Source organism: Marasmius oreades, chromosome 6 (genome assembly GCF_018924745.1).
Source record: "Marasmius oreades isolate 03SP1 chromosome 6, whole genome shotgun sequence".
Lineage (NCBI taxonomy): Eukaryota > Fungi > Basidiomycota > Agaricomycetes > Agaricales > Marasmiaceae > Marasmius > Marasmius oreades.
The window spans coordinates 3740916-3876115 of record NC_057328.1 but is presented as its reverse complement, the minus strand read 5'-3'; the positions used below and the strand labels follow the sequence as shown (position 1 = coordinate 3876115).

At 45.8% G+C, this 135200-nt stretch overlaps 40 protein-coding genes and 1 non-coding gene across 44 annotated transcripts; 25 read left to right on the top strand and 16 right to left on the bottom strand.

Moving 5' to 3' along the window:
• Window positions 1-2227: 2227 nt before the first annotated feature.
• E1B28_010702 (uncharacterized protein) lies at window positions 2228-3047 on the bottom strand (the record flags this gene model as incomplete). The annotated part of the gene is made up of 3 exons (XM_043155680.1): window positions 2228-2291; window positions 2362-2894; window positions 2958-3047. The coding sequence occupies 3 exons, from the start codon at window positions 3045-3047 to the stop codon at window positions 2228-2230; spliced, it is 687 nt and encodes a 228-aa protein (XP_043008153.1).
• Window positions 3048-4452: 1405 nt separating this feature from the next.
• On the bottom strand, window positions 4453-6291 carry E1B28_010701 (uncharacterized protein). 2 transcript variants are annotated; one of them, XM_043155678.1, is made up of 7 exons: window positions 6135-6291; window positions 5882-6079; window positions 5516-5825; window positions 5287-5437; window positions 4737-5225; window positions 4625-4662; window positions 4453-4548 (listed from the first exon to the last, which is right to left on the bottom strand). In XM_043155678.1, the coding sequence occupies exons 2-5, from the start codon at window positions 5991-5993 to the stop codon at window positions 4812-4814; spliced, it is 987 nt and encodes a 328-aa protein (XP_043008151.1). In that variant the 5' UTR covers window positions 5994-6079; window positions 6135-6291; the 3' UTR covers window positions 4453-4548; window positions 4625-4662; window positions 4737-4811. The 2 variants fall into 2 exon arrangements, with proteins under 2 accessions (XP_043008151.1, XP_043008152.1); XM_043155679.1 differs by lacking the exon at window positions 4453-4548 and having other exon boundaries at window positions 4566-5063; window positions 5125-5225.
• A 9849-nt stretch (window positions 6292-16140) lies between these two features.
• Window positions 16141-16455, bottom strand: E1B28_010700 (uncharacterized protein; the record flags this gene model as incomplete). The annotated part of the gene is made up of 1 exon (XM_043155677.1): window positions 16141-16455. One exon carries the CDS (start codon window positions 16453-16455, stop codon window positions 16141-16143), a length of 315 nt encoding a protein of 104 aa, XP_043008150.1.
• Window positions 16456-17659: 1204 nt separating this feature from the next.
• E1B28_010699 (uncharacterized protein) lies at window positions 17660-18066 on the top strand (the record flags this gene model as incomplete). The annotated part of the gene is made up of 2 exons (XM_043155676.1): window positions 17660-17990; window positions 18047-18066. 2 exons carry the CDS (start codon window positions 17660-17662, stop codon window positions 18064-18066), a joined length of 351 nt encoding a protein of 116 aa, XP_043008149.1.
• Window positions 18067-18669: 603 nt separating this feature from the next.
• E1B28_010698 (uncharacterized protein) lies at window positions 18670-19863 on the top strand (the record flags this gene model as incomplete). The annotated part of the gene is made up of 1 exon (XM_043155675.1): window positions 18670-19863. The coding sequence occupies one exon, from the start codon at window positions 18670-18672 to the stop codon at window positions 19861-19863; it is 1194 nt and encodes a 397-aa protein (XP_043008148.1).
• A 3149-nt stretch (window positions 19864-23012) lies between these two features.
• E1B28_010697 (uncharacterized protein) lies at window positions 23013-26586 on the bottom strand. The gene is made up of 9 exons (XM_043155674.1): window positions 26366-26586; window positions 26255-26311; window positions 26162-26194; window positions 26051-26099; window positions 25800-25996; window positions 25444-25735; window positions 24900-25388; window positions 24279-24841; window positions 23013-24215 (listed from the first exon to the last, which is right to left on the bottom strand). Exons 1-9 carry the CDS (start codon window positions 26381-26383, stop codon window positions 23220-23222), a joined length of 2694 nt encoding a protein of 897 aa, XP_043008147.1. The 5' UTR covers window positions 26384-26586; the 3' UTR covers window positions 23013-23219.
• A 2819-nt stretch (window positions 26587-29405) lies between these two features.
• On the top strand, window positions 29406-30562 carry E1B28_010696 (uncharacterized protein; the record flags this gene model as incomplete). Its single annotated transcript, XM_043155673.1, has 4 exons — window positions 29406-29919; window positions 29979-30107; window positions 30166-30306; window positions 30365-30562. Exons 1-4 carry the CDS (start codon window positions 29767-29769, stop codon window positions 30560-30562), a joined length of 621 nt encoding a protein of 206 aa, XP_043008146.1. The 5' UTR covers window positions 29406-29766.
• Window positions 30563-30711: 149 nt separating this feature from the next.
• Window positions 30712-31011, top strand: E1B28_010695 (uncharacterized protein; the record flags this gene model as incomplete). The annotated part of the gene is made up of 1 exon (XM_043155672.1): window positions 30712-31011. The coding sequence occupies one exon, from the start codon at window positions 30712-30714 to the stop codon at window positions 31009-31011; it is 300 nt and encodes a 99-aa protein (XP_043008145.1).
• Window positions 31012-31155: 144 nt separating this feature from the next.
• Window positions 31156-31718, top strand: E1B28_010694 (uncharacterized protein; the record flags this gene model as incomplete). Its single annotated transcript, XM_043155671.1, has 2 exons — window positions 31156-31291; window positions 31360-31718. 2 exons carry the CDS (start codon window positions 31156-31158, stop codon window positions 31716-31718), a joined length of 495 nt encoding a protein of 164 aa, XP_043008144.1.
• A 125-nt stretch (window positions 31719-31843) lies between these two features.
• On the bottom strand, window positions 31844-31931 carry E1B28_010693. Its single transcript has one exon. It is a non-coding gene; the product is annotated as a tRNA-Tyr (tRNA).
• Window positions 31932-32111: 180 nt separating this feature from the next.
• E1B28_010692 (uncharacterized protein) lies at window positions 32112-33600 on the top strand. The gene is made up of 6 exons (XM_043155670.1): window positions 32112-32427; window positions 32502-32646; window positions 32711-32778; window positions 32835-32951; window positions 33010-33078; window positions 33149-33600. The coding sequence occupies exons 1-6, from the start codon at window positions 32385-32387 to the stop codon at window positions 33472-33474; spliced, it is 768 nt and encodes a 255-aa protein (XP_043008143.1). The 5' UTR covers window positions 32112-32384; the 3' UTR covers window positions 33475-33600.
• Window positions 33601-36750: 3150 nt separating this feature from the next.
• On the top strand, window positions 36751-39029 carry E1B28_010691 (uncharacterized protein; the record flags this gene model as incomplete). The annotated part of the gene is made up of 19 exons (XM_043155669.1): window positions 36751-36830; window positions 36893-36971; window positions 37031-37044; window positions 37113-37221; window positions 37289-37306; window positions 37366-37391; window positions 37459-37484; window positions 37557-37594; window positions 37654-37678; window positions 37732-37743; window positions 37807-37822; window positions 37881-37926; window positions 37989-38089; window positions 38155-38214; window positions 38279-38306; window positions 38362-38419; window positions 38486-38510; window positions 38590-38845; window positions 38904-39029. 19 exons carry the CDS (start codon window positions 36751-36753, stop codon window positions 39027-39029), a joined length of 1143 nt encoding a protein of 380 aa, XP_043008142.1.
• Window positions 39030-39094: 65 nt separating this feature from the next.
• E1B28_010690 (uncharacterized protein) lies at window positions 39095-40881 on the bottom strand. The gene has a single exon (XM_043155668.1). It carries the CDS (start codon window positions 40800-40802, stop codon window positions 39159-39161), a length of 1644 nt encoding a protein of 547 aa, XP_043008141.1. The 5' UTR covers window positions 40803-40881; the 3' UTR covers window positions 39095-39158.
• Window positions 40882-41577: 696 nt separating this feature from the next.
• Window positions 41578-46223, bottom strand: E1B28_010689 (Type I Iterative PKS; the record flags this gene model as incomplete). Its single annotated transcript, XM_043155667.1, has 7 exons — window positions 41578-41628; window positions 41688-42199; window positions 42254-44103; window positions 44161-45389; window positions 45453-45637; window positions 45703-46024; window positions 46074-46223. The coding sequence occupies 7 exons, from the start codon at window positions 46221-46223 to the stop codon at window positions 41578-41580; spliced, it is 4299 nt and encodes a 1432-aa protein (XP_043008140.1).
• Window positions 46224-57575: 11352 nt separating this feature from the next.
• Window positions 57576-59558, top strand: E1B28_010688 (uncharacterized protein; the record flags this gene model as incomplete). 2 transcript variants are annotated; one of them, XM_043155665.1, is made up of 13 exons in its annotated part: window positions 57576-57638; window positions 57694-57703; window positions 57772-57951; window positions 58009-58065; window positions 58126-58158; window positions 58211-58342; window positions 58402-58509; window positions 58560-58598; window positions 58653-58700; window positions 58756-58782; window positions 58835-58875; window positions 58946-58971; window positions 59029-59558. In XM_043155665.1, the coding sequence occupies 13 exons, from the start codon at window positions 57576-57578 to the stop codon at window positions 59249-59251; spliced, it is 987 nt and encodes a 328-aa protein (XP_043008138.1). In that variant the 3' UTR covers window positions 59252-59558. The 2 variants fall into 2 exon arrangements, with proteins under 2 accessions (XP_043008138.1, XP_043008139.1); XM_043155666.1 differs by having other exon boundaries at window positions 58835-58971.
• A 1260-nt stretch (window positions 59559-60818) lies between these two features.
• On the top strand, window positions 60819-62497 carry E1B28_010687 (uncharacterized protein; the record flags this gene model as incomplete). The annotated part of the gene is made up of 13 exons (XM_043155664.1): window positions 60819-60881; window positions 60943-60952; window positions 61004-61186; window positions 61248-61304; window positions 61361-61393; window positions 61452-61583; window positions 61640-61756; window positions 61807-61845; window positions 61901-61948; window positions 62005-62031; window positions 62094-62134; window positions 62200-62225; window positions 62281-62497. The coding sequence occupies 13 exons, from the start codon at window positions 60819-60821 to the stop codon at window positions 62495-62497; spliced, it is 993 nt and encodes a 330-aa protein (XP_043008137.1).
• A 1077-nt stretch (window positions 62498-63574) lies between these two features.
• On the top strand, window positions 63575-65348 carry E1B28_010686 (uncharacterized protein; the record flags this gene model as incomplete). 2 transcript variants are annotated; one of them, XM_043155663.1, is made up of 12 exons in its annotated part: window positions 63575-63727; window positions 63785-63794; window positions 63857-64039; window positions 64096-64152; window positions 64208-64240; window positions 64293-64424; window positions 64481-64591; window positions 64643-64681; window positions 64738-64785; window positions 64842-64868; window positions 64926-64966; window positions 65032-65348. In XM_043155663.1, the coding sequence occupies 12 exons, from the start codon at window positions 63575-63577 to the stop codon at window positions 65059-65061; spliced, it is 864 nt and encodes a 287-aa protein (XP_043008136.1). In that variant the 3' UTR covers window positions 65062-65348. The 2 variants fall into 2 exon arrangements, with proteins under 2 accessions (XP_043008136.1, XP_043008135.1); XM_043155662.1 differs by having other exon boundaries at window positions 64926-65057; window positions 65111-65348.
• Window positions 65349-66170: 822 nt separating this feature from the next.
• Window positions 66171-66659, top strand: E1B28_010685 (uncharacterized protein; the record flags this gene model as incomplete). Its single annotated transcript, XM_043155661.1, has 1 exon — window positions 66171-66659. The coding sequence occupies one exon, from the start codon at window positions 66171-66173 to the stop codon at window positions 66657-66659; it is 489 nt and encodes a 162-aa protein (XP_043008134.1).
• A 2665-nt stretch (window positions 66660-69324) lies between these two features.
• On the top strand, window positions 69325-73115 carry E1B28_010684 (uncharacterized protein; the record flags this gene model as incomplete). The annotated part of the gene is made up of 10 exons (XM_043155660.1): window positions 69325-69731; window positions 69786-70239; window positions 70289-70486; window positions 70536-70752; window positions 70810-71181; window positions 71233-71631; window positions 71687-72198; window positions 72246-72752; window positions 72800-72898; window positions 72951-73115. The coding sequence occupies 10 exons, from the start codon at window positions 69325-69327 to the stop codon at window positions 73113-73115; spliced, it is 3330 nt and encodes a 1109-aa protein (XP_043008133.1).
• Window positions 73116-74331: 1216 nt separating this feature from the next.
• Window positions 74332-74943, top strand: E1B28_010683 (uncharacterized protein; the record flags this gene model as incomplete). The annotated part of the gene is made up of 2 exons (XM_043155659.1): window positions 74332-74607; window positions 74659-74943. 2 exons carry the CDS (start codon window positions 74332-74334, stop codon window positions 74941-74943), a joined length of 561 nt encoding a protein of 186 aa, XP_043008132.1.
• Window positions 74944-75579: 636 nt separating this feature from the next.
• E1B28_010682 (uncharacterized protein) lies at window positions 75580-79303 on the top strand (the record flags this gene model as incomplete). The annotated part of the gene is made up of 9 exons (XM_043155658.1): window positions 75580-76681; window positions 76737-76915; window positions 76970-77083; window positions 77131-77195; window positions 77246-77517; window positions 77571-77813; window positions 77867-78301; window positions 78354-78461; window positions 78510-79303. 9 exons carry the CDS (start codon window positions 75580-75582, stop codon window positions 79301-79303), a joined length of 3312 nt encoding a protein of 1103 aa, XP_043008131.1.
• Window positions 79304-80474: 1171 nt separating this feature from the next.
• On the bottom strand, window positions 80475-83937 carry E1B28_010681 (uncharacterized protein; the record flags this gene model as incomplete). Its single annotated transcript, XM_043155657.1, has 8 exons — window positions 80475-81112; window positions 81166-81744; window positions 81796-82032; window positions 82093-82334; window positions 82381-82448; window positions 82501-82614; window positions 82674-82849; window positions 82905-83937. 8 exons carry the CDS (start codon window positions 83935-83937, stop codon window positions 80475-80477), a joined length of 3087 nt encoding a protein of 1028 aa, XP_043008130.1.
• Window positions 83938-84669: 732 nt separating this feature from the next.
• On the bottom strand, window positions 84670-85128 carry E1B28_010680 (uncharacterized protein; the record flags this gene model as incomplete). Its single annotated transcript, XM_043155656.1, has 2 exons — window positions 84670-84825; window positions 84874-85128. 2 exons carry the CDS (start codon window positions 85126-85128, stop codon window positions 84670-84672), a joined length of 411 nt encoding a protein of 136 aa, XP_043008129.1.
• Window positions 85129-86124: 996 nt separating this feature from the next.
• Window positions 86125-86415, top strand: E1B28_010679 (uncharacterized protein; the record flags this gene model as incomplete). The annotated part of the gene is made up of 1 exon (XM_043155655.1): window positions 86125-86415. One exon carries the CDS (start codon window positions 86125-86127, stop codon window positions 86413-86415), a length of 291 nt encoding a protein of 96 aa, XP_043008128.1.
• A 39-nt stretch (window positions 86416-86454) lies between these two features.
• Window positions 86455-91022, bottom strand: E1B28_010678 (uncharacterized protein; the record flags this gene model as incomplete). Its single annotated transcript, XM_043155654.1, has 12 exons — window positions 86455-86667; window positions 86727-86825; window positions 86876-87382; window positions 87437-87815; window positions 87875-88271; window positions 88329-88700; window positions 88754-88970; window positions 89022-89219; window positions 89273-89726; window positions 89782-90113; window positions 90172-90401; window positions 90455-91022. The coding sequence occupies 12 exons, from the start codon at window positions 91020-91022 to the stop codon at window positions 86455-86457; spliced, it is 3966 nt and encodes a 1321-aa protein (XP_043008127.1).
• Window positions 91023-92737: 1715 nt separating this feature from the next.
• Window positions 92738-93145, top strand: E1B28_010677 (uncharacterized protein; the record flags this gene model as incomplete). The annotated part of the gene is made up of 3 exons (XM_043155653.1): window positions 92738-92743; window positions 92807-92832; window positions 92890-93145. The coding sequence occupies 3 exons, from the start codon at window positions 92738-92740 to the stop codon at window positions 93143-93145; spliced, it is 288 nt and encodes a 95-aa protein (XP_043008126.1).
• A 757-nt stretch (window positions 93146-93902) lies between these two features.
• E1B28_010676 (uncharacterized protein) lies at window positions 93903-94573 on the top strand (the record flags this gene model as incomplete). The annotated part of the gene is made up of 6 exons (XM_043155652.1): window positions 93903-93965; window positions 94019-94028; window positions 94096-94278; window positions 94342-94390; window positions 94448-94480; window positions 94534-94573. 6 exons carry the CDS (start codon window positions 93903-93905, stop codon window positions 94571-94573), a joined length of 378 nt encoding a protein of 125 aa, XP_043008125.1.
• A 727-nt stretch (window positions 94574-95300) lies between these two features.
• E1B28_010675 (uncharacterized protein) lies at window positions 95301-95534 on the top strand (the record flags this gene model as incomplete). Its single annotated transcript, XM_043155651.1, is given in 2 exon segments — window positions 95301-95306; window positions 95325-95534. The coding sequence occupies 2 exon segments, from the start codon at window positions 95301-95303 to the stop codon at window positions 95532-95534; spliced, it is 216 nt and encodes a 71-aa protein (XP_043008124.1).
• A 142-nt stretch (window positions 95535-95676) lies between these two features.
• E1B28_010674 (uncharacterized protein) lies at window positions 95677-96895 on the bottom strand. Its single transcript, XM_043160783.1, has 2 exons — window positions 96221-96895; window positions 95677-96164 (listed from the first exon to the last, which is right to left on the bottom strand). Exons 1-2 carry the CDS (start codon window positions 96657-96659, stop codon window positions 96037-96039), a joined length of 567 nt encoding a protein of 188 aa, XP_043008123.1. The 5' UTR covers window positions 96660-96895; the 3' UTR covers window positions 95677-96036.
• A 2308-nt stretch (window positions 96896-99203) lies between these two features.
• Window positions 99204-100249, top strand: E1B28_010673 (uncharacterized protein; the record flags this gene model as incomplete). Its single annotated transcript, XM_043155650.1, has 3 exons — window positions 99204-99308; window positions 99372-99620; window positions 99680-100249. 3 exons carry the CDS (start codon window positions 99204-99206, stop codon window positions 100247-100249), a joined length of 924 nt encoding a protein of 307 aa, XP_043008122.1.
• Window positions 100250-100632: 383 nt separating this feature from the next.
• E1B28_010672 (uncharacterized protein) lies at window positions 100633-101778 on the top strand (the record flags this gene model as incomplete). Its single annotated transcript, XM_043155649.1, has 1 exon — window positions 100633-101778. One exon carries the CDS (start codon window positions 100633-100635, stop codon window positions 101776-101778), a length of 1146 nt encoding a protein of 381 aa, XP_043008121.1.
• A 1964-nt stretch (window positions 101779-103742) lies between these two features.
• E1B28_010671 (uncharacterized protein) lies at window positions 103743-104935 on the top strand (the record flags this gene model as incomplete). Its single annotated transcript, XM_043155648.1, has 7 exons — window positions 103743-103851; window positions 103902-103984; window positions 104058-104159; window positions 104219-104278; window positions 104333-104420; window positions 104472-104767; window positions 104828-104935. 7 exons carry the CDS (start codon window positions 103743-103745, stop codon window positions 104933-104935), a joined length of 846 nt encoding a protein of 281 aa, XP_043008120.1.
• Window positions 104936-106495: 1560 nt separating this feature from the next.
• On the bottom strand, window positions 106496-107421 carry E1B28_010670 (uncharacterized protein; the record flags this gene model as incomplete). The annotated part of the gene is made up of 6 exons (XM_043155647.1): window positions 106496-106791; window positions 106845-106877; window positions 106938-106994; window positions 107041-107223; window positions 107294-107303; window positions 107359-107421. 6 exons carry the CDS (start codon window positions 107419-107421, stop codon window positions 106496-106498), a joined length of 642 nt encoding a protein of 213 aa, XP_043008119.1.
• A 3171-nt stretch (window positions 107422-110592) lies between these two features.
• Window positions 110593-112255, top strand: E1B28_010669 (uncharacterized protein; the record flags this gene model as incomplete). Its single annotated transcript, XM_043155646.1, has 13 exons — window positions 110593-110661; window positions 110715-110724; window positions 110790-110972; window positions 111031-111087; window positions 111141-111173; window positions 111230-111361; window positions 111423-111530; window positions 111580-111618; window positions 111676-111723; window positions 111780-111806; window positions 111859-111899; window positions 111964-111989; window positions 112045-112255. The coding sequence occupies 13 exons, from the start codon at window positions 110593-110595 to the stop codon at window positions 112253-112255; spliced, it is 984 nt and encodes a 327-aa protein (XP_043008118.1).
• Window positions 112256-114640: 2385 nt separating this feature from the next.
• E1B28_010668 (uncharacterized protein) lies at window positions 114641-114958 on the bottom strand (the record flags this gene model as incomplete). The annotated part of the gene is made up of 1 exon (XM_043155645.1): window positions 114641-114958. The coding sequence occupies one exon, from the start codon at window positions 114956-114958 to the stop codon at window positions 114641-114643; it is 318 nt and encodes a 105-aa protein (XP_043008117.1).
• A 1033-nt stretch (window positions 114959-115991) lies between these two features.
• On the bottom strand, window positions 115992-116504 carry E1B28_010667 (uncharacterized protein; the record flags this gene model as incomplete). Its single annotated transcript, XM_043155644.1, has 2 exons — window positions 115992-116411; window positions 116463-116504. 2 exons carry the CDS (start codon window positions 116502-116504, stop codon window positions 115992-115994), a joined length of 462 nt encoding a protein of 153 aa, XP_043008116.1.
• Window positions 116505-118147: 1643 nt separating this feature from the next.
• E1B28_010666 (uncharacterized protein) lies at window positions 118148-118714 on the bottom strand (the record flags this gene model as incomplete). Its single annotated transcript, XM_043155643.1, has 2 exons — window positions 118148-118381; window positions 118430-118714. 2 exons carry the CDS (start codon window positions 118712-118714, stop codon window positions 118148-118150), a joined length of 519 nt encoding a protein of 172 aa, XP_043008115.1.
• A 981-nt stretch (window positions 118715-119695) lies between these two features.
• Window positions 119696-120827, bottom strand: E1B28_010665 (uncharacterized protein; the record flags this gene model as incomplete). Its single annotated transcript, XM_043155642.1, has 2 exons — window positions 119696-120462; window positions 120749-120827. 2 exons carry the CDS (start codon window positions 120825-120827, stop codon window positions 119696-119698), a joined length of 846 nt encoding a protein of 281 aa, XP_043008114.1.
• A 769-nt stretch (window positions 120828-121596) lies between these two features.
• On the top strand, window positions 121597-122952 carry E1B28_010664 (uncharacterized protein; the record flags this gene model as incomplete). The annotated part of the gene is made up of 4 exons (XM_043155641.1): window positions 121597-122028; window positions 122104-122206; window positions 122254-122577; window positions 122624-122952. 4 exons carry the CDS (start codon window positions 121597-121599, stop codon window positions 122950-122952), a joined length of 1188 nt encoding a protein of 395 aa, XP_043008113.1.
• Window positions 122953-122964: 12 nt separating this feature from the next.
• On the top strand, window positions 122965-123414 carry E1B28_010663 (uncharacterized protein; the record flags this gene model as incomplete). Its single annotated transcript, XM_043155640.1, has 2 exons — window positions 122965-123063; window positions 123112-123414. The coding sequence occupies 2 exons, from the start codon at window positions 122965-122967 to the stop codon at window positions 123412-123414; spliced, it is 402 nt and encodes a 133-aa protein (XP_043008112.1).
• Window positions 123415-123435: 21 nt separating this feature from the next.
• Window positions 123436-124513, top strand: E1B28_010662 (uncharacterized protein; the record flags this gene model as incomplete). The annotated part of the gene is made up of 3 exons (XM_043155639.1): window positions 123436-123585; window positions 124129-124403; window positions 124453-124513. The coding sequence occupies 3 exons, from the start codon at window positions 123436-123438 to the stop codon at window positions 124511-124513; spliced, it is 486 nt and encodes a 161-aa protein (XP_043008111.1).
• Between the last annotated feature and the right edge of the window lie 10687 nt (window positions 124514-135200).

The following is a 135200-nucleotide window of genomic DNA, read 5'->3' as shown; positions in this document are numbered from 1 at the left end:
CTCACTGCTATACATGCCCTCCAGCACCTCCCATTCTCGTACCAAAGCAAAAGAGCTTTCCGCGCTAGCTTGTTTGCGTTCGCAACGACGGCATTTTTCATTCCGATGACAGCGATTTATATTCGATGGTGAGCTGAATTTCATGACCGAAAGAGCCTGGGGAGGATTGACGTGTTTTCTTCTATCACTAGGCATAAACCGGGAGGATTGAAGCACACGAATGCTTGAGCGAGGAACTGTAACCCCGGCTGGTTCCTTTTTGACATGTAAGGCCACTGGGAGAAGAGAACAGGAATGTAGGGAAACCGAGCGGAAATCTGTGCCATTTGTATACCAAGTCTTGATGCAACCAATGCCAATCCAATACTCGAAATTCAGTTGAACAGCTTGAACCGGAGCCAACATCGAGAAGAATTAGCCGTAAAGAGCTTGGTTGAGAATATTCGTGAGCAATAAGTGCCATCTTGTTGACCTAGGGAGAGAATTCGACCTTGAATGACCAAAACTTCAAACCCAAAATTGACTTTGACCGAGCTTGGTGACACGCTGCGTTAGAAATCGCTAATTCCAGTTGTCTCGTAAATAGAACGAGCTGATTGCTGAGCAGAAAGCCCCTCATCCACTCCGCTAGAGAAACTGCTCTCTGCTTGATGGTGGTGCCGGGATAAAATTCGTCGTGATCGGCCTGTGGGACGACAACGACCTTATTTGTACACCAACACCTAAATTTGGTAAGCAAACAAAATCCGCTCCCACGCCTTGGCTGCACAATTAACGCACTAATTTTAATTGACTTGCAGTACGACTTTCCTCTCGGTCTGGTTCGCGTCGTACGGATATGCTCATCCCTAATACCGGCATTTGGAGTTGCTTTATCCAGCTTGTGAGTGAGAGGGAAAGAAGGTAACCTCGTGCAGAATACTCTTCTTTGATGAATCTCTTTGGAATCTCTTTCAGGCGATTCTAGCAGGCTAGCTCCGAGTTCGAAGGATCTTAGAATATAACCTAGATTGTTCGAATCCATTCGAACTGCCAATTGAATAAGGGCGGCACTCCTACTACACGACGAGTCACTGGTCCACGATTTCGAACACGGATAGGTTAGTGAATCCGAAGAGAGGTGCGGTAGAAGGTAAATAAGACAATCCCGCAACGTTCTGCGTCACCTACGTGAAATCCTTCACTGACAGTCGAGTTGATCATTTCTTTGACTAGTATACGTAGAATATCATATTATGTCCATGTCCCGGAATGTCACGGTATCAACACGGTACTTTTAGTACCTAGCGGTGCCGGTGAACACTATCTGGTCAATGGCTGTGTATCTTCACATATCATCCAGAGCTATAAGTATAGTTAGCCAGAGCTGATGTATAGTACTCAACTGAGGAAGGATCTCGCTACTATACTCCGCCATTCCTAGGAGGCTATTTGATATCTGTCTGTCGTATTTAGATTCGTTCTACGATCTCGGAATGATTGGTGCAACGGCTGGTAGGCTATACGAGGAAGGACACAAAGTTGAGTCTTGAAGCAGGTAATTCTACTACACACTCCCCTGATACACGTGGTATTCTGGTACAGCCGTACACCGTGGGAAGTTCCCACGTACAAACGGCAATCTCGGTCGAACCAAGAACATCAGCCTTGCTCGGCATGAGAGCTGTTCCGATCAAATTCTCGCTGAATAGCGACCTCGAATTTTTACTGAGCCTGATACCGCCTTCGTATCTGGCATCTGGTACCAGCCAAGAAGGAAGTAAATGTAACCCAGAGTACATAGCCTGTTGCCTGGTTTTAACTTCCAGTGATTGAGTCGTTCCCGACTTGCGGATCACCGGTTTCCCTGTACTAAATAGTACTGTGTAAGCTCAGCTGCTTCCCGCCAGGCGACTCGTGAAGGTATGGTCTTCCTAAAAAGGAAAAAGAAGGGACAAAACGACTGTATATTCTATCTACTGTGTTTAATTACGCTAGTAGCTCTATACACAGGGAAGTTGTTTGATTAATATGGCTAGGAAGGAGATAACACCGGGTTTACCGCCAATAATTTAGTACTACAACTACAGCTACTAATTCAATGATCTATAGGGGAAGGCTACAAGTATCTAGTAAGAAGGCTACACGTATAAATAAATATTGTCAAGAGAAAAACGAAAACGACCGATTGAGTTTATTTTCCAAATCCTGTTCCGTTCGATGAGCCCACTACGTGGTTTGGGAGAAATCAGGTCCTGGGATGATGATTTCCGCAGGTGCAGCCGTAGATGTTACAGATGTTTTCCGGGGTTCTGACAGTACGGAAGAGTAAAGCGTCAGCGGCCCAAAATTAGATACAAAAAAACAAACGCTAAATCTCACCTAACTGACCAAGACATAGGAGGTTGCCCCATGGATCCCGTCCGGGATGACGTTGAGCTCTGAGGAACATATGGCTGAAATTGATTTTGATTATGACCGTTCATCTGGTTTTGAGACGGATAATAACCGTTCCCAGCGTGGTGGCAGGAGTCACTGTTGTACGTCGTCGGACCATGTCCTCCCGGTGGGGAGTAGTTCCAGTTGGCGTGACCAGAATAACCCCCATTGTCCGGTTGGTATCGTCCCGTGCTCATTGACTGGGACCACATTCCATGAACAGAGGAGTCCGATAAATGTCCTCCTGAGGAAGCGTTCTGCTCAGGAATCGATTGGGGATGATGGGGATCCAAGTGACCGGTTGGGACGTGTCTTGGTAGAGCACTGGAAGCGTGAGCATATGGATCATGGAGAATGATGATATTTTCGTCCGGATCGTTTGCAGGGGATGAACTGATAGGCGTGTATATACATTCACGTCCCTTCTGCCTGCAATTTTTGCAGGGGCGAGAAGTCCCATGAGGGTCAATTTCACACTAAAAAAACAGTTAGTCTCGTCGCTGGAGAGAATACGCCATATCACTAAATAAAGAACTTACCTTAATCTTACGAGTTCTGCAATGGGTACAAGCCATCAGAACCCGCGTATGAGGGCGTTCATTCGCATTGGATCGAGAGCTTGAAGTCATAGCTGGTTCAAGAGGGGGAAGGAGATTAAGAAGGGAGGAATTGGTAAAATACTAAGATGAAGAAGGAACTGAGGAGTCAAAGCGAGTCAGGGCCCTCTACTTATATCCTTTCTCTATCAATACCATTTATTTCCAGTTCAACCATCACAGGCAGGCCGTATGATACCGTTTAGGCAGCGCTGTAGTCGCCAATGTATAGCTATGAAACAGCCCAGACAATTATCCCCCCATGCGCCATCAACGTTTCGATCTGGACGTGCTTACAGGTTATCATTCTACTATAGGTGGGTCATTCAACCCACTCGATGAACCTGGACGTCATTGAGCGCCGTCTACATAGAATGAAATCCCTCTTCCCATCAGCCACAAGAGATTAGTACCGGAAGACAACTAAGTCAACATTCGGACAATGGGCAACAGAGCTCTTTTGATGATGATGACGTTTTGATCTCATCTCTTCCGTCGCTTTGTTTCGTCGGCTTTGCCGAGGTGCGGTCCGGGTCCAGTACCATAGCTATGGTTGAACTCGGATCGAGCATTTCTCATCATTCAAAGCGACCTGTACCACCACCATCACTTCCCTTAGATTTTAATAAAACATTACCCACACCGGCTGTCTAAGACTAACAACGATTAGACAGGACCTGCCCACGGGTTCCGGGCTTGCCCTTTCGATCAAATTTCCATACCAAAAGTAATATGGATCCGCATAAACGGTAGACAAGGTGATGGTGAGAGTTCAAATGTGACCCCCGGGAAGGGCCTCAACAATACTATGATTCGAATGTGAATCCAAATGAGCATAACCGGTACCCACATACAAATACCGACCTCGGATCTGGGTACCTTTTGACTATTTGCAGCTCAAAGGGTGGACCTTTGGAAACCTTTGGCTAGTAATTCCCATTGTGGAAACTCGGAGTTGTTGAGGCTACTTAGATCTGTTACCATCAGCGCAGGGACGAGCACGCAACTCTTTGTTTATTGAAAAGGAACAAGGGCCCGGTCAAGATCAGTGCCGTACCGGCGGAAGGCCTTAACCGGAATAAGATTTTTGTGCTCAACAAATCAGATCAAAGTGTCATTACCGTACACGATAAATGAACGTTGAAGTGGTTGCTGTGGAATTTACTCTACCGCTCTTGAGCAGAGTAGTCGTGCCAGCATTTACTTCTATGTCATCTCTGACATATGTGGGTTTAGATCATAGAGCTTTGCGCTAAGATCATTCAACGAAAGAGAGCGCTTGACCTCATAATTCGGAATAGTACGTCTGGGATTGGGCGCTGCGGTGATGCGCAGAATTTGTGTAATTTTTAAAAAAAGCCGCCGAAGATAACGACGACGGTTAAGTAGCAAACCATCAAAGCGGGATCGACGCCTTCGACGTTTCCTCAGGCAAAACGGCCGTCATGCCCGCGAGCTCACTCCATACCCATGCCATCTAAATAAAGTACTCATTTCATGCGTGCGAGATCAAAGAGGCTGAAACGTGGCCACACTGATGGAAAAGACGTTGCGAGTTTTGATCGTCCATTTTAGTAAGTTCGTACATGTGCAGGTATCCACCAACCCACCTTGAACCGAGTGCTTGTACTTCGAGGGGGATAGGGTACTGCACTCCAGGCCCAGATGATTCAATATCAGATTAAGTCATCGATATCGAAATCGAACAAGACATAGCCTCACCCTCTATACTCTATACGGAGGGTACTTGCTCAGCGCCAGCCTTTCCACAATTACCGATCATCCAGCCCTACCCGTTTACAGGAACTCAGAAAAAGGCCGCATCTCTCTCCAATCCCTCTCCGTCTGATGTATCCAATATCCCAACTCACGCTTACAATCCGCACAGCGTTCAGCTGTCAACGCTTGCCTCTTCTCAACGATAGAAGGGAGTAATGCAAGTATAGGAAGTCGATCTGCCATAACGTTTTCCTTCCTCCTGCCGTGTCCAGAGGGCGAATTGGATAAGCCAACTGAGAACTGATTACTAATCCCGCTCCGTTTGTAAAGCTTTCCCGAAGCAAAATTAGCATGCCCGAGTTCGGAGGCGATGAGAGCATAGTTTTCATACCAGACATCACAGGGTACTGTGACACCGCGGTGTAACCTCGTGGGACCGAATCGGTTGAACTCCTTGGCCACGAGGGTTTGATAAGTTTCCACATAATTGATCTGAAATGAAGGCTGTGACTTAAGTACTCTTCTCGCATAAGAAACCAAATAGGCCACGCACCCAAGCCTCGAAGACATTGTGAGGAACGCGACTCAAGATTGAATATGGGGCGATGTCAAGGGTAGCCACAGCACTTTCGTTCATGATGTCTGTATACTTGTGCCGTATGGCGTAGAGCATCACATCAACAGGATACTCCGATATGTGTTCCCTGTTTCATAGATTGGATAAGAAAAGCTCTGAGCTAATCGTGTGGTGCACTTTTAGTAATATCAAACCCCCAACGCACCTCATCTGATGACTGCAGACGCTCATAGCGCAGTACACTTCGTACTTCTCCACCGCCTCGGCCAACTCTTTCAGAACTTCGAATTCTACGCTCGATAGGTCAGGTTGAGGTTGTAGATACATATACTGGAACATGATTTCCAATACCGCAGACGATTCGGATAACATGACGATTTCGTCAGAGGCTGCGCCTGCTGTCGTCGCGGCTGCATCTGCAAATACCCGGGAATACATTTCAAGGTTAATTCGGTGAATTTTGAAGAGAACCCTATCAGATGATTGTAAGGTGATGTTGGAGGAAGGAAGGTCGACTAAACGGGTTGTAAGTGAAATGAAACTTCAACAGTCGAGTAAAACATCAACTAACACCGTTGTGAGACGGTATATCGTCCTGATTCGGAAGACATGATGGGAGTTTCTGGAAAGCAAGGCGACAACGCTGGCATCGCCCACGGACGGGCGATGGCGTGACGCATCATCTGACCCGTCCCGCAAATAAGGACCCTATTGGATAGACTTGATTTAAACCGCGATCCGCTCAGCAACGAGCTGGTGAATTCGAAAACTACCATTCAAAAATAATTCAGTCTCCCATGGCCAAACACAAGAATTCTACACACCAGGCTTCCCACTACTTTACCCCCACATTCAAATGCGGCTGCGGCTGCGGCGTAGCTCCAAACTCCCGGTTTGAGACGGATGGTTAAGAATGATACAACGGTTCCATAGCCTAAGAGCGCGACCCAGAAATCGAGAGGAAAATTTGTTGATGATGGATGAAGCAATGATGAAAAAAAAACGGTGCACGCGTGGGGTTTTTGTTTGCTTACCCAATCCACGATTTGGTGTACAAATAAAACCTTCTTCCGAAACCGAGCTGATCCGTATGGGTTGTACCTCATCTAGGCCTCAGGTCTTCTCCCCTCCCACTCTTTTTCACGGTGACGGATTGGTGACGGATACACAGTACACTCCACCGAGTAAATGCAGAACAAGGTCCCCTTGATCTAACATACCTGATATCGTACCGTACTCAGCTCCAATACAAGAATCGTAGTACATTTATAGTACGCATCTAGAGTACCGCTGTTGTGTCAACTATATTGCCACCGCCGGTATACCAGACCCCTCCGAGGTTTCATATGAGAATGGGTCGTGAGGAATGACCAAAGTGAATCTTTGAAAGTAGCTGTTGCTTTGCTTAAGCTCATAACCTTGGTGGTTTTACATGAACTTATATGCCCACCCTGTTTATCATCACGGTCTTGGAGCCCCAGAGTTGCGGCCTCAGCCGTGGGTGATGAGCCTTCAAAAAATCCGGTCCAGAGCAAAAATCTGACTGCTTACCTTCAGATATTCGCAGAACTCGTCCAGAATTCATCGTTTACCGTTTCGTCATGCGACTCGGACTCCCAGAAATGAAGGGGGACGCCGTAAGGTCCGTTAAGGAGGAATGTGCAGGGCGTTGCGGCGTCCTTGATGTCCTTGACCAATCTATTGCTCCGAAAAATCTAACAGGTGGTGCGACGAGTTCAGTTACATAGCCAATCAACGCTTGAAGGAAGACTTACCTATACCAATCTATGGGGCATATATATTTTTCCGTGATTCAGGTAAGTGACACTCACTTACCTGTCACTTACCTCAAGTTCAGTGACAAGTTCAGTGACAAGTCAGTGAAGGTAAGTGACAGGGCAGTGACAGGGCAGTGAAGGTAAGTGACAAGGCAGTGGAGGTAAGTGACGGGGCAGTGAAGATAGGTGACGGGGCAGTGAAGGTTAGTGACGGAGACAATGATAGTGGCGATGGTCACTATCGACGGTGGCTATGAAGCCACACAGCCACCGCCTTGCCACTGCCTAAAAACTGTACACCACCGAGCGTTGTTACTCGATGCTACCCTGAATGCTCCTCGGATGCTCCTTGGACGCTGTCGACCACTTCTAGAAATCTTTTTGAGCATTGTGAACCCGGTAATACGTAGACTATATACTGTCGAGTGGCCGTTGTTGACACACTTCCCACGATCATGGACTTGCCTGATATGGTAAAAGAACCGGCTATACCCGCGTTTTCCTCGATGACCACCGATAGTCAGTGCCATGGCCCTACTATAACATTGTGACTGGACCCACAAATTTCTTTTTCATTCCGGGCAGTGTATAAGGTTCACAATGTATAAATTCTCGCTTCAGTCTTCCTCTGAGTGCATACTTTTATCTCAGTTCCACAATCTTTTCATTACTGACTCTCTCTTACGAAATCAGAACATGAAGATATTTGACCGGCTGGTACGTCTCTGTACAAGAGCAGTCATTTGATGTACATCTAAACTTGATCTAGAAACGTGCATGGGATGTACTTAGAGGGTACGACCAACAGGACCATACCCAAGCTACGGCAGTTGAATCCAGAGTCAACACGAAGCACAAGAACCGCAAGACCAGTGCTTCTCGTTCTACTCCGGCACCCAGAAACACTGACTCTCTTGGTACGTTCCAATCACTGTAAAATCCGTAATAGTCTCAATTATTTTCAGAAGAGCGTCCCCGCAAGAAACAAAAGCATGCATATCCAACATTCTCCATCCGAGATCCCCCAGTTAATAAAAATCGTCGTCACTCTTCCTCCCGTCGTCCTGAATACCGTCAACCTTCACCTTCACTTCATGGAAACCGTCATCACTCACCTTCACCCTATCAGCACCGTCACCATACATCTTCTCACACACAACTCCTGCACAAACAACATTCTTCATCCTCATTCTCACTCTCACAAAATGATAATCAACATGATGACCATGCTTACCACCTCAAGCATGGAGAAGACAAAGATTTACGAGGTCGGAAATTGCCGGTAGATCACAAGAGAAAGAGACGTCATTTGCGCTTCCGTTCCGAGTCGCCCTCCTCTAGTTTCGACCTCAGCCGTGACTACGAGCATAGTTCTGAAGAATCACATGGACCTGGGCCACATCTTAAGTCCGAGTCTACATTTGAGAAACAGAATGGACACAAGGACCCAGATGAACACAAGTTGGAAAACGGGGCACCCTTTGACGTGGATCCGAAGGTATTCAAGGCTCAATGGAACGGCTATCCACAAGGCAACTTTACGGTACACTTGTCTTGGGACGAATTCAATACGGAGCTGGATGGGTTGAAAGTTGACTGGGCATACAATTCCTATGGTACTCACAAAGGTAAAACATCCATTATTGCTGATAATCCAGAACAGGGAAAGCGGACTTATCGGAGCTGTATTGGGAGCCTTCAGTGCGACAACCCAGATTGCCGTGTTGTTCTCCGTCCACGAACAAAGGCTAATGCTAGAGGGGAACAAATAGGCGAACGTTGCCCATGCAATGACCGTAACAAGCAGAAAGGGCAACCAACGGAGTACCGGCTCCACCTAGTCTCTTGTCCAAATATATCGAAAATGGTCAAGTGGAGGGACGGTGTTATTTATTGGAATGGTATCAGCCACAACCATGAGGCATTTCACCACAAAAAGCGACTCTCGCCTCTTGAACAAAAGCGCACTGAGGCCCTCTTAAGTGCCAACCCAACAGCCACCCCTGCTGCATTACGCTCTGGAAATACTGTCAGCGGGGAATCTCTCCTTGACATTAGCACCCGTTTTATTACAGAAAATGTTGCTCGAAACGAGGTTCGCAAGGTTCGGGGTCCCAAACCAGCCTCTGCTGATGAATTTATGGTCCGGTTCTCAGCCCTTCAACAAACCTACCCTAATTATGTGATTGCGGCACATCTTCTCAACGGAATTGTTGTAATTTCATGCCAGACACAATGGATGGCTGAGCGGTTCATCCAGTCAAATAGTGCAGTTGACGGGTTCTCAGGGTCAGTGACAGACGCTGCTCATGGGTGGTTTGCAGTAGCAACATCGCTACTCATTACAACATCGGTATTTAGTCCATCAATGCAGCGCTGGGTTCCAGCTCTCTACTCGTATAGCAATGGTGCAACTGCTATCCACTACGAGTTTCATTTTCTTGCTCTCATGAGGTCAGCGCGAAGCACAAAAGCAAGTCTCGGAGGAATTATTCAAGATACAGATTTTGACGGGGTAAGCATTTATTCAATAATTGTGATGTCCTCGAACTGATCTATCTCTAGACGGTAGACTACAGCCAGGCACAGCGTTTGGGTTTCTCAAATGCTTTCATACGCTTTCATATGGAGGATCCCAACAACACTCGCACAGAGGAAGAGCTACAAGCTGCTGCAACCCTTCGGCTACGTGGATGTTCCTATCACTTCCGTAGCCAGGTTACGCGTGTCAAGCGTATCTTGGCTATAGTACCTCACGATAACAGAACAGCCTTTGCAAAACTTGCGTATCGTCTACTGGATGCAAAGTCATACGAAGACTTCCAATGCCGTTCCAAAGCTCTCTGCTGCCGATTCCCAGGTGCTAAACCATGGGCTGAGTGGTGGACTCGCCGTGAAGTTGCACAGATGCTCATCTTAGGCACAGAAAATACCTCGGATTCACGTACGGCGCTTCATGACTCAACTAATCCTCAAGAAGCAGCTCACTTCAGCATGTACTCTCGACAAGGGAAGAACCATGAGCTCATCACTGGACTGGAGAAATGTTATACTATAGCAAAGGAGCATGAGAGAACATGGGATGGTGTGAAGAGTGAGTGGTTTTATATTCTGGTGTAAGCCTACTAACATTTAACCAGATGGGATACCTTTGTATTATGGAAAATCTCCGTTGCAAAGACGGCAGAAGCTGAAGGAAAAGATTAAACGTACTAAACGCAGCCGAAGCTCCACCACAATTCACAAACAAGCCAGAATTAATAAAGAGAAGGCTCGATCACATCGTCCACCAGACACAATTGATACTCTCATTCGTAAACGGCGTAAACCACACAGCAGAAAACTCTCATCACTTCAACTCAAGTCAATCACTTCCTTACGTTCTGCAGAATTTGATTCCGAACTTAATAAGTCAGAGTCCTCAGATCACAATACAGTAGATTCATCTCCACCTCCACCCAAAACTGTCACATTTGCTGAGCCTACGCTGCATTCCATAGACTCAAAGCCTCATCAACCTTACTCTCGCAAAACATCCGTTCACCGGGCCAATGCTACGATCATCTCGACGTCCTATCGGATGGAGACTGAGAGTGTTACGGGTGAATCGCAGCTGCTTGTTGGTTCAGGACTCAAACAGATACCTGGATATCCATGGAAAGATAACTCATGTTGGTTAGATTCGTCTCTGGAGTTACTTTTTTGGGCGGAAACACGGAGCTGGAATAAATTTTCCGCAATTTTCACTCCTTTTGAAGAGAGTCACGATCCACCTTCCCCTTTCGCACCTATTTTTGCATGCCTTGACCAGCGACGGCGACTTCTATTATCAAATACAACTCCAGAGGACATTTGCTCCACCCTTTTTGAGCAGAAAGTCAGGCTCCGGAAGCACATCATCGCTAATAAATGGACTATTTCCCAGTCCGAAACCGCTTTCGAGAATGATACTGGCTGGCTTACACAGGCATTTATTTCGTCACGCAACACTTCCATTGGGATCAAACTCAGTAATCATTTCGGCGTTAATACCATTGCATTCAAGTGGTGTACTGGTCCAGACTTTCCGACACCCAATAACGTGGACCAAGTGGATTGTGTTCAGTTTGCGCATAGCCAGGTTCATTCAGTTGATCGTTCTCATCCATTCCTCCGTCTCCTTTCATCCGATTATGATCCTTGCAATGGAAACTTTGAAACATATCTTCAACAGTGTACCACCGGATTTATTAATCATGCTAGACAGAAAGGAACAACACCATGTTGGAGGGCTCGAGATGGAACTACGTGGTGCCAGGGCTTCGCTACTACTGCCACTATCATTGTTTCACTTCCTGACACACTCATTGTTGAAGTCGAGCGGGGAGAAATGGAAAATGAATGGGCATTTCCTCACGTTATTCACCCGGTTGCAGGTACAGAGGCGCATCACATTGGCCTTGAATATGATATAGCTGGCCGCATCTTCTTCAACGGTGTTCATTTTACATCTCGATATGTTGCTACCATGGACACACCTAAACGAGCCAAGGGAGTCTTTTTTTATGATGGGCTTGGGACAAATGGCGGACCTGCAGGATATAGTGTCAAGGAATCGGGAGGTATTGTCAACAACCTCGGTGGCTGGAACATTCCGATGCCAACAAATTACAAGGCCTATCTGACAACAACGATCATCTACAAGCTTCGGGGTGGAGTGAAGGCTCAGCAGTGGTTTTGGAGTCATCAAAGAGCACTTCTAAAATCAGAACTAGGCATCATACTCAGCGCTTCATATCCAGAAGAAGCAGGCTCGCAACCTGTACTGGAGCGATCTGATTATTCAAATTTTCCATCAAAGGAGATGAACTGGCTACTGGCTGCTTCACGTAACCATGTCCGGTATCGCGAATACGTCCACAGTGATCTAACAGCTAAGCCTCTCATCCCGCATTCACGTAAAAATCCAGTTATTACGCTCAGTAACTTGGAAGGAGAATTGGCCACTGGATTTAATGCAGGTATGTTCTACTACAGGTGGACTCAATCCGTCGTTGAACTGACCTTAAACTCGACAGAAATAACTGACTCGGTCGATGAATTCCTGTTTGAGTCTGTAGGTCCTGAGCAGGGAAGAGAGTCACGGCCGCGGCCATCTCTTTCACAGCTGTTATCACCGGAATCACAGCATTCATTTGTATCAGCCACGGATATATCACCACCTGCTACTCCTTTACCTTTTGGCTGCCGGTGTGGTGAGGTGGGGGATGGAAACTACCAACCAATTATTCAGGACGCCATTCAGTGTGATTTATGCGGGAAATATTCACATGTTGCCTGTCAACCGGAGGGTAAGTATAACTCAACATCATCAATGGAGGAGTTCATTTGCCATGAATGTTCTGATGACGACGAGTGGGCAGATCTTAACCCGATGAAGAAAACGAAGTGAGTAGCTGTCGCTTCTCGAAATGAATGACTTGCACTCAATGGTTAATTTAATTACTAGCAATTATAACCTTGAGCCTCTCAAAGGGGTTCGGGATCGACTCAGGTGTGCTTCACGCACATATATTCCCGCCTTTCCCAGCCATTGACATTAACCTAGACCCGGTCAGATGGTGTTAGCAGCAGATGGTCTATTCTGGTACCCCGCACGACTGTTGCATCCTCATTCAAAATCCCAGTGGACAGTGAAATGGTACCGTCACAATCAAATTGGTGAAGGAGCTAAGCACACCCCGGGCACTCATGATGTTGTTCCAACAGCATGCGTTGTTGACGCGCTGTATGGAGATGTTGTCGGACGAAGGGGTATACGGGTGGGTGAATTATTCTGTATTGCATTGAATGTTACTCTGACTTGGTGACTTTCAGCTCGGAAGGTTCATTACGACGCGTGAATTGCAAGAGATGGACGATGAGAAGCATTTAATTATTGAAGATCCAACAAAGTCACTGCCATACACACCAGAAATTCATGCCGTTCTTCACCGACATCAAAGCCGATTCATGGACCTTATCTTCAAACGCTCAGAACTCAAGGTTGAGGCGTTCCCTGCACTCCAATATATGCGCAGCCAGCGAGTCAGGGTTGTGCCATTCACAGGGGGTTTCTCCATCGAGACTCGGTCTCAATTCATCAACTGGCTGCAATGTAACATTCCCGGAATAGAAAAAGTACCGGGTACCTGGATTGTCGATGGAGTCCTGCAAGACGCTCTGATGATTTATGTTGAGTTTCGGGACAAGGCCGAGTTTGAATCGCACAAGGAATGTCCCAAAGACGAATTGGACCGAAAAGAATATATTCGACAGAAGGCATGGGAAAGAGTCGTAGCATATACTGGCGCAGATGAAAGAGGGAATCGTGGAAAGAAAAGGAGAGTCGATGTTGATCGTGAGTCATTGGCTGTGCTGGAACGGAAGATGTTCGACAGATCAACGAACGCCGGACATGCTGGCAACTGTCAGTGGGGATTGGACATCGGTATCCATCAGGATAACTGGTTCCCATATATTCACTTTAGATTTGGAGATGAAGATCACACTCGTAACGATGATGAGGAGCTCAAGGTACATTTTACTGTGGAGGAATTAGGCAAAAACTCGATCCTGACTTCATTTTAAAGACAGGGCGACGTTTTGAAAAGGATCCATACACAATCAGGTGGAGGCAAGCAGAAAAGCTACGTAAAGAAGAGAAGAACAAGAAAGAATTAGAGCGGCCGCAAATAAAACCAAAGCGATTAAAAAAAAAAATTTGACTGTAGATTCTGGAGTTGATGACAATATTCTTTCGTATCAGTAATGTAACACCTCAGTTTTCCAATGGGGTCGCGGGTCCAACAAGAGGCGGAATATTCTACGGAAAACATAACATTGCAGGCTACTCGAATACACCTAAGTAGACTATTTATCAAATAAATTTGAGTCCCGCTGGCACTACCGTCCTCGATGTGCATGCTGTTGCCATGGTTTGCCGAAGTGACTGCCGGCTGGCATGAGCAAATAGGACCAAATAGTAATGCCTATCATCTCTCACACGTACCTTCTTCCAGGTATGTAGTATCAATCCGTCCAGTTTATCTTCTTCCTTGTCCATCAGAATCTCCGAAGATTTTCGTTGTAGCCCAGTATTGGTCAACCAAAGAACAAAATTTTACCTTGTTTTCACCTCAAGACAATTTGGGTGCCGTACTTGAATTTCAGTGATGGGGAAGTGAAGATGAGTGGGCAAGTAAGTGACGGGTGAGCGACAGTAAGCGACGAGTAAGTGTTGGTTCAGTGATGGGTAAGTGACGGTTCAGTGATGGGGAAGTGACGGCTCAGTGCTAGTAAGTGATGGGGAAGTGACGGGGAAGTGACAAGTAAGCGGCGGTTCAGTGACGGTAAGTGATGAGTAAGTGACAGTTCAGTGATGGGTAAGTGATGGGTAAGTGATGGGTGAGTGATGGGTGAGTGATGGGTAAGTGATGGGAAGTGACCGGCCAGTGACGGTAAGTGGTGCGTAAGTGACTAGTAAGTGACAATAAAATCCGGGCAAGTCACTTGGCAACATCGGACCGTCGAAGATTTCACGTATAACTGGTTGTAGGGTTGGCCTATTTGGCCGGTTTTCTTAGATCACTCGCAGTGAACATGACAAGGTATTTATAACCAAGTAAGTCCTTTTTACAAGTGAGAAGAAAGTAGATATTTATCTACAGGAAGCGACGGGGATTACATGCGGCTATAGGTAAATATAAACAAACATATGACGGATGGCGCCCTAAGGCATTCGGCACCATCGAGTTGGCATAGCCACTCTGCTTAATTAGGTAGGCGTTAACACTTCGTTCTTTACAGGATAGTGGTAGAACTTGGTAAGCAACGTTCTGGTTCCCGAAGGTTGCATTGTGTAGTTCCTCATACGTTCTCGGGACCTAGAACATTGATTAAAGGTACTTAGGTACATGGGATTGAATAGTGGTGGCTGTGAAGTTCAGTGACGCGCGAATGCGGTGGCCGTGAGGCTCAGTGATGCGCAAATGCAGTGGCTGTGAAGTTCAGTGATGGGTAAGTGATAGGTAAGTGATGGTTCAGTGAAAAATATACTGTCACTTACCGTCACTTACCCTATCACTTGAATTTGTTGTGGCCCCAATCTATGCGAGTTAGTGACCTCGCGCCACAAAGTTGACTCTGTGATCAGTCGACCCAACCTACTCGTGCGTTGAACTTGTTGCTGTTTACAGGTAGGGAGTATGAGTAATATACTCCAAGTCGGACCGTCAGATTACAAAAGCAGTCTCGGTCATAGAAATCAGATCTTGGGGAAGAAAAGTGGGAACCGATATCATAACGGATGGCCGAAAGAAGAATCCTGATGAGGCTGATACTACGTGACCCTCTTCATCCGATGCTTTGCCTCCCGTCTCGTTGCATAATGCCTCATCGGCTGTCGGACAGCTTGCCGGTTACTACCCTTGCATTGCACGGTCATGATACACAGCCCCTTCTCCCTCACGTAGCTTTAGCATGGAGGTCCCAGTGGATTTCAGGATGTCCACAGTTGGTCCACAGTCTGATCCGTGTAGAAAATTCAACCACCGCCGTAATACGATCAAGATGCACATTCGTACCATGCAATACACCTAGGAGAGTGGATAGCGTCTGAGGGAAGAAACGTAAAACACCATGTTGCTCAAGTTCAATTTCGGAGGATGCTAGATTCTAGACGCAAGGGAGTATGAGGCAGCGAAGATATGTGGGATAGGATAAGCTCGGAAACCCAAGAAACCTCAAAACCGAAATCTAAAGACTCAAGTTGGACATGCCATTCAATGATGTTTGAGAATACTTGAAGTGATGGCATCGAGGATATGAACCCAAAAGGTTTGGACAGCACCATGCATAGGTCTAGCTCTACGGAGATCAATCTGAACAATTAGGCGTATGAGGTATGCAAAAAAGTACAAATCAGCCTCATTGGAATACATTGAATTACACGAACTGAATGGCGCATGTGAAGAATAGCTACTGGAAAAGAAGAATGGTTATTACAAACGGAACCATAGCGGATCGCCAACAGTTATATAAGATCTACTTTCCTTGACAGGACGAAAACTGTGCTCGGTGAGCAAGCCCCAGACTGAAGAAAGGGTTCTTGACAGGGATCCGAAGCGCGATGGATCACGTGACTTTGGTTCAACTTCGTAGATCGCTTACATTGATGCGGCTGAGGGACGAGAGGAGCGGTGAGGCCTTGAGGTCTTCCTATATGACGGTCATAGAAGGAGAGGATCTGATGATGAGCAAGTCGCTTGTCGCCTTTAAAGGAGAGAAAGACAGCGCACCTATTAACCATAACACTTCCTTGAACGAAATCCGAACCCGACATGGCCATGGCACACTCCAGAAATGATGTGTATCCCTGAAGAAGCAGACACAGTCAACATGGGACATGAATGAGGGGAAAAGAAAGTAACGAGTGCTCAAGCGCTCAGTTTGCAAATCAAAAGGCTCTCTCATTCGGCTCTCTGCGGTTACTCATAGGAAACACAGCAAGAGTTGGGCCATCGAGTAAAGTGCTTGTTTTCGTTCTTTGCGCGGAAAAAAGACAACGGAGAAGGGAGTACCTTAGCGTGAAGCCAGCTCCCAGCCCCAAGTGGAATGAAAATCCCAACTTTTCGGCATGTTGTAGTTCATCGCATTCGTGTGGCTTCGGCGTTCTGAGAGAATCTGAGGCACGAGGCGTATATTGAAGTTGCTATCGAAATGCAAAAGAAAATTCGAGCGGTGAACGGAGGCGTAACAAACAATCCTGCGGAGATCTACTTACCAACCTTTATCTGCAGACTCAATCTAGATCCCATTTGACCGGTACGATTATTTCACGGAAGGATGCCTATGGTCTCAAATTCCATCTCCATAACCCACTGAACGAATGAAAACTGGTTTACGTTGATCATCTTCGGTTGACGAGAGGGAGAGAGAGGGAGACTTGTGGCTGTGCCATCCGGTTGATTTCCATAAACGCCCATCCTCTATCACCCACGGAAATCCCCCTTCCCCGCTTTTCAAATGCGAACCTTCCCACTTCCACAGTGCACGGTCATCCCCTACCAAGCAGATTGCCTAGTTGATTTTTGAAGGCGGAAATGGGACAAGGAGATTGTGATTACCTCGATTTAGTCATCATATCCTTGTTGACTCCAATTCCGCCTCTTGAGCGCACATTGCTCTTGATGCCGAATTCGAAAAACATTCATGTTCAATGCAGGCTCCTTTTTCATATCACCAACCAACAACTCTGGAACTTCATATGCAGTAAAGTGACCGCCCATGCCATGGTATATCAATGGCGTTGACAGATTGTGATAAGATTGTGGCTGTGTGATAACTTGTTGAACCGTGAACGTTCCAGACTTTTCTTTGAACACTCACTAGCACTGGCACCCCACGCACCTTCTCCTTGCCCTTCGTAACGGTTGCCCTCCACAGTCCACACCCTCATGTTTCGAGAATCTGAATAACTCTCATTGTCATTCTCTCAATGAACATCCCAGAATTTGCGATGACAGCGGGCCCTTCGATGCTCGAAGTGCAAAATGATGGTAGTCACTCTTGCTCATTACTCAGCATTTAGTTCTCCTTTGCGGCCTGGAACTTCAACGTCCGAAATTCAAAGAAATGCTTGGATACGAGTGCTCTTCTCACAAGCACACCTCGGTTCCACTTCCATTCAAGCCGAGATTCAAGCCTTCACTTGTATTATCTGTATCCACCGTTTGGTATCCACCACGCAGGTACAACAGGCTTCGTCGGCCTTGCGTCAACTCCGAACACTTGCTACGTTGAGAGAAGGAGTTTGTGGATGTGGATTTGTGGAAGGGAAGGCGAGTGACATTCTGCGTTGGCACCTATGGTATCGGAGTTTGTGTGAGTCTTCACTCGTGAATCTGCTTCGCTGCGCCTGAATATTATTCAATACTCAGCAGCACGGGAACGACTCTAATTTCCATTCAATTCCCCCTCAGCGAACGCACCCTTGAATGATGGCAGAACCTACTGACGGATCTCAACTGTCACTCGATACTCTGATACGCCCCCCATCATAACATTCATATACATCAACTCCACACTCGTCTCATACCTCTTTTGAACACCGAAAGGTAGTCTCGATAATGTGCTGTAACATTCGTCTCAATTGGCTCATGGGTGACCGCTTGTTTCTCGCCATGTGACGGTCCGCGGAGATGATTTCCGAATCCTCAACGTTCAGTTGTCCCCTTATCGACAACCGTGTCATCTGCCCTCCATTTAAATAAATCATAAATCTGATGGTCGTTGTGGTCAACATTCAAAAAACGTCTCTCACCAATCCATCTATCCACTTTCACTGTCAGCTGCGAGGCTGTGCCTCACTGGCTCGCATAAGTCTTATGTTGCGACCAAGCTTCCCTAGGAGAGCCTTCATTGGGCGCCCCTTCATTCGTTCAGGCAGTGCCTTGCGCCCGTATACCGAGCTCACAGCTCAGGATCTGCACACATATATTCTATCATCCACAGTCATCTCGTTCTACTCTTTCCTTTTCCTCCCCTTCTTCACTGTGTGCCAATGTTAGATTCAAGGAATTCACATTCATCAACTCCTTCAACCTCCTTAGTGGTCGGTATCATCCTAATCGTGCTCTCCGTCCTTATCGCATTCGGGATCGTGATATTCATCATTCAGCGTCGAAGAAAACGTTATGAGCATCTCTTTCGACAAAACCAACTGCCACATCGGCACGAGACTGATGACACGCTGAGATTTGTAGAACCGCGGAGAAGAGAGGGGAGTCTTCGGGTTGATGGAGATGAAGAGTGGGGAACACTGGAAACCAATGTTAACGCTATGGAGGAGGTTCATCGACCCTCAAGAGCGATTGCCGCCGTCGCACCGTCGTCGCCTTCCTCACCGTTATTAGCACCACCTGTACCTGCAAAAAACAGTCACACGCACCGTATCCATGGCAACATCGAACCCGAAGACGAGGAAGGCGGGGAAGAATATGACCCTCTGGTCTATTACAGCGACATACCTCCCACGCCTCGTCAAGTAAAGGACGAATTACGCGGCAGGTACGATAAAGACGAAAATGAAGATGACCACATAACTTCCCTTTTACCCTCCAACTCCGTCCCCCAGCTGGAACCAGAACGTCTGCCGATCCTCGACGATCATCCACCACCTCCACCACCTCCACCCACTGATGTATCCATAAAGGGTGAACTAGCTGCCCGAAACGCAGCCCTCGTGATTCCTCCTCCGCCTCCTCCTCCTCTTCATTCTCCTCCTCCTCCAACCGACAAAGATACTACACTGCCCGCTTCCACACCAGCTTACTCTCAAACACCAACGGCTGTTACTCCACAACCCGAACAGACAGAACCTTCGTCCCGTCGTGCCCTTCCACCTCCGCCCATACCCCCACAACCTCCAACCAAAAACGGAAACGAAGACGGAGATGCCCATCTTCATCGGACAGCCACGGAGGTTGTCTCAACGCTTCTTAAATACCGAGCTGTGAATGGTAGACAATTTATCGACCGTGCCACTGGTGGGAAGGGTAGGACTGGTACGCTTGAAAGTGTGGAACATATTGAGAGGTCGGGGTCGATTGTTAGCTATTCGAAGAGAGGGGGAGGAGGGAAAGTTGGTGAAGGGAATGGGAGTGGGAGAAGTGTGCGGTTCGTTTCAGGTCCACGACCTCCATTACCGCCTTTACCTCCTATACCCACCCAAGGACGAGATGCGAGTCGTTTTTGAAGGGAGAGGGACACCGACTATTGTTACGTCGAGGTCTCGAAGGAAAAGAAGTCCACAATGTACGTTTTGACATTGGATAAGATCGTCCTTTTCGACAGAACTTTCAGGCGTAAACGATAATGAATTTGACTATGTATACTTATGTTTCGGCGGACCTTCCAATCTTCGTAAATCGAGACCAATATATTCAACTACAGCGCTTTGAATAAAGATGATATTCGTCCAAAAAATTAAAGGAAATATGTATCATGGTTTCCCGTGGGGATGGCCCCTAGAGAGTGTGTGATCTGGCTATATCTTTGTACATGGCTGGACCTCAGTCTGTTTCTCCAGTATCTCAGATTCTATTTCCTTACTCCTGCTTTACCTAAGGGTGTGTACTTGGTTTCTTTTACTTCATTACCTGCCAAATTCTTGCTTCTCACCATTTAGTTGATTTACATTATCCTCCACACCATGATACACTTTAATGCATACTATCATGGGCAGTAATGAACCCAGGTGGCCATGTAGCAGCGAGTAAGTAATTTTCGGAGTATTTTACACCCAAATCATTTTGAGCCCTCACTGCCATAAGAAAAGGCCTTGAGCTAAGTTTGACATCAGTCTCAGATTACAGATCATTAACCAGTATAACTTGCTCTAAAATACATCTGATTTTGCTTAATTTGGGCCGACGAAAAACCAATCCACGAAATTGAAGTGTCATTGTTTAATTAAATTGCTGTATCCTTTGGACAGACGGAGAAAACCGATTTCACATACGCAACCAACTAACCCCAAAGGGTGAAATTTCCAGCCCTATAAGTATAACATGTATATATGTACACATGCGGTACGTTTACTGATGGTTTCTAAGCCAAACACAATGTTTTTCTCAGTGCTTTCCGTCGTTTGAATCTGCTGTTTTACTTATCTGATCGGGTTGGACGGGAATTATTCCCATGCAGCATCTCGATGGATTTTTTAACTTGTTCGACGGTTGTAGGGCGGTGGACTGTAATAACTTACTTACAAGGCGCACTTGTCGGCCAATCAACCGGCAATCACCCGCTGGCACACGGCGTAAGCCGTTTGGCGGCACTGATTGAGTCCCATCGATGACGCATCGATGACGAGTTGGCTACGGGCCAAACGGTTATCGCCTTCCCGGACGTGACTGTGGCTAAGCTCAAGCGCCCATAAAGACTCCTTCCAATTCATTTGTTTCCACAGATCGTATGAAGCTAGGCTCAAACTCCCGGGTAGAAACTCGGAAAAGTGATACATAGCTTTTGCTTTTCTTCATCACTATATATAACGAGTCTGATGACTCCCTCCTTCTTTCCCCGCTTGCACGACGTTTGTGGTTCAGCTAGACATGATCTCCCCAAAACCATTCTCATTCAGATCGATCCTTTATTCGTTCGTTTTCTTTTATATCATCGACTCAGGACCTCCTCTGGTTAGCGCTTTCGACATAACTGCCCCAAAACAAGTAGATGTCAACCAACCAACGGATTTTGGTTGGCGGTGGTTTACGGGGGATCCTGTGTTCCTCGCCGTCTCAATATTTGAACAAGGTTCGGACAATAAGGTTGGAGAGAACCAATTCTTCAATATGACTGGAAATTTTCCGAATAATGGGACGTTGTCATTCACCATTGATCGACCCGGGTGGCTAAGCCTGATTCTTCATTTCCCCCTTTACGACTGACTCTGCGCCCATAGGAATTTCCAAGTCGTAGCGCACACCTATCAGAGAGATGGAGGAGGGTAAGAATGCTCAGTAATATCAGCCACTTTCTAAGCTTATTCCATCATCTGGGATCCAGGCGGGCCAGGTACACATCTGTCGTCGCGAGTTCGAGCGTTTTCACAGCAATCTCTTCAACAAATTCAACCACCTCCAATTCCAGGTGCGAAAATTCAACAGTCCGTACAGCCGTGACTAAGAACCAGCACTGGCTCACAGTAACGCCTCCTCGAGAGCCTCACCAGGAGCAATAGTTGGAATTGTGCTGGGATGCATAGTAGCTATGCTTCTCGCCGCAGTGGCTTTGGTCCTCTTCCGGCGTCGTCACCAACGGATGTCCCTGTCGAAATCCGCGGTCCGTGATCAAAGTCTCGAACCCTTCATGCTACGACTCGAAGACGCTCCCAATATCCACTGAGAAAAGCGTGAGATGACACCTTCACCTGGAGATTCACCACCTGCAGCGCCGACACCAACTTCACGTTCTGGTCTATCCAGGCGAACGTCTTCGACTGCTGTAGGCCAGGTAATCCAGCGAGTTATAGAAGATAAGTAGTGGACTCGGACTGTGGATGCCTAAATTGGAGACCTTCATCACCGCCACCTGCCAGTCCCACGACCGCACACTCAAATATAGACTCGCGAAGCTTCATTGAACGGCCTCCGAGTTGACATTCATGATGCGAGTCGGTAGACCGTAGTTCTGCATGTTTTCAGAGGTATTCGGACAGGGTCGGACGCCGCACAGTGAATTCGAGATTCCGGCCCGGATGTATGTATTCTTAGTATGCTTCAATATACTTAGACTCTCAGACTTAACTTTGACTTAACTTGTAATAGCGTTAACTACCACTTTGTCAGAACTATACCCACCCCTTCTTGAGCAAGGACTGTGCAGGGGCAACCTCGGTGTGCACGTACTGAGACCGAAATTGAATGAAGCTCCACTTGGGTGTACAGTAGTATTCCGATTGAAATCCTTGAACTCAAAATTAGACTCTGAACCTTGAAATACCTTAGCACGTACGACTTCGTCTAGCGAATGTTTTGTTTGACAGAAGCCTACAGAACGACTATAATGCCCGCTAAACTTAGGCTAATGAGTCGGTGCCATATAAATTTTGTGAGTATGTGAGCTTAAAGAATTAGAGGCCCGATTAACAGTACAAACAAGTCCGTAACCTCGCTCATGGCAGTGACAGTATAGAAACTTGCTGATAGAGGGAGGGGAAGTATTCCATCATTCCGATCTGATGTTGGTTGCGTCTTGGTTGCGTCAATTCTTTGAGCTTGTTCGAAATGACTCAGTCTCCTGTAGCGTAGTTTTAGCTTCTATCATATTTTATCCGCATAAATCCGACAAATTACAAGCACACTGCACTCGCATAAAGGTAAATAGAATTTCATGGAAGCAGTGCGACTAAAAAATACAGTGACTGTAAATAATACAAGTCAGCAGCTACATAATGTAGACTCGTCGAGAGATTCTACACTAAAAATAGTACCAACCAGTTGCTGTTTATAGAGGAATATGAAAGTATCAAAGAAATTTTACGTAAAATAACTTCCCAACCACCTGTAATGTAAGAAGTCTCGAACATAGATCGAAACGTTTTTCACCCTAATCTGCCCTTTCCGGAGGCGGAGTACCGGGGACACTCGAATCTCCATTAACCCCAGGCGACCCAAAGTGGAACACAGAAGAATATCTCGGTGTACTCGTCCCGCTCCCTCTTCCATTCGCCGTAATAGCATCCTCTCGGAATCTCACGGACCTAGAGGGGGACAATTCACGATGAGGATGATGTGGTCTCGCATAATGTTGTGCGTATAAAGCGTGTATTCCGTCCAGATGATGGTGGTGTTGGTTACGTGGCAGATTGGGAGATGGAACAGGCTCATGTCGAACGTTCGTGGGTCTATACGAGCGGTCTCTCGTATCATGATGATCATCCTCGTCTAGAGCTTGAGCTTGAGCCTCTGAGAGCGACTGCGTGTAAGACGTAGATGCATCGGTAGTGTGTCTCCTGCGAGGAAGCCTTCTCGCCCGCCGACCTTTGATCGAAGACGAAGGGGTTAAAGAAGATCTGCCACCAACGCCTACGCGACTCCGACGATCCAAGTCATCGGCGATCTGTGTCTGCGCTGAAGACAAAGAGTAGGCAGACAAACCCAAGTCCTGGTCGGTAACTCCTCCACTTCGATCAGAAGCCCAGCCATCTTCTTCATCGTCCTCGTATCTATCCTTTCGGCTCGCAACCGTTGGGTGGTGGACAGTAGGAGCGGTATTGGCTGTTGCTGTTGCTGTCACCGCAGCGCTGCCTCGATCGAGATTCAGCGGCTCCGTAGTCGTAGGCTTTGGTGGTGGCACGTTCGAGGGGTCCTCCTCCGAAATTAAGGGTGTACTGCTACCCGAAACGTCAGGCTGGGTGCCAAAAGACGTTCCGGTTTCATCCTTGCGATTCACGCCGTGACCTTCCTCTCCGACAGCCTCGACCAAGTGCTTCAGTTTCGAGAGATAAGCATGTAGGTGTTCGCGTGCGTGCGCATGAGGCCATCGGAAATGGCAGGTTTCAGCGTGTGGAGATCCATAGTTTCTTATCACTTCGACTTCGACCTGAGCAAAAAAAATACGCCTTTCAGTCGGTAGTACACGATAGCGGAGATTCGCATTACTAACCTCTTTACCGGGCCCTGCCCGACGTTCAATAACCTTATGCGGTCCTTCAAGCCATTCAGTAATGCTCGGGTTCTCCTCTCTCCCTTCCTCCGGATCAGTGATCCTGAGTAGATCTCTATCTCCATCACTCGTCTCCCTCATCGACTCGCTACCCTTCGAGTTTCGTGAATCCGTCTTCTCAAGCAGGGTATACCGTTGGTCTATCCCTTCCATTCCACTTTCCAAGTCCCGGCTACGAACTCGTCGAAGATCGGGATCACGATTGATAATGACCTCTTCCGGATGCTTGATTAGAGTAGCATGGTTAGTCCAATCAGGGAGTTGGTTCGCGCCGAGGGTGGTATGCCGTGACCAAGTACGAGTCACTGTGTGAATCCTTCGACTGAGGGAGAACGAAGGGATAGAAAGACCGTGAATCAGAATAGAACAAAGCACCATAAACGCTGTAATAGGTTGAATAGATCGTTGGAGAAAATCAAGTTGAGCTTGTGAAGATTGCGACGATGCAGTTTCGGCCTCATGCCTGAGGGTATCAGCCGCAAGGGTTGAAATAAACACTGCACCTGTCAACTTCATTGAGCGGCCATGTTCAGTCAACAAAAAAGCTTAAACAACACCTACCGATCCCCATAGGTCCAAAATGACCACTGAACAACGCCTCTCTAAACGTCTTCACGTCAGGGATCCACTTGTAAAGCGCCAACATGACAGGAAGTCTTCGGAACAACAACACCAACATCGCAATCAAAATCAACCTCCACACGGTCAACGTCAATTCTGCATCTTGAAAAGAACTAAAGGGCATCCATGCGCCCACGAAAACAAACGCAGCGATGTTAAACAGCAAATCGATAACAGACGAGAATACCGCTTCTTCTGTTTGACGGTTGAAAAACCCATCCCATGCGAAAGCAGCTCCGCAAGAGAAAGCAGCGAGTAGATCATCCGTCCCGAGGAGGGTACAGACTCCGATGGTAAATAGAGCCATGGAGATATACTGCGCCACGTATGATTGTCGGTCGATAAGTTCCCGCCGTTGGCAGTATTTCATTAGACACCGAGAGGTGAAGCCGATAGTGGCACCAATGGCGACCCCCATGATAACTTGATCTGTGATAAAAAAATAATTAGTTTAGTTTGAGATTATGAAGTTTAATCAACGTACATAGCCAGAGGATGAGCAACCAATCACGAACGGCGGACCCGGTGTTACGATCGAGAATGAGGTAAAGGGCGACGTAGAGGAATGGAAAGGCTGCTCCGTCGTTACATCCGGATTCAGCTGCGAGGAGATTTCGGATATGAGCGGGAACATGTTTGCTGGCATATTTACCGCCGACGACCGCTTGTGCAAGGATGGGGTCGGTTGGTGTGAGGCATGCGGCGACCGCGAGGGACGATAGGAAGTTGAGTCCGGGGACGAGGGCAAAGATGAACCCTGCTGAGACGAACCATCCCTAAACGATTTTGACCTTCAGCACCGAGATCCACGTACGAATGAGTATGATCTTGCAAACGTACCCAAGTCATGACCGGCCCTAGAAGAAAGAACAGGCTCTTCCAATGTCGTAACATATACGCCTTTGGAAGCTCAACTCCAATTGCAAAAACACCGATGGCCAACACCACTCGTGTAATTTCTAGCGTAATCGTGTTCGACATTGCCTCATCTCCTCCGCCCCATCCTCTTGGGTTGAAAATGTTGGCGCCATATGGCCCTATAAGACCCAACTGTCAACCAAAATTACGTAGTCCGCGTGTATTTTACGCACCAATAATAATCCCAAAAGCAAATGCCCAACAAGCTTCTCCAATATACAGCTGAAAATGACGAATTAACGCTTTACAATCTAAACTCGTCTACACCTAGAATAAAACCGCACCTTCTCCCGAAGGAAGAGTGAAAACATCCCGAACTATATATAGTGGTCATGTGAGCTTCAATCCCCAAGGTAAAGAACGTGGGTGGCACTTACCACAACGATGAATCCACCCAGACAGGCATAGGTAATGTGAGGAGTACTGATTTCGAACTGAGGAAGAGGCTGTAAGAATACGCCCAATAGGAGTAGTAGCCAAAAGCATACAGGAGAGAACTCGGCCATGTTGCGGCACCTTCAATTAAAAGAGCCTTGTCGAATGGCGAAAATTGCGCAAGTCAAGGGTCGTTGATGGCGGGTGAAAAAATTTGGGAAATAGCCTCCGTGCCGGGAATGCCCAAACACTCTAGTCGTTGTCGAAGTCGTTGTCGTCGCTGGTCGTAGAGAAAAGAAGAAAAACGAAGAAAACAAAGGTGGGAGGAATGGGGGGGAAAAGATGCGTATTACCCAATCCGAGTGCCCCTAGGGTTATATATGCAGGACTTTTGATCGGTTTACTTACCGAGCCTACGGGACTTTCGTCAATACGAAAATGAAGCTTTGCCGCTCTCTGCCTCGTGTTTACAATGTTCGTACTCGATCCTTGCTGCGTTGGCTCGATGAACAACCTCCACAGCTTCTCGTTGTATCCATCCGCCGGACATGTCCCAGTCATTAATCGTTGAGGATCACTCGAGCTCTCTTTCTTCACTAAAGGGACCGGGGGTGCGTCCTGTAGAGTCTACAAGGGGAAAGGTACACGTGTGTGTCAGTGTATTGCGAACCTGACTTCCTTAGTAAAGGCTCATCAGTCATTCTGATGAAGTTCCCTCTGCGGTTCTACTCTGGTACACTTTCGTTTGAAAATTCGTCTCTTCGAAGCACGATAAGCACCGAGCATTTCCTGGAATGTGTAGTGTTATCATCGACTTGATCGAGAGATAATCGGATCTGGCCCAGAGTAGCGAACGTTTTCAGGAGTACGCGAAACATCCCCAGTTAGTAGACCCAGGTTCGAAGTTACGAACATTCAATGATTGAGTACCTTCAACGTAAACTCCGCACGCATCTCATTCGCTGTCTAACCGACGTCCCCGAATACGTCTGGGGAGAGGAAGATGAGCGAGAGGATCACTTTGAAACTCCATTACCCGCTACAGTTCAGGTTCCTGTACGACGTAGTCGAGGTTGAAGCAAAGTATAGTGAATAGCCCAGAGTTCACTTGAATAGCACATGTCGTAAATACTCGGGATTACGATGGGTAGGCTTCGGAGACGGATCTTGACGGCCTTAGGCTTCAACGAACCTTCTTTGCGTCCTGTGCAATACCAATCAGACAGGTACGCAAACGGCAACCATGGCATAGCGAATAGAAAGATTTCCTTCCCAGCTTCATATTCCTAGGCTCGACGAGAGAGGAATCGAGCTGCAGAACTAGGACAAAAGTTTGGATCAACTTACGTCGTATGGGAACCAAATTAGAAAGCGAATTAGAGTCGGAACTGTTGAAGGTTTGGTGTCCATAAACGTAAAGCTACTGCAAATGCTTGTAAAAGGGTTAGAAGCTAGCCATCATTAGCCCCAAATCTTTTCAATTGCGTTAATTTCGTACCCTCCCGCTCTTTGCCATGAACTTCTACAACACCTCTCGGACTCGCGTCTAAACAAGTTTCGGCCGTAGAGGATCACGCTCTTCCGCGCTAAGGCGAGCTGGTCAGTTCATTCCGTACTCTCCGCTACGAACCGAAATAAGCTCAAACTTAGTTTGATAGTCAACTGAGATAAATCCATTGTGTGGCTGAACTCCTTTCGTGGGGCCATGAAATCCTAATTTTAATAATTGATCATTCAATAACCGAGAGTCGGGAAAAAATAGTGAAGCAGACACCCACATCGAAACCTTATTTCAGATGCCTCTTGGAGGCTGTTTCAACAGCCGCGAATGAACCAGTTAGTACTAGAAAGCCGGATAATGAAGAACCGCTTATCGTGGCGCTCACTTACTGAAGAGCGCTAGTCCGCTCTCAGTAATCCACGCGACGACTTCTGATGCAGTGGCGCCTCGAGAACGATAGCCAGAGAACGGGAAGAAAGGAATTCTTGCCTTGATGCCTTCTTTGATCGTGGCGTTTATTTTGTGAAGTCTGAAATAATTCGTTCCAACGCGTTCTACACGGAGAAAGAAAAGAATCTAGAAAGAGCCTTCCCGACAGATGACCTCAAAACATCTAGATAGTTTCTGCCACTACCCGCGGTAAGGATGAGGTCCTTGTAGCCACCTTTGGAACCCATGAGGAGATTTTGAGGAAACATTTCGTAGTCGAACACCGGGGCATAATCGAATTCACCTGCTGGTATCAGTGCAGAGCTGTCAGAAAGAGCAAACGAAAGTAATCGAGGAACACAACGCCAGTGGCTGTTGGTCGAATCGATTACTTACTTTCAAACCGAACTCGATGGAATCTTTGTAAGATCCCAAAGCTCAGCAGAATTCGGTAAATGGCCGATAGTACTTCCGCAACCATTCAGAAATTACCCCCCCGACGGGAAGGAATCTCCGGCCAACGATCGGCACTTCTTGGAAGTCGCCATTTTGCGTGTTCCAACGAATTCGGTTACGGTATGCATATGATGGGGCTATATGGAACATCAAATATCCAGGATTATTATTTGAACCGTAATGAGATCGTACACACGGTCGTGGCTTTGAAAGCCTCCAGAGTTGCACAATTTTAGAAACCCGAAGCGTAACCGGGACAATTGAGAGCGATAACTGATGGAACTTGATAACGGGATGCTTGATTTGAGTGAACAAGCGAAAAAATCGGCAGTGGATCGAATGTCTGGAGGCGTACTAAGTACTGTTAATGAGGGAATGACAATGAGTGAGGCCGATCTTTTACATAGATCACTGAGGTAGGAATCCGGGAAGAAGGGCACAAGCTCACTTAATCCGTGAATATTGAATTTCCAGGCTGATTCAAGGCACCAACCAAGGCTTCGGAGAGGTTGCTGAGGTGTTCAATAAAGCGGCTGAAAGACGCGTACCTGGAGATTATGGACGACCTAAGTGTCCTGAAAGAGAGGGAAAGAGAAGAAACGTTTCACCCGCGTGACCTCATAGCCCGTAAGAAAACGTGACCACCGGCCCTTTGGCTGAATAAGGTCCCGGTCGCCTAATCGCCGATACTGCCGTTACGTTGATCATTCAGGTGGTAAAATTTTGTACATAAACCCTTGTTCGCTCCTACCTCACACCCCCTCTCCCAATCGCAGTCGAAAACAAAATTTGCCCAATCTCATGTTTATAACCTGAACGATTTACTGATCCAAGCAGTCTTGTGCACATAATATCTCGTCTGGGCGGGTATATGAACCGTATCCAACGTAGCACTCGTCGAAGATGGTTCCAACAAAGCCCCTTTGAGTCGTTCTCGGAAGATGGAATACCCCTTGTCAAGGTCTACACGAACCTACTCGGATTCACTTACGAATAAGCAAACGGCTCCTGCTGTCATATTCGCATACAGAATGCTCCGCACTACCAGCAGTTCAAGCGCTTTGATATATAACCTTCCAGGATCCCTGTAATAAATCCTGCCAGGCTCGAGCTCAATTCGTTCCAGAGATGTCTACTTCCATGTCTACGGCCTCATCTTCATCTCCTACAAAAACCGAGAGCTCAAATCTACAGGATCCTCGGCTGATTTCTGTATCCGAACTGGACAAGGTTTTCGATATTCAGAATGATTTTCGGGCGATTAGGGATTCAATACACACGGTGCGCAGCGTTTGGAATCTCCCTGACGCCGACTAACCACTCTTTCCACCACTGGCAAGATCGACTCTTTCATGGTCACTGAACCAGAAAACAGTCATCGGCCCGCGCCTGCTAGACGGTTGTTCTATTGGAAGATGGATTTTTATGTTTTACCCGTCCTTGGAATGATGCTGGCATTGGTCGCCCTCGTGCGTTCTCTCATTCTGGTTTCTTCCCCGGAGTTATGTTAATCACTTCCATCGAAAGGATCAAACGACCTTCAGAGCTTTTCGACTCTCAGGCATCGAAGACAAACTATCATTGAGCGACAAGCAATACAAGATGTCCTTGACTTTGACCTACATCCCATTTGTTGTCTCACCGTATCCCTTGAACCTGATGCTTCGGGTACGTGGACTTCGCTTTATAGAGCCTCACTACTCACGCTCACCCCTAAAAACTACAGAGATTGGGACCGAACTATGTTCTTCCCGGGATAATTGTCCTATGTGGTGTCATAATACTCTCGACAGGTTTCGTCAAATCTTACGAAGCACTTCTCGCATGTCGTTTCCTCCTCGGTCTCTTCGAAGGCGGCCTCCTTCCCGGCATAGCTATCCATCTGACCTCTCTATATCCCCGGCACAAGTTGGCATTCAGGTAAAGTCAATCGCTTGTTCCAGTTCAAGTTCCCCAACCCTGCTTCCAACTGAGTGAACCTGGAAATGCTTTTTGTCTAGGTTCAATCTACTCGTTGCTTCTGCGTTCCTTGGATATGCCTTCTCCGGTATCCTCGCTTATGGTATAACCCACATGGATAGAGTTGCCAATCTTTCCGGATGGTCGTGGACCTTCATCCTCGAAGGCATTTTCACCATTTTATTCGGCATCGTATCTATCTTCCTCGTTCCTCGTACGATAGAAGACGTTAGGTTCCTCAACAAGCAAGAAAAACGGCGCCACGCACGGGTTTTATACCAAGATGATTATGGACATCATCAAACTCACCAGTTTTCATTCAAAGAGGTTCTGCGCGCCTTTATGGGTATCCACGTTTGGTTTGGTGGAGTTATGTCGTTTACGATGGGTGCGAAGCTGGCAGGTGTCGCATAGTGAGCTTTTTTTCTTTTTTTTTTTGTTCGGGTTTTCTTGCTTGGACTCGCACTCTCTCACCTTGAATCCACTATTCATATCCAAAGTTTGTTACGAACCGCCATCGACCGGCTCAACTACACATCGCCATCTAAAGCTCAACTAATGACGATACCCCCCTATGCAGCAGCTCTCGGCGTTGCATTGTTCGTCGGTTACGCTTCAGATTACTTCGCAGTCCGGGGAGTGTCAATCGGGCTTTGTAATATATTGACAATCATAGGACTTGGAATCTACTTTGGTAAAGCATGATCCATCCGTTTTGTTAATTGCTTTCAATATCTCACAAAGTACCTTCCTATAATCCAGGTTCCCAGGTACATCTAGTGCGATACGGCTGCCTCATTATCGTTATATCCGGTAGTCTTTCAGTTGTTGGGCTCATAACCGCATGGGTTGCGAATAACGCATTTCCTTACATACGAAGAGCATCCGCTTTGGCGATTTCTGGTATGGCGTTCGGTATGGGTTTGATAATGATGGTCTGGTTGGCTGGGAATATCGGTCGGGATACGATGACCGTTGTTTTGTTGGCGTTGGCGGCAGCGGAAGGGATGATTTCTATCGTAAACACCGTTTGGTTGAGGTGGAAGAACGAGATGATGAATTGTATGAGGGAGGATGATCGGTATGGGGATGATTCGAAGTGGTTCATGTATACCCTGTGAAACACGAGTAGCTAGACGTGTGGTTTTTTTATGCGTTTATCTCTCATTACGACGTACCATAATTTGATTCTGTATCCCTGCAATGAACGAAGAAGGGGTCAAAAAGTTTATACAAACCGCTCTGATCCGACCTGCCTGGTTCGAACAGGCGACCCCAAGATAGCGAAAATAGCCTATTACAGTCTTGTGCTCTTCCAACTGAGCTAAGGTCGGGCAATTTTGTAGTAGCGAATTGAGGACCATGTCTAGAAGTAGACGCCAAATTAAGAATGTGCGGTTTGTTCGGATTTGTGGAACGTTTGAGCCGTCCCGGCGTTCCCTAAAATCACCGTCAAAACCACTGAGGAACCGTGAGTCTACGTCGAAACTTGGGGACCACAACCAGGTTACATTCAACACTCTAGCTCCGATTCCGCCGTTCTTTGACCAACAGTATCGATGGATGAATTTATCAACGCCAGGTAAAGTACGCCCAGGAGTTTGACAGATTATATTGTTAACCAATTGATTGACCTACCGACGCTGTCAAATACTCTACGCACGACTCCTACACGTTCACAGCCTCACCTTGGCATAAATGTCGGATGTCCATCCGGACGAGCGACGAAGAAGCCCAACATCTCCCCCTCCCCCTTTACCCTACATTCCCAGCCTCGACAATTTATAATGCCCAATAATTTCATCCTGGTCGTGCGCCTTGGGGTCTTTGGTTCGTTTTATAACCCTCAAATGATTCTCTGAACGCGACAAAATTTACTTTTGACTTTTTTTTTTTTTTCAAAGCCCTCTCGTGCCTTCTTTCCCTGCCCGTTATTGCCTTGTGTGTCCATACCGGCATCTTGGCCATCTGGTATGAGGATGGATTCTACTTTTTCCAAAGGTTCGGTGTGGCAGCTGCTGGTTTAACGTTACTAATGTGCATCATATTGTGAGTCGCTGTTTACATCGTCGGAAGTCCACAATTCTGATATTCACTGGGACTCGGTCGTTAGTGGGATAACCGGCCTTGTATCGAAGAATGCGTGGATAAGTTGGAACGTTGTGGAGGTGCCAATCATAGGTGAGTCAGCTCACTTCATTTCCGCTCATTGAACATGCACTTAGTAGTTTCTTTAGTCGGAATATCTGCAATATGGCTCGCTCAAGCTATTATCATGGACGAGTGGATCGCATTTTTCCGGGTGAACTGGCGCTATGATAATTTTAGATGTTTGGTCGACGATCCCTATCCAAGTGCGTGCTGAAGTTTGGTTTTGAAAGATATCTCCGGGATTCTGATACCTCCCCTTAGGCCTTGCAAGCGCTGCATGTCCCGAATTTCCCCCAATTAGCGGGATTTCTTACACTATCTTCGCTCTCTGTAAGACTCCACCCTTTCCTTATCTTCACGAATTTCCAAAGGTCCTCACGAAGCTCTCCCCCGCACTTAGTAATGGCATACTGCATACTCACCATCATCCTCTGTATCGTCGGCAAAGTCAAATCCCACGACCACAAAGTGTGGCTCGTTCAAGCGTATTATGCCGAATACTTTGGGAAAGAGCCGCCAAGGCCCGTCTTTCAACCGGCGCCTCAATATCTTTACTATGGTGACCCGAACCAGTTCCAGCAACAGGCTGGTACCCCGGGCGTACCCCCGATGGTGTATGTCCCTCAGGGACAAGAACAGACGGGTGTACCGATGATGATGCATAACGGGCCCCCTGGTATACATACTTCGGAGTCTCCTTCGCCCCCTCTTGACCAGAAGGTTTGATCTTCATTTATTGCTATAATTATATATTGTTCTGGTACACGTGGGAACTTATATGAATCAAGTCGTTATAGAAAAATGCCAGCTCAAACGGTCGAGTATGATTTCAGCACTTAGCAACAAAGCCGGTCTGTGCGATACTCTATTTCATTTATCGCCATGTGATTGTGATCAGTTACACGGAGAATGTTAAGCTCGGCTTGATTTGTGCTCAAATGTACACATATGAGGCTCGTGAACTTATTGACAGACGAGTTGAGTTGCTACTGCCGTTGAGGAACTTGTGCACCGGCATGAGTCTAATAACAGGCTACAGCATTGGCGGTAAACTCATAACAGACGGGGAGTCAGAGGTCGTTAATCATCTCATCTCATCTCAACAATAATAATGACGCCTGCCAGTAACCTAGTATAATCTCAAATCACAAGCCGTCTTCTCGATTTTAGTACAGTCACTGGTGTCTCTGGTCAAAACCATGAGAGCCCGAACTATGGTACAGCCGCCCGGGAAGTACGATTCCGAGATCGTGAAAGAATCAGCCCCTTGAGCTGTGACCGCTTTGAAGCCCTTGAAGGAGGCGACCTTTGAACTTGCATCGTAGCCAGACGCGATGCCATTTCGCCAGGCGGCCAGGCTAAATATGTAATTCGTTGTAGTCGAGCTTCAAATATCCCTCTCTTTTTGCCCGGACCTCAGCTATTACGAGCGACTCAGCCCAGTCCAAATCACCACACGATTATAATCATTGTTTGAGCTGAATGATTCTCTCCCTTGCACTATCAGGCGCTTTGATCCCTTCAAATACGCCATTAACACTTTCGACAGACGCACCAGACCACACAGCGGTCCCGACCAGTCATCACCTTGAACCTGGCGAGCTGCGAAGGGCGGCGTCCGGGAACTTGAAATTTACACAAGCACCTACGTCCAGATCCGTTTCAAGTTTCTACAGCCTTACCCGACCCTTGTGTAGAAACTCGGAGGTAGCGGAGTTTCCGGCACAATTTGTCGTAAAGCGGTCGCCTTGCCTACGGGGCGTTTTTACGTCAATCGTCGCGCGTTCTGACGGCTACAGAGTTTTCCGATGACGCTTTCCATACCTACACAGCTAGCCATTCTATGAAATTCTATCCATGTATTTTACATAGTCACAATGTGCCAATGAATTAAAATTTTGTGGAACTTTCTTGAAAAATGAACGAGGTCCAAACAAGAAAATTTAGTATATTATATCAAATATTATATACCATGTACTACCATTCCTGTGGGCACCGCGTTCGCCGTTCAGCATCCGGTTTGCCGGTCCATACCCTTTACCCTATACTACCCAATTGTTCTCGCTGCTGGGGCTCCAGTACAGTAGATAACAAAGAACTCTTGTATAGCTGTAGCAGGAAAGAATACAGATGTGTGTAAGAAGTGATGAACTATGAACTTCAAACCCCCTTTGTCTACCTCTCGTCAAGCAGACACGAACACATTGAAAGTAGCGGATGCCTATAGATGAAAAGACGACGTATCAGCAACAGTCGTTAGAATAAAGACAGTGGGTGACTCACATCGAGATACAGCTGCTGTACCCGATCTCTCTGATTGCCCGATGCCCCAAAATGAGAAACCGCGGACGGTTGAAACGTTGAAATGTTGAACGTCGAGGTCTTGAGCTGTTTGAGCCTGGCCCGACTTTAGAAGACTCGGGGGGTTGAGGCGTTGAAGTTTTGAAGACTTGAAATAGATGGTCTTTGAAGCTTGTCACTTGAGATTTGCTTGAGAGCTTGAAGTTTGAGGCGTTGAGATGAAGGCGTGTCTTGAATGTTTGGATGCACGGAACGGGCACTTGCCGGTCTTGAAGAAGTGACTTGATTGAGAATTGATCGACATTTTGCGACTTGACGAGTCGGCTATGTTTCTTCTTGTAGATGGAGGCCTGAAAGCGCGTAATTGCGGGAGGTTGTCTTGGGACGACATAGTGAGAACAGAAAAGTTGAACCTGACATAAGCAACACGCCCACCTGATATCAAATTATGTAGGCCATCTCGGAGACGCATTCAGAAAACGGTAAGTTCAATCACGATTCGTTGCAAACATACAGTACGATAAATTAAAGAAGATTAAATCTCAGAAAACGTTGACTTTACGACTATACGATTAACGCCGCTTCATCCAAGTTCGAGTTCAAATCGTGCGCCTTATGCTCAATCCGACCACCATACGGCGACGGCGGGGGCAGCGGACGCGTGATGTTTGACACCATGATTCTGCCAGCTTTGCGCATCGTGTAAACTTTATTTACATGTTAAATGTATTTTCCGTAAATATACACAATATTTGGGGAAACATTTGATACATCCTATCTTTAACATCAAGGTAAATAAAAGCTGAATTTCTATCTATATACTTTCTGTATTCTGCTGAAACTTACACAATATTTGAACAAAATTTGATACATTGTGGGTCATAGATCAACATACACAAAATTTGCATTTATTGTTTATATTGTATCAAATCTGGGTTTGTACATTGTATCATGCACGTTTTTGGTAGAAAGCATCATCGAAGGGTTGCCTGTGTAATCTGTTTCATTCCACTTATTCGGTAGTCCGTAACGTCACGATACTGTTGATGCACACGTGTCAATCCTGATTGTGAGTCACACAGGTTCTTTTTCTCGAGAGAGGTGAGCAGACGCCTAGCTGTCCCCGCTGCCAGCAGCTGGACCGACCGAAGTCGGTGTCGCGATACTGATACAGAACAAATGAAAATCTCATACACCGGTGATGATCATTTCTTTTTCATAAATCTACACAGTTCTGATTGCTGTAATTGCTACCATCAAACTTCTACATCCGGGTGATCCTAGTGCGGTTCACGCCTCCTACCGGTGCGCCTTTCCTTCTTCATCTGCAACGATGTACTTTTGCGTGGAATAGTTATCGGGTCGTGGGTTAACCTTTCGTGTCTTGGGTTATCTTCAGATGTCGCGCCTCATGCGAAAGTTCTCCAAATTCTCACTCCGACTGCACAGCACCAAGTGATCAATCGATCATCTACCCAGCACTCGGATAGCGACTCTCCTTGATCTCGGAAAACAGTACACACAGGTTTCTAACCCTGGAGGCGGCGAATGTTCCGATTCCCATCTACAAATACCGCCCCTGTCACGGGATCAATGAAGGCTTCTTCTGTCAAATAGGCGTCGTTTTGCTGGGTTAGCTCTTGACCCTCCCCACTCCCCATCCTTCTTCAACTTTTTCAAACCAAAATCGCTGGAATCACGATGTCATCCACTGCAGGGGAAAATCGAATATACATTGCGTCTATTGGAGCGATGACGATTGGGCTGCTTCTCGCCTCATTGTAGGTGCAAGATCCGTTCATTCAATGGGATTCACATCACTTATTTCCCTTCAAATAATCAGTCTTGGTGGATTCACGACACTCCAGACAGCGTTGTATTTTGGGTCGCACAAGGGTGATCATTGGGCGCACAGACTATCTGTATGTGCTCTCTTAATAACTTCGTATACGACTTGCGCTCTAACGTAAAACAACGACAGATAGCTTTTCTATGGTCAGCATACGAGCGAGATGTCATTCATCTGTAAACAATTCCTAACAATATGTCACCACGAACATCAGGATTCTCGCTGTCGGACAGCTAGCTTTCATCTTTCACGCAACCTACTTTTACGTGATAACGAAAGGCATAAACTTCCCCGACGCTGTCGAGTTGACCTGGAGTCTCAAAGTATGTTCTTCGTCTTCCTTCAATCGGAAAAAGAGGGGTTTTACTGAACGTTGTGGTCATTTCCCAGCTTCAAATATTCATGCAGGTCAGACATCGTTCAAAGTTCGACCTATCCGGGGTTAATTTGACATCCCGTGTTAACAGACTATCATCATGAGCGCGACCAAAGTGTGCGTCATGATCTCGATTCTTGTTCCTGTTTGAGAGGGTTCTCGTTTACTGACAAGATAAAATCAGACTCTATACAGTTCGTATTTGGAATTGTACGTTGCGATCTTACGGCTTCTCCACCCCTCCCCCTTGTCCCGTGATTGTTGATTGTTTACTTTTTCCAGTGCAAAAGGATAAAAAGAAGTGGATTCCCATCGCATTAGTGAGGAGTTGCTGGTCTTATTACCATTCTGTTTCGTGGCTGAAGGGTTTCTGATTTAGTCGGCTGTACTCGTGGTTGAATACGGTAAGGCAGGCATCCGTCGTATCTGTCACGATATTGATATACTTTTATTATAGGCCTAGGAACCTGTACGTCAAACCCAGACTGTTCCGACGTTCCTGCTTCACGTTGTCTAATTCGTTAAACAACAGTTTTCGCATATGAAGTGTAAGTCGTACATGACTTTGAGGGTGCTGAAGGCTTTGAACTTACCATGATTGAACAGTACAACTATCCCAGACTTGAAGAGCACTCGGTTCATCGACTTCCGGGTACTGGTTTCCCATTTTTGCATCTATTTTCAGTTTTTTTTCTCATGACTCATGATACGCAGTATTCAGTATTCTTGGCGATGTCCTTCAATACTCTCACCGACATTCTCGTTGCTGCCGCATTGATTTATACGATTGTCAAGTCTCGGCCAAACCTTGGATGGTAAGATCCACTTATGTATCGAGCGTATCGCTACAGAACTGACTGATTGATGTTTCTTTGTTCAGGACGTATTCAAGTTGGACAATGCTCATGGCGTATACCATGAACACGGGAACCATCACAGGGTGAGCGCCAGTCTCTTGGGATTTTTTTTCTCACCCCTCCTGATGGAATGGATTGCTATGCTAGCTTCTTTTCCCTGATAGTACTAGTCGGGGTAGGTCCCTCACTTCCGACGCTTTTGAAATCTTTGTTTAATCACTCACTTCTAGTTCATATTCGGAGTTGCCAACCCGCTATACATAGTTGCCGAAATGGTACTGCCCCAACGTACGTTTCTCCACTTGTTAAAATTAGAAAACGGGTGTATAACTGACTGATTCCCGCTGACCACAGTCTACGTCAACTGTTTCTTATCGATGTAAGTCTTTTGTCGTAGATACCCCCCCCCCCCATGTTACAACACAACACAACTGACGGGCGTTGGGTTATGGCAACAGGATCAACTCCAGTTTCTATTTCCAAACTCAAAGCAGCCTCGACATATCCATCTCCTACCGCTCGCGACGACCATCCGGAATCAGCTCTACATCTCGCTTCCACGGCAACGACCTGGAAAGTCTATCAATGCACAGGATGTCTGATTCATTAGGATCGATCGATGACTATAGTAAAGTCGCACTGGCAACTGGTGAGGGAACGATTAATGAGGTTGGGTTACCGCTGTTCGAGAGGAAGGAGAGTAGAAAACCTGAGGTGAATTCACTTTTTTTTTTGCTTTTCGAGGGAGCAGACGATTTAATCTCTCCCATAGGTTCCATTGAAAAAGATCCCTGTAGAAGTACAGGTACAGACCACAAAAACGGAGTACACCATCGACAGGCGGATGTTGTATAACGCTATGTATCAGACTTCTAGCGTTGATACCGGAAGTCGGTGAATCTCTTATTTATTTACTATGTAGACATGTCAATACCAGATGATGTATTTTATTTATCTATATATCGCTACTTATACACTAACTAGTCGAAACGAATCAACGGAACAAATATATCAAGTCCAAAACTATTCACAGATTCGACCCAAAAACATGTACCCCTTCATCCCGTAATTTCCGAGCCTCAATCGCAATCTGCGGATCACTACTCTTCACATCCGCATAAACGCTTTTCAGAGGCGTACGAGGTGTCCCTAAAGCTGAAGTAGCTCCAGATCCAGGAATCTTCAACACCCTCGATTGAATCATCTCGCTTAAAAGCCCCCACTCATCAAGACCCGATACCCCCATGAACAACCTCAAATGCGTCAACTTTGGCAACACCCCTTCACCACCATCCCCATCCCCATCTTTATCTTTCGGTGGCCAACACAGACCATTCACAATTCGGCGCTCAAAAAGAGGTGCTACTCCCGGTGCGAAACCAATCCCCAGATCCGTCACAGTGGAGGGAACATATTGAAGCAATCCTTTCGTGAACTGCTCCGTCCAATCAACACAACGGATAGTGAGATGACGAAGTGCCGTTGTACGACCGAAGAAATATTCCAATCCGTCAATGAGTTGAAGAGTGTCGAATTGCTGGGAAATTAAAGACCTGGATAACGAAATGGAGAGAGTGGATAAAGATGGGGTGCCGAATCGCCTCAAGAGGATAGCCATGTGGTTAATACATTTATCAATTGGAATCTCAGTCGAGGTTGCCAAAGTAAGTGACAATAAGGAGGGTAGGGATAAAAGGTTATTGGGTTCGCGTCGGGGTTCAAGGGGGGGATTGCGATTGGCGGACGTACTGTCCTCCTTTGCCACTGCCCCTATGATAAAAGTGGCAAAAGAGAGTTTTGGGAAGGATTTCAAGGCGAATATAGCACCTGAAAGTGTGACGGGGTGGAGGTACAAGGAGGTGATGTGTTTTCCGAGAGCTTCATTTCCAAACGTCAGGTCGCTCTTCGTCACAGGATGCACGTCAGACCTGTCCCAGAAATGCAAGGTGTGGAGAAACGAGAGACGTGACGCCGCCACTTCCACGATGTTCCGAGCCTCTGACCAAGGACTCTTAGTCCTCGAAGATGACACATTCGAAAACTTCAAGGTTCCGACCTGTCTGGGCTGCTCTTCTGTTCCAAAGAGAGTGGAAGTGACCCCGTCTTCATTAGGAGCAATGATTGAAGGAGAAAATTTGCTCGGGAGTTCGAACTCATAGGTGATAGATGTACCTTTAGAGCGTTCGAGATGAGTTTTAAGCCGGTCAAAGGAAAGCGGATGTCGTTTTTCTTGGAATTCTCTGTCAATGACAATAGTCGCCCAAATGTAAGGGTCATCCAACGTCACTGAACGCCAAAAGGCGCAAACGCTGCTTAAAAGCGATGCATGCGATCGCGAATATCCCGGTGGCCCAAACCGATTCTTCTTGACTGCAAGGGTGAGGATGAAAGAGAGGATCTCTGCTGGAATTCGACGAATCGGTGACAAAATGGAATGGTAACGTCTGGAGGTTTCTTCTAGCAGCAAGATGCGAGTCGTCGACTCTTCGACTATCTTTTGATGATGCTGGATCTCGGTCTGCATCTCTTGGAGTGATAGCTGGATGGAAGATAGATCGTTGGAGGATGGGAGTTGTCCAGACCGAAGGAGGCATTGAATATGAGGGGGTGTATTCTGGATCGCTTGCTTCGCAACTTGCGTTGTCAGGTAATGGATGTTAGGAGGGATCATCTTCGTTGTAGTCTGTTACAATAAAGAGCTTCAATTCAAGTGGTAAAGGGGCTATTTGATAATAGATGATTAAGAAAAGGTCGTCGTTGAGATAATAAAAAAACGTGGGAAATAATAGTACGGGTCCGAACAAATTCCGAGTCAGTCAACTTGCCGGATCACCAGGTCGGAACCTTCGGCCCTGGAGACGCAACTTGAACGATCCTTTTATTTAACTAAAGTAAAACTCCCAAAAAAAACAAGACTTCTTCTAGATTTCGATAGCTCTTAACTGGAAAAGGAATAGGCGAGTTCAACGTTCAACAAGCGAAGCGCAACCTGCAGATGAGAATCATTCTCCCATCAGAGTAATCCTACCACTGCACAGGAATCAGAAATACGTTTTCGAACAATTTACGAATCGATACAAGCCGAAGGGGGCGGTTCGGCAAGGTCCGTTCGGCACTTCAAGCTTTGAGTCGAACAACGGGCAAGGCAAATGAGGAGCATCCAATGGTCCAATGACTTTACAAACAAGTTGTAAAAACGCGTAAAAAACAATGTAAATGAGCCGCGGCTAGTAAAGCGCCAAATCCAGGCCGAATTCGTCTATACTGTATGACCTTAAGCTCTCTAACTACTACTAAGTCCCTCAGTACTACAATAACAAGAATTTCACGGTTTCAGACTACCATCTACTCGCCCTAATCTCATGAACAACTCTACAATCCTCTCTTCTTTCCAATCCAGAGTCAAAGTCTTCTAAATCTAAAGTAAACTCAAGAATCCTAGGAGATTACGTTAGGTAATCCAAGGCTTCCTCTATACACCTCGCTACGTCTCCAATCTGTACAGGAGAACGTAAACCACGAGCAAGGTCAACAACTTCAATAAATAACCACTCACATTCTGAGGAAGGAACGGTTCAAAGTGATTCCCAGGAATCCCCCAGACCTTGATTTCCTTCGACGTAAGTGTATTCCACCCTTTCGTAGCAGCAGTCGGATCTGAACGATCTCCAAGCCAAGCTGGCACCCACGCAGGCTTTCCATTTTTCAAAATCGGGGTATAAGGCTCTTTCGATCGCAGTAACGTAATCCGGGGACAAAGATCATTCGCAGAGTAATTTCCGAGCTCTTTGGGCGTCTTGAAAGGGTCATAAGTGTACAATAACCGCGGGTTCAAAACAAACTGTGTCCCGATCAGGTCTTTCACTTTGCTATTCGTTGAGTTCTGAAGAACAGGAACAGGAACGGTTTCATTCTCTTCTTGACCTTCGATGGGAACGGGACGGGGTGGAAAGGGATTTGGTGGAGGATCGATAAGGAGAAGTCCTTGGACATGAAGGTTCCTCGACCCTGCCAACTTGCGAAGTTGTAGAGCTGTCTCGTACGCCGCGATTGAACCGAAGGACCATCCTACGAAGAAAGATAAACCAGTGGCCGTTTCAGTTAACGTGAAGGAACACTAACCTCCAAGAATAACATTGCCTTCGCTTACAGTCGAAAGAATCAGTTCCGCATAGAATTTCGTCATTTCAAAAAGGTTCTCCCATGGCTTAGAAGAAAGGAAACGTGGGTTATGAAGCGCCCAAAGAGTGTGCGATAGACTTGGCATTTTCTCGTAATATCCGCATAAGCCGCTCCCATCGTGTATGAGAAAGACCGGAACACTGCCCTCAACTAGACGCTCCCGAACAAGTTTTGGGTTAGAGCTCAAATGAAGTGCTCGAACTATCGTGCGCGTGGAAGAATCCATTTCGTTGTACTCATCCTGCTTGATTTCGTTCGCCTTGACAGTAACATGGACGGGATGATGTGATTTCGTGGAGACAGTTTGTTCCTTCTGGGTTGGTTCGGAGAAGAATTGTCGAACAGAAAGAACAGTAGTATGGTGTAGGAGAAAGTTATCTGAGAGTGTAACCTTCAGACGTTCTTGGACTTCCTGGTGCACTTCGATGGATGCCAACGAGTCTAAGCCTAAAGCCTCAAATGAAGTGCCTTCATTCGTCTTTTCGAGGGGGACGCCCAAAACCGATGAAATGACGCGAAGAATCTCGTCACCAAGCGGCTTCGAAGCAGTAGTAGGGCCCACTGAAGCCTTTTGCGAGAAATACTGTCGAATAGCGGTAATTTTCGTGTTGTGCAGGAAAAAATCGTCTGGAAGCGTCATTTTTAGAAGATCTTTGATCTCCTGATGCACCTCGATAGACGCTAACGAGTCGAGTCCCAAAGACTCAAACGTGGTATCCCCTCCCATCCGCTCCACATGAATCCCTAGCACAGACGATATCACTTGAAGTACATCGTTAACGAGCGTTTCCGAACCCTCGTCTCCCACCAGGCTTTGCACCTGTTTGGGTAATCCAGGATACTTTTGGTTTCGAGGTGCAGCAGAATGACCGTTCTGCTCGGCTATAGAGCCGTTCTCCCGGACTGGACACGTTAATATTGGAGCCCTCAGATGTTGTTGTCTTGACGCTGCGGACAGATCACGAAGATGTGGCTCAACATACGGGACCCAGAATTTGTCCTTCGAAAATGGGTATGATGGGAGAGATACACATGACGGTTTAACGTGCGAGAACGTTTCCCTCCACTTGACTGGGACATTGGAGCGATAGAGTTCGCTGAGACTGGAGGTCAATGTAAGCCAGGCATCCTGCCGTTTCCGAATCGACGGGAGGAACGAGCTCTGAGGACCGCAAACTGACGAGTTCGTTTTCAGGTAAGGAATAGTGATAGGATGAGGTCCGATTTCAATCCAGACGTTTCTCTGCGAACGACCAAGGACTTCCTGAGCCAAGAGATACGCCCCCTTCTCAAATTGGACAGGCTCGGCGCAATGTCGCACAATGTAGTCCGCATTGAAGACAGATGCATCACCAGGCTGAACCACAGCACCAAGGACATTCGAAGCGATAGGAATGACTGGAGGGCTCATACGAACCTTCGAAGCGATTTCATGAAGGTCGTCGAGAAGGGGTTCCATATGCTGACTGTGGTATCCAAACGGTACGTCAAGCAGAGTGGATTTACCACCGACAGAACTCTTGAATACCTCCCGGAAGGCCTCTAGCCGCTTCACAGAACCTGAGACGATACAGTCGTTGGGACTGTTGAAACATGAAACGGTAAGATCGGAGAACGCGTGAGCCAGCAGGACCTTCCGTGTCAACAATCCAGGGTAGTTGAGGGCTAACATTGCACTAGTGTTCTTAGGACATCGTTGAAACATCAACCGAGCACGGTGAGAAACAATGAATAGCGCTTCACGAAGGGTCAAGACTTTGGCGATAACCAAAGCTGCATATTCCCCAAGGCTACAACGAGGGGCTGGTCAATGATGCAGCCTAGGAATAGAGATACGGATAACTGACCTATGCCCGATCAATGCGCTCGGAAGAACGCCCCACGACATCCATAACTGAGCCAAAGCATATTCGACCGCGAACACCGCGCTCTGAAGGGAGGCGGCTCCCAGTTGGTTACCACTCTCTGTAATAATCTCCATAATCCCGGAAAACCCGAGCGAAACCAGAATTTCCTGGCATTTATCAACGGCCGTCCGGAACACCCCTGAAGATTTGTACAAATCCCGACCCATTCCAAGGAACTGTCCTCCCTGTCCTGAAAACACGAAAACCACACCAGGTGGTGAGGATTTGTGATTACCTTGAGCTTCTACCTGTCGGATATTAACAGTCTGAAGCTTCTCGATAGCTTCGTCTTTGGTAGAAGCAACCACGACGCCACGATACTCGTAGAGTTGTCGTCGTGCTGTCATGGTGTATGCAATGTGAACGAAATCTTCCTCCGATGTACGAAGGAAATCTACGTAACGGTCACGTAAAGCTACAGCAGCCCTTTCATCTTTAGCCGAAAATCCAAAGACGAAAGGTAAATTAGAAGTCGATGTTTGCGTAGTCAGAGGGACGTATTCCTCAATTAACGTTGCGACATTAGAACCCCCAGCACCGAAATTGTTGAAAAGGGCCATGCGTGTCATTCCAGGATGGGATGGGTTCCAAGGAGAATTTTGGGTGTGGATGACGGTGTGATCCGAATCAAGGGGTACTATGTTTGGGTTCAGCGCCTTCAACGAAATTTGAGCTGGAATGACTCCATGGCGTAGCATCAACAACAATTTCGCTAAGCTTGCAGACCCAGAAGCCAGTTCCAAATGGCCGATATTGCCTTTTATCGAGGTAACGTGTAGAGGGTTCGCGGCATTTCGACCGCCACATAACACTTCTCGAATGCTCTCCATCTCAATCGGATCACCAGCTTGCGTTCCTGTGCCATGAGCTTCTACGAGGTTGACTCGAGAAAGATCCTGTATCCCGGCGTTTTTTAGGACTGTACGGAAGAGAGCAGATAGGGAAGGTGAATGCGGATGGGTGATTGAAGGCGCGTAGCAACTCTGGTTGACCTCGATAGCTCGAATGACGCCTAGAATGCGATCGTTCTCGTCGATAGCATCCGACAACCGCTTCAGAACGAACATCCCACAGCCTTCGCCACGCGAATAACCATCTGCAGATGCGTCGAAGGCCTGACATTGGCCTGACGGGCTCAGGAAATGGGCTCTGTCAAGTCCGAGGAAGAGCTTTGGGAGAAGCATGCATCTAAGTCAAATTCTTATCTCAGGAAGACGAGGCGAAGGACGTACATCGGGGCTCGAGAAGACATTTACACCGCCAGTAAGAGCTGCCCTGCAATCTCCAATAGATAAGGCACGGCAAGCTTGATATAATGCGACAGCTGAAGCCGAACAAGCGGTGTCTACCATCATAGAAGGTCCTCCGAGCTTAAATGCGTAGGATACACGCCCACAAAAGAACGCAGCCAGGTTTCCTAGACATGATAAAGTCTTCGTCAGCAAAAGTCATGGTATAAAACCAACGACGAATCGATCAAACCTGTAAGGTAGTAAAGATCGATATCATTCTGCAAGTTGAGACGATAATCGGTCGCTGCGCCACCAATGTAACATCCGAAAGTCTCCCAAGAGAAACACGGGGTGGCGTCAGGCACGTATCCTGCGTCTTCAAGAGCATTGTGCGAGACACGTAAGAGAATTCGGAGGTGAGGATCCATATCCAGAGCTTCTCGGGGACTTATCCTGAAGAATTTATTATCGAATTCATCAGCGTCGTCGAGGAAGTTTCCGGTGTGCGTCTTCATCTGACGGCGGGGGTTCCTCCCATCGTAAGGCGATATTTCGAAGCGTGCCATAGGGATCTATTGAAAACGTTTGGTCGCTACTTGAGGAGAAAAGGAAGTTACGCACCTCAGAGATGGTATTGATACCTCTTTCCAGTGTCTCCCAAAGTTTCGAGACATCAGGAGAGCCAGGCATGTCGACAGCCATCCCAATGATAGCGATGGGTTCATGCTTGGGAAGTCGCTCTGGCCCACTGGAGTCATACTTCACTGGCATGTTATCGGGGTTACAATGAAGTCAAACGAGAAGTGAAAGAACGATTGACACTCGAGGGATAGTTGCCCTTTAAATACCTGGACTCAAAGTCATTCGAACTACACTCGCAACCCATTCGATAGAAGATAAACTGGTCTAAACCATCTGAGTCGCGCATACTCTTGGTACGCGATTTATCCCATCTCAACAACCCGTCGATCGAAGTATGTCTTTCATTCGACGTGGCTAGAAGAACTAAGAGTGAGATACTTGGATTCCTTGGTATCCAGAAGACGCACCCGAGCAGACGCATTCTTCACTAGCTCATCCGCGGGTGCGAAAATGTAGTTTTCGTGGCGACTCGAGGATGAGGTGGCGCGACAGTTCAGTAACGGTGGACAGCATGTTTCGTTATGTAGAACCCTCGAACACGACCTAGCAGCGACAGAAGAGGAGAGAAGCAGATCGGTCGACATGCCAAACGTTCTTCTTACGCTTGAACAGATGAGGTATCTAGGCTTTGAGAATAGAAGGTATGGTACCAACCGTTACCTGATGCCAGGTTCAGATTTTTCCACTTTTCATGCTGCAGTCGGCCTTGACTAACTTGGTAAGGACGGAGACCGTAAGTAGTCGTACAAGTGAACTAGTCCAGAAGCTGCCTTCGTTGGCGCTATCTATCCGAAGTTACCATGAGGCGGCAGTAATTCCTCAGTGTACTGGACATGTCCCTGAAACGATAGGTAAAAATTTATGGGTGGAAAAAAAAGAGATCGAGAGTCGACTTACAGCCTGAGATCGAGACTCGGACCGAACCAGTGTGAACAAGGTCATAGTCAGCCGGAGCCGACTTATCTAGCAATCCATGATTCCATCCGTGTATTCCATCAGCTTAGGGCGGCAGTTCCTACGACGAGTTGGACGATGTGTGCGTGGTGGTACTTGGTTCGACGGGATTGTGATTTGGAGATATCACCGAGACATAGAAAAGACGTGAAGAGTTCGCTGCATGAAGGCCTTTTGTACATGGAAAAGAAATAAAAAGAAGTTTGGCGAGTGTTCTGAGGATATTAGTCCTGTATTCCATTGAAATGTTATTGTAACCCACTGCTAATAAAGAAGACTGACATTGGTCAAGTCCTCCATCGTACTGGTTTGTAACCGCGACTTGAATCCAAAAAAACCAAGGTTGACGCGGACGGTTGAAGCCAACCACCGTGGTAAAGAGGCTGTGTCACAAGTACAAATAAGTATAAGAATAAGATTAAATTAGATTAGCTTATGCGGTCAAAGTTTATTCTCCCGGAGAAAATTGCTTACTTTCACTCAAATACAAGTATATCAATTCATAGCTTACACCATTTCTGCAGGTATCGTACTACTCATACCCCTCGCCCATGTACTTCCTTGAACAACTCTCAGGCTCTCAATCGTCTCTTTGATTTGTCTCGACTGCTTCTCCATCTCCTCCGTCCGCTCTGACTCCGGCGGCACCATATCGGGCCGCTCTATCATCCTCTCACTTCTCAACTTATATTCCAGGCTAAGTATCTGAACCTGCAACTCGAGTATCCTTTCCTCAATCTTCATCTGTCTTGCTGTTCGTGGGCCTACCAGAGGCTCAAGTTCTTGTCTTCTCAATGGTTGCAATTGTGTCGTCGTCGTAGTCACCTCCGTGGGAGCGTCGTATGATCCAGTATAACTGCCTTCCTCTGCCTCGATACGGGGTCCCGTGACAACGATATTTGGTGGCGTCGAGAATGATTCTGGTCGTGTCGTCGGAGTTAGTACATGCTGACGACGTATTCCCTTCTCTTCATCGGATGTCAATGGATACCATCTTCTCCTTCCGCTCGATGTGGGCCGCCGATGACCCTTTCGGAAACGGAACTTGTAACAGAGAAACCCACCGACCAACAGAAAGATCAGAAACGTCGCACCGCACGTTGATCCAACAATAATCCCTGTCTTAGGCGACTTTTTTGACAAGCCCGATGAAGGTGTATTCGAATCAGAAGGCGTCTCGGAAGCTGTGGAGAGGATAGGACTGGATGTTTGATTTTCTGCAACGCGGGAACTTGTGGGCGTTACTTTAATTCGGACGGATGTAATCATATTGCCTACCTTGCAGTTCTCTGCGACATCCTATCCCAAGTTGTAAGTTCAAAAATTTATTTTCCTGTTACAAAACATTACGCACAGGGTATTCGATGACGGCAGAGGAGGTTGCGCCTCACTGCTGAAGGCTGTAAACGGGGCAACGGTAATGGAGTCACTTTGCCAAGATTTCCCGTTACACATGCCATGTCTTGCCATGGGCCACGCTTCCAATACAAACACCCTAAAATTAGTGCAAGATTTGGTTAGCTCCTCAGTTCATAGCACTTGCACGTATCGAATACCCTGGATCATGATACATAAACGTCTCCGCGCCCTGCGTTTGAGTCCCCGATATCCTTGCGAAGATGTTAAGGCCACGTCGGGGTCCCTTGATTTCGTTCTTTGCTAGAAGAAAGGTGCAGTCAACTTCGTTCTTTTCTCGAGACCACTGCAATGTGACGGGAACGCCCTGTGTGATTGAGGGTTGTGGCATAGGATCGATCTTGAAGGCATTCGTGACTCTTAAGATAATAAGGAATGTGCTGATAAAGAATCTATACAGAAGATACAGAATCAATTGAGATATACGAACAACTGAAGCGACCCACTGAGTAAACTTACGATGCTAGTCGCATTGCGCGGGAACTTGGGAGAACGGTGATTAAATGGTTCGTAATTCAGACCACTCCATGAATTATATAAGAGGGAGAAGATACTAATCATTAGATCAACTGAGGCATATCACAGAATGCTTCAATATCAACTGATGCCATTGAAAGCCGGTGAATGTCGGTACATTATAGATGGCAACTTCGGCAGTTGTTGGATGCCAGAAGGACAGCTTTGGTTTGTTGAAATCAGAAAACGTGAGTTCAGAATGTCATTATTAGCGCAAGGCGGTCTTCGATGGCCTCCTTGCCAACATCAGATACTTACACGTATTTGTTCCTGGTGTCCATCACAGCAAGAAATATAACGTAATTCACACGAGTTACGCTTTACATTACGTTACCATTATGAAAAAATTTTGTTCCGTAATGGCCATGCACTACGTTGGCATGATATTCCCATTATGTTGATAAATTTCCCAGGATCTTGGAAGAATAAAGAAAAAGGGTTATGCTAGATTTATGCTTTATTTACGGTGGGAATTATTCTTACGTTATGCTAAGCTGTGTATAAGCGTAAGGTTAGCGTAAGGTTGGTCAGAGCTATGCTTGATTTACGCTACATCCTGAGCCTGGCAGGCTCCGGCAAACCTCGGCATAGCCAGGTAATTTGTAAAATATATTAATAATTATATTATTAAAGAAGGCTGTTTTTTTCTTTTGTGTTTTTATGGTTCTGTGGGGTGGCCATATATACGGCTGATATGCTTTCCTTCTATGGTAATAACAAAAATTGTTTTTCCCACGGCTTAGCAAGGCCTTTTAATCTTTATGCGGGGTCAACAGGTCATGCTATGGGTGATGGAAAATAACCAAAAAATCAGGAAAATTCCCAAATAGTTGTAGAAGCATGGTCTATAAATTATTCACACTTAATTTTGCCAGGAATATGGTCAGAATAATGGAAAACTGCAAATATAGATAAATATAGTACTTTTAACACGGTTATTTCTAACTATATATACACCAGACTTTGTAGATAGGTAGGGGTGAATAAAAGGAGCATGAAAACATGCCATTTAATATCATTTGGATGTGTTGTTATAAAGTTATTAATAAAATACTGTTAAATAAACAGCTGGTGTCTCACAGACTGCAATATGAACCAATGGCTTAGATATTTTGGAGATCCAATACTCTAATATACTACTAACCATTTTGCAGAAGTGCATGAATGTGGCAATACCTCCTGTATCACAGTGTATTATTTCCAGGGATTTAGTATTTTTTTGTCAAGAGGGTCAGCTGTCACTCCTAAGGTCTGGAAATAGGTTGGTAGGCTGGTAACAATACCTAGAACATACTTTTAAACTCCCTATGATTCAATATTTGTTCTGGCTTAAACATTTAATATTTCCTATATTTTGATATACAGTAAATGATTTTATTAATATTAAATCACAGAGATGTTGGAAAATTAAATCCAGGATTCAAACTAAAAATATAATCCTACCCATATGTATTATTCATACCATCTACCATACTAAAAAAGTGGTGGATAGGCTCAGATTTCCAGCAAGAAAGAAGGTTACAAGGGACAAACACTTCTATAGTTTGTTTTAGATCATTCCAGAACAAACAGCTGTATTGTATATATTTATATGTTGTTCTCACCATACTGGTCCAAGATGCAGTCCAAGACTATCTCACTCATGAACTTTGTTTAGCATAAATAGTTGAGTGGTGAATATTTATACAAAAGGCTGTTGTCACAGGGGTAATATAATATAACTGTCATGGTCCCTACTTATATGTAAAGTGATAGATACATAGGCCCTGACATGAGCACGAGGGTTTAGGTTTAATACCAATATGACCTGATAAAGGGAAACCAACAGTGTACAACAGTGGACTAACCTGTGAATGAATGCGACCTGACAGTGTAGGAGAGTGAATCAACTGTAAAGGACAGTGAACTGACTGTAAGCATATGAATGTGAGGGAATGTGAACTAACAGTGTAGAACAGTGAATTGACTGTGAAGGATAAATGTGAATGAATATGAACTGACTATAAATAAATAAGAACCAGCAGTATAGAACAGTGAATTGACCATGAATGAAGGCATGTGAATGAATATGAACTGACTATAAATAAATAAGAACCAGCAGTATAGAACAGTGAATTGACCATGAATGAAGGCATGTGAGTGAATGTATACTGAACATAAACAAATATGAACCAATGGTTTTTTAAAACATTGAATTGATTGTGAATGAAGGCATCTGAGTGAATGTAAACTGAACATAAACAAACATGAACCAACAGTTTAGAACTGTGAATTGACTGTGAACAGATGAATGTGAATGAAGGTGGAATGATTTTAAAGAAATGTGAACCAGCAGTTTAGAACATTGAATTGACTGCAAACAGATGAACGCAAATGAATGTGGAATGACTTTAAACAAACATGAACCAACAGTTTAGAACATTGAATTGACTGTGAACAGACGAAGGCGAATGAATGTGCAATGACTGTAAACAAATGTGAACTAGCAGTTTAGAACATTGAATTAACTGTGAACAGACGAACCTGAATGAATGTGCAATGACTGTAAAGAAAGAAGAACCAACAGTTTAGAACAGTGAATTGACTGTGAACAGATGAACACGAATGAATGTGGAATGACTGTAAACAAAGAAGAACCAACAGTAGGTAGGTTCAAAGTTAAAACTTGTTTTTCGTTAACTCATTAACTTGTTAAGTATGACAGTAATGAGAAAAGGATACCACTCAAGAATCAACCTAATATCAGAGCTATGGAAGTAGCACCAACACCAAATCAACTCTAAAACTAGTACACTTCTGTGTAAAGTCTATCAATAACTCTACACACCAGGAAGATTGCAAGGGTGGACTGCTTGGCAAAGGTTATGCACAAGATCACAGTCTCAATATTGTATGAGGTTCTTATAAAATCAAGTTGTAACTGCAAGTGTAAAACACCACAGCTATGGGGTTCAAAGGATTTTGTAGAAAGCTCTGTTTATTGTCCAGTGGACTAAGTGGGACTATGAATTTCGTCTATGGCAGACTAATTCAAATGATTGGAGACTATTGCCCTTGGCAGACATGAAATGATTGCCCTCAGCAGACACGAATACAAAGACCCTCAATGGATTACAAAACAGTAATTGAGACCTTGGTGGCCTATGGATGAATAGTTCTCTGGTTTTGACCTGGCGGTCTTGTATGTTCAAATCAATCTTATCATATCACTGTACAATGACAGGGCAAATCTCTCTATTGGGTGTCAAGAGGAGCTACACACGGGCAACTCACTCAGGACTTTCCTACACATGGGTAGTACTTTTTTTATCTACAGTTACATGGGCTGCTTTTATACTACTTCTACACTAGCTTAATAATTGTAGCCTCACTTGGCTCGTTGTCAAAGAGAATGCGCTATAGCTCAGAATCCATGCAGTTTTCCTTCATTGTCCAAGGAGATCTCACTGCTAAAGACTGTTACATGTGCACAATCTCGTCTATGGAGCTTTTCTGTATTCATATCATATGTTTTGGACCAGTCTAGACTGACCTTCATTCTTGTTGTTGTCTGTAGAATGGACCCACAGAGGCGTACCATATGGTATTTCTGCCTATGGAGCTTATCCTATTATTGAACTGCACTTCCGACAGTATCAAATTATATAGACTTTGTGTATCCAAGTGGTCTCAGCATACAGACCAAGTGTTTCAAGTTGCCATAGGGCATAAACACTGAGGATTCTGAGATCCATCGTTCACTCCTGCCTGGTTTCTAAATGCTCTATCTGTGATCTGTCATTCATATCATCTCTTATTGTCTTTCCCAATCGATCGGAACCGATCTACAGTCATATTAAATTTCTCCTAGTCCAGGTGGTCCTATGTCCAAATTCTTGTCAACTAAATCCCCCATAGAAGTAGGTACTTCTAGTATGAAGGTCTTTAGACTCCGTCAAGTTCTGCTACGAATCGGTTCTGTGAAGACTACAAGTCTTCTAATAATACAATCCCTTGATATGCCAGTGCATAGTAGAAGGTAGAGAGTAGAACTTCAAGAATCATTGTCTAGGTCCTCTGCTCATAGTGTTCTACAGGCTTTGAACTCATACAGTTTTCTGACACAATCTACGGCTGTCTCTAGCTGGTCTAGTTGCATCTATGGCACATTCTACTAGCAGTACTAGCAATTTGGGCTCATTCTAGTTCTTGATACGATAGATATTGCTCTATAGCACCGTTTAAAGTGCAAAAAGAACCTTGTAGCATAGTTCAACTAAGTCGCATTAATAGCACAAACAGAGCCATGTCTGGTGCTTAGTCACCATTCCACCGGGCTCCACCACATCACTGTATTTTCCCTCCAATCTCTCTCGTGCCTTCAATAGATAGGTACTACTCAGTGTAGTCCTGAAATTTGGAACTGCTTGAACTACCTTCATATCACTGCCTATGTACATCTAAATTTACATGAATCAACTCAAAAAAGTATCTTATAAACGTTGGAGTGCATAATCTCACATGCTCAAATCCCCATGAGCCATTAAACACTGATGTGAGATGTCAGGTACATGCATCGCAGACTTGTCTGAGTTGAAATCTTCTGCTATAATGACTAACACAGGCAGAGAAGAGGTAATATGCGCAGAAATGCGTGGGATGAGCATGGTGGAATGATGACTAAGTATCGGATGTGGCTCTGTTTGTGCCATCATACTTAACAAGTTAACAAGTTAACGAAAAACAAATTTTAAGTTTGAACCTATCTAGTGTAGAACATTGTATTGATCATGAATGCAGGCATGTAAATGAATGTAAGCTGAATATAACCAAATATGAACCAACAGTTTGGAACTGTGAATTGACTGTGAAAGAGGGCATGTGAGTAAATATGAACTGACTGTGAACAGATGAATACTCACATTCATCTGTTCACAGTCAGTTCACTGCTCCAAACCATTGGTTCATATTTGTCTATAGTTAGTTCACATTTACTTGCATTCCTTTGTTCATAATCAATTGACTCTTCTACACCACTGCTTCATATTTGTTTACTGTCACTCTACATTCACTCACATTCCTTCATTCACAGTCAATTCACTATTCTACACTGTTGGTTTACATTTGTTTATATTCAGTTTACATTCACTCACATGCATTCGTTCATGATCAATTCAATGTTCTAAAGAGTTGGTTCATATTTGTTTATATTCAGTTTACATTCATTCACATGCCTGCATTCACGATCAATTCAATGTTCTACACTGTTGGTTCTTCTTTGTTTACAGTCATTGCACATTCAATCACGTTCATCTGTTTGCAGTCAATTCACTGTTCTAAACTGTTGGTTCACATTTGTTTAAAGTCATTGCACATTCATTTGCATTTGTCTGTTCACAGTCAATTCAATGTTCTAAACTGCTAGTTCACATTTGTTTAAAGTCATTCCACATTTATTCGCATTTGTCTGTTCACAGTCAATTCAATGTTCTAAACTGCTGGTTCACATTTATTTAAAGTCATTCCACATTCATTCACGTTCGTCTGTTTGCAGTCAATTCACTGTTCTAAACTGCTGGTTCACATTTGTTTACAGTCATTCCACCTTCATTCACATTCATCTGTTCACAGTCAATTCACTGTTTTAAACTGTTGGTTCATGTTTGTTTATGTTCAGTTTACATTCACTCAGATGCCTTCATTCACAATCAATTCAATGTTTTAAAAAACCATTGGTTCATATTTGTTTATGTTCAGTATACATTCACTCACATGCCTTCATTCATGGTCAATTCACTGTTCTATACTGCTGGTTCTTATTTATTTATAGTCAGTTCATATTCATTCACATGCCTTCATTCATGGTCAATTCACTGTTCTATACTGCTGGTTCTTATTTATTTATAGTCAGTTCATATTCATTCACATTTATCCTTCACAGTCAATTCACTGTTCTACACTGTTAGTTCACATTCCCTCACATTCATATGCTTACAGTCAGTTCACTGTCCTTTACAGTTGATTCACTCTCCTACACTGTCAGGTCGCATTCATTCACAGGTTAGTCCACTGTTGTACACTGTTGGTTTCCCTTTATCAGGTCATATTGGTATTAAACCTAAACCCTCGTGCTCATGTCAGGGCCTATGTATCTATCACTTTACATATAAGTAGGGACCATGACAGTTATATTATATTACCCCTGTGACAACAGCCTTTTGTATAAATATTCACCACTCAACTATTTATGCTAAACAAAGTTCATGAGTGAGATAGTCTTGGACTGCATCTTGGACCAGTATGGTGAGAACAACATATAAATATATACAATACAGCTGTTTGTTCTGGAATGATCTAAAACAAACTATAGAAGTGTTTGTCCCTTGTAACCTTCTTTCTTGCTGGAAATCTGAGCCTATCCACCACTTTTTTAGTATGGTAGATGGTATGAATAATACATATGGGTAGGATTATATTTTTAGTTTGAATCCTGGATTTAATTTTCCAACATCTCTGTGATTTAATATTAATAAAATCATTTACTGTATATCAAAATATAGGAAATATTAAATGTTTAAGCCAGAACAAATATTGAATCATAGGGAGTTTAAAAGTATGTTCTAGGTATTGTTACCAGCCTACCAACCTATTTCCAGACCTTAGGAGTGACAGCTGACCCTCTTGACAAAAAAATACTAAATCCCTGGAAATAATACACTGTGATACAGGAGGTATTGCCACATTCATGCACTTCTGCAAAATGGTTAGTAGTATATTAGAGTATTGGATCTCCAAAATATCTAAGCCATTGGTTCATATTGCAGTCTGTGAGACACCAGCTGTTTATTTAACAGTATTTTATTAATAACTTTATAACAACACATCCAAATGATATTAAATGGCATGTTTTCATGCTCCTTTTATTCACCCCTACCTATCTACAAAGTCTGGTGTATATATAGTTAGAAATAACCGTGTTAAAAGTACTATATTTATCTATATTTGCAGTTTTCCATTATTCTGACCATATTCCTGGCAAAATTAAGTGTGAATAATTTATAGACCATGCTTCTACAACTATTTGGGAATTTTCCTGATTTTTTGGTTATTTTCCATCACCCATAGCATGACCTGTTGACCCCGCATAAAGATTAAAAGGCCTTGCTAAGCCGTGGGAAAAACAATTTTTGTTATTACCATAGAAGGAAAGCATATCAGCCGTATATATGGCCACCCCACAGAACCATAAAAACACAAAAGAAAAAAACAGCCTTCTTTAATAATATAATTATTAATATATTTTACAAATTACCTGGCTATGCCGAGGTTTGCCGGAGCCTGCCAGGCTCAGGATGTAGCGTAAATCAAGCATAGCTCTGACCAACCTTACGCTAACCTTACGCTTATACACAGCTTAGCATAACGTAAGAATAATTCCCACCGTAAATAAAGCATAAATCTAGCATAACCCTTTTTCTTTATTCTTCCAAGATCCTGGGAAATTTATCAACATAATGGGAATATCATGCCAACGTAGTGCATGGCCATTACGGAACAAAATTTTTTCATAATGGTAACGTAATGTAAAGCGTAACTCGTGTGAATTACGTTATATTTCTTGCTGTGAGGTTTTGACTTTTCGCCCCACGCACGTGACGTCCCAAAAAGGGTTGTGACGGAAAATTTAAAATATTGAAGATGAATAATGTCACGTCAACATTGACAAACAATGTCCCGCTGTGTTTTTTCAAACTCTCCCCTCAGGACACGTATTGACTCGGGAGGCTAGGGGTTCGGGTTAGTGGTTAGATTTAGGGGTTTGGTTAGGGGTTCGGGCTAGCGGTTAGGGATTCGAAGGTATATGAGGGGGTCTGGGGGCTTGCCCCCAGTATTTAGCATTGTTGTCACATTGTAACAAATGTGACATAAAGTGCCAAATGCCGGTTTGCCGGATCTCCTTTTTTGGATCATCATAGTCACGTGCGTGGGGCGAAAAGTCGCCAACTCTTGCTGTGCATGCGACGTAAAGAAAGCTGGCAGCCGAATAGCGCCGGCAAATTAGGCAGCGTGACTACTTGAGGGCAGGCCTAAAAGCTAAGGCCGATTTCCGGAGTTCAACGTTTCACCGTTTCAAATTTCAACATTCACTCATTGAAAGAGACCAAGAAGATATCTTGATGGGTTGTGGCCGATTTCAAGAGACTCCTTCTTATATATGTAAATGAGTGTATATTAGACATTACATACTCTCATCCCTCGGACTCCGGAGGATACGACATTTGGGGTAGACACAGAAGACAGCGGGATAAAAGTTTGATATCTATAATGGAGGCGATTATGCAAAGGGCGGTTGTAAATATGTACAGCACCTAGTTAGGGAAGCACCCGCTTGTTGGCCTCTACGAACCTGCCCTAAATAAAGTCCGTTACGCTGTTCCGCATGTGACTTGTCCGTGTCAGCTTTGAGCGTTGCTTCCTCAAGAGTTCTTATTCGGATCCCACGATTCCTTCGTTCCGCGTCCATGATTGATGTCAAATTGCTGTTTAGAGGTGTGTTTTATAGGGCCTGTCCAGAAACCTTAGTAGGTGTCTCCGCCTTTCTTCCCAAAAATCTGAATGGTTGATATACACCCAGACGTGGACGCGTTCGAGACAATTCCAGACGAATTATTCGTCCGTGTGAGCTTCCTCCATATTCTCAACAGTTCTTCTACTGACTCGTCTCTTGTTGCAGTTTATCCAAGGTACAGTACCCTTAGAATTGCGTGCCCTTCCGTTACCAACGGATTCACCTCACGAAATACGCGTTTAGTTGCCGCAGGAGCAATTTTCGCCTACGACGTTCTTCTCAATTTAGATGTCGAAATCGATTACGTATGGGCAGCCCTCAATCCTCGAAAACGGCCGATGAAAAGAGCGACCGTGTTGAACTTGATATACCTTGTACAAAGGTATCTACCGTTGTGGGATCGGATTATCCTGGACACGTACTGTCAGTCTACCGACGCTACCGTCTCAGAATTTTACTCATTCTATGATGAGCAAACAGATATTCTGGGCCCGTCCGACACAGAATCATGTGCGACTATTTATAAGATGAGTGCATGTATGGCTTTCTGAGGGTTTCTTTAATGGAGATTCATATTAATCGGTGAGACACGTGTAGGGAGTACGATTATAGGGATCCACCTTTCGGAATGTACGTCCTTCCACTCCACTCTACTCTTTTTTTTCTATCGCCTATTTTCTAGACATCCTTGCAATGCGCATATGGGCTGTTTGGCTGAATATACCTTCCGTTCTGGTTGTGTTGGTCGCATTGGCGCTGCCATGTTCGATTCCTTCGCTAGTCTTCTTTGTGAAATTCGTAGGAGGAATTCAATGTCAGTTTCTTCCATGAGAAGCACTTCTTACCAAGCCAAACTCACATCGGATACATTAGGCCCTGAATTCCATATGCCCGGGACGTTACAATTTCGCGGATGTTTTTGTTCAACGGAGAACAAGGACCTCTACAAGAGTTGGATCATGTTAATGGTCTTTGATACCGGTTCGTGTCTACCTCTCCGGAGGGTCTAAAGAGGCTGAACATCTTTGAAGTTGGTTTCATCCTGATGGCTATACCTGGGTTTACAGCCTGTAAGGAGCTCGCGTGTGTCTTTCAGTCAGTTGTGTGAACTTTTTCACCACCAGATCGGGGAGGTGGTAGATCAAATCTCGTGAAGGTCGTTTACCGGGATGGTGAGTGAAATTGCAATGTGCTCCACTGCAATGCTCGACTTTACACCATACTTAGGGGTCATGTACTACGCGGCACTCTTCAGTGAGGTTTACTTCTATCTAAGAGCATATCAGGAACTCAATACTATCAACAGCGGCATCGTTGATCAATGTTGTATTCATTCTCCAACTCCCGGTGACTCGCGTTAGTTAAAAGAGTTATACTGTCCATCTAATTCCTCTGCTCCTGGTTTCGTGCTCAACAGTCCAGTTTCGTAATCATAGTCTCTCCGTAAGTACTATTACCACCGTCATGGAGCTGAATCTGAACGTTTCTTGCATTTCGTAGCCTTGAACGGGTCCTCCACTCCGTTATCGCCAGTCATGTAGTTCTTCATATACGAAGAGTAGCTTCTCAGGGCTATATCGAGAATGGGGACGCGTTGAACGGGGCGACGACGGAAGAGTCCATCACCGAGGACACCGAGATCTGGTTCACTTCAAACGTGTTGCCGTCTCACACCGACCAGGGAACAGAAGGTGACCTTGATGGCAACGCCAGTCATCGATAAACTGGTTATTCCTTTCTTATTCCGATGAGTTTTCCTCCTCTACCATCAGATATTCGAGTCATGACTTTTGCTATACCATTCTTGGGACACTTTTACTCCTAGTTCTGATCTTCGGTTCACTGCCCGTCTTTTCAATTCTCCCGTTGTCCCGTTGTCCCGTTGCCATCAGTTTCGTCAAACTGAGGATTAGTCTTGATTGCATTGAATTGTTACTCCGTATGGACTCGTGCTTCTGCACACCGAACTCTCACTGTCTCGTTTTTTGCTTCTCCCGTGAGACCGCAGTGCAGGCATCGCTATCTTGCTCACTAATTCAGTTTCATAATATCCCTTGGATCGTCAATTCACCGCCCGCGTAATTCATTCCATCATGAGCACCACATTTACTCCCAGCCCTCTTTGACACCCGCTCTGTACGTCAATTTACGACGCCGCTGTGGTTATATCTTGCAACTGAAATGCTCAGTCACCCGGCGTTTCCATTATTCCCTCCCTTCTAGTAAGACATGTCTGCAGACGCCATTGTTCTGAGCACGTCGTTCGAATGAATCCTCCTTTCGATCTCGGAAGATCCACACGTTTCCGATTCCCGTTTGGTGATGAGGACTTCAATGATATGATTGAGCCCTACTTATATACCTTGGATCAGCTGCTGCTGGAACCTTCTTCGTCTACGACTTCCGAGTCAAATATCCCTCTACCCACGAAAATGACCAGGCAAGCCGACTCTGATGCTTTTCAACGTGCTTTACCTCAACGGCCATACGGAGGTACCTACCTGTGATATACCGCGTGCTCAGCGGCTCATGTACGATGCCGGAAATCGCCGAACCTCAGCCTCATCGGTGCCGACACGGCCACTAGCACACGCGTTGTGACATGTCGCTCTTGGTGAGTCACCGTTTCTCCGTCATCGAGCTGGCTGCCGTATATTCCAGAATTATTCCATAACTAACAGCTCCGGTGATTTGAGGATTATTTTTTGTACGTTTGCCACGGTCTCTCCCTTTTTGGCAAATGTTTTGGTACATTGGGCACCTTTCCTCGGACCTCAAGGTTGCCTCACTACGGTATGTTCTCAATATCTACCTTTCAGATTGTACCTTCGCCATGATAGTGATTTTTTCTTGGGCTCGTGCAGTGTTTTACATTCTAGAATGGAAAAAATAGGCAGCTTGGGCATGCCATCACCTCGGTCTTCTCGCTTTTTTATGAAAGGCTTCAAGTTCTCAGACATCATCCAGTCTGTCACTCGTCATATGTCTCGGGATTTCAACGACCCAGCCGCTATATATATTATTGTTCGACAGAAACAATGCTGACGTGGCACCGCCTTCCATTCAGTACTATTTCGACTCTGTGCCTTTTCCCATTCATGTTGACTTTTACATATATATTTCCATTCTGTTACATTCCATGCACACCCCACCTTGACACTAAACCACAGGTCACAAGGCTCTGCGCGTCCATTGGCGATGTCGAGTGCATTTTGTGGTCTGGCTTATAACTGGCACACTCAACGTTCCGGGTTGACCTTCCACCTTCCCTCCCCAGGCTCGAAATCGGAATGGTTGAAATTTCCCCTGATGTAGATGTTTTGGAGACACTGAAACATGAGATGCTCGTTCGCGTGAGTCTTTTATATGATAAGTTAAAACCGATATAAGAGCTGAATCGTCAACGAATGCCAGAACTTCAATGGTACGATACCCTCAAACCTGATATTTCGGCAACTCACTCCCACGACTTTAGCTGCTGCGGGAGCACTTTTTGCCTACGATGTCCTTATCAATCTAGATGTGGAGCTCAAGTACATATGGGCAGCCATGAATATTCGAAAACGGCCAATCAATACAGCAACCGTCATATTCAACTTGATGTATCTCGCACAGAGGTATCTACCGTTGTTGGATCGAGTTATTTTGGATCAGTATTGTTAGTGTTTCGATTAATTTTCTTCTTCGCCTCCTACTGATTTTCGCTATGGGGGAATTAGTCATGTTGGGCGCGTCCAATACGAGAGCATGTTTCATCACCTATACACTGAGTGCATGTGCGACAGCTCTCGGAGCTTTGGGATCAATATACTAATCGCTGAAACGCGTGTAGGGAGTTCGATTTTGGGAATTTTGCTTTCCGAACGTGCGTGAATTCTCATTATCTCCATTCATTTTACCAATCCCTGAAACACCATTACCAGTAATTCTGGCAGTTCGAATATGGGCCGTTTGGGCCAGGAAACCATCCATTGGTATCATCCTGATCGTACTTTCATTGGGGTGTTCGGTTCCTGCGACCTTCTTTTTTGCGAGGTTTGTGGGGGGTATTCAATGTAGGCTTTTATCTGGCAAATGGTAACTTCGTGCTTGAATATCGGCGTTTTATTAGATCCCGAACTCAATATACAGACCGGGCCGGGCTCAGCTCAACTTCGAAGATGCTTTTATTCAATGAAGAACAAGGATATTTACGTGTGTTGGATCGTATTGATGGTCTATGATTGTGGTTCGTCAATACCTTTCCGAGGAATTCCAGAAGACTGAGGTCCTCCGAAGCTAGCTTCATCCTGATGTCGATACCTGGATTTAGAGCCTGTAAGGCACTCGGATAATCTGTCTTCCATTGCGTTAATGGGAACTTCTATAACAGACCGGACAGGTGGAAGCTCGAACCTCTTGAAAGTCGTTTATCGGGATGGTGAGTGATTTCTCGGATTGTGTTCAATTGAAAGCTGATATGTGGACCTTGTTCAGGCGTCATTTATTACGCCTTTATTTTCCGTGAGATTTGCTTTTCGTTCAAACGTTACCGGGTGACTTCGAATTCACCGTACTTTGAGCAGTGGTATCGTTGGTCAATGTTATCATTATTCTAATCTTAACGGTGAGTGATCTGCTTAGAACGTGAAACTCCGACGCTAATGTCCCCCCTTTCTGTCCTCCCCTCAGCCCGACCTCGTGCACATCATCTCTCCGTAAGTATTGTCCTATTCGTTCAGCTCGTATATGAAACTTACGTGTATTTCTCAGTTTCGAACGCGTCCTTCACTCCATTCTCGCCAGTCACGCAGTTCTTCATATACGAAAAGTAGCCTCTCGAGATTATGTCCAAGCGGGCGATGTGTCGAGCGGGATTACGACGACGGGAGAACTGACTACTGAATACTCCCAAATGTCGTTCGCTTCAAACATGTTCCGAACTGACGCTGATGAAGATCAGGACCAAAATGTGACTGAGGGAGCCTGAACAAAGAGGGGGGAAAGTCCAGGAGAGTATGGGCACAGTATATCGGCTCTCAAGATCGAACGATTCACCGTTCGCTTCGAGTGCAGGTCTCTCTTCGCAACTTCAACGATATCCGCTCCCTGCGCGGGCACATCCGGCATCATTCCTACATCATTCATATCCTAGAGACATTACCACGGACGATGTCTTGAAAGTGATGGGTGGGTTCGCACTGCACATCAGTGTAACGAATAGGATCGAACCTCAACGTCAACCCCGGCAATGGCATTCACGTCTTAAAGAGGGACTGGGATTTCAATGATGCATTTACTAGATAAGATAGTCCTTAATCTAATCTGTGACGGTGTCTTCCTTCCGATGTCACGTCGTACTAAATCACACCTTTTCTCCGCACCAGTACTGTACCTTTCCATTATTAGCGTGAACGTTACAACCTCCCATGATATACCCTTTCGAAGTAATTACTCATGTGGTCAGCTGGTTTTTAGGCTCAATCCAGGCACATGATCTCACCAGCATACGGATTTCGAGGAGCAAGCTTGGAGAACACTGACAATCGTCACGACTGACACCAAACTGACACTCGCACAACGCTCGCAAGCCCTTCAGACCTTCCCATAGCGATTTATTGACCGTTGTCATGTGGACTCAACTACATGTTTAGGGCAATGATTCAAATGTTCACACTGCGTGCCATCGGTCATAAATCCAACCGTACAATCCCACACGTTAGCACTATGCACATGGTGGTTCAAAAAATGTTACGGGTTTGTATTCTGCCCCTGATTCCATTGCTATTGTATCTAACATCGCCATGTCCAGTTATCTCGACCCCTCAAATATGAACTTTTTAGTATTGATCAGATTTATATCCAAGCGCGAGTCGTGTGGGTCATAAAATTCTCAGCATTACAGTCGCTCTCGGCCCCTTTAAAGGGTATTCTGTGTTCCCCGTTGGACCTTGAGGTCAGTCGACATCATAATCCTGTGCCACATCTGATTGACAGATGGGAGAAGCTTGACTGACTGATAGTTGAATTCGGTCGTTAAGCTGGTATTCGAAGATTCATAAGTTCCATGGAGTGCTTGTTTTGGCGGCACCTCGCTTCTACAGTTATTATCGGTTTGAACTCTACTTCCATCTTCCCTCCTCTTGGAATTGCGATGGCTGACTCGATACCCTCGGACGTGAACATTCTGGAGACACTTCAGCATGAGATGATCGATCATGTGAGTTTCTAAATGATCTCATCAGATTTTCCGGCTGACTTGTTATTATGTTGCCAGTACTTCCTTGGTGTGTTACTTATCCTCCAATTGCATGTTCCCAGAACGATTCCCGACGATTTGCGCGTTCAGCTGCAGGCGGAGCCCTCTTCATCTACGATGTCTTTATCAATCTAGACGTCGAGCTCATGTATATATGGCCAGCAGTCAATCTTCGGAAACGACCAATCAACAAAGTGTCCGTGGCATTCAACTTTATGTACCTTGCGCAGAGGTATCTGCCGTTGGTTGATCAGGTTATTTTGGATCAGTACAGTAAGTCCAACAGCTCTCTGCTTTCCCTCGACTATTAACTCACGATGATAAAACAGTTCTGTTTGGAGCACCAAGTACAACAGCGTGTATGATCGGCTTTACGATGAGTGCATGTGCGGGCTCCTTGTGAAATCGAGATCAAAATACTAATCACTGAGACGCGTGCAGGGTGTTCGATTTTGGGGATCCTACTTTCTGAACGTATGTCCTTCGGCAGTACTTCCATTCGCCTTCTGACCTCTCCCATGAATAGTCATGCTTGCACTTCGAATATGGGCTGTTTGGGAGAGGAGCGCGTTCATTGGAGTCATATTGATCGCGTTATCCTTGGGGTGTTCGGCCCCTGCGATGTTCTTTTTCGCGAGATTCATGCAAGGAATTCAATGTCAGTTTCTGTCGTAAAAGAAGCCTTCCGTATACTCACGTCCCAACTTTAATCAGATTTTGAATTCCATCTATCTCGCCCATCCCAAGACATCGGAAGATGTTTGAATTTGATGACGAACAGGGACGTTTATATCTGCTGGATCCTGTTGATGGTTTACGATAGTGGTTTGTCGCTACCTTTACTCATTAAAGTTTCAGAGACTGATGTTTTTAAAGCTAGTTTCATCCTGATGGCGATACCTGGATTTCGAGCTTGTAAGCTCCTTAGAGGTTATGTGTCTTCAGTTTGGTTGATGTGAACTTTGGAACAGATCGTGAAGGTGGAAGCTCAGACCTTGTGAAGCTTGTTTATCGAGATGGTGAGTCTATGGTTACATTGCGTTCGATCGAATGCTCAAATCCGTTCCATATAAAGGTGTCATTTATTATGCATTACTCTTCCGTAAGGAATGCGCCTCATTCGAAAGGGTTTCCTCGCTCACCGTAATTTCACAAATAGTGGTATCGCTGGTCAACGTTATTATCATTCTCCTTCTACCGGTGAGGTTTTTGCATCCAGAGGGTTATACTGTAAGGTCTAACGCTTGTTTCCTCCCGCTTATCAGCATGACCTCGTCATTATCATATCTCCGTAAGCATTTTACCCGCATCCATATAGTCCGCGTCTGACCCCATACTTGATAGTTTCGAGCGTGTCCTTCACTCCATCGTCGCCAGCCGTGCCATCCTTCACATACGCAAATTGGCTTTTAAGGATTATACCGAGGCGAGAGACACATCGGACGGGACGATGACGACGGTAGATTTGACTGCCGAATTCGAAATGTCGTTTTCTTTGAGCATCTTCCGACCTGGCGTTGACTCTGAACTTGAAGCTCAGAACCCTGTGGCTAGGGAACATGAAGGAGGAGGATAAAAAAACCCTATCTGGATGACACTCCAATGGGTAGGGTGTTCACGCCGATCGGCCAGCTGTGTTTGGCTGGTGCAGGGTCGCCCATTAAAATGGGATCGAGACTAATAGGTGTCACCGCTAGCGCTCAGCTTCGGCTGCTTGCGAGTGAGTCCTCGGGTTTGACCGGGTAATCGGGTTGGAATTCCCCATCTATTACGGGTGCGGGTCTTCAATGTGTTCTACATGTGTTTAAGCAGGTACTAGACAGCTATGATTACAACCAAAATTCAAGCTCAATCGGGTAGATTCGCCTTTAAAGCGAGGTTCATGGATGCCTCTTGATGCGACGAGAGACCGGTGAGTGAGGGCTCTCAAGATCTCAAGATCCCGTTTCTCGGTTCCTCTATTTACCCGTAAGATTTCAGGGCGGTGACGATGTTCAGCGTTCAACGCCAAAGCTGGGTATCTGCGGTGTCGGTGGGACTTTTATTATTTGGAATTACCTGCCTCTCAAACTTTGTCTTCCGGTCCTTATCCCGTTTTTTGATTCATACCTATAAAACAGCTACTATAAACCGATACATTTCTGTACTATCCACCTCAGGCAGGACTTTGACAGCTAACGTAACGGTCTGATAGACCCCCATAAAAGCCGTGTGAAACCGGGTCTAGAAGGCTCGCGACTTCTGTAGGTTGATACACACCTCCCTAGCTACTGCCCTACTCCCTCTCTACTGCCGCCACGATGTAGCGATCACGTTCCAAAAAATTATTCTTTCTCCGCTTTCTCCTCGTCCTTCCTCGCGTCATTCTCAGAATTCCATCTTTTACGAGCCATAGACCTTCGACATGGTGTTTGGCACGATCACCCGCAGTCCAGGAAAGAGAAGGACGAAAGCCAAGGGAAATAAGTGCATAATAATCCCGGGGCATGCTAGAAAACGCGACGCAGCACTGGCGCGTATAGCAAAACTCTTAGCTGCATCGAACAACCAGGTACCAGCAGTGGAGGGATATCTAGACACGCAAGTAGCTAGTGGAAGTTTGGGAGGCGTAGATGCGGATATGGTTAGTGCGAGCGAGACAGCTGATGTCGAAATAGACGGGACGGTGCTCGACAACAGCGACAATGACGCGCCAATTCTATCAGATGATGATACCAACAACACGCCAATCCCACCACAAAACGATCTATATCCCCCACCTACTGAAGACTCCTTGAGAACTGCCATTGCAGCGCGCCTCAGTAATGCTATGCAGGTTAATCTACGCTGGAAACAGCTCCTACCTACGCTATTGTATTGTGAAAATATGGAAAGAACTCTATATTTTGTGTAGGCTTTACATCTGGTTTATATACTAGTAGTCCATGTATCTAGAATGTTCTTGTATGTACTGTGTTCTGAGGAAGATGAGTAAGTAGCTGAGTAAGAAAGTAGGAGAGAAATAACTGGAATATTCTAATACTTGTGTTTGTGCTTGCCGGAGTTGCCGGTCAACTCATTGATCTATGACACTCCCCCTCAAGCGCATAACACTGACAGAAAAATAAAAATAAAGTACTCAATAACTAGCGCAGGGGAACTGATGCCTCGTTAGAGGTCAATATCTCGCAGGAGGCTCCCCCTTGATCTCAGAAGTAACACCAGTAAGCGACACACGCTGATTTCCGGATTTGGGAAGGAATAGAAATGCCATATTGCCGGACACACCAGGCACAACAGGGCTAGAGGGAAGGGTGCTGCCGGACACACCTGGCACAGCGGGGCTACGGGGAAGGGTTGCTGCCGGACACACCTGGCGCAGCGGAAAGTCTAGGTCACTACCGGACACACCGGGCGTAGTGAATAAAATGATGTATAGCAAGGGGCCGGGCCTACGAGCGGACACACGGCAACGTAGTGGCGAAATCAACAGTGATGATCCGAACACACAGATCAGGGGATGGGAAATTCAAAAAGCGTAATCCGAATGAATGGCAATGGTGGCATGGTCCTTTTTATCACGGCGGGGTGGGGATGAGGCCAAATTATAATCCCATATCAGTGAGAATGTCGACCATTTTGATTTTCCATGTGCTGTAATTATCGGCACCGGAAATATGCTGAATGCGGTAAGCGGAGGTGATGGCAGAATCAGATGACATGACGTGTGTGAAAAGAGTGACTGCGAGATGTGATCAGTTGAGGCCGGGGCCCATAACCTATTGTGGAAATATGGAAAGAACTCTATATTTTGTGTAGGCTTTACATCTGGTTTATATACTAGTAGTCCATGTATCTAGAATGTTCTTGTATGTACTGTGTTCTGAGGAAGATGAGTAAGTAGCTGAGTAAGAAAGTAGGAGAGAAATAACTGGAATATTCTAATACTTGTGTTTGTGCTTGCCGGAGTTGCCGGTCAACTCATTGATCTATGACATATTGGACTCCCTCCTTCTATATCGAAATAAGTCGATTTGCAAGGTCGACCCACTGTCTTTTGTCATATCTCATTGTTGCTCGACTGGCATGTGTATGACTAAAGAGTCAAGACTACGATGCTATACATTTCTCGGTGCGTATATCCGACATTCAATTTTTTTTAGAGCCAAACGAAGTAAACTAAACCTATTGACAGGCTATCAGGACCTCACAGTTCCGTTTTGTGAATGTCAGACCCTGCCACAAGTCCTCGTTCAACACGGCCTCTTTCCTGCCTCCCCCTCGCAACCACGGGCAGCGTTCGCAATCGATTTGTTAGACTTCTACCAGATCTTATGGCGGCATTCCTGCGATGCTATAACTTCCTTTTCTGCTTCTCTCATCATGATGTATAAGCGTCGTGGGTTTGACTTGTATGATCAAACAGTACGTGTTCTACTCCCTTCTGTCATAGATCAATGAGTTGACCGGCAACTCCGGCAAGCGCAAACACAAGTATTAGAATATTCCAGTTATTTCTCTCCTACTTTCTTACTCAGCTACTTACTCATCTTCCTCAGAACACAGTACATACAAGAACATTCTAGATACATGGACTACTAGTATATAAACCAGATGTAAAGCCTACACAAAATATAGAGTTCTTTCCATATTTCCACAATAGGTTATGGGCCCCGGCCTCAACTGATCACATCTCGCAGTCACTCTTTTCACACACGTCATGTCATCTGATTCTGCCATCACCTCCGCTTACCGCATTCAGCATATTTCCGGTGCCGATAATTACAACACATGGAAAATCAAAATGGTCGACATTCTCACTGATATGGGATTATAATTTGGCCTCATCCCCACCCCGCCGTGATAAAAAGGACCATGCCACCATTGCCATTCATTCGGATTACGCTTTTTGAATTTCCCATCCCCTGATCTGTGTGTTCGGATCATCACTGTTGATTTCGCCACTACGTTGCCGTGTGTCCGCTCGTAGGCCCGGCCCCTTGCTATACATCATTTTATTCACTACGCCCGGTGTGTCCGGTAGTGACCTAGACTTTCCGCTGCGCCAGGTGTGTCCGGCAGCAACCCTTCCCTGTAGCCCCGCTGTGCCAGGTGTGTCCGGCAGCACCCTTCCCTCTAGCCCTGTTGTGCCTGGTGTGTCCGGCAATATGGCATTTCTATTCTTTCCCAAATCCGGAAATCAGCGTGTGTCGCTTACTGGTGTTACTTCCGAGATCAAGGGGGAGCCTCCTGCGAGATATTGACCTCTAACGAGGCATCAGTTCCCCTGCGCTAGTTATTGAGCACTTTATTTTTATTTTTCTGTCAGTGTTATGCGCTTGAGGGGGAGTGTCATAGATCAATGAGTTGACCGGCAACTCCGGCAAGCACAAACACAAGTATTAGAATATTCCAGTTATTTCTCTCCTACTTTCTTACTCAGCTACTTACTCATCTTCCTCAGAACACAGTACATACAAGAACATTCTAGATACATGGACTACTAGTATATAAACCAGATGTAAAGCCTACACAAAATATAGAGTTCTTTCCATATTTCCACAATACCTTCTACTCTAATGTTTCTCATATCGTCTATTCAGGGTAGTACTCAACGGGACCCTATTCGCCGCCCCCTTGGCCCTGCCGTGCAATGGTATGATTGCCTTCAAGCCATGGTAGACCGGGAAATGACCGCCATCATCGAGAGATGCAGGCCCAAGGCAGAATCTCTTCGGGTCACTCCTGAACCTACGACCACCCTGTCTGCCCATTCACGCGAAGCACCTCCTTCTGCTGAACCCTCACTCTCAGCCCAAGCTCCAACCACCACACTCTCGAACGACAAGACTAATTGCTCAACGGTTCCCACCTCCAACCCATCGCTGGATATAAGCAGATTATCCAACGGTGAATGCGCTTCAAGTTTGCGGCGCCTGTGCCCATGCTGCTTTGGTGGATGTACGTTTGGCCGTTCATTCGATGAGTAAGATTCATGCTACATGTGAATGGCTTGTAACTGATACATCTTCGATACCAGTGGTGGAGACATACACGTCGCGTTGGATGGAAATCTACACCATCGCCAACTAGCGTCTGCGGGGGAGGGTATAGCCTTCTATGATTCCGAGTATTTCCTCCCGAAGTCGTATGTCGATGATGTGGGAGAACGTATCACAGCCGCTCGCCGAAAGCCACCGAAGCCTCGCAACCCAATGGTTCCAGACGAATTGATTGACCAGTGTCGGGAGTCATACTATGCTGCAAAGGGAGAGTCCAAGCATGCAGCATCGGGGATCTTTCGTGAGCGCGGGCTAATGGGTCTTGTTTGTCGACACGATGTACCCTTATTTGTGGCTTCTATCGACACCCCTGGCGAGCAGCAGAAGTACGCTGTGGCTCTCCTTGAAAGGCTTTTCTCTCTCGTACCCGAATCTGCAACCGTAGTCGCACTGTATGACATTGGGTGTGTCCTGGATAGAAGTAGGAGTACCGTGAGTCGCTTTTTTCTGATCTTTACATGGTTTGCTCAAGGTTTATAAGTATGGCCTACTTTCAGAGGAACATTCTTCTAGGCTGGTCCTAGCAACAAGTGTACTGCATGCGTATGGCCACCAATGGCCATGCCAGCTCAAGTACAACCCGCGTTTACGACCAGGACTAGGTTTGACTGATGGAGAAGGGACTGAGAGGTTATGGGCAGCGCTACGAAAGTTGATAGGTCCGGAACGGCAGTCTTCGGTGAGTCACTTCCGCTGTAACTGGTGCATTGTTATTGAGGTCATTGCAGGCTGCTCGTCGCAAATGGCTCCTTGATCGAGCACTACAACATCTCGCTGAAGATAGACGGCAGGAACTCGGGTCATGGATGACCTCCAAACTCCACAACAATGTCCAGCTCAAAGTGGCCGAGGCCGAGAAGACGCTGGCAAAACTTCAAATCCCCTTGACAGAGCTCCAGGCTCAGTGGCGACAGCAGCAGGAGGCGCAGACCTCAGTTCGTTCTCGTACGTATCGTTGTACTTTTCGTCTGGTGTCTGCCCTTATTGACTCAAGTCTCTCAGATGCCCCTCTTCGGCTGAAACGGGAGCTGGGGAAGGTGCTTCAGCTTCAATCGGAGGTTGATGCACTTGAGGAAACGATCAATGCGACAAAATACGCAATAAAACACTTACCATTCTGCTCTACCAGTGCGTTAGCCACTCTCCCCTTGCTTGAGAGTGCCCATAGCACACTCCGAGCAAGGGCAGAGGACCTTTACCTTTCTCTCAACATTTCAGAAGAATTCCCAGAGCTCAAGAACATTCCGTTCGAATATCTACAGCTCTTACTTCTCGCACGCGACCTCAAGATCAACATTCGAAAACGGTGTATTGGCAGCTTCTTCGAATTTGACAAATTAGACCGCGCTGTCGGTGGTCGTGACTTTGCTCTCGGTAGGTTTTGTAGTGTTTAGTGTTGCTCCAACTACTTATGTTGTTGTTTAGGAACCAAGGCTCACCAACTCACACGAAAGTCGATTTCTAAGCGGGCGCCGGCGCTGCAGAGCGCAATCAAGAAGTACAATGAATATTGTGATAAGTTAAAGAAGCTACACCAACAGGCGTACGTAGTACCCATCCCAAAACCACTTCCGACCAACCTGGCAGCGCTACGTGATCCGGAATCCTCATCCCTGTGGGAGGATGTGTGGATTGCTCGGTCAGACGATGATGTCGCCCCACGATGGCTCGTCGACAAGTCTGTTCGCTCAGGTATACGGGCGATGTTGACCCTTGATCGATGTCGAGAGGAAAGGTCGCGGCTTCAGCTTGAGGCTGACAATATGTGTCACTGGTACAGCCAAGAGATGATGGGCATCAAGAAGGCCCTCTCTTCCCTTCAGTGTAAGAGGTCAATCGTCTTACTTGATGGTGTCTATGCTAAGGATTTTGCTCACAGATATGAAGTATGAGACATTATTCACCCTAATACTGCAAGAACATTTACAGCTCGCCCTCCGATGGGCTAATCCTTTTCTAGCACTCTCGCGACTCATTGAGGACTCTCAGCGTATCCCCACAACACCCATGGTCGATACTCCTGGTTCCTTTCCGCCTCCTTCATCTCCACCGTCATCAGATGATAATACACTTGTCGGAGGTGATGTAGATGACTTGGACCTCGGGGAGGCGTTTCAAAGTACGCTCGACGTCTCAATGGGAGACCATTATTTGATGGAGGTATTGGACGATGCTAGCGAGGGCGAGGAGGAAGAGGTGTCATTGGGGGATCCGGGTGTGGACGGCATAGGTGAAGATCTTCAGTCAACGGCCGACGTAGTGGATGACAGGGAGGTTGTGGGTGCCGGTGAGAATTCTATGGATGGAACCAAGGCAACCAAGACGTTGGCGGTTGTGACAGAAACTTCAGGCGACGATGCTATACGACTACGGCTTGTATGGGAAGTGCCGGTAAGCTCATATATTCATTTGTGTTATCATTCTTACTATACTTCTAGTCGGACCTTCCCATCGACTCGAACCTACTAGCTCTCATCAAGACCTTTCCACATTGGCCAGTAGAAGGTGGACAGATGTCAAAGCGGCAAGTAATCAACCGTGTTTCAGGGTTCCAACATGTTTTCCAAGCCGACGAGCTGGCTCGTCTCGACGGTAGCACCCAACGACTCAGTGGAGACTGCATAAATGGGTGTTCAGCTCTACTTCAAGATCTGCTCTCCAGAGATCTAGCGGCCTGTGGTACCTCACTAGGTACACCTCATACAGCACAACGGGTAGCGGTTTTCTCAACCTACCTCATCCAGAAAATTTTCGATGAACGCGGGAATGCTGGCCTTTGGCGGTTCTCGAAGGTCACGAAATACTGGTCGGCTCCGATATGGATCCTACCCCTCCATGACAAGGATATGGAGCACTGGCTACTTGCTGTTGTCGAAGTACAATCACATCGTGTACAGCTGTTTGATAGTTTGGGATCTCGTAGTACTTGGGACAGCTGGCTTCCGGTAAATCCTCCGTTTCTGTTTTGCTTCCCAATTTGATTTCTCTCTAGAAGATTAATCACGTAGTTTCTCGCCTGATTGCTGCCGCCCGTGAGCATGGGCACCCCTTCTCCATCCCGATGAGCAACTGGATTGCGCAACCAGTAACGGTATGTCATTCCTATGTTGTATACGGTGACACTATCTCACCGTCCTTACAAGCTTCAACGTCTACAGTCAAACGGGTATGACTGTGGGGTGTGGATTTTGTATGTTATGACAGCGGTACTCCGTGGGGCGATGATACCGAACACTACAGAGGAGGAGATCGCTACCTTTCGGTCATTACTTGCACGCCTGATTCGTTATCTCCCTCCATATGTTTAGTTACGAAATGCTTAATTAAAGAAAGATTTCATTATAAAATTCAATACTAGGTTATCGTTGGAACCATAACTCCTTCCTAACATATGCTTCCTTTAGTGTAGTGTCCCCCATTGTGGCCGTACATTGAAGTTCTTCGACATACGATATCACGGCACTAACTTCTACCTTCATGTTTTGGAGAGCCTGAAGCTCTTCTACTGCTCCCTCTACTCTATAGACCGAATCCCAGCAATGGTGAAAGAAGTCGTGCCATTCCCGTAACGTGTCCGTTTTCTCTTCGAAAAAAGTGGGTGGAAGGCGGGAACCGTCTGGTAATGGTTGGAGGTATTGATTGTATAGGTCTTCGGCGTATAGGTGAGGTGCGTCGCGAACAAACTTGCAGAAATCAGAGAACACTTGTTTAGCTTTCCTGATGATTGATTTGATTCTTCTAGAAGACCAGTGCTATTCGAGCAGAATGAACAGAAATACGAAAAGAAAGTATCGAATACACGCACCTTGTGGTTACACCATCTGCTCCTTCGTCATCTTTTTGTTCCTTGGCCTTTTTGAGCTTCTCGAGTTGCTTTTTCCTTGTTTGTTTAACTTTCTGTGCAATAGAGATAGAGGGGTATAATACCTTGTAAGAGCCCTTCGTCGTTCTTGATCTTGTTCTTCTTTGCGTCTATAAAAAAATAATAAATGCCACTTGAAAAGACGAATGGAAAGAACTAGAAACTGACTTGTAATACCATCTCTGAGACCTGGCATTATGTGCAATCCGTTTGTCCTCCTTGGTGAAATACTTTCGTGGGCGAGGCATGACAGGATGTTGTGGTAATGTTCAAAGCATCTCTTACGCGCGACTTGAGCTTGGTCTGACCATTACAGTTTCTGACTTTTTCGTCCACACTCTGTAGAGTGCAACTCACCAACATATTTTAGTATGTGGTCGGTTGCATATACCTCGTGCCGGGTCTCCATTTTCAAGACATACTGACCACTGGTTCGCTCAGAATGACAATTGTATGTTGTGGAACTACCGGCTATTCCAATGGGACCGGTTACCCGAGGCCGAATAACAGTGCAGTTCTTTGAAATAAGGTTTAAGCACCTCAACCGCCACCGTACTTGCAGCTATCGACTGGACAAGAAGAACGTTCAACCTGTACGTCGTTTGTTAGTTCTATTCTAAAACTTACTGATTAAATCCGATATCTCCGTCATTTTAGTGAACATGTCGACAACCCCACATGTGACAAAACCCAATTTATATCATCAGGAACCAGACTATCTTTCACTCTCTTTGAGCGCATTCACCCGAATAATTGCACCAGCGTTACACCCAGCATTCAACAAGGGGAAAGAACAAGTTATCGAGTTTTTCGATGCTGCTGTGGATGTTTGGTTAGACGTTTGGCCAGAAGAGCGAGCAGTGGGTCAGTTGGACGACGTGGAAGCAGACAAGGAGGCAGAGCTGGAACACAAAATGAGGATTGAGCTATTAAAAAAGGTACGTCATGTTGATGTGGTTTCTGTATCAGTGTTGACATACTCTATTCAGCAGATTGCCCGTCGCACCAACGAGGAAGCGTTCGAACTCCACAACCGCCTCATAATCAATCGAGCTCAGGATGTCTACCAAGGAATGCCATGGAAACAAGTCTTCCGTCAAGTATTGGAGGATAGTAGCTGGGCTACGTACAAATCCCTTCACGACAAACAGGTCAACGAAAAAGCAAGAGAGATGGAAAAGGAGCTGGAGTCAAAAGACCCTGAGGAGGTTTGGCAGGACTCAGTGGCAGCACTAGCACTGGCGGTGTATCTGGCTGCACCACAATTCTACTGATACTTAGCCCGCCAATGTATGAAGTGCGATACTTAATGTAAAATTGTGTTCTGCTTGTATCAGTCGAAAGCACCCAAGTATAAACAGGCGCCTACTGTCCTTGTATGTTTTTGTTTTGTTTTCATTGTTTTTTTTGGGCTTTGTCACGTCGTCTCGTCTTTCTTAGCTACTTCATCCATCTCCTCTTGTCCACACTTCCAAACTTAGTCTGCAACACCACATTTGAATACTATTCGCCACCAACAATTCTACACAATGTAGAAGGTGTAGAAGAGGTAGCACGAGATCTTTCAGCCGATACATCCTTCTAACGCGCTTCTACCTTGGTGCTTCTAGCAGGTCCGCCACCTATAAAACCGGCCTTCCTTCTTTTTTTTTTTTTTTTGGCTGCTTCCTTCAAACCACTATCACCACAGTTTAGCAAGCAATCGCCTCCAAAAGACACAGTCCATTTCGTGTCAAAACACGCGACCTATTCAGCACTAGAATCACCCACTACAAATCGTACTTTCTGACGCGACTTGACGCGACTAAAAAAATCTTCTTGAGCAGTATGTTTTCTCTGGTGTTCTCCTAGCTCGACCTTTATACTAATTTTCCTACAGAACCTCTTTTTTGAACACGAATATCTTGACTATGCAACTACCACCCTCCTCACAGCTACCGCCCTCTTCTCAGAATGCTAGTGAACTGTCGAATGTACAGACTACCGACGACTATGATAGCGCCTTCTCTCAAGATATCACACAAGAAATACTGGAAGGTCTGGACGACATTGAGGCGCGTGAATCAGCGCACAAGGACCCAGTTGCTACCTTTACGTCTGCAGAGGACACGTCCCTCACTGTGTCTGGAAAACAGCTTCTTTCACCAACAAAAAAAGCCCCAAAAGGTATTCACCAGCTTGCGGCAAGGCGTCGAGCAGCAGCCGCGGCAACATCACCCACTCCTACACCATCCGTCTCTGTGAATCTGTCGCAACCACTACCGTCACAGCCTTTGCATCCTCCATCTGCAACAGGTCATCCGGTAGGACCTGAACGTGAACCTTTGCGTTCTCCATTTGCAACAGGTCATCTGGTTGGACCAGTACACCACTATGCCCATCCCTTCGCCATCTCCTCACACACACCTTACAATCCACTGTTCTACGGTCCGCCAGATTCATTGGCAAATACCGGGTATCCTCATCATCCAGGATATCCACCTCAAAATGCGCAACTGGCACCCCTCCATCATGTGCAACTGGCAGCGGTAGCGAACACAGTCAAAACAGAGGAGTTCAATCCTCCTGTCACTTCCTCCCCCTCTCTGGCCCCAGCCACCGCGACATTGTCTCCCCTCACACCACCTCCAGCTCTGCCCGTCACTTTGTCTCCTCTTACACCACCACCCGCCGCTTTGTTATCTCCTACCACACCACCACCCCCTCTGGTTCTGGCTACAGCGTCGTCTACTCCCGTTGCGATCTCTCCGCCCCCATCTGGCCGTATGACAAAGACGGACCAAAGCATAATGGAGGATCTCTTTATAGAACTGGATAAATTGATCGAGAAGACGGCAGATCAACTCAACTTACCACCAGACCTTGTTTTAAGTCGATACCTCTCTCACGATTGCCGTGGTAAGGGTATCAAGAAGGAGAACCCCTGGAACTCGTATCAACAGTGGGTCCTGGGCAATAAGGCCGTGCTCAGACAGGAGATGAACCGACTTCCAGAGGACACTAAGTGGGACGGTAAGTACAGCATGTCTGTTCAGCTCGAGTAAATGATACTAATCATGAACTGTAGGCAATTCTCAACCAACGAGGGAGCAGCTTGCCCTCACGTTCGCAAGCTTCAAAAATGTTGTTCGGGATTGGGATGAAGTCCTCCGGGAAGCCACATCGGCAAGGCTGCTAAATCCTGTCCAAATTCACCGCTACCGCAGAAAGTCCTTCGAAGGTATATTCCAGAAGGTCAAAGCTATGGTAAGAGGTCACATTCTACTCAACCACTTCTTTCCTGATATGATGTTCCCATAGTTGGATATTGCAGACCATCGCTACAGCTTTAGCGGTGTTGTCATTCTTTTTGGCAACCTTGTAAATGAGGATCAGTCATTGGCGCACGTCTATGCGACATCTAAATTGAAAACAGTAGGTTCTGGACTTCTTTATTCGGCAACGATATTAATGTCCTCCAGTTTGCCGAAGACTGTTGTTTGACAGATGAAAGCAGCCTCATAGGATACATGAGATCCCTCGCCTAGTATGTAACACCGTCTCCCCTTTCGCCACATTCTGACCGTCAAATTCTAGTGATAATGTGCGCCGCGAGGCCCTTTCGTCGGAGGTCATGGCACTGGCAGAACGGTTCAACCTGCCCTTGCGACCTCTAGCTGATCAAACAACCTCCACTACCATTCCACCTCCTTCTACACCCTCACCGATCCTTGCACAGTGCTCATCCGAAACCCCATCTGGAATTCGATCAGATTCCTATTCTACACTCCTCGGTGTCCACGTTCTGAATTACGCAAATGATGCAAAGCTGACCACTGCAGCCAGACAAGCTGTTGTTAAGCGTGGGTGTAAGTTATCAATTGCTTTGTATCTTGATATTCCCTGCTGATAATCTGTGTAGCCGATGCTGGTTTCAATATTGATTCCAGGAAAGTACCCTGGAAGTCATTAGACAGCATCATGAGGACAGCTGGGTTTACAGTGACGAATTACCCAGTTTCGGTCCTAGCACCTTGGGACCTACCACCTGCTGCTGCAAGTAAAGGGATTGGGGGGCTTAGCAAATCTTCTCGCATGCTCATCGTAGCTGCATGCCACGAAGATTGTCAAAATCGACTCACTTTTGTCTCGCACCCCGAGTCAGGTATGTCACTGTATTCCCTTCAGTACATATAATTAATAACATGGTACATTCAGATATCATAAACAATGTAGTTCCGATTCTCTCCTATGCACCGAACTCCACAAACGAGGTTCGTCAAGTCTTTTATCGTGATCTCCCGGATCTGGAAGTGCGGGGTAGCCGTGCTAAGGGGAAGGTTAAGAAGGGGAAGGCTAAACTGAGTGCTGAGATGCTCTCTGACTCAGAGGTAGAAGACGATGAAAATGATCAACTTGTCAATGACGAAGCACCTGCTGATGTACCACAGCAAGAACGGATTCCCGAGGATGAGACACCTACCACTCGACCTCAGCGCGTCACACGCTCCAAGTCCCAGCCACCTCCCAAGGCCCTGCCACCCAGAGCCTCTACTTCTCGAGCAAAGTCCCAGGCACCGACCGAATCCCCCGAGACGGCCCGGCCCAAGAAGGTATCGTGGGAGGAGCCATTGCCAGCTTCAGGGAAACTGCGTAAGCCGTCTCTAGTTTTCTTTACTGGCCGACCTTCTAACTTCGGTGTAAGACTCCAAAGGTGCTACAGGATCAATCACTACAACATCTACGGCTGTTGATACCTCCGCAGCGGCTAATGACCTCGAGATGGGGTTCACAGCTTACAGCTGTATCGATAGTAAGTTTTTCTGACTGTACCTTCCACATAATCTCATGGACTATACAGGCCTCCGGAGCAAGACCAATCTCAAGCCACCGATTTCAGCAATGGACCTCGACGATGCTACAAGTAGCAAGCGAAGATCACCCTCTCTCGTGGATGAGGCCCAAGTAAAGAAGCTTCGTCTCAATGACGGCTCCTCCGCTCCCCAACCCCCATCCACTGTTGAACCACTGTTGGCTGGGGTACCTCACACCTCTACAATGCCGCAGATCGCTCCTCAACCTCATCCGGCACCACCACCTCAGTCGCTTCCCACATCCACTCCGTCAGTATGGCAAACGGGGATTCAACACCCCTCCACTGTTTACCCCCATGCACCAACAAATGCGCAAGCACCTCCAGGGCAAACACGGCCTTCCATGGCCCACCCCCATGCACCAAACGTGCAAGGTCATCCATCTATGCATTCACAACCCCCCTCAGCACCACAGTTATCCCATGAACACCTCCAGGCATTGATGGCCATGGCGGCAGCCTCGGGGTACCACCTCCAACCATATCCTCCTGCTCGCCATCCACTACCGTCCTCCTCACGACAAAACACCCTACCGGGCGGAAACGCGCATGGGTATCCAGAATCAGGGCAAACCACCATCCCGGTGGGGCACGCGCATGTGTATCCGGGATCAGGAGGTCTCAATTATACAGGGTCGGGGCAAACTACCACCCCAGGTGGGTACGCGCACGCGTATCCAGGATCCTATCCAGTCCACAATGCTGCCATGTCGCCGGTACCCCCAGAGAGCAGCATCAATAGAGGTGATGTCCAGCACCAGTGGGGAGGAAATGCCAACTGAGGGTTGAATCTACGAGATGAATCTTTCATTTCCTGTGTATTATTCTACAGTGCTATACCTCCGCTCCCTACCTACTATCGATTTCCTATGATCCTTACCGCTGTCACTCGTTTGTACCACGTTCGTTTACCTGAAAATCAATGTTGCCGAGTATGTTTGAGCTCTTATGCATGCCACTGGTAGGAGGAGTAGGGCGGTAGCTAGGGAGGTGTGTATCAACCTACAGAAGTCGCGAGCCTTCTAGACCCGGTTTCACACGGCTTTTATGGGGGTCTATCAGACCGTTACGTTAGCTGTCAAAGTCCTGCCTGAGGTGGTACTATCGACATCATTCCAGTAGTATAGGGCATGTTCAACCGAAGTCATCCGAAATTCTATCTTTTTGGGCGCCCACGTTGAGAAAGGCATGATTGAAGTGGAAGCGGGAGCATGGAAAGATTGAGGATGACAGTGGCTCGTAACGCGTAACCGGCCACTCATAGGAGGAGAACTTGAAGAGAACCGGACTGGTCACAAACGCCATGATCGCCGGAAGTACAACCAGCGCTATTCAATCAACCAGCGCCGCTGAAAGCTACAATTGAAGAACCTGGTATCAACGGTAACATGCAGCGGCTGCAGTAGCTTCTGTTAACCGTCGTTGAAAGATGTAAGGCGGTCCTCGATGCATCTCCGACATCAGCTGTAGGTATTTTTCCCCGCGGTATCCATACAGGATGAAGAGCGAATTGTGGTAGGAGTCGGGACTTTCAAGTTGCGCCCGGCCCGGTCCTGCACACGGTTCCATCCGGAAACACTTTCTCACGATGCAAATGGCCGACACCAGAAAATCGAGGACGCCGGATCGACCTCACGTAACCCTGTACGCTTTACGAACCTTCAACCCACCTCAGGCAGGGTTCTGACAGGTAACGTAAGGGGCTGATAGGCCCCCGTAGGAACCGTGAGAAAAGGGCCTATGAGGTCTTCCTACCCAGACGACGTGCCTGTTCTCAGGTCCCTACTGTTCTACTATGCAAGGACTTAAGCGTTGTAGGAGACGAATTTACACATTCTACACATAATAGATGTATTGTTCTCTGTAAACGACAGCACAAATGAAGGAGCATGTACCAGTCAACTGGAGAGCACAGGTAATCGTATGAATGCAGTGGTATGGAGTGTAACGAACCTACTTTGGAGCAGCATCCTGCCCCCGCATAGAATAGCCACTCGCACCAGGTATATTACCAGGTTGAGGTTGATAGAGAGATGCCGCAAGCGCAAGAAATTGCTGAAACTGTTCCTGGGACATGGCTGGTCGCTGTGCGGTAGGCATGGGGGGGGCGAACGATGGATATCCAGGTTGCTGTGAGGTTGGCGTGGGGGCGGCAAACAGTGCCACATTGGATGGATATCCAGGGTGTCCCGGAACAGTTCCAGATGGCCACTGAAGCGGTGCATGGGGGGGAGTCTGCCAGTATGGGCCAGGTGGTGCTGCTGTTGTTGGAGTGGCCTGCAAAGGGGCAGCCGGTTGTACGGCGGCGTTAGCTGCTGGAGCGTGCAACATTGGGGCAGCTTGTTGTACAGCTGGAGCGGCGTGTTTTACGGGGGCAGTAGCTGTAGAGGAAGCGACGGTTCCTGCACTGAATGCAGGGAATTCTGGGAGCGAGTAGGAACCTTGTCGTGGCTTCTTCTGCGCACGTGGATCTTGTCCACGATCTTCAACAGGTGGGGGGGAAGACGATGAACGCTTCGGAACTCTTGCCCCCCCAATGAAGTCCTGCATTGAGATAGGGGGTGCCTTCTCCGTTCCAGTATTCTTCAGCCCTATAAACAGAGGGGATGAGTAGATAACGGAGATAGAGAAGAGAAAAACGTACTGGAAATACCATCCTCAAATGTAAAACCAGATCCGTGTTGACCAGCTGTAGATGCAGAGTCTGCGGCATGGTCTTCACGATCTTGTGCATTGTCGAGATTCCATGTGACCCTCTTGATAGCTGAAGAGTGGGAGGCGGAGGGTGGAAGTGCAGAAGGGGGCTTTGTAGTCAGTTTCGGTTGGACAGCAGGGGAAACCTTAGCGGGGGGCTGAGACTTGGCACGGGAGGATTGGATAGAACTAATAGTTTCAATGGGGGGTTGAAGCTTTACGCGAGATGATTTTGATGGAGCCTTGAAGGGAGCAGTCGCCTGGGGTGGTTGAGATTTTGCACGGGTGACTCGAGCGGGACGTGCAGTTGGTGTCTCCTCCTCGAGCTCGTCCTTGCTGTCAGTGTCTTCTTCATACAAATCATCCTCAGCGGCAAATGTCGTCTCCTTCTCCTTCCCCTTCCCCTTCCCCTTCTTTCTAGACCTTGTCGGCAGCTTCCCTCTTTCCAAAGCCGAAGCATAGACAAAGCTGACCTTACCATCAGCATCAGGTGAAAAGGACACGAACGGCACCTTGTCGTTCATGAGGTCTTGATGATATAAATCAGTATCTCAAACAAAAGAAAGTAATGGACCCTCACCCGAAGCGTCTGTTTTGACAAACGTAAGACAGTGACCACTAGCCATATCACAAGCCGAGATTAGCAGTAACTTCTCGACTCGCTTATGGGCACCGATACCTTTGCTCGCAAGGGGAGCAGGTATGTCCCAGGGAAGGGTGACGCCAGCTGGATAGTTGACGACCTGGTAGCCCCGTGGTAACAGATATTCATTTAGCTTCTTCCAGTGTAGCTTAGGTAGCGACAATTCACACTCAGCTATAAATGAAGATCCGTTACTAGAACGAACGAAAAGATATGAAGGAAAGCTGGGCTTACATGCACGTGCAAGAACTGCCTTTCTTGCTGTGTTTGTGAGTTCCGTGTCGCTGGATTGCGACGATGTTGCTTGAGGACTTGGCAGTTGTGGCCGGAAGGACGCGGTGGTAGTGGTGTTAGCAACAGCAGCTTCCGGCAATGGCGCAAGGAATGTCGCCAACGTTTCGTCTGGGATGTTGTATCCAAGCCGCTGCAAGGTAGACAGGGCTTCATCCTTGACGACCTCGCGATGTGTTGCATAGCTGTCAACCAGTTAGAGACTTAGAAAACAATTAAAATATAACTCACTAGGCGAGCGATCGTGCATGTCCCAAAAGGGAATTCATAGAGTCTGCCATACAACAGGACTCTGCGAACTACGGGGGGATAGTAAGCTATAGAACTAAGTAGAAGGGAGACTGTACATACCTGTGATAGCCGGGGAGTGGCATATGCCCGAGCGAGTGACTGGTCCTCGTTAACATTGTTGCCGACCATCAGAACTATGCCGCTAAATGAATAGCGATTATGACCACAATTAAGCTGAACACAAACAAACATTAGCTGAATAGAATATCAAATACACAAAATAAAGACGTTACCAATGCTGACACTTGGTCGAAAATTTTATCAAAATTCTTCCGTCGAGAGCGGATGCTGTGACCAACAACAACCTCACTCATCGAGCACATATCTCGAAGGATCTTATCCCAGCCTGTAAGGCGTTTGAAACGAACATATGCGTCCAGGACCATTTCACTGTCTGGCTGCGATGATGCTAGAGGTTTCATGAGAATCTGATGACGGCAAGGATAGAAGCAAAGGATACTCACAACTCCATCCAAGTCCACCATAGGGTTCTAACAGTGCCACAATCTCAACCAACGTCTCTTCCTCATTCAGGGCCAGCTGAAATGCATTCCATGAATTGAACCCTTTAGATTTCCCAACGCTACTGTCAATACAGTAGCGGCCGAGGATGACTTCAGGATCTTGGCCAAGCTCCTGACTTCCATTCTTGAGTACGCAGTCCAGTTCAGCACAAATGCGCTGATAAACGACATGCTCTGCGTTAGAAGCACGGCCCGGACCTGCACTTGCTTCAGGTAATGTTGTCGAGCTGTCGTCGTCACCTTGAAGCATCGGGGTCGGTTGTGCTTCAGTCTTCTCGATGGTAGGAGCAGACGAAGAAGCGGATGGAGGCTGAGATGGCAGTATATGAGAAGAGGAAGGCTGTGGTGGATGAAGGAATATCCCTGGATGGAGGTGCGACGTAGAGACTCCGGCTGGAGGTGGTGTGCCTGGAGAGGCTTGAGGCACTGGAGTCGACCGAGCTTCAGTCTTCTCTATGGTAGAGGACGTAGGTGGAGGCGGTGGATGAAGGTATATACCTGGGTGGGGGTGTAGTGGCATATGCGACGTAGCAGAGAATCCGGCTGGTGGTGGTATGCCAGCCATAGGCAAGAAATTATGGTGAAAGGGTTCAAAAGGAGACTGTAACTGTGGCGTCGACATTGGGCGCCAAGGGACCAAAGGAGAGGGTAGCTGCGATATTGAAGTCATTGGGGGAAGATCTGGAACCAGTGGAGATTGAAGTGGTGTAGATGGTACAGTTGAAGACAACAAAGCGTTGGAAGATAGCAGCGTCGCCTCTTCGGCTTCGGTCTTGCGTTTTTCTGCAAGAATTCGCGCAAATTCTGGAGCATTTTTTGTGGGTGACAGCGGTCGTTTTCGTGGTAGCTGCCCAGTAGCAGAAGCAGCTTCTATAACATCCACTTCTGCTAGCATACTGGCAGTCCACTGTATTCCTTGCACCTGATCGAACTCATCAGACTGTGAAGGGGTTGGAGTGTTTTGAAGTTGCATCCTACAATCAAGACGTAAGTAGTACTCAGAGAAATCTTATGATTATGCGTACCTCCAAGAATCAAAAAGCAAAAAAAGAACGCGTGGAGAGCGTATCAAGAGATAAAATGAGATAGGGCTTGTAAAAAACGACGCGTAAATTGAGGACTTGCTTTGCAGTGGTGGTGGTAAAAGCAGTAAAAAAAAAGGCCAGGCGAGCGCGTTTTTATCGGTCAAAGGAAGACAGGCGTCGAAGGCGGTAGAAGCAGTAGAAGCGGCGGACGGGAGGATCCATGGCGACAAGTACGACGCGTGTCCTACATTTCCTTACTACTCCTTACGATCACAGTCCGCTGGTCAGTAATCATTGTATGTCCTTGAGATTAGATAGCTCACCGTTTCTGCTGGCTCTCTGCACTGGGAAAGAATATTATATATCATTATTTACCAGGTCTGACTTTGTCCTCTGGATTATCGAGATATTGAAGAAGGGGATGAAGGAGTGTGGCAGCGCTGGGGTGTTGGTGTTGGAAGTGGGTTGTTGGGTTGTTGGTCGACGTGGTCAAAAACAAATGACTGGAACAGAGTAAACAGAGTAAACGGAATATCGTGGAATATCGGCGTTTGTCGGAGTCACATGCTTGATGATCTTATCTTGTCTAATCGTCATATCTAATCGTCCTATCTATGTCAACGGCTCTGCGATTCTGGCAAGTACATAAGAAATATACGACATTTTTCTACAAGAAATATCTACAGTGCTTGAGGGTATGATTTCCATTCAGTATCCTCCTCCAGCAATTGTTCCATTGCCCTTCTCCAAGAAATACTGGCAAAGGGATCGTTGTTGCGGTTGTAATCTTCAGTCTCGTATTCCCATGCCTTGTAGTTAAGTTCAAACTTGAGCAACTGATCATGGTCGTTAACCATCTCTCCCGAAAATGAGATGGAACATACCTGTCTGATTTCCTGAACTCTTTTCCGCCAATCCTGCTGCGCCACTTTCAGTGCTTTGACATTGTTCGATTCAACCATCTCCATCTCCTCTGGCCAGACTCTGAGCCAGTATACCATAGCAAGATTGATGAAATTCTCCAGTTCCTCTTTGCCTCTGTAGTATGCAGTGTATAATGCTGGAGCAATCGTGAGCGCAAAGTCGTGCAAGGACTTCCTTTTCTGGTCTGGAAGGCAGGGTCGTGAAGCTCGCCGCATCTGTTGAAATGTCACATTGATATTAAAAACAGTTGAAATGTCAATGTGATATAAAAAACACCTTATCATTAGCACATTGCAACAACGTGGATAGAGCAAGCTACGCACCAGCAACAATAACTCTTTCCGTCTAGTTCTTGAGTGTCGGATCAGCGTCAGTCGCAGTGAAGTTGATGAAGTTGAATTTAGTCTTGTGTTAGTGGTTGGATTTAGAGTTCGATGAGTTCGAACTTTAATCCGATGAACTTTACAGTTGCCGGTTAACCGGTAACTTGGTAACGCCGGTTCTCCGGGGAAACATAAATCACTCATATTTGTTGCTAAACGACACCTACACGTTAGATCTCTTGGAATCGGGCTGTAGGACATGTATTCTTCGTATCTTCTAAGAATCTCGCAAATACATTGGTTCAATATGCTCACCCAAAAAATGATGAAATCGACCAGTTGAATCCTTTCGCGTAACGACTTTCAATAGCAACTTTGATGGTAAGACAGTGCAAATACTTGACCATCACTCAAAAACGTGAAGCCAACAACGAAAGTGCCAGACGCTATCGTGAAAGGTTTATTTTTCCCTTCATGAAGCTTCGAAGATATTAATATTCACTCGGTATTCTACTAGACATAAAGCTGAATTGAAACAACACCGAGAGGAGAAGGCATATTCTGAGAAGCAAAACGAGTGCGTTCCACTGTTCTGTCTCTCTTCCTCATCTCATCGGGACCTTTCCCCTTTAGAATCTTAGTATGAAAGGAATGCAAGCGACAACAACAAAAACGAAAGCAACGAGATGCAAAAAATGACCAGAACAAGCCGTATGCTGCAAGACTGTATCTATTCTTTTCCAACTTCACTCATCACTCGACAGACTTCAAGATAGCGGCCTGGAAGCCCTCGACAAGTCAGCTATACAAATATTTCGTGAATATACAAAGATTGTTCCCAACCGACAAATTCATGTTGAGCAACTATACTTCCACTACGTCAAGAACATGTCCTGCGATTACGACGTCAATTTTGACCAAGCTTGCTACTTTGACCAACAGAAAGAAAAGCTCCAAGTCCATGCCAACTCCCTTGCAACCATCTTACGGAAAGTAAATATCAAAACCGGGTTAGCGGAAGGTACTACACGTCGTAAGGTGGAAGAGATGATGCGGGATATTGCAGAAACAATTGTCTGGATAGATGACGTTCATTCGTATGCAATGCTAGGTGGGCTGGAGCTTCAATCAGCGTATGAGGAGAGACGCCTATTCTTCACCGGAGGCAGTCGAGTCTGACGAGGTTGGGTCAAGGGAATGTAATGTAATAAAGTCTATCTAATACATCTCAATCTCGCTATCTGATGAGGGTGATTCTGAGGGCTCGAGTACTTTACATGGTAGATACCGTATCATTTTTGAAAGCCACACACGGAAACCTGTTATCTCCTCCTCTGGTGTGAGTGGAATAGTCTTTCCACGTAAAATAGCTGTCATAGTATACAAAACCCATACCCCGCAGTCGTAACCATTTGACTGGAGTCGTTCATCCTGGTTAAGTAGAGATTAGTTTCTATCCATAAGTAAAAAAAAACTTGTGCGATACGTACATTGAACGGTCGTACAGTCCAGTTAGACTTTGATACGGACTGCAGATGACCATGTTCTTGTGCAGCCTCTACGAGCGAAGAGAGGATAGTATACATCTTCTGAAGGATAATATTAGTTCTAATGCGGAGGATTCACTACTATTACTCACAGGTACCCAGGCATTCACAGTTACTCTCGATCCGAAACTATCGAACAGGTAGATGTTGCGAGACTTCAAACAGAAGACTGCTAGAAGCCAATGCTCCATCTCCCTGTCATGTAGCGGTAGGATCCACTTCTCATAACACCAATACCTACTCCTCCTCGCTAAACGCCAAACTCCTTGATTCCCAGGCTCTTCGAATATTTTTGGAGTAACATAGGTCGAAAGGATAGCGAATTTGCCGGCTGTATCTGGCGAAGATAAAGCACTCCCGGATATCGAAGAGTCGCTAGATATTAGCTCCTGTAGAAGCACAGCACAGGCGTTTATAGAATCTCCGCATAGACGCGAAGTTCTACCATCTATCCTGTCGAGCATCTCACTCCTAAATGTGTACCGCATCTGGGTAATGGTACTTGTGAGCTCCCGGATTGACGACAAGTCGCCTGCAGTACGCCATTGTGGGAAGGTCTTCACTAGAAAGAGAAGGCTTGAGTCGCGTTGAAGGCCTGACTGAAATCACGTTGAACGTTAATTGGTAAAGTAAAGAAGAAGACGCCTACGTACCGGCAGCAACCAATCGAATGCTATGTTGTTACTGTCCTCTTGCTTAGCATGCACATGGCCCTCTTCAATCTTGTCCTCACTCGCATGCCCATTATTGTCCTCACCCGCATAATCATCTGACATCTCACCCACATCATCCAGCACCTCAGCCAGATACTGATCAGCCATAGCATCCACAAATCCAATATCATGGAACTCTTCGATCAGCTCATCTACGTCTTCCCCCACCGACTCATCTACAACGGCCTGAAGAGTAGCAGAGTCTGAAGTTCGGAAACACCATGTAGCTGTGAGAGGGAGGCGAAAGGATTTGTCCATCGGACCGCCAGATCCAGGTGAGCCTGCAGTCGCAGATTTAGGAGAGTCCGGAACTTCGAGTCTAGTGATACGGAAGCATATCAGCACACGTTTGCTTTTAGAATGCACCAAAACCCACACTTCGCCGACGCGCATGCAAACTCGATACTCAGCTGCTCCTGACTGTACCATTTACACATATTGCGAGCCTCATGCTCCAGTCGTGCACGTTCTTCACGACACCTTTCGAGGGTCAGCATCGCTCGTATTCCCTTGCGTACATTCTCATCCACCAACCAGCGTGGAGCAATGTCATTGTCCGAGCGGGAAATCCAGACATCTTCCCAGAGGTATGACCTCTCTGGGTCGCGAAGGGCTGTTAAGTCGGTTGGGAGAGGCTTTGGAACAGGGACAGCATAGTTTGAGTTATGTAGCTTTCGAAGCTTGTCACAGAGATCATTGAATTTTCGAATGGCGCTCTGAAGCGCTGGAGTTCGCTTGGTAATCGACTTCCGGGTGAGCTGATGTGCTTTCGTTCCTAGAGGAAAATTGTGTTAGTGGTAGCTCCAGTGGTTCCGGTTCGAAAGATTCTTACCCAGTGCAAATTCGCGCCCTCCAACGGCACGGTCCAGCTTTTGCCACTCATAAAAGCTTCTGATTGAACGCTTTCGGATGCTAATCTTGAGGTCTCTTGCAATCAACAGCATCCGAAGAAAGTCGAAAGGGATATTTTTCAAGTCAGGAAAATCTTCGGGAATATTGAGGGAAGCATAGAGGTCCTCCGCGCGTGCCTTCAGACTAAGATGTGCAGACTCAAGCTCGGAGAGCGTGTCCAGTGCATTGGGAGACACGTGAGGTAGGTGTTTGATAGATGTCTTGGTAGCAGAGATGGTTTCTTCGAGGGAGTCGATTTCGGCTTGGAGTTGTAAGACCTTGTTGAGCTCCTTCTTCAGGCGAAGGTGCGCATCTATGCTTTCCAATGAGGGTTCGTCGGTATTCAAAAAATAGACAGTTACTCACGAGAACGAACAGAGGTCTGAGCATCTCTTTGTTCCTTCCAATGTTGACGAAGCTCCGCTACTGGGATCCCAACCTGTTCCAAGTCATTCTTCGCCTCGCTCTCTTTGATTTGCACATTCTTGTACAGCCTGGTCGTCATCCATGTTCCCAGGTCCTCTTGTCGCTCCTCGGCAACGTAGTCGAGACATCTATCGAGTAACCATTTGCGCCGTTCACGCTAAATGAAATCATGAGTACGAAACAAGTCGCCATCGAGAGGGGAACTTACTGAAGATTGCCTCTCTGGACCAATTAACTTTCTCAATGCTGCCCACAGTCGCTCCGTACCCTCGCCATCCGTTAGACCCAATCCGCTTCGAAGCCGAGGGTTGTATTTGAGCTGACATGCCCACTGGTGTCCATATGCATGCAGAACACTTGTCGCCAGCCGTAATCTGGAGGCGCATTCTAACGGCAGGAAATCATACTTATGGGTGATGAGCCAAAGATAGAATAAGGTCACGAAGCGTAAATACTCACCATTTCAAGGCTACGGTCAAGCACGCAGCCGATGTCGTATAATCCAAGTACAGTAGCAAAGTTGGGGATGAGGGAAAACAGTGCTTCAAACAGTGCTATCGCATACTTCTGTTGTTCCCCTGGCGTATCGATAGACGCTATGAGAACTGGTATGTCGTGTCGGCAAACAAGTCCCATAAGTCCCCTTTCGCGAAAGACATCCGAAGCCGCATTCTTCGAGTCACCCTTTGCAGCATGATAAGACTCACGACACTGATCAATTGCTTCATCAGGAACCTTCGGATTTCGAGGTTTTGGTGGTTTCTTTCGGGCTGCTGCCATCCGCTCTCCTACGCTATCCACAAAGGCCTTGGAGAGAAATCGTGTTGAGTCATAAAAGGGAACTCCCTCTCCAGCCGAAGCTAGCTGTCGATGGTGCAAATTACCATCAAGTGCTACGTGAATGTCGCCACCACTACCATATGAACAAAGTCAAGGACGGAGCATACAGATATGATAGAATCACCTACTCGTCAAATGAAAGCCCATATTTATTACCACCGAAGCAGCAGGGACACAGGCGCTGTAACCTTGCAGCACACTCGTCTTTGGACAACTCCTCGAAAGGACCCGGCGCACCGCTGCCAAACGGTTCAAGCGCTGCGGGCGTCGGTGCGGTGTCGACAGCCGCCCGTAAATTCGACGAGCCAGAGGCGTGAGCAGTAGGAGAAGGCGCACTACCCTCGGAGATGCAGGTATCAATGATGTTGTTTACCTGGCGTTCTACCATGACTGCAAGACAGTCATACCATTGTATAGCCTGGCTAAGCGGACGACGAATCGGGTCATGCTGTTCACCACCCTAGAGTCAGAGGACCAATATAAACCTCTAAGTTTCGGATAAGTAGATGACTCCGTACCTTTTCACCATACAACGAAAAACCGCGGTACTTGTATGTTGCAATTAGGGCACTAGAGAAGGATGTAATTGCATCTGATGAACGCTGCCACAACCTATGATACAGGTCAAGGAGCTCGATGGAGAATGCGGTCCGTAGGCGTGAGGGAGATGCGGGGAACATTCCATGCTGCACTAAAACCTGAGGTAATGTCAGGCATTCACAGTGAGGTACCACAATATCGCAGTAACCTGTACGCTATATCAGAAAAATGCCATAAAGACGAAAGGAAGCCTGCACGCACTGCACAACGTGTAACACCGCACTTTTGACTGTCTTGGTTTACAGGTTCCCGTCGAACAGTGACGTGTGAATTGCAGCGGTAACGGATCGAGCCTGCGCACGGACTTGTTGCGATAGACCAGGAAAGAATCCATCAGGGTTGGGAGTAGGTCTTTCCAGCGTATATTCAACAAAGACGCGTCACTGAGACGTGTCGTACTGACATTATCCGATGAAGGCAGATTCAGGCTGGGTGTCGATATTCCAGTAATGTAGCTGATGAACGAATCTGGATCTGCGGGTTCCAGAATATCGATGTCCATACCATTCCTTCCGGCTATACCATCCTGGTCAACCCCTCCAACATCTCTGCCTGGCTCCCCCTCTGCAATATCGACCATCTCCTCTTGCGTCCGTCCGCCATCGTTTACTAATGGCGAGCTGGCTGCTCGTGCAGTAGCTATAAGCGACGCGAGTCGCGACTGGATTGCTGCACGCTTTCGTGCGTTTCCTGGTACGGACACGTAGTGGTCTGCCCTGGCCTTCATCCGCTTTTTTCCTGGACTACGAACAACCGTTCCGAAGGGCATTTTGAGGAGTGAAACGCGTCGCGAAGGATAAAAGGTATTGAGAAAAAAGGTGTGATTGGGTAACGTGAACGATACATGCTTCTACATCCTTGTTGATGCGCTACTGGTAGGTGTAAGTAGGGAGAGATGTGATTACGTCGTCTGGGTAGGAAGACCTCATAGGCCCTTTTCTCACGGTTCCTACGGGGGCCTATCAGCCCCTTACGTTACCTGTCAGAACCCTGCCTGAGGTGCTTCAACCTGCCCTAAAATTCATCACATCATTTCTCGAAGACTCTCACTGCTGGTTCGCGCGACCATAATTGGGATGTCGATGCTGTCTGGCGGGGCGTATTTTAGGAGCCAACTAGCTGAGGAACCTTGGACAGTTTCATTCACCTCTCTTCCCGTATCCAAAAATCCGAATGGTTGAGATACTGCCAGAGAGGGACGTGTCGGAGACAGTTCGAGATGCATTGCTCGTTCGCGTGAGTTCAGGCTCCAGGATTTAAACAGATTCTTACTGACACGCTCTGACACGCTCTGCTTGACAGTTCACCCAAGGTACAACTTAAATCTCGTGTCCTTCCTGTGGCAACTCACGAGTCACGAACCACGCATTTAGTCGCTGCAGGAACAGTTTTCACCTACGACGTTCTTCTCAATTTAGATGCCGAACTCAAGTACGTATGGGCAGCCCTCAATCTTCAAAAACGGCCAATTCAAAGAGGACCCGTGGTGTTCAACTTGATATACCTTGTGCAAAGGTATCTACCATTGCGGGATCGGATGATTTTGGATACGTATTGTCAGTTTACCGACATTCAAACTCCTTTCTGCAATTTTACTCATTCTGCGATGAAAAAAGATATGCTGGGACCGTCCGACAAATCATGTGTGGTCACTTATAAGATGAGTGCATGTATGGCTTTTGGAAAGTTCTTTTGAGGTGGATTCATGTTAATCGTTGGGACGCGTGTAGGGGGTACGATGGTCGGGATTCACCTTTCGGAATGTACGTCCATTCACCTTACTCTAACCACTTTTTTTCTGACGTCCCGACTTATAGTCATCCTCATCATGCGGATATCGGCTGTCTGGCTGAATAAATCTTCCATTATGGTTACGTTGGTCGCCTTGAAACTGGCATGCTCGGTTCCTGCGGTGCTCTTCTTTTTGCGGTTTGTAGGAGGAGTTCAGTCTCGGTTCCTTCCATGTATAATACTTCTTGCGAAGCCAGCTCACATCCCAGGATACATTAGGTCCCGATCTCCATATTCCCAGCACGGTACAACTTCGAGGATGTTTTTATTGGATGGAGAACAAAGATCTTTACGTGTATTGGATCATGTTGATGGTCCTTAATACCAGTTTGTTGTTACCTTTCCGCAAGGTTTAAGGAGGCTGAAGCTCTTTAAAGTCTGTTTTATACTGCTGGCTATACCTGGATTCAATGCCTGTAGGGAGCTCGCATCGCTGCCTGAGTCATTTGTGTGAGCTCATGTACCATACTACCACCAGATCGGGGAGGTGGTAGATCAAACCTCGTGAAGGCCGTTTACCAGGATGGTGAGTGGAAAAACACAACGCGGTCGACTGCAATGCTAAATTCGCACCATATTTAGGCCTCATCTACTATGCATCAATCTTAAGTGGGTTCTTTTCGTCCGGGGGGTGGCTGAAACTCAGTACTATGAGCAGTGGTGTCTTTGATCAATGTTGTGATCATTCTCGAAATGCGGGTGAGTCCCTTGACTTATCGAGAGTTATACCGTGTGTCTAATCCCCTCCTCCATGTTCATCAGTCTAGTTTCGTAGTCATGATCTCTCTGTAAGTATTCACACATCGTGGAGCTCGGATCCGTTGAATATTGGTTCTGTTATGCAGCCTTGAACGGGTACTTCACTCCATTATCGCCAGCCATGTAGTTCTTCGCATACGAAGAATGGCTCCTCGGGGTTATCTTCAGAATGGCAGTGCGTTGGACGGAGCGACGACGGAAGCGCCCACTACTGACACCGGCCCGGTCTGGTTCGCTTCGTATATGTTGCGCTCCGACAATGAACCTGAGAACCAAGGAAATAGGGAGCTTGAGGGAACACTGAAAGGCGACAGCGACGACGACACCAGTCATTCTCGATAAACTGGTGATTCTTTTCCTCATTCCACATATTTCTTCTTTTTACAACTTTTTGTAGACTCCTACTCAATCCCTGACTTCAACAATTCTCGGAGAAAAAAATCCACATCCGATGATTTCCTGCACCTGCTTGGTGTACGTGAGTCGTCTCAATTTACCCCAGTACGACTACAATTCTTGTTGTCCTCGGTAGCTGAGGTGATTACATCAATCTTACTCGGGACAAGTGCCAGTTGAAATGTTGACCAGCGCAGTTGAAAGCTCCACGTGAGGGGTTCCTCGTGTTTTGTTTGGTTTCGGTGGTTGCTGAATAGAGTGACTCACCGACATCAGAAGAATCACTTCAGTGGCTCATTGACTCTGAACTCCGAAACACGTCGGTGAACGGCGGTAAACTTGAAAGGTATCATTACTTAAGTTTTCAATGGAAAGCTCCTCCCATCACCAAGATCAGGTGTTGTTGTTCGGAGCCAAATACGACAGGATGCTGAATTCTAAAGATCTCCAGGTCTGAATGGCCGACGTGAAACTGCCGACGTGTATAGTCAATCAGGGGATGCGGCAGAGGCCTACCTATCAATCTGCCCTCAAGTTGATCACTCCGCCATGACTAACTTCGAACTTCAAGTTCGGATCTCTTTTTTTTCGTTCCATTATTACCTCCATGATTGTTGTCAAATGTTCGTTGGCAGTGTGTCTTAAAAGGCCTGTCCAGTAACCTTGTTATTGGAGGTGTTCCGCCTTGATTCCAAAAACCCCAATGGTCGACATACCCCCGAACGAGTACATGTTGGAGACGGTTCGAGATACATTGGTCGTTCGCGTAAGCTCTCTCCATAACCTCACCGATTTCCCACTCAATTTTAGTTTGGGCAGTTTGCTCAAGGTACGATACCCTCAAATCCCGTGCTTTTCCCTCGGTAACGTCGTACCTTCATGAATTACGCGTTTAGTTGCTGCAGGAGCACTTATCGCCTACGACATTCTTATCAATCTAGATGTCGAACTCAAATACATATGGACAGCCCTCAATCCTCGAAAATGGCCTCTCAAATCAGCATCTGTAGTGCTCAACTTAATTTACCTTGCCCAGAGATATCAACCGTTGTTGGAACAGGTCATCTTGAATGCCTATGGTCGGTCTACCAACGCGACTGTTTTACACAATCTCATTCTACGATGACGAAACAGACATTCAGGGCCCGTCCAACGCGAAATCATGTATGGTCGCGTACAAGTTGAGAGCATGTAAGGCTTTCCAACGGTTTCTTTGAGGTGGTTTCATACTAATCTGGATGTGTGTAGTGAGTATGGGAATAGGAATGGGCCTTTCGGAATGTGCGTCCATTCGTCCTACTCCGACATTATCCTTCTTACGCCGCAATTAATAGGGATCCTCGTGATGCGGATATGGGCAGTTTGGTTGAATAAACCTTCTGTTCTGGTTGTGTTGCTTATGTTGGTGGCGTCATTATTAGCCCCTGGACTATTCTTCTTGGTCAAATTTTTAAGAGGATTCCAATGTCAGTTTTTTCTAGGGGAACATTTCCTTCGAAGTCACACAGTCACACTCACAGGACACATTCAATAGGCCTTGAAGTTCATATGTCCAGCGCGTTACATCTGGAAGGATGTTTCTGTACGACGAACAACAAAGATATTTACGTATGTTGGATCGCGTTGATGGTCGGTAACACCGGTTCGTGACTACCTCTCCGGAAGGTCTAAGGAGGCGCTGAAGCTCTTTGAAGTTTGTTTCGTCCTGATGGCTATCCCTGGCTATAAAGCCTGTGAGAAGCTCGCAGCTGTTCTGTCCCTCTTTGAGTCACTTATGTACTACCAGATAGGGGAGGTGGTAGATCGAACCTCATGAAGGTTCTTTACCAGAATGGTGAGTTAAAATTACACGTTATGGATTACCATGCTTAAATGAATTTTCGCCGTATTTAGGCCTCATATACTACGCGTTAATACTCAGTGCGGCTTACGTTTCTCTGAGAGGTTACCAGAATTAAAAACTCATTACTGTGAACAGTGGTGTCGGGGATCAACCTCGTGATGATTGTCCAACTGCAGGTGACTCGCTTTACTTATCAAGAGTTATCCATTTAATTCTCCTCTCCGTGTTCATCAGTCTAGACTCGTGACGGTGGTCTCAATGTCAGTATGTCCACACCCACAGCGCTCGTTCCGGACATTGATTCTATCTCGTAGCCCTGAACGCGTCCTCCACTCCATCGTCGTCAGCCGTGTAGTTCTTAGCATACGAGAAGTGACTTCTCAGGGTTACCGGAATGGGGACGTGATGGAAGACCTCACTATTGAGGACATCGAGACCTGGTTCGCTTCGAACGTGCACAAACCTGAAAACCAAGGACAAGAGGGAGCTTGAAGGCAGGTCGAAAGGCGACCGTGAATGGCGAGATCGGTCATTATCGAATGACAGTACTAGTGATTTGCGTCTGCTGAAGTGTTCAAATAATCGTACCTACTGAATGTTTGTACTTTGTCGAGAGGTAGGGATATAACTTCGTGTTCGCGAATAGTACTATTACAAAACGATGTAAAGTCCGACTTGTGCAGACAAATATATGGCTCCGTGGGTACACGATGACTGATGCTTTGGATGATTGTCCGAATAAATTACAAGGAGAGAATGTTGAGACCATTAAGTAATTGTTGGTAGCCTAATTCCGAATCGATAAATGACTGTGGCGACGTCTGAAATTAATGGATAAAATACGATATGTTCGATACGTGCTTTGGTCGGTTTTGCATAGATCCGCCATGCATCCCGCTGCAAGCCAAACCAAGGTTCCGGAACCATTGACCAGGCGACAAGGCTTATGGTGATGTAAACTCGAGCGTCTTTGGGGCGCGGATTTTGGCAGACTTCATACCCGCTTGACAGTCTCCTTCGCATTCGGGAAGTATTGTGCATGGGTGGTGGTGAATATCAGTTCAAGTGCGCAGCTGAGGCTAAGTGCCTGAATTGCTATGTCATCAAATCGGAGGTGTAGTGCTAATTAGAAAAGAATATCAAGATCTGTTCGGATTAAAGTAGAGGGTTACACTGACAAGCAAGCGTCATTAGCTCGAATCCACCGTAAGTCATATCATTGCACAGGTCCTTTAGGAGGGGATGTCCGCTGAACCTCATTCCACGGTAAATATATCCGGGGATTCTCAAGAACAGTGAACAGGGGGACGTGATCATGGCCCAGATCCAAAGCAATAGTGTCAGATATCGCTCAAATAACGATATAAATCCGGTGGCAACCATAAATGTCGAGTGTAAAAGCCGAGTAAGCACCAGCCTCTGTAACGAAATTACTACAGGGAACATCGGCTTCCGGTCCGATCGTGTGAAGAGGAATCGAGTGCGGAAGAAGTGGCTTGCTTTTCTGCGACGCTGGATCACGATCATCTGTTGGAAGTGTTTCCATGCCCTGAAGACGGAGGTTGCGACCTGTGAAGGTACCAGCTGCTTGTCGTGGATTGCTTTAATGGAGGACATCGAGTCGATAGAGGATAAGATGTGAAAGAAGGGTTTGATATACTAACGACGGGCGGTGATGGAGTCAAGCATCCGGATAGGAAGGAGATTTCGGTGGTGAACAAGGGAACAGGCAACCAGGTATAGCGCACAGCATTTTATATGGAGATGGGCATGTCTGGGGGTAGGCGCGGACATTAATGTGTGATCAAGCAGCCGGATAACAAGGGGATTTCGGTAGTGGAACGAGAAAGAAACAACCAGGCTATACTTAGCGCACAGCATTGGTGGACGCGAACAATAATATTTGATCTTGCCCCGTTTTGAATAAAGATCGCCAGTTCATGTTCAAGGTAGAGCTTCGTGTCGGAGAAAATGTAAGGCACACGAGTGTATATCGACACAGATGTACTGACGTCGAGAAGTACATCATGCGATTCTTAAACTGCTTGGAGAAAGTCGCTTTCGGGTTGTTAGATCCTGAGACCGAACCTCAGCCAGCTGGTCGACCACGTTAGAAAATAAATCGATTGACAGCGATTGTTGGGATTTATCGAGATTTATCTGCCAGGTTGGATATTATCTTGCGTTACTCTCGGCATGTGAACGAATAACAACGACCAGATGGTCGGAGGCAAGCAGCGCTGGGTGACGTTCGTGTGACTTTGAAAGATTTCTGTCACACTCCCCGTCCTCCGTCTTCTTCCGTCGCAAACTTCCATCGTTAAGATGTTGTTGACTGTACCAGCGTAGGAAAATAAAGCCTATGTCTGGAGAAATCTATAGATGGTACCTTCAATTTCTTGTGTCCTTTCCATTTCTGACTTTTGCCGGGCAGATTACATTGCAGTTCACAACAAAAATTTCAGACAAACTCGAATCAACCACCTTTGACTACTGGAAGAAAAATTCCTATCCTGTACCCTTCGGCGCCGAATGTACCACTCACCTTCGAGAGCTTCGTTGGGTTTCGTCGAATGACATTTTGTGTTCCCCAGCTCAAGAGTACGCGTAGCGGTAGAATGGAGCTGTGCGATACGTGCGCTTTGACGATTCAGACACTCCAGTATGGCTACTTGTGGCCATCACTGGCTGGGAAATGGATAGCTTGTGCTTTTCAAGGGCATCCACCTTTGGGAAAGGTCAGGATGCTGGGCCGTCGAGGTGAGTTGAAAACCGAATCTCACCGAGATTCCTTTGTTGACTGCGACCTTCTAGGAGTTTGATGGGGCAGTACACAAAAGGGAGGGTTTCAGCCTCATGGTGGACGCCGCCGCCGACTCCCTCGTTTGGATCAACTGCCGCCGCGCAAGCTAGCCAACAGACCTCCATCTTCGACCATTGTGCGGGATTCCATCACTTGTGATTTGGCTCATATAACCAGCGCCTTCCTTCGTCCTTGACGAAACCACCTTTGTTGGCAACGAATCACGGTCCTACCCTCGCAATCGTTGAACTGGATATGGGTGGGGGATAGATTCCTTCACTCTGTGTACTAGCCATTGCAAAATCCTCTAAATTCATAAACCCCTGCCCGGGCTTGCCATTATCTCAACAGTTTCAAGAATTCTACCACTGCACGTCTACTATCCTCCATCAATCCACTTCCAACGACGACGCCAACTTGTGAGATAGGTGTCTTGCACCTATTTCTTACAGTCAACCACTCCCCGTTCTACCTTCTTCAATAGCTCCCCCTTTAGTGAAGGTCCTCGAGCCGGCTCGCCGTCCTCTCGAACTCGAGGTACCTCAATTCGGACAGGCTGTGGTCATCGCCATAGCAGTACGGATAGGGTACCGCGCATCTACCAGACCTCAGAATGGCGTTGTCAACCACATTCATCGCCTCCGTTCGCCTTGATGACACCCAAACGTACTCTTCTTCGGCCTCAGTACCCTTCAACAGTCCGCGAATAGTTCTGCCACAATGGCCCATCTCCATCCTTTCCTCCCTGCGTGTGAGGCTGCCTCGGTCATTACGGCGGATTTGATCCTGCTTCTTGAAGATATCGATCAGGGATGCTGTCTATCCCTATCCATCTGGAGTCCATCTGGACCTCACTCGAACATCTCCCCGCCTGACGCATCTTATGGGAGCTACCGATGTACATTGAAATCCATTCGCTACCGCGGAGTGGCTAACCTCTGGCGTTTCCGAGGTACAATTCCTCTCCACCACCTTCAACGTTCAGTAGCCTTGGCAGGCACAAATCACCATAACCTTCGCTTTAGCCACGAGCGCGATGTACCTGCAACGCTACGTACGCCAAACCATAACCTCAAGCTTTCTCCCTATCTGTCCTTCATACTTTCGGGAAGAAGCTCACGCGACCTTTCTGACCACGTATACCAATTTCGCGCATCACAACCGTGTAACGGGGGTATAAATCGTAGACCCAGGTGGTATAATACAGTTCGATAAAGGCAGGAAGAGTGGTTGGGGTATGAGGTCAGCGAAATGGGTTTAGTATGTTGCGTCTAGGCGTTTATGGTTCTGGCTCCTCCAGGAACCGAATTCGGTCCTTTTTGGATTAGAGACAACCTTGGTCCAAACTAATACATATCATGGGCCTCAACTCCCATTCATTCTGCGGCGGCATTCGCAATACCTTAATATTATATACTTTATCACTTACCCCTGCGATGCGATCGCGGCTGCTGACTGTTGAGGTGAGAATCATCTGATGTCTCTCCTCTTTCTTTTCTATTCTTCGGCTGATTTTCGTTATAAAGGAGATACGCAAGAGGCGAACGCGCATTTGTCTCCCTACCATGCTCCACATTGTTCCCTATCAGTCATACATAAGACTTCTCCTCGTCGTTCTCAGCGCTTTCGCATACGGTTCGACGTTCAGTCCAAAGCATGGAGATACCAAGGCAAATCCAATATTGAAATCAATTCCCCGTTGGGATGCGCCGTTTCCTCGAAAACGAGAATGGCTAATCGTTTGGGCGGGTGTATACGTTCTACCTCTGTTGAAGGTGAGCAATGTATTCGATTTCGATAGAAAAGTCAATTTGTTAACGAAGGTACCTCACAGATGGCCTACTACATAGCAGCGGCATGCGACTGCCTCTCAGTCCTATGTTCCCAATACCCTGCCTTCCAAGAACTCGCACGTCATATTTCCCCCACTGTCGCCACCAAATATGTTGTTACCGTATCATATGATTCATATCCCGCGCCCATCCTCTCACTTCTCGCGCTCGCCACGGCGATATTCGGAGGTTTGCTCCGTGTATCATGCTATCAGATGTTCCGAGGGAAATTCAGCTGGGAATTAGGTCCAACGAAAAACCCGGGTCTCATCACCAGTGGTCCTTACGGGTTCGTTCGACATCCTTCCTACAGTGCGGTTTGGATATGTTATTTCGGGTTATTGAGCTATCACGTGCTTCTGCCTGGTTCTTGGGTCCGAGGGAGCGGTATTTTGAACCTTTCGGTGGCGAGAGCGCTAATCGCCTTTTGGTTCTTTGCGTTGGGCGGTGAGCTGTTCCTCGTGACGATGAGGGTTGGAGAGGAAGACGAGTTGATGCGCAAACAGTTTGGGAAAGAGTGGGAGATATGGAGGCAGAGGGTCAGGTTTAGGTTAATTCCTGGCCTGTATTGACTGGCTTACAATCCAATGATTTGCTTCCCTCAAAGTCGCGAGGCCTCGCCTCGACACACTTGCCGCCGTAGATAATTTAGACCGAACGACGGCGAGTGCGCGAGAGATAACAAATGATAGATGGTTGGTGCCGGTGAACGGCAAGACCGGCGTCACATGCAGCCGCGTCTTGTCACTAACGTGACGAAATCACGTTGCCTCTGCCACCCTTTTCGTTCGTACCTTCCTTTTTGGGCGAAGAAAGCAGCCATGGATTGTGTTTGGCGGTCCTTTAAAATCCTGGCGTGTCCTGGGCCACAAATACACTTGAACTCAACCTCGACGGTCAAACATCTACTTCAGCCTACCCACTTCTACACTTGCACTCTTTCCATCTTTTGAAAATGGCACAACGCAAGTCCAAGAAAGCTCGTGCCGAAGTCCCAGTTAATGATACGGAATGTTCCTCCTCCAAAAATAACCAGCATGTCAAACGCCCGCCCAACCCATGGGTACTTTATCGGTCTCATACCTGCAAGGCCCTCGAATTTGAAGGGATGCAAGCACCTCAGATCTCCAGAATCATTGCAACGCGCTGGAGAGCGTTGTCTGCCCAGGACAGACTATATTGGGAGCGATTAGGCGAGAAGACTTCCCTTGAACATGCGATACGACATCCTGGTTATAAGTATCAACCCCGAAAGCCGGTTGAGGGGCTTTCGAATTCGAAGCGTACCAGAAAGGGGAACAAGAAGGCGCGCCAGGTCGTGGAGGAAGCTGACGTTGTTGGAGAGGAGGACGACGAGACTGCTCATCTTCCCAAGAATGCAACGAGCTCCAGTGCTTCGGACTCTCAGCGAGGAGCGAAGCGTGATCTGGTTTCTCCAGCTGCGTCCTCCTCGACTCTTCCGATCGTCGCCACGGCCCCTCACGATCTTGTAGCCTTGCCTATTGTCCCTTCCACATCTGCCACAGAGCACAGGATGCCAGAGGCGACCCAGGATTCAAACGAAGTCCCGGAAGGATTATCCTTCACTGCGTTACCCCAATGCGCCACCCCTTCCCAATTTCCTACGCCATCCGGTTCTTACTATTCATTTACCCTCCAATGCCCTTCAACTTTTACGGGTTCCGTGCCCGAGTTCAACGAGAACGTTCACTTGGAAGCAGTGGAAGAAGAACCTGCCTACCCGACTCTTTCGCTGGACGAAGATCATATGCGCAACCAATTTACCCCCTCTCCGGTCATTTTCAATGACTTCGACGTCGATCAGGCGAATATCATCACGGACCCAGGCGCTGTTTCCTCGTACCTGGTCGATAACTTCGGGTTGCCCCAAAGTGAACATTCCGATGTCGTTGACTATTCTCTCTTGCACTTACCTCAGTCCCACGGATTCGAGCCAGTGTATGGTCGCTCGGCCGTGGTCGACTACGGCTCCCTCGACTTCGAGCCATACCCACCACCTGTGGTCGACCATACGTTGACCGAGGTCACTAATGACAATTACGACGCGAGGCAACCGCTTACCTACTACGACGAAATGTAGGAAGTATCCTCCAAACACCGATAAGTCCACTACGGTGTATATATACTCCTATCGTTTCACGGTTTTACCTATTCTTTAATCATCTCTCACAGTCTCTTTAACTGCTTCATGGGCTGCACTTTCATTTATTCTTCCATTATGCGATACTACTGGTTTTTATTCGCGATATCAACATCCCCTCTGCTGACAGTAATCACACTAGCCGCCTTCTCTTTGCTTTACCTTTTGTTACATTTCAAGTTGAACTGTTCACCTGGCGAATGCTCCGCTATGTACATTCAACGTAAGTCCTGTACTTGCGGAGCGACTCCCGGTGGGATTGATAATCAGTATCAGCCCCGGATACATGTACTGCAGATGCCGTCGAAGCATGAGTCGGCATCGAGGTTCCAACAGAGCGAGAGTGGTGACTAAGCTCCTTGCTCCTGCCTTGTCACAGTTCTCCACGTTCGACGCTCGCTCAGCGTTCGAACCTTTTTCACTCGTTTTTACACCCACCGACCCACCTCACATGACACTAAACTTTACGTCTTGTCCTCTTCTTGAATGCACAGAAACCACCAATACCCACATAGTTTACATCCCAGTTGATTCACAACTAGTCAATCAAATTATTTCTTGTCTTGAAATTCCACAGCCAACAACATATTAACAAGTAAAGAAACAACTACTATTGCGAGAGAGTAAATAATCGTCGGAAAATCCCGCCCACCCAGCAGCGTGATCTTCCTGCGTTCCTGGTCAAGCTAACGCTTGCCCTCAGCCCAACCTACAGCTCCCTCGTATATAGCTCGGACCACAATAGACGACGTTGGAGCGGAACGCGTCCATGCAAGCCAAATCTGTGGAAATAAGTTTTGCCAGAATGATGGGTTCGGACAACCCACGGTATGGTCACCCGGATTACTAGTTGCTCCTTGTTACTAACTCCTCTGAAACCTGGGATAAATACACAAAATTACTGGACTTTCCGTTGAAACCTAATCGATTGATACAAACTCACCGTCTCTCGCTGGTTCGCGAAGGGAATTGTGGTAGATCGCAGGATTAAAGAACGATATCAAGTAAACCGGGTCACTGGCAAGAATTTCTCATGTCAATCCTGTTTTTATAGTTGAAGGACAGGCCATCAAGCGAACACGAAGTTGCAAGCCATATCATTGTTTGATCATTAAGCCAAACACAGGTCCGGAGATACGACCAAGTCCTGTTCTTTTTTTACGCCCGCTCCACCTGCAGATGACACATTGATGAGGAGCCTTGGGCGGCGGCGGATCCTAGGTTTCCGGATGGTTGAACTGGTTGTCAGTGACACATGTTGCTTCTGATTCCTGAACGACATGAGGTGGAGCTCATATGTATCCACGAAGAACACCGCACTATGATAGCTCTATCTTTGCCCGTTCGTCCCGATTGGAGGTTATATCAATACCTGGAGCTGAGGAACCCCGTGACACGTAATATGTACGTCAAGAAGATCCTTTTCGGGTCTCTGTATCATAATTATATATGTAGTAAGTATATCAAGCCTGGCAAGGTGAGTTCCGTAAGCCATCTTGACTCCCTTCATTCATCCCGCCATAGATGGCAGACCAACTCGGAATCCCCCCAACGATATCGAACGTGTTCGTCCCTACACTAACTCTGTTGAGTCACTTTAACAGTACTGACCTTCAAAAATCAATTCCACAGTACTGGGCCTTTAGTACGCTGCTTCTCTGGCTATCGGCACCCGCGAAATTCTTAAAAAGCTTTAATTCTGAAGCTTCTTGGATTCCTCCTAAACTACGCGTTCTATGGCATCCTGACAGTCCAAACATGTCAGTAATCCACAATGAAAGTATTGGAGACTTCGCTCACCTTCAACCCACAAAGATGTCTATTACATCGCCTTCCCAGATGACAAATTCGGCCACAAATGTCTCGTCTATTCGGTTTTTATTGTGGAGAGCATTCAAACGGTGATGGTGACATATGATGCATTCCAGGACTTCGTGTTTGGGTTTGGCAGTCCCGGTGCGTTGGATAGGATGAATTTGATTTGGTTTGATTGTTGTATTGTGGATGGAATAGGTGAGTGCTCCACACCTATACATAGAGAAACCGGCTGAAAATGATCGTAGTGGCATTCACCGTGCAGGCGTATTTCGCGTATAGGATCCATTTGTTGTCAAAGTCAAAATATATTGCTGGGTTTATCTTATTCGTGAGGATTTTATCTCTTTTTTGTTTCATTTGGTAGATGAGCCTCACGACTGCGCACACATGTCGATCATTAGATGGGACTAGCACAAGTATCCGGAGCCATCGCAACCGGAGTGATAGCAAAGTCGGTCGGCGCGTTCTCTAAAATCCGAGAGCCTTGCTTTATTCCCGCTTTGGTAAGTTTAATTTAGCAACTTCAAAACGTGATTTATTAAGTCACAATATCTGGGGATAGTTTTGGCTGGGCGGAAGTGCAGCATGCGATCTGACGATAGCAATAGCCATGACCTATGTGGTGAGTAGATTGAGATACAGAAAATTCAAAAGAGTCTCATCTGGAATTCTACAGCTTTCTCGGTTCAATAACGTCTTCAACGAAACGCGGGATTTGATAAAGCGTATCATACGACTCACGATGGAGACTGGTAGCCTGACTGGTATGTTCCAATTATCCCACCGAAGCATAACCATAATAATCACCACTACAGCCGCATTTGCTACCATCGACCTAATTCTCTTCCTCGCCTTCCCAACGCAAGACTACCACATCACTCCCGCCCTAGCTCTCGCCAAGGTCTATTCAAACTCCCTCCTTGTCGTGTTCAACAGCCGAGTACGAATACAAGGTGGACGTGGCACCAAAGAGGGATCGAGAGGAACCATCACCATCGGAAATAGTAATAGTCTCAGTTTCTTTTCGGCTCGGGACGGTACAAGTACGGGGATGAGTGTAAGGTATGATATCGAAGAGTCGGTGTGCGCTGACCCTATTCCCTTGACCAATGTAAGTGTATGTTGCTCGAAGCCGGAGTTTCTTGAAGCGCTAAGTCCCAAGCTTTTATAGATCAATCCGGCCAAAAGTCAATCCAATGACTCTCCTAGAGTTATGGATGGGAAACACCACGATATTTTGCCCGATATGGTTGAAGACGAAGTGGATACCAGACAATGAGTTTGTAAGATTGTTTGTTAACTGTAAAGTTACGCTATGAGATTCACTATCATGACACTTATTGACGATTACTGACCTTTAAGTACTTTCACTGTAATATCAAATTCGGATTGCTCCATGGTTGCGGATCAAGGATCCTACCCGCTAAGACCGACCGGCAGGTTGAAGTCTACACGCGGCAAAAACGCGGCATGCTGAAATAGCACAGCCGTGAACTCTTTGACCAAGACACCCTTCCTTCAAGGAGATCTTTTTCTTCCAGCTCCTGTATAAACGCCCGGAGATGTTCTCCGGAGACTAGATGATGTAGGCAAAGTCAGTATGAGTGAAGGAGGGTCGCATACCGAAAGTCCGGTCGCAAAATCGAACCAAGCCACGTTAACTCACGGACAGAATTACGATGATTATTACATTCGTCAGCGATATCACCGTCTAGGGGAAGGTAAGCCTGTGCTGTCTGGATTCAATCGAGTCCGGGTGAAAAGGCATTAAACTTTTGTAGTAAACGATCCGCCCCGATGATCATATGATCACGATGGAATGAAGCAGTGACTTTCGATGACAATCGGAAGGTTTTTTTTATCGGGACAACCGAAGAACAAAATTGAAGGCTGTTAAGGAAAGTAATTCGCACGTCGTACCCCTATCACTTCGTCTTCTTTGATTTTTGACTCCGGTTTCTATTTACTTGCGGGAAGCGAGAATTGTAACGGGGTAGATTGAGAATGTGTACATCAGGGGGTGTAGAAGTAAATAGCTCCGAGAATGGTTATAATCAAGTTCAGGAAAAAACGCGAACTCGAAGAGAAATTACCAGATCATCAAGGATGGCCGGTCGCCATCACGGTTGACTTATAATTTCCCTATATTTCCTGGTTTTCAAGTTCCGTGTTGGATCGCAACACGTTCGAAGCGAAGCAGATCTCGGTGTTTTCAAGGGTGAGCTCTCCAATCGTCTCATTCTGGATATAACGCCGAGCAGCCACTCTTCGTATGTGAAGAATTGCATGGCTGGTAATAATGGAGTGGAGGACACGTTCGATGCTACGAAATAGAATAAATTTCCATGTTTGAGGCCATGGATTGGGAGCTTTACTTACGGAGCGACCACGTTTACAAAATTGGTCTGGTGGAGACGGGGGTTCGACAGGAGATCAGATGTACAATAACGCTCGACAAATAAAGCGAGTCACCGGCAGCTGAATAATAATCACAACGTTGATTAACGTCACCACTGCTCATAGTATTGGGTTTCTGGTATGCCCGTAGACAAAGGAAGCCTCACTCAAGATTAACGCGTAGTACACGAGGCCTCAATATGGTGTAAAAAAATGTAAGCATTGTGTCGGAGACGTGTAAATTTTCACTCACCATCCTGGTAAACAACCTTCATGAGGTTCGATCTCCCACCTCTGCGATCTAGTGGTACATGAGAGAAGAGCAAGAGTGGAACCGTGAGCTACTTACAAACTTGAAGCCCAGATATAGCCATCAGTATGCAACAGGCTTCAAAAAACTTCAGCTTCCTCAACCCTCCGAGAACGTAGCCACGAACCGGTATTAAAAACCATCAACATACTCCAGGGCAGGTAGAGCTCCTTGCTCCCCATTGAACAGAAGCACCCGTGAAGCTGTACCGTGCTGGGCATATCGAGCTTGGGGCCTAATACATCTTGGGATGTGAGTGACGGCTCTTAGGAAGTGTTTGGAAGAGAGGAACTGACACTGAACTCCAGTTACAAATCGCACGAAGAAGAGCACAGCAGAAATCGAGCATATCAGTGCCAATCCGACCAACACAACACGGACGGAAGGTTTATCTGCCCAAATAGCCCATATCCTTGTTGCCAGGATGCCTATCGAACAGGACATCAGAGAAAAACGAGACTAGGACGGTGAAAGAACATACATTCCGAAAGGACTAACCCTATAACCGTATTCCCTACATGAATCCCACTGATCAATATGAATCTACTTCAAGAAAGGTTTCTAAAACGCATACATGCACTCATTTTGTAAGTGACCACACATGTTTTCGTGTCAGACGGGCCCAAGCTGTCTATTTTTGGAATCGAGATGGAAAATAGGAGCGTAGGTGGACTGACCGTACGTGGCCAAAATAAACCGATCCCACAACGGTAGATACCTCTGTGCAAGGTATACCAAGTTGAACACCACAGGCCCAATCTTGATCGACCGATTTCGAGGATTGAGAGCTGCCCAGACATACTTGATTTCGACATCTAAATTGAGGAGAATGTCGTAGGTGCAAAGTGGTCCTGCAACAACTAAACGTTTAGTTTATGAGGGTATGTTGTTAACTGAGGAGCGGCACGAAATTTTAAAAAGGTACCGTACCTCTCGCAAACTGTTAACCAAAGACGAGTGAATAGGAAATTGTTGAGATAACGGAGGGAACTCACGCGAAGGAACAATTCGTCTCGAATTCTCTCCAACACATCCATATGCTGAAGTATCTCAACCATTCGGATGTCAAGATACGGGAAGAAAGGTGGAACAAACTACCTGGCAAGATCCCTGGATAGGCCCTATAAGACCCCGCCAAATAATATTAAGTTTGACATCAATTATGGTTCCAAGGATCATAGAATGAAGAAACAGAGATCCGAATCAAGAATTCCGAGGAATTTTCGAGGAAGTATTGGACTTTAGGGCAGGTTCGCAAAGGCAACGCCACATGCAATCAGGATTACGTGACTCCTACACGGCTTTCGCTGTCGGCAACTCATGGATCGTAATGATAATTACAATGCATCACTAGGTGTGCCGATTTGGTGCCGATTCAAGTTCAGGTGAAAGTTTGAATGGTTTTATTGTTTTCGGACAGGTAGAATACCGGCGCAATCGTACAGAGTACTATTCAAGTTTGGATAACTTCCGAGTCCGACCGGGAATGATAGTTTTTTTCTTCACATGTCACAGGAGTCGGACATGTCGACCCAAAAAGTCTTTTTCGATCAGGAAAGCCAGCATTCCAGCTGGCAGACATAGCCACAGAAACACCGTGAGTGGACATTTTGGTCTGGGTTTCAGAGTGGTCCGGTAGTGGACCCAATATTGTGATTGTAATCATACCAGAATGAAGCAGTGGCAGGATGAGCTCGCCGAGACCGACCGGCAGGTTGAAGTCTACACGCGGCAAAAACGCGGCATGCTGAAAGCTCAGCGAAGATATTTTTCTTCTAGCTCCTGTATAAACGTCCGGAGATACTATTACTCGGGGGTCACTACTAGATGATGTAGGCAAGGTCAGTATGAGTGAAGGAAGGTCACATACCGAAAGTCCAGTCGCAAAGTCGAACCAAGACACGACTACCTCACGGACAGAATCATGTTGATCATTACATTCATCAGCGATATCACCGTCTGGGGTAAGGTAAGCTTGTGCTGTCTCAATCTAATCGAGTCCGGGTGAAAAGGCATTAAAATTTTGTAGTAAATGATATCTGCCCCTATGATCATATGATCAAGATGGAATGAAGCTGACGACCGGAAGGGTTTTTATCAGGACATGAACCGAAGAACAGAATTGAAGGCGATTAAAGAAGCTCTGGGACAGCGGGAATTGTAACGGGGTAGATTGAGTATGTACATCAGGGGGGTAGAAGTAAATAGCTCCGAGAATTGTTTAAAGGAGAAAACGCGAACTCGGAGAGAAATTGCCAGATCATCAAGGATGCGCGGTCGCCATTGGCACGGGTGACTCTCAACGTTCCTTTATAAATCTTTACATATTCCTTGATTTTCAGGTTCGGTGTTGGATCGCAACACGTTCGAGGCGAACTGGATGTCGGTCATGTTCTCCGGGGTCACCTCTTCAATCGTCCCATTCTGGATATGACCCCGAGCACCCACTGTGTTCCATGTGCATCAGTCAAGTTTTGTTTTGATCTCTCCGTAAGTATTCCACATTCATAGAGATTGGATTGGTACATTGATTTTATTTTGTAGCCTTGAACGTGTCCTTCACTCCATTATTGCCAATCATGTAGTCCTTCACATACGAGAAGTGGCTCCACAAGCTTATAGCCAGATTGGGAACTCAGTGGATGGAGTGACGACAGAAGAACTCGCCACCGGAGACACCGAAGTCTGGTTTCCTTCAGATGTGTTGCCATCCGACACCGAACTCAAAAACCAAGGAAGGTAGGGAGCTTGAAGATATGCCGAAAGGCGACAAGACCCATCATTATTATTGGTATTCTGGTGATTTCTTTCTTCTATCGATGCACTTCTCCTCCTTTACTATCTGTTGTGACTCAACTCCTGACTTATCTGTAACCTGTGTAACAATTCTCGGAACAAGTTACCCTTACATATACATCCTTTTTTATGTATCTCGTTTATACGTCTTGTGTCCGTACATATGTGGCCTTTACTGTTATCTATACTTCGGTTTGATCCTCCGTCCTTCATCTTGTCCGTCGCATGGGTTCATACGCAATCTTTGATTTCACTACCCCTGCGGGGTGTACATCTTTCCAATTTACCCCGGTATGATTCCCGTTGTCCTCGGTGGGTGAGGGTGAGTTTCGATCACATCAATTCTGTATGGTACCGACAAGACATTCAAGGTTGGCTTTTGGGGGACAAACAAGCAGTGGGGCCGAGTGCTTCGCATAACTTTTTCTGCAAGGCCGCAGCGCAGGTCTGGTAGTAACGTTCATCGGTATCCTCACTATCGCCCGGGGGCAACCTATTCATGTCGCCGTGTTGCTGTCCTTCCATCCAAAGTTTCATAATACTAATCTTAATCCTCCGATTGCCGTTTGATTCACAGTGGGTATCGGGTCAGATACTGTGTCACTGCTTACTTCCATTATGATGGCACGATAATAGTACTCCCAGTCCTCTTTGATTCCCGCTCTGCACCTCAATTCACGACGTCTCCAAGTCCGATTTATGGTTATATTTACTGCAGGAACGCTCAATCAGCTGAATTTTCTCTTTCTTTTCAAGCTAATTGAAAGACATGTCTGAAGCTCACTTTTCAGGACAAGGGCTTCGCTCGGGTGAGTTCTCTGTTCCATCTCGGAAGATTTCCTATGATCTGAAAGTTCCCGGTTGATTATTGGATCTTCAATTGTACGGTTTCGCTGATATTTTACCTGTCCAGACTCCAAACGAAATCTCGAATCACGAAAAATAGCTGGTACTGGAATATTTTTACCAATGTCCTCATCATTGATCAATCTAGACCTCAACCTGGGCATCCCTCATGTACGAACAAACTGATGCCGATCGCTAAAAGATAAACCCGGAGTGCTGTTCAAAACTCCACTTGAAGAAACCAGTGTCAGACGGACGAGTACAGTACATCAAAGCTTCAGTGACAGCTTCAATATGGCTATTTGAAATCCAAAACCCTGCCGAAAAACCTCATTATTACTTCAAGCTGGTAGGTTTCCACGTCTATTTGGAGATATGCCGAAACACAATCAAGGTTACGCAACTTGAGGGCAGGTTTAAGGCATGGCTCCATCATGTTGTCCGCACATTTGATTTTACGGTCATCTCTGTTTCTTCGGTTTATCTCTGCAACCATACTTGATGTCAAATGCATTTGGGAGGGTTTTTATAGGGCCGGCCCATGATCTTGAGCAGTTTCATCCTTCTTTCCGTGTCCAAAAATCCCCATGACAGTTCAGATAACCCCGGATGTGGACACCGTGCTGGAGGCAGTTAGAGATGGATTGTTCGTTCGCGTGAGTTCCCTCCATAATCTTAACAGTTTTCCTACTGACTCGTATCCTGACAGTTTGCCCAAGGTATGCTACACTTTGAACACTGTGTCCTCCTTTGGCAACTTACAAGTCACGAACCACACATTTAGTCGCTGCAGGAACACTTTTCGCTTATGATGTTCTTCTCAATTTGAATGTCGAATTCAAGTATGTGTGGGCAGCTCTCAATCCTCGCAATCGGCCAGTCAAGATATCATCAGTGGTGTTCAACCTGATGTACCTTGTACAGAGGTACCTACCGTTGTGGGATCGGATTATTATGGATACATATTGTCAGTCTACCGTCGCTACAGATTTCCACACTTTCACTGACTCTGCAATAAAAAATAGACATCCTGGGTCCGTCCGACACGAAATCATGTGAGATCACATATGAGATGAGTGCATGTATGGCTTTTTGACAATTTTTTGAGGTAGATTCATATTAATTGGTGCGATAGGGAGTACAATTATAGGGATTCACCTTTCGGAATGTACGCACCTTTACCCTACTCTCACATTCCATATGGATTTATGTCCCAATTTCTAGTCATTCTCGCGATGCGGATATGGGCAGTTTGGGTGAATAAGCCTTCTGTTATGGTTATGTTGGTTACACTGGCAGCGTCAGTCTCAATTCCTGCACTGCTCTTCTTCGTCAGATTTGTAAGAGGAATCCAATGTCAGTTTTTCTCAGGGGAACACTTCCTACGAAGCCACACTTACATCCTAGGATACATCAGGTCGTGAACTCCATATGCTCAGCATGCTAAAACCTCAAGGATGTTTTTGTTCGTCGAAGAACAAGGACCTTTACGTCAGTTGGAGCATGTTGATGGTCATTAATACCGGTTTGTGGCTACCTTTCTGGAGATTCAGTGAGGCTGAAGCTCATCACAGTCGGTTTCATACTGATGGCTATACCTGGTCTCAAAGCTTGTAAGGAGCTTGCAATCCTTTCATCCTTTTTCCGTTTATGAACTCATGTATGACCAGATCGGAGAGGCGGCAGATCAAACCTCATGAAGGTTGTCTATCAGGATGGTGAGTGAAGAAAAAAAAAGTGTTCGAGTGCAATGATCAAATTGACACCATATTAGGCGTCATATACTATGCGTCAATCTTCAGTGAGGTTTTCCTTTTGTCTATCGGGACCCCAGGAGCTCAGGCTATCAACAGTGGCATCATTGATCAACATTGTGATCATTCTCCGACTGCCGGTGACTTGCTTCACTTATCAAGAGTTATACTGTACATCTAATTCCTCTGTTCTATGCTCACCAGTCCAGTTTTGTGATTATGGTCTCTCCGTAAGTATTCCCACATTCATGGAGTTCAAATCTGAATATTTATTCGATTTCATAGGCTTGAACACGTCATCCACTCCATTCTTGCCAGCCATGTAGTTCTTCACATACGAAAAGTGGCTTATGTGCAGAATGGGGACATGTTGAATGGTATAACGATGATAGAAGAGCTCGAGAACACTGAGGTCCTGTTCGCTCCGAACGTCTTGCGATCCGATACTGAACCTGAAAACCAAAGAAATTGTGATGCCGAGACCGGCTATCGTTGATAATGTGAAATTTCCTTAGACTTTCATTCGACGCATCTTCTTCCTTTACCTGTCTGATACTCACTTCTTGACTTAGAAGTTAGAACTGTCAATATTCACATCTTTTCTCTGATCTTCGGTTCGCTTCCCTGGTTCATGTATATCCTCCTCAATCTGCTTTTACCCTGGTACAATTCCCCTTGTCCTGAGTTTCAATCTCAAGCTAAGGGAGAGTTGTCAATTTGCTATATCGTACGGACCCATGTGCTTGCCACACATAACTCTCACCATCCAGTTGTTCACTTCTTCGTGTGGATTTTGATCAAGCTCATCCCTACTTGCCACCGCTTCCTTCCATTATGAAAGTCGATCAGAATATTAGGTTCACTTTGACTGCTGGACTAGTCTGAAACCCAGACCAAGGCCTCTGAACATCCATTCATGATATCTCCGTGGCAGCTGGAACAATGACTTTGCTGCCAATTGAAGTTTGTCACCGATCATGTTCTCAATGAAACCCAAATAACCTCCGCTTGGATTGGCACACTTGGACAGGGGCATTACTGATCAGTGTAATAACTATCACTTAAGTCGGTCTCCTTCCATCAAGTACTAGGATCAGGTATATTTTGTTCATGGGGTCCTGCGACACTTGATCTGCACGTAATCCTGATTGTATGATGTTTGCCGGGCGAAATTTGAGTCATCACATGTCATAGTTGGCGTTTTGGGCAGTCCAACTGTGGATCTCATTCTATGTTCTTTGTATTGATGTCACACTTATTTTGGGGTCTTATAGAGCCTATCCAAGGATTTTGGATAGTTCAATTGTTCCACCGTTCTTCCCATATCTAAACATCCGAATGGTTGAGATAGTACTTCAGGATATGGATGTGTTGGAGATAGTTCGGGATGAATTGTTCGTTCACATGCATTCCCCCCATTATCTCAACAGGTTTCCTGTGACTGACTCGTCTTTGGTTGACAGTTTGCAAGAGGTACATACTGTTGTGGGATCAGATTATTGTGGATACATATTGTCAGTACACCCGGTATCGCTGTTACTCCTTTCCATAATTTTACTGATTCTATGTAAAACAGACATCTTGGGCCCGTCCGACATAAAATTATGTGCAATCACTTATAAGATCTGTGCATGTATGGCTTTTCGACGGTTTGTTTGAGGTAGATCCCTATTAATCGATGAAACACGTGCAGGGAGTAAGATTATGGGGATATACCTTTCATGCATTCACTCTACTCTCTCATTTAACCCTTACATTCCCAATTTTAGTCATCCTTGCAATGCGGGTATGGGCAGTCTGGTTGAATAAACCTTCTATTCTGGCATTGGGGGTTTCGCTGGAGCCCCCATGCTTTATTGTTTCATTACTCTTCTTTGTGAGGTTTTTAGGGGGGGTTCAATGTCAGTTTCTTCTATGAAGAACAGTTCTACACACTCACATCTCAGAATACATTATAGGTCCCGAACTCTGTATGTCCAGCATGGCACAACTTTGAGGATGTTTTTGTTCGTCGAAGAACAAAGACCTTTACATGAGTTGGATCACGTTGATCGTCTTTGATGCCAGTTTGTGGCTATCTTCTCAGAGGGTTGTTGAAGGAGGCTGAAGGTCTTTGAAGCCTGTTCCATACTGATGGCTATACCCGAGCTTCAAGCCTGTAAGGAGCTCGTGGTTGCTCTGTTGCTCTTCTTGCTTATGTGAACACTTGTACCACCAAATCAAAGTGGTGGCAGATCGCACCTCATGAGGGTTGTTTACCAGGAGGGTGAGTGAAAATTACAATGTGTTCGACTACAATGCTTAAATCTACAGGCTTCGTGTATTACGCACTAATATTGAGTGAGGCTTCCTTTTGTCTCAGTCTGTAGGGATACCAGAAACTCAGTACCATGAGCAGTGGTGACGTTGATCAACGTTGTGATCATTATTCAACTGCCAGTGACTCATTTTTCTTATCAAGTGTTTATACTGTACATCTGATTCCTCTATTCAGACCTCCATGTTCACCAGACCAGTTTCACAATCATGATCACTGCGTAAGTAAAAGTTCCCGATCCATGGCCTCGAGCCTGATCATTGATTATTTCGTAGCATCGAACACGTCCTCCACTCCATTATTGCCAGCCATGTAGTCCTTCATATACGAAGGGTGCATCAGCAAAATAGCAGGGGATTCATGTACATATATGAGCGTTCACAGCGGTTTATGTATGTATATAAACATTCAATGTAATATAATTGAATATGAACAACTAAACATATATGAATAAATATAAACTACTATGAATTTCATAGGACATTATGAATTAATATGAACTAGCTACCAAAAAAAAAAAAAAAAAGAGACAGTACAGCTACCCTACAAGTCCCTCAAACAACATCAAAAATCCTTGAGTTTGTCGAGGTCGTTGTCCTGCGAGGTATAGCCATCAGCAGATAGATCCTCTGAGGAGTCGGACTCTTCTGATGGCCACAGTTCATCATTGTTGTCCTCCTCTTCTAACTGATTGTCTTCTTCAGCTACATCTTCTTCCATCTCATCCAGCACCTCGTCTATCAGGGACAGGGAGCGAACCATGATGATCCCGGTGTTGCAATCATATACTGGTAATGGGGAGTCTTTGAACATCGCTTTGGCTTCTAGGTTGTGGGTGAATTTGCAGGTGGGGTGTCCTACACCGCCTCCATGGTATTGCATGAATATATCATGGTCAGGAAATTTACAAGGGACGTCAATGATGATTTTATAACAGAAAGCAAAAAAAAAACTTACTGGTTTACTTGGTATTTACACCAGTCCTTCGTCTCCAGCTCGTACTTCCCATTCACTACACCCTTGTAAACTCTTGCAGTGGATGTTGGAGCAAGGAGATCCGAGGTGTAAATGATGGCTGTATATATGCTCCTTGTAATACAGTGGATGGATCGATGAAACCGAAGGCGTTGTACTCGGATGAGGGTAGGAAGTGGATTCGGGGGAAACGCTTGGCCTGCCAGCCATGTGCAGAGGAGGTGTCCAGTTCATACCACCGAACCCAGAGGAAATCCATATGACGCGACACTGAATCCTCATAAGCCATATCTTGATGCCAATAGATGACATTTGCATGAAACACTCTGACGACCCTTGCATAGCAGTAAGGGTGTTCCTGTTCCCTGGCCGTTGCGTCATCTGCGAGAACCATGACATCAGGATGTAATTGAGCGCTGATGGTGTGGGCTTTGCAGTGGATGTCATAGATATTATAGTGGAGGTGGAAGCACTTGTGCGTGAAGATCTTGTCCTTCACAAAACAAATCGACAAGAGGTCTTCTACAGTAAAATCTTCAGAGTTGGTGGTCTTGAGAATGCAGGCGAGGAGATGGGCGCGTAATTGGTCGTAGAAATTCTGTATTGTATCCCGTTAAGTATAAAAACAAAAAAAAATCAACGGAAGACATACCTCTACTGCTGGATCATCCTGGTAAAGCTGTCAGAAAGGACCAAGAGCAAGGTAGAACCACTCTCCCTAAGCTATTGAATAGTGGTCCTTTGGATTTCCAGGAGGCAGCCGCTCCTTATCCAGCACTCTGTAGACTCCTGGCCTCTTCTCCCTGCGGTGCTCCTCGAAGTTGTTGCTCACATGCATCTGATACAACATCCGCTGGCGTCGACTATGGAAAGCAATTTGTGACACATAGTTATGGTTATTGTTGGTGTGGCTGAAAAGCTGTTTTGTCCGCACATGCTCTCATTCTCCTGGTCTCGTTGAGACACCGTCAAGACTCCCAACATTCTTGATAAAGTAGACATAGTGCTCGAGGTTATGAATCTTGAATGTCCTCATGTTGAACTCCTTCGGAAGCAAGTCGTCTTCCTCTTCGTCTCTCTTCCGCTTGTTCTTCTTCTTTCTGGCCTTGGCAGCTGCAGTTCTTCGTTCCTCCGCTTCTTCAGGAATCTCTGTAGTTTCATATGTGGTGCAGGTATCGTTAACAAACCTACACATTGAGTCACCCAGCTCTGTAACCATGGTGTTGAGCGAGGCCAAGGTGGAGTTGCTGTGTAAACGGAGGGAGGCATATGCAATGACGACATTTAGATCCCAGAGCAAATCCAGGATGATGTCATTGTGGTCTGGTAGTAGGAGTCCTTCGTAACATGGAATAGCACACTAAAAGTTGGATGAGCTTGGCGTGCATCATGTAGATGAACAGTTGCATACCTGTATCAAATCTTCAAAGTCCTTACATGCAAACTTCCTCATCTTGGTTATGTTGTTGATAAAGAGTCTAATCGTTCCATTGTCGAAAGCTGGAATATTGCGGTATCTGATAGTTAAATCAGTTGTTAAGCAAAGCCAAGAGGCAGGAAACCTTGCCTTTTATTGAGGGTCTCTGTATTCGATTTGTCTTCCTGGTAGATGATTCGATTCAAATGCCTGAATATACTCTCTATGACTCCTGTGATTTTGTGCATCAAATCTGCAACGAAAAGGTCATAGAAGTTGTCTCCTGTTTGAAGGAGCAACTCTGAAAAGGCATTCTAGGTAAACCAACCAGTTAAAAGATGAGAATAAGATGATACATTGTGAACTTACTCTGTGTGGATGCTCAGAGGTCCCTTTTAGTCGTTTTGTAACCACCATGCTGCTCACTGATACTCCTCGTATATCAATCTCCAGATTGTTTCGATGCAGTTCCTACACGCTGGTGTATCCCGGCGTGTTCGTTCGATCCGTTGCTTGTTCGCTCGGGTACCCAGCTCCTCTACATGTTCCTTCTTGATTAAACAGAATGTGCAGAGATGTTCTGATAGGAACTTGATACTTGCAAGAAGAACTCTTTACAGCTATTTGCATATACCTTGTATCACAAATCTGCAACTCACCTAGTTTCTTGATGTGATATGGAAGAGTGATAGAAGGAGATTAGCAGTGAAGCTTAGATGGAGAGCACAGAGATGTTGTATGAAGACAAAAGATGTTGTTAAGTCTGAGGCTCTAAGGCTCAGACTGTCTAGCTTATATACATGAATTCTATCTAGGACCCCAGATACTATACTAAGACCTCTAATACTCTATTTGAATAGTAGCACATGGTGTGCTTGGTAATTGTCTGATTGGAATACTTCAGGTACATTCCAGAACAATGGTTCCTTAGCAACAATCTGGGAAACCACATGGTGAAGCCTGGGAAACCATATGGTGCAGTGGGTAACACTGAGTAAATATATAGTACTCTGGGTTGCCCAAGCATGCTTGGCAACAAGGATCAACATCTAGACATCTAGCCTGCCAAGGCTGTTACTAGTGCGATCTAGATCTAACATAATTCCCCCTGGACCTGATCTACAATCTGAAGTGTCTAGAATGGTCTAGAACAAGTCCAATGGTCCACTCCATCTTTGGAATATCTAGTGATAAGATAAGATAAACACATGGCACAGATAAGATAAATGTTAGATAGGGATAAGATAGTGAAATCTGTGACACCTTGTCACTCCCGGATTTTTTTTGAAGATAATAAAACTTGTACATACCGAACAACTTACTGAGAATACATAAAATCTCTCCTTCCCCTGAACCCGCTCCCTTCGGTGCACACTGGCTGCTCAGTTCCTCGGCCTCCACTGGCACCCATTCAGGTTTTATCTGGCCTCTTTTATTGCCCGCCAACCAGATAAGTGACTTATGGAGGCCACAAGATGGACAGGATGGCCGGTGGAGTCAGAGTGCTGAAGGGAGCAGATTTGAGACAAGGGAGGGGATGAATTTCAACAAGTCGTTCAGTATGTACAAGGTTTTATTATTGTCAAAAAAAACTGGGCGAATGACAAGCTCTACGCAAATAACTGTAATATAATATATGTTAGCCTGATTTGCTCAAACAAAGAAAAGAAGAAAAAAACTTACTTTTCGATGTAGTCAGCTGAATGAGCGAACAGGCAAGGGAATAGTAACCTCATGATTTCATCTGCACATCGCTCTAATGTCCCATTGAGGTACACATCAACAAACTTGGGGTTGTTGAGCAGGAGACCCCAGACAAGATGGATGAGTTCCTGCTTGCAGTAACACAGGACCTCTGTTGTAGCTGTCTTGTCAACTAACCTCTCATACTCAGCACGGAAAGAGTCTGGAAACTAGGGAAATGAGAAAAGACTATATATAAGGGATTGAAAATGACATACCTTAGGCACATACACAACATGATTTACTGCAAATTGAGACGAATTGAGTCGAAGATACTTCGACATGTTGCCATACATTTTGTAGCCTGGCCACAACGATGCCGTCCCTAAGTGGGTCAGGTTGGTGGAGTCGGAATGGTGCATAATGGCAACAACCACCACTTTGTACTCGCAGTTATCCAGTACTGACCACATGACTTCCTTCTCGAGCACTCGCATCCTGTCCGAGGTGTAGGCTTGCGAGTACAACCTCTGGACAGGTTTGAGAGGGCCAGGATCCCACATTTGGATGAAGGGCTTAAGGTGCATGTCATAGAACATCGCACCTTGAAAGTCCCCTCAGATGGCATCTAGAGGGTTTCAGTATTAGATTTCGTCGAATATAGATGTCGGAGCATCACTTTCTGAACCATAAGCATGGCCCTTGCATGGAAGGGGGATTTCTACTGAACTGCAGCGCCAACCTGGGAAGTAAGGGAAAGGGAGGAAAGAGGGAATATTTTCTTCTTCGGCAGGGGGGGCACTGTCTCGTCTGTACTGGTCCAAGTGCTGTAGTACACGCTGGGTTTTGAATCCGTCAAAGTGGGAAGGGGAGAATCAGGCAGTCGAATAACATTTTCAATGAAAAGATCCAGCGCTTTATAGGACAAGACACTGTTCGTGGCATTGTAATACCAGTCAACTGTGTGCTGGACTGTGTTGGGAAGAGGTCTGCATGACGGTGGGACAGCCGCTACTTCATCAACCTGCCCAAAGACGTCAGAGGGCTGCCGTCCTGTCATGAATTGTTCACTTTCCAGGGCATGTCCAGCTGCAAATATTCCCCAGAAATCGATTTTTTGGGCATCCTGGACATCCTTGCCATTTTAGAAATCTTGACATTTGGTTATTCACAGTCATTTACAGTCATTCCAGTCATTCCAGTCATTCACACTCATTCACACTCATTCCAGTCATTCCCAGTTATTCCATCTTATTTCCTATTGGCTAAGTCTTATCCCCATGTAGATAGCTCAGTAGTATATAAACCCACCATGTATCTAGCTTTTTCCCAAGCCTTGTAATTTTAACCCTCCATTTGTGTTTTGTCTCTTGTGCTTTCTACTTTTCTCTCTCTCTCCTCAGTGTTCCCAAGTGTTCCCCCAAATATTCCAGTGTCCTCAGCCCCAGTATCTTTTCCAGTGTGCTACAAGCGCTTCCAAACTCCCCCCCAGTATTCTCCAGCAAGTGTTTACCATTGAGTAAATCTTGTCGCCTTGGCGGTCCCTATTGTTTAGCTTGCCACGTAAGCCTTAAAACCCCACTAGTTGGGTGCAGTGGTTCTAATGTTGAACAGTTCATTTCATGTCCCTCTCTGGCGTCTCCAGCAAGCTCAGCGAATGTATTTGACGCAACAAGATTGTCAATGGTTAGGTCTTCATCAGGATCCTGACTAGGTAATCTGAAGTGATATATCTGGTATATACCCAGTCCATGCTGTGGTGTACACCAGCGATTGATGGGAGTCCCTAGTTCCTGCAAAGGCAGGGATGGAGATGGCTTGGGGGACGGATCCAGAGAGCGATGATGAAGAGGCTGGGAAGGCTGAGATTCGGCGATTACTTGTGATAGGTAGGTTGATTTGAAGCTGAGATCATAATCCTCGAAACACGGAGGGAGTTTTCTCTGACATGTTGGCCTCTGAGAAGTTTGGGATAAAGTAGGAGCAGATGGTATCGGTTGTGGTGGATTGGGAGGAGATGGATCTGGAGGCATGCCATAGAGAAGCTGAGTGAGCAAGGGGAGTTCATCCAGAGACGGTGAACGAACGGTGGTGGACTGATTGGCTTGCGGTTGATTGGAAGAAGGATAGGGATCTGGAGGCATGCCATAGAAATGTTGAGCGAGTGAGGGGAGTTCATCTGGAGATGGTGAACGAACGGTGGGTGGATCAGGAAGGTTATTGGAAAGTGGAATAAGTGGAGAAGGAGATGGGGAACGTATATCTGTCTTCTTTGCCCCCGTCAACTTTAGATGTTTCTTCTGGCACAAAACTTGATGACCACTGAAATGTCAACCTGCTGGAAAGTCTGTTGTTCCACAAAGACTGCATTGCAGATTCGGTATTGTCTGAATCAATAGAATAGAGCTATCTTGTTTTGAGTTGCAGTTCAGGGCCAAAATGAGGTCAAAGAGATCGCTAAGACCGCTAAAACCTCAGCAGGTAGAGATCGCTAAGACCTCAGCCAAAGGATCCCAGGAAAGGAAACAGAATGGATTGCAGAGGAAACAGTTAGGAAGGAACGGGTCGTGGAAAGGAAACAAGTAACTGGAGATCACTAAGACCCCCAGTAGCACCTGCTACAATGCTAAGTTGTAGCAGTTCAGCCTTTTTTTCAGCACTAAGCTGAGAAAACATTGAATAGAGAGGGATGAGGAGGGGAGCGATAGTGGTAAAGATGAAGGTGAGAGGTGAGAGGGATTGGTAACTAGTAATGCACCATCACGCTCGAGTCTAAGTCCTCTAAGTCCATAGGTCCGAAAGTCCGAAAGTCCCACAAGTGCTAATTTCCTTTTTTGTATTCAGTCAACTTGAACTTGAACTTCCACCATTGTCAATATACAAGGTAAGTTCTTTATTGTTTCTTTTCTATCTTATACTTACATTCTTTACTTACATTCTTTTAGCTTGCTATGGATCCAAGCAAGAGGGCCAAGATGGAACAGACAACAAGAGAGCTCGAGGCAATGCTCGAGCGTGGTACATAAGAGTAAGTATTGTTTTATTTTATTTCATTTCATTTCCAATGGGCAGGCTCAGTGCTCATTTGGAGATTGGGCTTAGTGCTTGTCGCTAGTGCTGGATTAGTTCTGGCATTTCATTCTCTTGCATTCTCTTGTGTTTGTCGTGATAAATGATGGGCTTAGTGCTCATCGTTCAGTGCTGGATTAGTTCTGGCATTTCGTTCTATTGTGTTTGTCGATTCTTCATACTGAATCAATACAGGTTGAACAATGCTCTCGCCAGAGAGAAGGTCAGGGTGAATGAGGAACTGGTTAGAATGAACAAGCTGAATAAGGCTCTTGGTGTTGCCACTGGCTTGGAGTAAATTCGATCAAGTGAAGGAATAGTTGGAACTGTTTTTGAGCAGCAAGGTGTCTTTGTTACCTCCCCCAACTGTCCATTCATGGTCGATTCTCTCATGGGTAGGCGAACGATTCATTTACTATGCAACCTTCACTTTGGCCTCGACGATCCGGTCTTCCATCCTCAACCAATCAAACGAGGCATTGAGCATCTTGCTCTCATACTCTATTCTACTGCAAATCCCTCAAGTCCCCATCTTGTTGCCTGGAAGATGCCGAGGGAGTCCAATTTTGAACCCGCAGCACCAACAGATCCATTGCGAGGACTAGGAAAGCTCTCCGAAACCTTGCAGTGTTCAATGAATGAGGCAGCAGAAAGGTTTATCAGGAAGATTTCAGTCCTGGTAAATGAAGACAACTCAAGTTCAAGTGGTTCAACTGGGTTGGGGAAGGATCAATATGTTCACAACTACATCTTTGCACTCAAGTTCCTTGTCGCTCGCCTGGACACTTTTTCGTTGTTCAATGAAGCAGTGATCACCTTTTCTCTCTGCCAGTGAGTTTACTTGGAACTGGTTGGACGCGTTGACTGGCTCAGAACGTACAAGCATCCCTTTCGTGAGCCTCCACAAGCACCCCCACCCAAGCCAGCAAATGTGGTGGGAGCAGTTTCAGATTTAGATGAAGTGGTTGAGCGATGCTATAAGGCTGGTAAGTCACATATCTACCATACGAGCGTTAAACTCAAATGCTTGCAGGAATCCCAGTCTGGTATGTTCAACCTCTCAAGAAGAAGGACATGACTCAGGTGGATAAGTGGCTCGAACTTGACATGTCTACAAGCTATCCTCTCCAGGACACAGGCCTTAGCCTGTCGTTCGATGATGTGTCACCTCCTCACCCTGAAGTTTTCAACGGCTTTTCCAATGACACATCGAGGTATAGAGTGATGGCTTCGTTCATGCATCCCTTCTCCACCACAAACATGGACATGGAAAAGACCTTGTTTACGGTATCTGATAACAATACCCTTCCTTCCTCCTCTACGCCATCAAGATCCATTAAAACGTTATCCAAAAATCGTATGTATTTCTGTTCTAAACAACATTCAGGTACTCATATTCATAGGACACACTCCTTTTGCCAAACCATTGTCTTCCAAGCAACTGCAGATAGAACAGAACAAGTTTGTTGACGTTGAATCACCATTGATGCCCTGGGATATCAAACCATGGGCGGTAGCTTCCCAAAGTGCTGGTGTAGGTTTTGACCCAAATACACCACCTCCGAACGGTCGCAATAACGGATACACTCTTCCTGACCCCAACATCATCGCAGGGACAGCTAACGAAATTACCTGTGAAGCTTTCCTGAGGACATGGCTGAAGCTATGCCCTGTTCTCCTCTATCAGCTTCAATCCCCCACTTTCCGTCCCTTGAGGGTGAAAGACTGGTGAGCAGTTCTTGGGATGGAGGTGCATGGATTGAAGGAAAACATGCATGCATCAGTGGTCCGGAAGACTCAGGAGAAGATGCTACAGGAGTGTCTGATCTCCGGAGGAATGGCGGTGCGTTTCTTTCCAACCTTACGATGATTTTACTGACTTGTAATCTAGAGTAGCATCGATCTCTCAAATTTGATGGCAGCTCCAGTCAAATGGAACAGTACTGAACTCTCGTTGCCAATTCCCACATCCATTGTCAAGGAAGTTCTTTGGGAGCTTTTCGAAATCAACTTCCGCTTTGAATTGGTCACTTTGGATCGCATTTGCTATCAGATGGAGGCCTCTTTTCATGATCACGAGGTCATGGTCATCAGGACCATGTTATATTTCAGATATAGCATGATTCCCCATAGCTTGGAACAGGGGAAGATGGGTTTCAGCTCAAAGGACCTCAACATCGCTTCTGGTCATTGACATGCACTTTGGGGCCTACTTATGATCATGAAGGGATGGAAAGGAGGGCCTGGAGAGCTACCGCCTCGCCTACAAGATCCACTGGTTGAGCAACAGCTGGACATCCAGATTACTGAATCTCTGGTGGATATGGAACTGGGAAAGCTGGAAGAGGCTCTGTTCTATCACTATGTTACCATTTTCCATGCAGCGTTCTCTCAGGCTCCCTTACTCCCTCATACACTCCATTAATTTACAACGTTTTGACTTTTCTTGTTGTGTAACCCTACATTTTTCTTGTTTTTGTATACCGCTACATTTGCTACATTTTCTTGCTGTATTTGTATATAAACACCAAACAGTCACATCTATATATGGGTTTCAAGGTCCGTGTGTAAGTCTACCTCATACCACCACCATCTCTCCCTCATCATACCACCATCCTCCCTCATTCCTCATTCCTCATTCCCCTCCTCTCTTGGCTTAGTGCTGAGACTCCGGCTTAGTGCTGATTATCGTTGTGACTTAGCGTTGTAACTCATTCTTTCCTCCCTCCCACATCCCTGCAATCACTCGTACCCCATTCCCCTGCCCTCTCTCGGCTTAGACCTGAGATTGGTGCTGGTTTTTTGCTGCTGTGACTTAGTGTTGTGGCTCTTACTTTCTCTTACAATGGCCAAAACCATGAAAACCAAGCCCTGCCGACCTGCTTCTTATCAGATACTGAGACCCCAGCTGACTCAGCAACCTCCTCTCCAACCTCAACCACAACGGCCACAGCTACCTCCCCAACCTCAACCACAACTTCTGCAGCCACCTCCTCAAGCTCAAGCTCAAGTTCAGCAGCAGCATCCAGCAGAACTGGAGCTGGAATACAATGATGATGAGGCGGTCAATCGCTATCAGCAGCTTCGCCTTTTGTTACAAGGCTCCCATAACTACAGCAGGGAGTCTGTTGACGACGAGACAAAGGAGGTTGCTGTTCTGTTCAGGGATCTTCGCGTTTTGCAGTACATTCACTTTAAGGTTGCATATATATGCTGATTTTTTTTTTGGCAGAGACTGCGACATTGAACCATTGCAAGAATTCCTTGCGCACGATGCCTCAGATGCAATCTAGCCCATCATTCGGTGCACTAAATGGGCCATGCGAGCCCTCGATAGCAATATGCACATTGGAAATGTTATCGCAGCTGGGATCAGTGACGGTCACCCAGAACTCCAGTTCAAGAATCAGTTCCACTTGTAAGCAAGCTTCGTTCTATTAATCTTTGCCACTGACTCACTGTTCTCATTTCAGCTCGGAATCCGAGAGACGATGCATGAAGAACCTCTTTGCGGCCATGAGAGAACATTGTTTCACCCTCAGTTTCATGCTAGTTCGCCCCTTGCCCGTTTCATAAATAGATCAACAAGGGACACGGGAAACGTTACAATGAGTAAGTGCCTGTTTAACATCTGCTCAGTTGCTTATTCTCTATTTTTACAGAACAATCAAACAAATATAAGGTGATACCAAGTATCTCAAAGAGTCTGGACACATGGCTATTGTTCTTGAGGCACCTCAACTCTCTTGCTATCTTTATAGCAAGTATAATTCGGATGATCCCTCGGATGGTATTGCGCTGAAAATCAGATTTAGCCTTAATATGCACATTTTTAATTATTTTATTAACATTTGAGTTATAAAATCAGGGAATGTAGGACTAGGGTGAGCCCAAACTACTAGTCAAAGCACAACCCTCTACATGAGACTTTAGCAGTACGAAAAGTACAGAATCGGAAAGACGAGGGACTTTGCGAGGTTTCAAAAACGGTAGAAACTTCAAGAAGCAGCCTCTTAAAAACCTTCGTATTTTGGATAGAAGGCCTCGTCTCACTTGCAGAATGCTTGGGGCAAACATAGGGAATTTATTGAACACTTTGCTTTGACTTCACGAAGTATTGTTGGACAACTCAGACTTAAAGAAAATAACGAAGGATATATCGGACAAAGGACCTACATGCGGACTTAGGATAGAAATATCCAATTCCCATGAAGTCATAGGAAAAGGAAAGAATTACAACATTCCAAAATAAAGGAAATCTAGACCTCATGAGGTTGACATGACAGTTGTTACCAAAGACAGGAACACAGGAAATATGTCATGGACAGCGACTGGTTCTTTTCCTTATTTAGAGGACAACAGGACAAGGGTGACATAGGAGATATGTTTCCAAGGATATGTGGGCAACTCGGAGACCTCGGGAAGTCTAGGCTCTGTCATCGTAACATGGATACAGACAGGGGATTCTTGGCTTATTATTTTATTCATGGTTTCTGGCACAACCTCTTGTATTATGCCTGATTAGGCGAGTTTCTGTTCGACTGAAAGGGATTTTATTATTATTCTCAAGTTTACTACATATCTTGGACTTTTATTATTTTATTTTGAAAAGTGTATATAAGGAGGGAGGGTAGCAGGAATTTTCCCCCCAGCAGCCTACAAGCAGAGACGCAGTTCACCTACTAGTGCTAGCTCAAGGATTTTACCTTTGCCCCTCACTTCATCGAAGTTTGGTGTTTTGTATTTGGATTGGATTGATTTGGACCTATTGCAATTTGGATTTGATTGGATTGTTATTGGAATTGAACTTGGAATTTTGAAGTCAATTTGGATTTATATTGAATTGGAATTGCATTTGGACTTGATCGGAAATTTGAACTTGAACTTGAACATCGCGAAGTCTGGAGAAAAGCTTTGTTGAATCCTTATTGTTGAAATATTGAATTAGTGTTTTGTCTTGTCATTTGATAAGAAGGAATAGAAACTTGATTGAACCTTAAAGACCGAATATCCCTATATTCTCTCTTTCTTAGTGCCTCTTAGTGCAAACTAAAGCCTTAAGAATACCGACCTCCACCCCTTACACTTGTGTATACTCTTCTTGGTGTGGTTTTGGTTTGCGCACTTTGTGCTTGAGGTGTTTGCTAGCCATATTTAGTGGTGTTACAAAGCGTTATTATCTGGTGACCACCGCAGGGGGTGGTATTACTAGGAAAGAAAGGATTCTTGAAACCGTACACTTTGAAGAAGTTTGCTTCTAAGAAGTACAATTGTTCATTTGGTTGAGATCAAACCGAAGTACTTGTCAAAATTGCACCCAGATCTAAAAAGACAGATAAGGGAAAAGCAGTTAGCACTTCGTGAACGAGATCAATGCAGACTTCGAGCACTGCAGGACACTTAGAATTGACTGAACATAGAATTTCTAAGATCCAACAGGAAAAAGAATTAGAAAAGCAAGTTGCTCTTCTAAAGGAAAATATACAATTGCAACAAGAGATTAATAGTATCAGACTTGCTTCATTAAAGGATAGAGCCTTAGCAACTACTTCGGCTGTGTCTGTTTTTGAAAGAATAAGGAATTTCGGCGAAGAAACCGAAGAACCAGGAACCGCTTCATTAGAAGTTAGAGAAGGAACACCGGAACCGCCGGTACCTCCAGCAAATACTCCAGTTTCAGAACCGGAATATTTTACAGATCCCTTTCAAACTTTTACAGAAGACTTAGATTTAGATTTGAATTTATTGAGTAGAGTGAATATGCCAAACTCAGTAATTTCGGATGGACATAATCCACCGGATAATGTGGGTAGACCAGTGAAACAGTCATGGATGGACCTCTCAGCAGAAGCTAGAGAAGTCTTGAAAGCAGACAAACACAAAATGAGATTGCAGGTCTTTAACAAAGACCGACCGGAAACGTTCGAAGCGTGGTTGACTTCGCTAGAAGATTATTTTCGATGGAATAATATCGAAAATGATGAGGCAAAAATTAACATCGTGATGACGCAGATGGACTTGACCACTTGAGAACTTCTCGAAGATGTCATTGCTTCAGCAAGAGGTTATGACTGGGAGTTGTTCAAGGACAAGTTGCTTCAGGAATTTCCTGAAGCACAGGATAGGAAGATTGGTTCAAGAGAACGTCTTCTTGCTGTCTGTGAGCGTGCGAAGTACATTCCGTTCGGTCATACATCGAAATTAGCGGCGTTTAATAGAGAATTCAACTTGGAATCAAAGAAGTTGAAGAATACTATGCCCCCGCTGATTACGAATATTGACTTGGTCTCTTATTATTTGAATATGTTGGAACCAAGATTTGCGGATGAGATTAGAAAGCATTTAGTAGCGAGAGCTATGTCAGAAATGCAAAGGGACACTGACATTCCAGAAAAGCTCAAGAAGCGTCAGGACCCTTGGACAATCGATGAAGTCCAGGAAGCTGCCATCACTATGTCAGCTACCATGGTTCAAAGTGTTTATGCATCAGGACTTGGAGTTTCAGGGTGAGATACTTATTCAGGTGTCTCCCCGGAAGGATTAAATAGACTTCATGGTGTAAATCAGACTGCAGATCAGTATGTTCGCCCTCCAATTCCGGAGACTCAGGAAAGGAAAATAAAGGATGAATGGGAGCACAAAGTATCAGTGTCGATGGACACATACAATGTGAAACTTCGCAAACTTGGACATCAAGTTTCCGAGCAGAGTAAAGCAACCGAAAATACAAATCGGTTACTTCTCGAAGTCATGAAGTTGGTGAAAGTTGGTGCAAATAATGGTAACCAAAATAATGGGAACCAGTATCAACGATCTTACGATAGGCCGGATAGGCAGCGTAACACTAACGAGACTTCGGTGAAGTCAAATTGGCTTGATGATCTTCAGTGCTGGTTTTGTACTAAAGAAGGACATACTGCTAGGGACTGTCCAGAGCAAGTGAAGATGCTTGAAGATGGAATTCTGAAAAGGAATGCTGAAGGAAGAATTGAGTTGAAGGATGGTAGCCAACTTCCCTTCGTGAGGTTTGGTGAACCAGGTCCTACTCGTGCAGAAAGGGTGTTAGCCATTGCCAAGGAAAAGGGATGGCAACAAATTCTGTAGCAGCTCAGAGTATGTTGTACGAAGTAGAAGAGGAGCCGCCGGTGGTAAAAAATTTCCACTTAGCGTTGGAACAAACGCTTAAGGAAATTGGGGAAGATGAATCCCATGCTTTAGCGGTTCTTATGAAGAAGTTGGGAGGGTCAAAAAACTAGGAGATCCGATGAAAGGGCAAAATAAAGAGGGCAGAAACTCTAGAGCCCCAGATACCCAAAAGACCCTGGAGGAGCCTAAAAGGAAATTAAGACCAGAAGTTGTAATTTCAGCACCTAAAAATTTTGATAGATCGAAGTACTATAAAATTCCTCAGATGAGAACTGAGGAGGAAATAATTACAGAAGATACGGCAACTTCGCCGAAGTCTTCAGGACAGACAAGGATAGAGGAAATTTCGGAAGAAGAAATTCCTCAGGATAGACCATTTGATCACTTAGAACCAGTTGAACGAATTTATCAGCCGATAGATTATGCTCTACCTAGGAAAGATGAACCTTGCGAGGTTAAGTCTTCAAAGGAAAGGGTAGTTTCTAAACGATCGGAAGAAATCAGGAAGGCTGTAAAGCCAAAGGAATCTTTGTCTGATGACGACTGGAAATCCATAAAACAGAAGGCAGTAGATGATATTGCTGAAAGGATTTTGCAACAGGAAGTTGAAATTTCGGCGGAACATGCTATTAAAGCATCACCGGAATTACAGAAGACATTGATGAGGAAAATAAGGAATCGTAGGCTTCTAAGAAGAAATGCGAAAGCTTTCTTCAATGAGGCTAAGTCAACGGAAAACATCATACGAGACATTTTACCAGACTTCGGCGAGGATACCGAATTTATCGATATCAGAGGACGTTGAAGTCGCACAGACTTTCGAAGTTCTAGAGGAACCTCAAGGCCATCTAAAAGAAGGCTCAGTGGTGCATAAGGACGCTGTTGATCAATATATCAGTGACCTTCCTCCAGGAGAAGGAAAGAAAGTGGTGATAGTCACACGTGTGATGGACACCCTCAGGTGTATTTTTCCGGAGATCAACGGTTCAAAGGAAGAAGTAGAAGCCATCACAGACGGAGGATCGCAGATAGTCGCAATTGACACAGTTGTGGCTGTTGGACTTGGTCTAACATGGGACCCAGAGTCTAATATATTGATGCAGTCGGCAAACAGCCAGCTTCAAAGAACTAAAGGGTTAGCGAGAAATGTACCTTTCAAGTTCGGCGAAATAACCGTTTATCTTCAACTTCATGTAGTTGATAATGCGCTGTATCAAGTTTTATTGGGACGTCCGTTTGATGTTTTGACTAACTCAAGTGTAGAGAACTTCAAGGATGGGGATCAGCATATCATTGCCACTTGTCCTAATACAGGTGTGAAATGTACTATTCCTACTTATCCTAGAGGCAGTGGGAAACGAATCCGTCCGAAAGTCAGGAATCCGGTGTTAAGATCGGAAGATGCTGAGTCCACGAAGTCAAGGAAGGAATATGAAAACAAGGAAAAATCGGATACATTAAATTTTCAGTAAACCTTGAGGAATTGTTGGAAGATCAAGGAGAGGTTGCTGTTAGTTTGATATTTACCGAGGATAAAAACATAGAAATACAAGGATATAAATTGCCGGATGGTCATCACTTTGAAGTGGAAGAACTGGCAGAAGCTTTCATGTTGGCTAATAAAGCTAATTTCAAAGACGGAAAAGTCGCTCAGAAAATAGAGTGTTTTCAGAGTGCACAGGAAGAGAATGGATACGCCGTTTATAGTGTTTGGCGGGATAACATAGACTTAGACTGTGGAATTTCGAATTCTCACGGATCTGGCAACTTCGCCGAAGTTGAAGTTGATGAGAAGAACATAGGAAAAATGTATTCTCAACAAGTTTCAGGACACGCTTCAGTCTATGGGAAATACAAACCGGTGCATTTGAAGGTTAGACCTCAACTTGCATCCATGCCGGAAGAATTCCGAGTTCAAAGGAATATTATAGGCGATCCACTTGCAGAACTTCCCGAATTGTCAAAACATCCACCTGAGTTTATTCCAGGGGAAAGATACACTTTCGAAAGGAAAGAAGGGATTGACAAAAATCATTCTGAAGAATTCTTGTGGCCAGAGGAAAGGAAATTGTTGCATCACTTCATGAATGTTCAGGAAAAGGGCTTCGCGTGGACGGCAGAAGAAGGAGGAAATTTTAGAACCGACTTCTTCCCTCCTGTGAAATTCCCTGTCTTACCTCATACCCCTTGGGTAGAAAGGAATATTCCTATACCACCAGGTATTTATGAGGAAGTGTGTAACATTTTAAAGGATAAAATTGCGGCTGGAGTTTATGAACCGACAACTTCGTCCTATCGTTCTAGATGGTTTATGGTGTTAAAGAAAGATGGAAAAAGTCTTCGCTTAGTTCATAGTTTAGAAGCTTTGAACTGAGTTACGATTCAGCACTCAGGAATTCCGCCTGGAACTGCAGAGATTGCCTCTAGCTTTTCAGGAAGGGCATGTTTAGGCATGTTGGATATTTGGGTGGGATATGATGAAAGGCTCATAGATGAGAAGTCTAGGGACTATACTACGTTCCAGACTCCTTTTGGTCCATATCGGTTGGTTAAATTGCCAATGGGTTGGACTAACTCAGTTCCCATCTTTCATGAAGATGTTTCTTATATCTTTAGGGATGAAATTCCTCATGTTACCAGACCATATATTGATGATGTCCCTATTAGAGGACCACCAACTAGATATGAGACAGAAGATGGTTCTTATGAAACTATACCAGAAAACAAAGGAATTAGAAAATTTGTATGGGAACACTTCCAAAATGTTAACCGCATAGTACAGCACATGAAGTATGTTGGAGGGACCTTTTCAGGACCGAAAGCGTTCTTGTGTGTGTCTGAAGGATTAGTGGTGGGATATAGAGTTTCCTATGAAGGAGAAAAACCTGTGGAGAAGTTGGCAAATGTGATCTTGTCTTGGGATCCAGCTAACTTCGAAAATAAAACGCATATTAAGTCTTTCTTAGGCACTGCTGGACAGATGCGGATGTTTATTAAAGACTATGCAAGGATCACTAGGCCTCTGACAAGGCTGACAGCGGCAAATGTGCCATTTGTCATTGGTGAAGAACAGATTGTTGCGGTTCGCAAAATACAAGATGCTATTAAGAACGCTCCTGCTCTTAGACCAATTGACTATCTGAACCCAAGTGGAATCACACTAGCAGTGGATACTTCATGGCATGCTGTGGGATTTTATTTGTATCAAGTAGATGAGGAAAATCCTAAAAGGAAGTTCTTTAATTATTTTGGTTCAATTACTCTCAATGAGAGGGAAGCTAGGTTTTCCCAACCAAAGAGAGAACTGTATGGTTTGATGATGGCACTTAGAGCTACCAAATATCAGACCTTCGGTTGCAGGAATTTAACGGTTGAAACTGATGCTAGTTATATTAAGGGAATGTTGGACAATCCCAGCAGTGGCCCAAATGCTAGTATTAACCATTGGATAGAGGAAATAAGACTTTGGAAATTTACCTTAGTTCATATTAAAGGTCTAGTTCATGGACCTGATGGATTGTCAAGACCACCTCCTGGTGGTGGATCCACTGAGCGCCCAGAAGGTTGGGAAGAATTCTTAGTAGAAGATGACGGAAAACCGGTAAAATTTCGGATGGGAGAAGGAGAGACTGAGTCTCCCTTTGATTTCGAGATTTTCAAAGATAATATTGATCCTAGATCAGGATATTTGCAGGAAGTTATTAATACTTCAGGATTAGCGAAGTGTGTAGAGGACTTCGAAGATGATCATCAAGAAGTTCGCGATGAAGACAGATTATGGAAATATTATTTCGAGTCTGCGCTTTTCAAGAAAGGAAAAATGGTGAATAGCTTTTCACTTAAAGAAGTGTTAGTTGTCCCACCGGAAATTGATGTGGATTGGTCGAAAAACCATCCATATGATGAACTTCACCGAAGTTCGGAAGGATTGAAACAGGATAAGGAAATACCAAGGATTATTGATTGGTTAAGAGATTCAGACTCAGAGATAACTTTGTCAATGAGTAGCTCAGAAAAGACCAACTTCGTGAGGAGAGCGATGAAGTTCTTCTTAGATGATGAAGGAAGATTGTATCGTAAATCTTTGGATGATTCTAGTAATCATAGGTTATTTGTACCTAAGGAAAAGAGGATGTGTATGTTAATGGCAGCTCATGACAACCTTGGACATAAAGGTATGTTTGCTACTAAGGCCTTAATTGAAAAACAGTTTTGGTGGCCACATTTCGAAGAAGATGTCGATTGGTTCGTGAAGTCTTGCAAACCTTGTCAGGATCGTCGGTTGGATCTTTTAAGAATTCCGCCAGTCCTTACACACACACCCTCTCTATTCCAAAAGATTCATATCGATGTCATAAAAATGACACCAGCTAGCAGAGGTTGCAAAAATGTAGTACACGGGCGTTGCGCTTTGTCAAATTGGTCCGAAGCAAGGGCCATTGCTAACGACAATACGAGACAACTTGCAGAATGGTTCTTCGATGATATTTTGTGCAGATGGGGAACGCCTGAAGAAATCGTTATGGATAACGCTCCTCAGATGATTGCCTTAGCGAATTGGTTGAGGGATAAATACGGAATTCGAGGAATTAGAATTTCGCCGTATAACTCTCAAGCCAACAGAAAAATCGAAAGAGTGCATTTTGATTTGCGGTAATGGGCGAAGAATACCACTCAAGAGTCAACCTAATATCAGAGCTACGGGAGTAGCACCAACACCAAATCAACCCAAAAACTAGTAAACCTCCGTGTAAAGTCTATCAATAACTCCACACACCAGGAAAGATTGCAAGGGTGGACTGCTTGGCAAAGGTTACGCACAAGATCACAGTCTCAGTATCGTATGAAGGTCTTATGAAATCAATGTGCAACTGCAAGTGTAAAACACCACAGCTACGGGGATTCTAGGGTTTGTAGGGGCTCTGTTTATTGTCCAGTGGACTAAGTGGGACTATGAATTTCGTCTACGGTAAGACTAATTCGAACGAATGGAGACTATTGCCCTCGACGGACACGAAAACTTAGTCCTCAGCGGACATGAACGCTAAGACCCTCGATGGATCACGAAACAGTAATCAAGACCTCGGCGGCCTATGGACGGATAGTTCTCTAGTTTGACCTTGACGGTCTTGTATAATTCAAATCAAATCTTATCGTTTCACTGCACAAAGACAGGGCAAATCTCTCTATTGGTGTCAAGAGCAGTTACTCACGGGCAACCCACTCAGGACTTTCCTACGCACGGGTAGTACTTACTTATCTACGGATATGTGAGCTGCTTTTATACTACTTCTACGCTAGCTTTGTAATCCTATCTCTACTTGGTTCATCTCTAAAAATAATGCACCGTAGCTACGAATCCACGTGGAGTCTTATCACTAGGGACCGTTACATGTGCAGAATCTCGTCTACAGAGCTTTGCCGTATTCGAATCATATGTTTTGGACCAATCTGGACTGTTCTTCATTCTTGTTTCAGCATGTAGAATGGACCTACATAGGCGTACCATATGGTATTTCCTGCCTACGGACCTTATCCTGCATTTCGACATTATCAAATCATATGGACTTTGTGTGTCCAAGTAGTTCCAGCATATGGATCCAGAGTTCCGAACTCCCATAGCACATGAACAGTGCAGACTCCGAGATCCGTTGTTCATTCCTGCCTGGTTCCTAGGTACTCTATCTGTGATCTGGGATCTGTATCATGTCTTTTTGTCTTTTCCTCAGATCGGGACTCAATCTACGGTCATATCAAATTTCTCCTAGTCCTATGTCCGATTTCTTGTCAACTAAATCCCCCATAGAAGTAGGTACTCCTAGTATGAAGGTCTTTTGACTCCGTTAAGTTCTGCTACGAACAGTTCTGTGAAGACTACAAGTCTCCTAATAGTACAATCCCTTGATACGCCAGTGCATAATAGAATGTAGAGAGTAGTACTCGGTGAATTACCGCTTAAGTCCTCTGCTCATAGTGTTCTACAGGTTTCGAACAGTCATACAGTTTTCTGACATGATCTACGGCTCTCTCTAACTGGTCTAGCTGCACCTACGGCACATTCTACTAGCGGCACTAGCTTTAACTAGCAATTCGGGCTCACTCTAGTTCTTAATACGATAAATATCGCTCCGTAGCACTGTTTAAAGTGCAAAAAGAACCTTGTAGCATAGTCAACTAAGTCGCATTAGCGGCAAGCCTTAGCGAAGGCTACCAGCGGAAATCTTCATCATTGGTATTACTTCTTGAAGCACATTTTATGGGCAGATAGAATTACCACTAGGAAAACCATAGGTTGTTCACCGTACTTCTTTGTATTGGGAGCGGAACCTATACTTCCACTTGACCTCGTTGAAGCGACTTGGTTAGTGAAAACACCAGAAAGGATTTGGACCAGAGAAGAACTTATTGGGTATCGAGCGCAAGCACTCGCGAAGCATCGTACTCATGTTCAGGAAATGGTCGAAAGGATAACAGAAAATAAAAGGAAAAACCTGAGGAAATTCGAACGAGATTATATGCATACCATTAAGCCGTATGATTTTAAGCCAGGAACATTGGTACAAGTTCGGAATACTCAGATAGAGAAAAACTTAGACAGGAAAATGTTCCCAAGGTACTTTGGTCCATGTATTGTGATTAGAAGAACTAAGGGAGGATCGTATATTTTGGCTGAGATGGATGGTACACTAATGCGTGGAAAGTTTGGCGCTTTCAGAGTCCTGCCACATGTTGCGCGTTACCAACCTATTGAATTGCCAAAGGATATTGAGAGACTTATTCAAATGTCAAAGGACAAGTTGGATGAACTTGTTGATGATGAAGAAGTGGACTATG

What these genes read in the sequence shown, in the direction of transcription:
- E1B28_010701 (XM_043155678.1), bottom strand. Translation starts at nt 5,993, where the DNA reads ATGATGCGTCACGCCATCGCCCGTCCGTGGGCGATGCCAGCGTTGTCG. An exon ending in ATATACCGTCTCACAACGGT is followed by an intron (nt 5,826 to 5,881) that starts GTTAGTTGATGT and finishes CAACCCGTTTAG; the next exon opens with TCGACCTTCCTTCCTCCAAC. An exon ending in ACAATGTCTTCGAGGCTTGG is followed by an intron (nt 5,226 to 5,286) that starts GTGCGTGGCCTA and finishes CCTTCATTTCAG; the next exon opens with ATCAATTATGTGGAAACTTA.
- E1B28_010697 (XM_043155674.1), bottom strand. An exon ending in GTTGCTCATCCTCTGGCTAT is followed by an intron (nt 25,389 to 25,443) that starts GTACGTTGATTA and finishes TTTTTATCACAG; the next exon opens with ATCAAGTTATCATGGGGGTC. An exon ending in GGGCAGGGCCCGGTAAAGAG is followed by an intron (nt 24,216 to 24,278) that starts GTTAGTAATGCG and finishes TTTTTTGCTCAG; the next exon opens with GTCGAAGTCGAAGTGATAAG.
- E1B28_010692 (XM_043155670.1), top strand. Translation starts at nt 32,385, where the DNA reads ATGCCCAATAATTTCATCCTGGTCGTGCGCCTTGGGGTCTTTG. An exon ending in TGTGGAGGTGCCAATCATAG is followed by an intron (nt 32,779 to 32,834) that starts GTGAGTCAGCTC and finishes TAGTTTCTTTAG; the next exon opens with TCGGAATATCTGCAATATGG. An exon ending in GGTCGACGATCCCTATCCAA is followed by an intron (nt 32,952 to 33,009) that starts GTGCGTGCTGAA and finishes ACCTCCCCTTAG; the next exon opens with GCCTTGCAAGCGCTGCATGT.
- E1B28_010690 (XM_043155668.1), bottom strand. Translation starts at nt 40,802, where the DNA reads ATGATCCCTCCTAACATCCATTACCTGACAACGCAAGTTGCGAAGCAA.
- E1B28_010674 (XM_043160783.1), bottom strand. Translation starts at nt 96,659, where the DNA reads ATGTCCTCCATTAAAGCAATCCACGACAAGCAGCTGGTACCTTCACAG. An exon ending in CGAGCTAATGACGCTTGCTT is followed by an intron (nt 96,165 to 96,220) that starts GTCAGTGTAACC and finishes TTTTCTAATTAG; the next exon opens with CACTACACCTCCGATTTGAT.